A 116,878-nucleotide genomic window follows, 5' to 3' on the forward strand; every position below is an offset into this window, starting at 1 on the left:
TGGTCTGGGTAAGTCAGTGATGGGGCGGGCTCACACCAAGGGCTACAACAGTGTTGGTCTGGGTAAGTCAGTGATGGGGCGGGCTCACACCCGGGGCTACAACAGTGTTGGTCTGGGTAAGTTAGTGATGGGGCGGGCTCACACCAAGGGCTCCAACAGTGCTGGCATGGGTAAGTCAGTGATGGGGCGGGCTCACACCAAGGGCTACAACAGTGTTGGCATGGGTAGGTCAGTGATGGGGCGGGCTCACACCCGGGGCTACAACAGTGTTGGTCTGGGTAAGTCAGTGATGGGGCGGGCTCACACCAAGGGCTACAACAGTGTTGGCATGGGTAGGTCAGTGATGGGGCGGGCTCACACCCGGGGCTACAACAGTGTTGGTCTGGGTAAGTCAGTGATGGGGCGGGCTCACACCAAGGGCTACAACAGTGTTGGTCTGGGTAAGTCAGTGATGGGGCGGGCTCACACCCGGGGCTACAACAGTGTTGGCATGGGTTGGTCAGTGATTGGGCGGGCTCACACCCAGGGCTACGACAGTATTGACCTGGGTAGGTCAGTGCTTGGACAGGGGCTCACACCCAGGCCCACAGTGATGTCGATGAACAAACGTGAAGATTTTTGGGCAGATTTGACATCGACATAACTGTTACGCGCCAATTGCGAAATTGAAACAATGTGTTAACCCAGAAATCTGTACGTAAAAGAAATAAGTGTGAACAAACAAACAACCAACAAGTGGTATATAATCAACAAATATCTAACAAAATTCAAGTTTACAAATCAATACAAATCACTGCACAGCAATTACAGTGGCAGCAAACAATAGAGTGGTAGTACAAGATTCAATGGCAATAAATAATATGATGGCAGTAGTCAGTATCAATTATAGAATTTCAGTGGTGATAGCAAAAGTGATAGTAATCTATAGTCACCCAGCTAGGCAGGGAATGAGGGATGATGAGTGCTTCTCACATGAAAGCTGGTTCCGATCTGATGAAATGCATGAGAGATACGTAAACACGCTCTTGTCCCCTTGTGTTGTCTAACCAGCTTCTAGAAACTTCCACATAGTGCCCTCGCAATATAGGTCATTCTCCTTGTATCTATAACAAACCATCACCATCCGCGGTATACCAAACCGGAAGTCTTCACACCACGCTAGCATCTAAATATGGTGATTTCCTGACGACTGATCACTGTCCAAACACAATGCAGTGAGAGTCAACCGAATCTCAACAGAAACAATGTAACCCAGTTACCATAATTGCTAAACAATAAAATACCCTGCCATATAACGTAACCATTTGTAAAGTTATATGTCGGTCCATATTTTCTAGTGGCCCCTAACGTTATGTCATTACGGAGTTATCTCCCTTCGCATTCCACCCACTTCCGTTTTCTTTTGACGCTCGAAGTTTGTTGGTGTCCTTGCATTCGTTACGTTCTATGTTGTGTATGTATATAGATTGTATGAGATTGTGATGTAATTGTGTGACGTAGTGGGGCAGTTAGTTTTGACTAACTGATGTGAGAGATGGCGCGTTACGGAGGGGTGAGCCGATTGTCTCTGTGAGTATGTTATTGTCGGTTGGATCCGTTGATTGCACTGCATGCTTTTCTAAGTCTAATAAATGTAACGTGTTCCCTGTATACTTTCTACACATTATATGGTCTTTCTTCTGTGTAGGTTTCTGCATGATTGGTAACTTCATGACGCACGTCCCCAACAGTGCGGCCCTCAACACCGTCAAGGCTCTCATTGCTTGCGGCGTCAGCAAGGGCAAGATTCAGTCCAGCTACACCCTCAGAGGCCACCGCGACATGGGCAGCACCGACTGTCCCGGTACGGCACTCTACAACCTCATCAGAACGTGGCCACACTATTGAAATATTAATTTAGTCATGATGACATGATGAAATGTTGAATAAACATTATTGAAACTTGAGAACAATTTTTTAAAATTATCAATTGCTCAGCACTTAAACAAGACATTGTAGATTTCGGTTTGAGTTATAGTGATACAGAGTCTGTAGATGTCCATGAATCGTCAATCCAGATGGTTTTGACCGATAGTTTATGTGTAATTGAACGTGACGAGCGTAGCTTCAAACAACTTGGCTAATCCACCGCCCTGCTAAATAGTCAATAACGAGATGCGTCAAACAGTCAACCGGTCAGTCGGTTCAGTCATTATTGTACAAGGGTTGAATGAAAGCATGAAAACATGTGTAATGCATGGGAGCGAGATAATGATTCGTTGAATGACATTGTTAAATGAGAATTGGGTCGCGTGAACCATTTGGAATTTTCACTGTCTATGAATACATTTCTTGATAATTTATGAATTTTGTTTGTCCCAATCCAAAGATCTACTTTGCGAATTATCACGTAAAATAGATTTTAAATTTGATTAATCAGAAGCAATTCGACTGAATTGTATCCAAATTCTGCAATGCAATTCATTGTATCATGATATCATCGCTTTCCAGGGTGACGTCATAACAGACTCACATACTCAATAAAACCTGCAAGTCTGAAACACATAATGCTAACACCCATATCTGATCCAATATTGTTCAAGTAATTTTTAAATGAATAGTCCATGCTTGAAGAGCGAAATGATGTCAACCCTCCACCAACAGCTTTCCGCCTTACTGGGGAATGTCTGTCTTAGAACGAGCTGGATTTAAGGAAGCATTAAACAGTATTGCAATTACATCACTACATGTCAACTTAAAACTGGACGCAAACACAACGTGATCCTGGTCTAAAATGGTCTAAAATGGATTCGGACCATCGATCACAGGATCCTCGCACGTAAATCTGCACAACAAATTCCGGCGCCTTAGCTGATATTCAGCAGACGCCATGCCATTGACGAATGTTTAATTCGGATTGGTTAAAAAGAGTTTTCCTTTTTGCTACGAAACCTCCTTTTTAATAGATTAAGCCTTTTCACACAAAAAAACGTGCGCAATAATACATCGATAGCCTACATATCGATTCATAAAAAATGGCTGCCGATCCATCACCCATAGGAACTGTAAAAGTATCGATATTTCTTCTATCACACTGTGGGTCTCTTATACAAGCCAGGTCTCTAATACATGCCGGGTCAACGGCCCTCGAGAAATTAATAGACGGCCCAGCGTCTAATAAAAGAAATACGACAGTTTGATATCAGATCGTTTAGGCGACGATACGATGTTCTAGGCCATCTTACTACTAACCCTTACTACTTCGATAATAAAATTACAAAACTTTACAAAGTCATATATTTTGCATACAAATGAAATACTTTATATAAAACTGTGAGGGACATGGTTGATGGCGAACAGACTTCATTTACCGCCAATGAAAGTAAAATGCAACATTATAAAAGAGTGTGTGATCGATATCCATTGCCATCTCCCTCAACCACCAACAGAAGTATTTGGCAGGGGGGGTGGGGGGGGGGGGGGGGGGGGGGATATGAAAGTCCATCAGAAAACACTACATCCTTCGAAAGGCCACGAAAACCATATCCCGACATCACTGAAGTCACAGCACAGGACCTTATCAAACGTGATGAAATTCATTTCAGAACCCGCACAATTAAGACGATCATACATTCAACTAGATATACTATTACAATCAATGATGATTACATTGCAATCATATTTGAAACTCGTATATTGTGCATTTCAGAATATTTCACATGTCTCCAAACCACCCCCAATAACTCTAGTAACGGAAGTGTCTTAAGTGCCTTATGGGCCCTTTGACTACGCACAGCCCCATCTAGACTTAATCATTTCATTCACTCTCCCTCCCGGACCGCCTCCGTGGTCTAATGGTATAGCGTCCGCCCGGAGAGCGGAAGGTCCGGGGTTCGATGCCCAGCCGCGTCATACCAAAAGAAGTTAAAAGATGGTACTTGTTGTTACCCTGTCTGGCGCTCGGCATTTAGGGGCTATTAAGGGGCTAAAACAAGGACTGGTTGGCTCGGAGTATACTGTGTCTGAGTGGTGTATTCATGTTAAAACTGCGGCATGGTATCTCAGTGTGCTAGCACTATAAATCGGCATCAGTCCAGACTAGTACAAGCAGCCACACACACACACACGTACACGTGCATGCACGTCGTTATATAAGTGCAATAATCTTGGACGCGACGTTAAACCCAATTTCACCTCACCTCGTTTTCGAAAGGTGCTTCAACATACAGAACCTTAGCAACAGTGTTGTTGTGACTTACTTGTGTGAAAAAATAAAGGAAAATCTAATTTTATAATTTTTCATTTATTCAGCACATGATTCCAGTATTTATTTTCCAGGACCAAATGACAAAAAGAAAGGTGACAATCAAAGAGATTAAATGTCCTAACATCCTTGTGTAAAAGAATACACATCATTTTGCACTATGAAGTTCACCTTCTTCGTCTCACGGGGATTCATTGATATGATCGATTGCTATTTCAACAAAGAAATATTGATTGTACCGCAAACAATGGAGTGCCGGTGTCCCGGTATAAACTCTCCCCCGTACAAATTCTCCCCCCGGAGATTTTATACCGGTACAGATTCTCCCCCGGAGAATCTGTTCTGAAATAAAATCTCCCCCGGGCGGATATATTTCGCGCCCCCCTCAGTTTAAAGTCTCCCCCCTGATTATTCGGTTTGTTGCAATGTCTTTAAGTACTTTATTCTTTAAATAGTTATCTTTAATGTAAGGAGGGTTACTTTAAAAAATAGATCATGAAATATGGTCATAATGAATTGATATTTCAGCATATTTTATTTGGTAACTGTACCTTCCATCCTAAAATAATTATAAGACATAATCATACAAAACAAATTTGAATGAAATAACTTAATGTCACAAATACATGTACGGTTACTGTCGTAACTGAAATTCAGAAATCTTATTAATCCTCGCAAGAGTTTATTTCGTAGGTGGGGGGAGAGTTTATTTCGAGAGGGGCGAGACTGTACCGGTATAAATACGCCGGGGGGAGATTTTATTCTTGGGGCGAATATATTTCGTGACACCGGCATATGGTGTATGCTGTGTTGTCTGTGTATGCTGTATTCCGTGTTCAGGTGAGATGCAGTGCGTACGCAACAAGTGTCACGTGGTCACATAAGCTCCGCCCACTCATTGATTTTGGACACTTAAGACCACTGTAGGTTTGCATTATAGTTGTGAAGCGATTTTTTTTGTCTGCCAGTTGTCCTACATTCTCGCCTGTTTCGACAAAAACTGGAGATTTCAAAAGTGTGGCCACACCATCGAAACGTGAGTTGACGCCAAATTGTAAACAAATTGTGTCGAGGTCGGGTTCACATGTTGTACTCCGACCACAGGTTCTGTCGATGGTGCAGGGAAAAGGTTAATGTTTCGAAAACAAAAGTAATAATTTTTGGAGGGTCAAAACGTGATTACAACCATACTTTTAAAATTGGGCAAGATATTTCGGAAAGTGTTGAGACCTATCCAAGCGTCACCCTGCAGAAGAATTCTAAATTCACTGTTACAAAACAAAATCTGGTAGAGCAAGCAACGAAATTAATGTATTATGATTTGATCCAAGGACGTAAATTTTATCTATCAGTCTCTTGCCGATCGTATAGTCTTACCAGTTATTCTATATGGATGTGAAGTGTGGGGGTTCGAAACTTTATCTAATATAGAACGTGTCCAGTTACGTATTCTAAAACATTTAACATCCCTTCGGACTAGTACCCCAAATTATACGGTTCATGGCGAACTCGGAGATCTTCTGTAATAAATGTAGTTAAGATCAGAATGGTTTATTTTGGGGCAAAACTCTTATCCGGAAAATCATCAAAATATCTTTACTTATTTACAAGCTATTATATAATAATAACCTCTTTGAAAGACGCAAACATAAATGGATAACCTTTGTAAAACAAATCTTCGACGACTTCGGGCTCAGTTTCATTTGGCAATCACAAAGTTTTCAAAGTCAAAACCACCTTAAAAATATGGCTAAGAACAAATTAAATGATATCAAATTACAATTCTGGAAAGCCACACGAGATAAATCTTCCAAAGGAGCCATGTATATCATAGTTAAAAATGAATACCTGATTTTCGATTATTATATTAATATGAAAGTAAGTATTTGGCGAGACTTAAAATTTAGAACCTCCAATCACAATCTCCCAATTGAAACTGGAAGATGGAACAAAATACCTTAAACTGAAATGTCCATTTTGGAAATCATTTGATTTAGGTGGTGAGTTCCACTATCTATTTATCTGTCCACTATTTCAAAATGAGAGAAAACAACAAATTAGAAAATATTTTTACATTTTACTAAACATGTATAAAATGAATTTGCTTTTAAATAGTAACCGATTAGGAACACGTAGAAAATTATCCGAATTTTGTAAAATTATAATGCTGCTATTTAGTCCTATCAATATGTCTCGTAACTGAACCCTGTCCCGTATCTTTATTTACTGAAGCCACCGCTCGGTAAATCTGTTGATATATATTGTATATTTGTATATAGTGATGTACTAGTATGTGTTGATCAATGCTGTTCCTCTAGTGTAATAAAGTTCAGTTCAGTTCAGAAACAAATGATTCTAAAATGATGACATCAATATCTTCTTGCATTTGGGTTAACCTCTAATGGTTACGCGACGATTCATACATTTTGCACATCGGTTTTTCGATTCATACCTCAATGAACCGAAAAAAATACACAGTCAGTCCTTTAGTGATTTCATTTTTGATGTTTTAAACAGTTGAGAGAAGGATATAGGGACGGAGTTTTGTCCGTGCGTTCACTTCTCAATAGGGGACAAATATTCTCTGAAGGTATTTGAGCTGGAGAAATGACATTTTACACACTGATGTTACTGGTCACGATCCCAAATGATTTCGAAAGGTGGTGTCGTAAATTATTTTTTAACTTTACTTTACAACTGAGTGCTTACTGCGTGAAATGGGTTTTCTCAGAAACTACTGAGGTTGCACGAATGAAAGTTTGCATGTCTATCTAAGAGGGGGCGGTCGGGTAGCCTAGTTGTTAAAGCGTTCGCTCGTCACGCCGAAGACCCGGGTTCGATTCCCGACATGGGTACAATGTGTGAAGCCCATTTCTGGTGTACCCCGCCGTGATATTGTTGGAATATTGCTAAAAGCGGCGTAAAACCAAACTCACTCACTCACTCACTCACTCACTATCTAAGACATACTTGCGCCCAGTACGACATGCGCGTGTGGGCACGATACACACACCAGCTGACAGACATTTTTATACTCCTCAGTTGTGAGTATATGCTTTTAGCAATATTCAAGCAATATCACGGCAATATCACACATCAGCAACTGTTGTAACACAGACTATGCGAATGACACACGGTTCCTTGAGTGTCCTCAGGTTGACTTCATTTTGGAGTCCATGAATAGTTCCGTGGTCCCCAGAAAGAATATCGATTAACATGGATACTGAAGAAGTATGATTGACCAAAGATCTCAATTGTCCCAGGCGAAAGAAATATAACAATGGCAGTGGTTAAATTTTAAACACTGTAGATATGCATGAGTACAGACAGTGAAAATAGCTATGATCAATACCTACAAGTAGAGAGTATAATTTACTAACCGAACTCGATATTTATGTTTCCGACACATATTGGAGAACGTAGGTTTATGCTATACAAGAAGGATTTTTGTGGCAAATGAATAAAAAGCACCTGCGATTAATGAATTTCAAGTATATTGCTCCTGGTCAGTTCTTGGGTTGCAAAACACCTAACATTTCAAACGTTCTGTGGATCGACGTTATCATACAAGATAACTTATTGACGTCGTTTCTTTCTCGCCCTGTCCGACATTTTATTGTCAATATGAACATGGCACTAATTCTGCTGACAAATCAGTTCGTGGCTCCCAAGTAGTTGGATATTTGTTCAATTTAACCCTATGATATTTTCGTCCGTTTATAGTGTTCTAGAAGCGAGTAGTTTCTCCACTTCATTGGTGGGATCATCTGTAAGTTCAGTTTCACTGGCTGATCTGGTCTGATCAGCCAACTGAGACCGGGTTGTACGGTGCAGTCAGGAATCGGACACGGCTGTATGGTTACCGGTCAATCCTTAGTAGGTTAGTTGGACGCACTGATCGATAATTGTATAGGCGCAGCCGGTTGGCGTGGGCTGGTTATTTCTGAAGTTTGTTAGTTTCACAATGTCAATAAGCAAGTGTCATTTGGACCCCGATGAGTAATAGAGACCTTTGTATTTCCTGTGAAGTTTTGGACTTTGAAAACCCTGGCTACAGCTGATCGGGATTCCCCTGCCTGCAGGCAGCTTATCGCGTTGTTTCTTTGCACTGCTGTTAATCTTGGCATGTTGTTGAACTGCCATTGTTCGATTGACGAAGATGCCAGGCAATCAAAAACCCTGCAATTTAATACCGGTCATAGTGCGGCTGCACGTGCAGTACGTGCAGGTCCATTGCCCTTTAATTGTGTCAATGCACTGGCTGCGTTTTTCCGAATCGTACGGTGTCCCAACCAAAGGTTTGCATGTCCTTGTTGTGATCATTTTGATCCAGGAAATCTTTCACTGACACTATAACACATTCAACCTCTTCATTTTGCACCTCTTGGTCCACTTATTTTGCTTTAATGGATAAAAATATTCCTATTGCGTTTCATTTTTTGAAGAGTATATGAATTTAAAAAAATGTTTTTTTAACAATAATTTTATTCTTCTCGTAATTTTCTCTTTCACTTAATTTAGATATTACTTATAATGTACTGTAAAATAAATAATATTTCCTTCTTTCAACTGTGAAGGTTAGCCTATCGTGTCCTTGTATTAAATAAACCCAACTCCACACTTCTTGAGCTTTCAAATTCAAGGGTTAAAATTGTCCAGTATTCAAGATTTGTATTCATTTAAACCATTAACAACACATCATAACACTCGAAGTATAAATACTCAGTCTGCGTGTTTGCACAACGAATCGATGGTTGTATAACATGGCGACCGAGTTACGAGTGGTCGAACATAGGTTTGTTGAATAGATTTGCTGCCAACAAAAACGTTTCAACGATTTTGATTAAATCTACGTATACTTACTCTGGGTGATAGTACGTTGGTATAGTCTTCTAAATTATTAAGAAATAATAATCATGTCCGATATTGAGCGATGTAAATTTGAGGATTGTTTTAGCTGTTCAGCCACCTTTTATATTTTGTTCCTTGAAAAAGTCCGATGTCAAGTTGTTTTTATGACTAATGAAAGACTAATGACACTGAAATATGAATAAACTTAACCGGGAATTCTCCAAGATATATAATTCCAACTGTCATTCGGATGGTAACATAATCTTTGAAACAGTCTGCGCATGAACACATCACTACCACTTTCGACAATTTTGAACAATGGGATTTTTTTTTATCGGTAAATTAAACTCACGGACAATTCTCAATGAACATATACTTTGACATACATGTCATATGTCTATCTTTGTTAGGATATGTACTTTATAATGAAATGAATGATTGAAGATGCAGATTTCAAGCAAGGGCGCGTGCTGGACTTTACTTGCCACATTCGTTTGCTTCAATATTACAGTTAATGTAAAAAACATACTATTAGCAAACTTAGAACACTAGGCAGCGCATATGAATACACCGATCCAGTCCCGATCGATAAGCCCCGCCCACAAGATGCCGTCCTCGTTTTAGGCGTTGGGGGTGGGGGGGGTGGGGGGGGGGGGGGGGGGGGGGGGTGGGGGGGGGACAACCACTGTCTATTCGGGATGACTTCACAGATAGCGAAACTTGATTTTGGCTCAGAATATTTTGGTACCAGTCGTACAAGTCGTGTGTCAAAAATATCAAAGCGGAGGGTTATGTATAAACTGTTTGGGGTTATATTTTAGTTGTCAAATTATATATGGGGAGTGAAAATGATTCATACGTCCCATGCAATGGTATGGATCAAGGAGGAAGTCACCATGGCTGAAGTTATAAGCGTGCACTACTTCGAAGCACTCATATAAGGCAGAGTATATTATTTTGTCAATATATAGCATGTCAATAATATATTATTCATCCGGAGTAACTACATTTTGTTTTTACTCACCATCGTAATTGTATGGAAAGTATTGGAAACCGTAAACACACGCACAAGTTGCCAATCATGATTTCAACAGTTACATTGCCAACGTTTCATATCTGGTGCTCTAAGTAAAACCAATATGACCTGAAAGGCATAGAGTTTGAGGGTCTTTTTAATGAATAAAAATAATAATAACTGATGGTGAGGTCTACCGCACAACTTGATCTGCCTCAAACATTTTTCTCCCGACCCCGTTGGTTTGGGTAAGGGTAAGGGTAAGGGTAAGGGTATACATCTAATCCCAGCGATATGGAATGAGTAAAAATAGCACGGACCGTAGGCATGTCGCTTCTCGGGCATCGTTTGACCCCGGAAGCACGCCCGGCCTTCTGATTGGATCAAACTCACGCATGCGCTTGTCTAAAAAGATACTGTTGGAAAGACAATCAACTCTAGTTGAATGTTATACAATTCGGTTACATTGTGTAAAAATATGAACGATGTGATACGTTTGATACAATGTATACGAAACCGCGACGTCATCACAGTGCGGCACTGAGCGGTATACAAAGCAAGCTGATGGTCAGGCACCATGAGGGTTTACCCATCTGTTCATAAATGCACTTGTCTGACTTTGCCGAGGTCGGATTCTATTCATATATTGGTAAATGTCTTTAAAGCTTGTACTTTCGTACCTGAGACTGTACATGATGTTGAAATCTCATATGAGAAATAAACGACTCGTGCGTCCCTCATGGTTTATTCTCCCTGCACGTTTTTCTTGAACGATAAACAACGACCACGAGTCGTTTATTTCTTAAATATAACAGCATTATGTTGGTTGGTTGGTTGGTTTGTTGTTTAACGCCGCACTAAGCGACATTGCAGCTTTATGACGGCGGTCTGTAAATAATCGAGTCTGGACCAGACAATCCAGTGATTAATATCATGATCATCGATCCACGCAATTGGGATCGATGACATGCATCAACTAAGCCTGACCACCCGATCCCGTTAGTCGCCTTTTACGACAAGCATAGTCGCCTTTTACAGCAAGAATGGGTTGCTGAAGACGTAAGAGGCGACCAACGGGATCGGGTGGTCGGGCTCGCTGATGCTTGTCATCGTGTCTCAAATGCGTCAATCACTGGATTGTCTGGTTTAGACTCGATTATTTAAATACAGATGTCATATAGCTGGAATATGTCGTTTTGAGTTTACATCTCATTTCTGTAAATTTACGCAGACACGTAGAACCGATCAGCTTTATTGGAGCTATTTACGCTTTCATCATGACATTGTTAGGAGAGATTTTTGTCTGAAGGGTGTGTTTTTAAATTCTAGAATGCGTCGGTTGTACATACGCCACTGGAATCGTATATCACGCATCATCTGTTCTGTGCTGTTGCTTGGCTTTGGATGGTTTATTCTTCACTTCACGTTTAGAAAACATCCAATACAGGTAAGACATAGAATCCGTTCATCAAGGACCTTTTTATTTCTTTTAGAAACATTTAATTGTTCATAACTTTTAGAGCACTTGCATAGTGAACACTGAGTTTTAATACTTTTATCCCAAAATTAACCCTCATAGCTTATTTCTTTTGCTGTTTAGGGATATTTAATACCAGCATGTCTGTCTAGAACTCCATATCCATTGTATATTTCTTGTTGAAACTTGTTATACAGATCAGTCTGGTGGTGAACTGGTACCTTTTGATGATCTAGATTTTTTAACGTTGAATATGCTTATATGAAACTTGCTATACAGATTAGTCAAGTGTTGAACGGGTACCATTAGATGATTTGGGATGTTATTTTATTTATTGTTTTCATGACAACAAGTTGCATCAGATCGGGAGGATGTGTCATCTTCTCCAGGTGCCCCTAGTTTAGTTCGACTTCATTCTAAAATTCCAGTGTGGGTCTACATTCTGTTCGGAGGAGAATTTAACAGCTCCATTTTTCATTTATGGAACTGTACACATACATGTATTTCAATCAAGGTCACTAACCACAGTTTCAGAACTGATACACATCGTTTGAGTTTACAATCGAAATCGATTTTACGACCGATCCAAATGGGAAGCATTCTTAATCCGTTGCCTTATGATCATTGTCTCCTGTGATGGAGTGGAAAGAGCAGCGTGTCATTATTACAGAGGGATAGCAGACCACGCTTGTCACTATCAGCTGGATGATGATCATCTTCCCGAGGCAAGGGAGTTAACAGACTATAAAAGTCCACTTCTTTGAGAGGCATTTAGAAGTTGGAGTACTAAGTAAGGATAAGATATACGGATGAACAATTTCAGTATTATAATTAGGAGCGACGTTTCAGTGTAGGTTCTAACACCGTCATCAGTTGCTCTATAACCATGTTAGAACCTACACCGAAACGTCGCTAGTAATACTAGGAAAAAAGTTGTTCATCCATATATACCGAGTCAAATTAAAAACTTCACATTTTTAAAAGTAATCCCATATATGATATACAACGGACAAATGTATCAGAGAAGGTAATTTTTAATCATTAATGTCCAAAGAAGGATTTTAATTAACGGTGGTAACCATAATTTGTTCCCAGCACCTACGGTATTCGGTAATAACATCAAATGTTTAAATCATAAGTCCCAAGCAAGAGTATCTGATGGCACACAAGTTCAGTAGCGTGTATGGCCACCATGTGCGTTGACAACTGCCACACAACGCCTCCGCATGGACCTTGTGATGCTTGTGAACACATGATTGGGAAGACGACGCCATTGTTGCTGCAAAATGGTGCCAAGATCTTGCAAATTCTGTGGTTGGTTCTGGAGAGTGCGCAGACTTCTGCCAAGAGCATCCCAAAAGTGTTCGATGGGATTGAGGTCGGGAGACCTTGACGGCCAGTCCATGACGTTGACTCCCGCATTCTGAAGGAAATTCCATGTCAAAATTGCTGTGTGGGGTCTGGCATTGTCGTGTTGGAAGATCGGGTCCATGTGCTGCCATAAAAGGCAGAAGTTCTGGTGCCAGTGCCTGGTCGCGGTAAGCATCAGCGTTGAGGTTGCCACGGATGACAAGGAGCCTGGAACGTGCATTGCCACAGAAAGGACCCCACACCATGACACTTCCGCCTCGAAATCTGTCAACTTCCTGTACACAACACTGGGCGTAACGTCCATGACGGCGCCTCCACGCCCTCCCCCTACCATCAGCAAATCGAAGATTAAATCGGGATTCACCACTGAAGACGACTTGATTCCAATTCCACTGAGTCCATCGTAAGTGTCGCTGTGCCCACAATGGACATTGACGCCTGTGTAATTGAGCCAGAATCGGCCCGCAGTATGGCCGTCGTTCTTGAAGGTGAGCAGTTCTCAGGCGGTTTCGAACAGTTTTCGCACTCAGTCTACACCTAAACAGTTCATTTCTGGTTGATGTAGCCGTCAAAAATCGGTTACGGAAGTGACGTAAGACAATCTGACGATCCTCTGCATGTGACGTCACTCGTGGTCGACCTGGCCGACTTGGTCGATCATAAACAGTCCGTCGACTACAACCCATCGTCCTTGCGACTTCAGCTACGGACGTTCCCGTCTGCAACATGCTGATGGCACGTTCACGTTGCACATTTGAAAGGCGTGGCATGACAAATGACCATAAAGACTTTTGTTTTCTTCTGATTTTCTTTTTTTGTTAATGACTGCTGACAAGTATGGCTGAAAACATATGCGGTATTTTGGCCACGTGACCAGTTGCACGTGAAAAAACACTTTTGCCACTATAGTGCTGTGCAGATGATTTTGATCGATTCACCTGCACAAAAACGGGTGTTATCTGAAGACAATATATACGTAGCCATTACTGTTTAAATACACAATGATATCTGGTCAAAACGTTAAAATTTTAGGATTGTGAAGTTTTTAATTTTGTTCAGTATATCTTATCCTTCCACCCTTGCCGAACCAGGAATTTCCAGGCTCAAACAAGTGGCTATTACGAATTATGTCCCTTCAATGTCCCTACTTTTGACCAATCAGATTCCACCTCTCGTATCACTTGTATATGCTTCAAACATAATGACGGTGCCTAGTCAAGACGATCTAATCGGTAATCAAGATATCTTTTGTATTAAAACGGGTCTTACCTCACGAAGTGCATCAACTTACTTGATCACCTTGATTAAAAACCTGAAAAGATTAGCGAAATATCTGTCGACGCCCAGTTGGCGGTACACATGCTTTGCCAATCCTGCAGTCGACTGAGTTTTACAACTGGATGTCTAGTTCGTTGTGAAATTTTGATTTGACTATGCACAGACTCGTTAGTCCAGCCACAATGTAACTGCGGAATTCCAGTTCGACAAGGAGTGAGTGAGTGAGTTGGGTTTAACGCTGCTTTTAACATTATTCCAGTTACATGTATATCGCGGCATGTCAGCTTAATGTGGGAGGAAAGCCCGAAGACGTTTACCAGTTCGGTGAAACCCACGAGCACGGGTATGGTGCTGACAAATCTAGAAACATACTCGGGGCGACCCGGGATTCAAACCCACAATCATAGATTTCTGGCGTGCCCAAGGGACGCAACTCTGCACAGCGAATCGCGGCGCCTTAGACGACCGGACCACCCGTGTCCCCCTACTAAAGTAGAGAAAGAAAGGAGAAAGTCAATAATTCTATTGCTTTTGGATGTAACATGTAGACCAACCGAGACAATGTTTGAAACGTTTCTTTCTTACCCTGTAATTGACTTTCATCATTTCATTAAAACAGGAACTGCTCAACACATTCACCAGCAAGTGCCTACATCGAGGTATCCCCATATTTGTCATCGAACCGGCCGTACTGCAGCACCTGTTGTCTGCCAATGAGTCGGAGCCGCCCTGTATCCTGTGTTCGGCCGGAGATGCCATCTCACTCGGGGTGTTTGGAGCAGACTGGGACAAAAGGGTAGGTCAAACACAACATAACACATTCCACAATTAATCAAAGGTAAAGACACCCTTCTCCGTCAATTTCGCCAGCCGATGAAAGTATTCAGATTGGACTCCAGAGCCTTCTCAGCTCATCCATTATAACTCAATCAGTTTTTATCCCCCGGAGGAAGGGGGGGGGGGGGGGGGGGGGGGGGGGTTGGGGGGTAGGGGTGATAAAGGAACGGTGACTAAGGAACGGAGCTCGTCCGTCTGTCCCTCTTTCCGTCCGTCCGTCCGTCCGCTACTCAAAGGGGACAATTTTTCCAAAAACCTTTAAAGTCAGAGATATGAAATTTTACACACTGATATTACTGGTCATGATCTCAAGTACGTTCCAAAATTGTTATCGTACATTCGTTTTTACAGAGTTATGGCCCTTGCAACTTGCATAGTATGTGCATAGTGTGTGGGGACAAGTTTTCTCAGAAACTGCTGAAGTTGCAAGAAATAATGGTCAAAACTAAGTTCGAAAATTGGTCCAGTATGTTTGGGTTTTACAGACTCTTGAAATGAGCTAGGTGCTGGGAGATAATTGTTCTTTTTATAATGAGGGGCAAGAAATTTTAACTCTAATTTACCGTTATTTTATCCATACTGGTGCTGGTGCCTAGTCAGAACTCATAGAATACTTCTACATGTATTTATTTTTAAAAATATAATTTTAAATATAAAAAATGCAACAATTCGCATAATCCACAAATGCTGATAGATTTCAGTACATTTGCTGTTCACAAATTTACAACATATCAAACATGGCAGTGATCATGTGGGTTGGAAATTCATTTCTTATCCCTGTCTTATTTTAGCCAAAGCCACATTACTTTTTAGAAACTGTTACGAATTAGTGATGGTCAGATCGCCATAATCAAATTTAACAACAGTTCTTTCAGATTTCAATAACATAAAAAACAAACTCCGTGTACTTTCGCTTGCCCCACCCCACATTCTGTGTTGCGCAGCACGTTTGCGTGACACAGCAACTTTGTGGTTCGATGAACGTGTGGGACTAGCAGAGCGGCACATGCTTACGAGGGGCGTTCAGTAAGTTTTGCAACTTCAACATAAGACCAAGTCGCAGAATATCTTTTGCACTTTTATTTTTGAATATATTCTCCATTCTCCTCAATACACTTATTCCATTTGTCCTTCAAGCTTTTAATACCACTTTTATAGAAATCCGCAGATTGGCCCTCTAACCACGCCTCTGTGGCAGCCTTTATGTCCCCGTCATCCTGGAAGCGTCTTCCACGTAGGGCAGATTTCATTTGCCGGAACAGGAAATAGTCACTGGGGCCTAAGTCTGGGCTGCAGGGTGGGTGATTTAACTGTTCGAATCCACATTCACATATGGCGGCCTGTGCAATTCTCGACCGGAGCATGTAAGGAACTTTATGACAGCGCGTTGTTCATGTTTGCGAGAATCCATGATTGTGACCACCCTTAGGTGAATGAAGCCATCACATCTAACTTTTTGTTGTGTCTGGGACTTGTTATGACACGTGTCAAACTGATGTTATGACTAGTGTCACACCTGCCACAAGTTGACATTGTTTGTGTAAACACAAATGCCCAAGTTGCAAAACTTATTGAACGCCCCTCGTACCTTTCTCGCAAACACCCGGTGTCACCATGGATTTTCATCTAACTAACTGAATTGCTAGTTAAACACCACTTGGCAATGACGGACCACCTTTTTTCCTATAATTTATCTTGATGGTAGAACAATTTCATGAAAAGCGTTTGTCGCCAGCGGGATTCGAACCCACGAAGTCCGCACGGAAGGCTTACGAATGTAATCTTATTCCACGGCGACGTGGGAAAAATTGTCTGAAATAAATAACTTACATCATGACAACTGGCTCAGCTATTTTTGAACTGCGAAATATGTTTTATGCTCGAAGTGCTCGAGTTGGTCCAAAATGAATGGTATACTTGCCCCGGGATATGCATTTTATAACCAAAATCGGCAACGTGCGAGGTGCACGTGCGAAAGGCTCGGGGGACAGTTTCCACGTGCTTCAGTGTTCTCACAGTTAAGCATAGAGTTCCAGAATATCTTTCAAAATACCTTTAGCAAGACGAATTTTTAAAACGTTTTCGGTGCTATAAATGTTGGACATTGTTTAAGTATTATAGACCACTCGGACCCCAGTGTCTAATCGTTGAAATGGTTGATTAAACCGCGATTAGACACTGCGTCCTCGTGGGCTAACCTATACTTATAAAGCTAAACATTTGAATCTGAAGTTTTGTTTCAGGGATCTCTCCGTCAAGATCTCAATGACCATGGTATTGTGCTGAATGAGTTGACCTCTCCTGATCCCCGTCTGCTGTCCTTGGAGCGGCTCACTGTCCCCAGTATCCCTACACATTACCTCATCCGCCAGGCGGGAAGCCTTCTTCTGCATCTGGTGGTGTTCTACGAACGAGACGATAACTACAGGTGGCACAGTGGGCTTGAACCATCGAGTACCACGAACAGACAGATCTTCAAAGGATTCAACCCTTCATTTGGAAACAGCGCAGGAGCATATGACAGGTACAAGATGTGACCTTAACCTCTTTGACGCATTGGGGCGGTCGGGTAGCCTAGTGGTTAAAGCGTTCGCTCGTCACGCAGAAGACCCGGGTTCGATTCCCGACATGGGTACTATGTGTGAAGCCCATTTCTGGTGTCCCCCGCCATGATATTGCTGGAATATTGATATAAGCGGCGTAAAACCATACTCACTCACTCACTTTGACCCATGTGTTGTATTTATAGTATGACGCGTGATACAAACACATTTCAAAGTATTCCATTTTGAGTGAGTGAGTGAGTTTGGTTTAACGCCGCTTTGAACACTATTCCAGTCACGGCGTGTCAGATGGATGTGGGAGGAAAGCCTGAAGTGATGCAAGTCTTAGACGTTTACCAATTCGGTGAAACCGACGAGCAGGGTATGGTTCTGACAATATCGCTAACTTAAGACATTTTCAAATAAAAACCATCCAAATGATAAAATCAACTGAGAGGTATAATTTCCTGTGCTCCTCAGTTTATAAAGGACAATTATGCTCAAGCACCTATTATATAACAGCCTTAAGTTATCTGAGAGGTATAGGTTAATGTGCTGCTAGAATATTGCTGACATAAAGGGAAAGTCATTGCTTTCAAGACCATGCCGTGCATTGGGACTTTTTTGAAGACCGTTCAAACAAATTGAAGCTTTTGACAATTTGATTTTGCAAACCCGAGCTGATAGAATTAGAAACAACACATATACCAACATATATCTGCAGAATTATTGACATTTGCGTTTTATTTGTACCTGAGTTTTTCATAAAAATAATGCTCTGAATTATTTTACATTTATTGTCCTCTAATGAAGAAGCACATTCAACGTCTCTCTCTCTCTCTCTCTCTCTCTCTCTCTCTCTCTCTCTCTCTCTCTCTTTCTCTCTCTCTCTCTCTCTCTTGCTCTCTCTCTCCCTGTCTCCAAAAGACAGTTAAGTCGACTTTTCCTGATGAAAGGTGAAAAAATCATGTTTTTTCGATTTCAAATATATAAAGCGACAGAACCCTTTCCATGTCCACTAGAAATCTTTCGACTATATCATGAGCATGCATTTATGAATCACTATCAAATAGTAATGATACCAGGTGTTCGCGAAAAGGTGAGCGTATCCTGCCCCACCGGTGACACCCGGCACAAACACATGCAAAGTCAAGTCAATTGTTCACATGGAAAAGCACGGGAATTATGGTACAAGTCAAAATAGGGAATTACATCGGACACACTTTTATATTCTTTTCTGATATAGCCTCATTTTTGAACGTGTTTGTGATCATATACTTTCTACAGCCTAACTAAAACGAGGAAATATATTTTCAGGAACCGTCTTCACTACGAACATGTTTGTAAAATAGTGGCCTATGCGACTTGATTATTTGTTCTTTTACAACTATTAGTATTGTAATTTCTTGGACTTCTGTTTTGCTTTGGGAGTTCAATTGACAGCTATGAAATAATTGCTGAAGACAAAAGAGCAGTTTAAGATCAACATAATACTCTATCCCTGAGCACAGCTTATAACATCTTCCCGAGGCAAGAGAGTTTTTACTTTAAAAGTCCAGTTTCCACCCTTGCCGAACGAGGCTTGAATCGTAGCGCCACCAGTGGCTATTACGAGTTATGTCCCTTCTCAGCCTCTCCTATTGACTAATCAGATTCCACCTCTCGTATCACATGCATTTGCTTCAAACAAAATGGCGGCGCCCAGTCAGGACGATCTGATCGATAATAAAGATCTATATTGTGATAAAACGGGTCTTACATTGCGAAATGCATCAAATGCACCTTGATTAAAAACAGGAAAAGATTTGGAAAATATCTGTTGACAACGAGTTGGCGGTGAACATGTTTTGCAAATCCTGCAATCGACCGAAATCTGCATGACAGTTTACGAACCGGATTTCGATTTCTTTGCGCGAATTTCATTGGACCATGCATAGACTCGTTAGTCCAGCCAAAATGTAACTCCATAATACCACCCTAGTTCGGCAAGTGTGGAAACTTGACTTTTATAGTCAGTTAACTCTCTTGCCTCGGAAAGATGAGCTTATAATTAATGTAACAATACTTTATACTTTTTTTTAGGATTATGGGTTGGGATTTAGGTTTGATTCAAACTTTACATCTATTAAAATATATTTTTCAATTGTGATGGAGTGGGGTCCATTTTGTTTCACGATAATTTGTTTTCATGGACAGTTTTTAATGAAAATATCAGACCATTAATGCGTTGGCGTCAAAAGTACGTGTGGTAGTATAGTAGAAGGATGACCATGCCGTACTATCTAGATTCGATGTCCGACTCACGATGGTGGACGGCATTTGGCTCTACCTCCCGCACCCAGTAGAACAGTTCCTGGCCCAGGTGCTGAAGGCCAAGTTCACTGAGTGTGACTATCAAGGGGCTCAAGCATATCTCAGTCAAACCCTTCCGGAAGGAAGTTACCTGACACGAAATGGGGCACAAGTCCTGTACCAAGCGAAAAGGGTTCTGGATCACCTTGGCGTCCTGTTCTGGATCAGTGGCGGCACATGTCTCGGTGAGATCAGTTTTTCGGCATTATATGACGTACCCTCCACTGTTTCTTGGTGAGTGAGTGAGTGAGTGAGTGAGTGAGTTAGCGTGCGTGCGTGCGTGTGAATTTTGTTTCAGTCAACCTTTAGAACACGCATGTTTTTCACTGATAGGAGAAGAATTAGCTTTTGGCACGCGTAGAAGGCCGGTGGGGTAGCCGAGTGGTTAAAGCGTTCGCTCGTCACACCGAAGACCCGCGTTCCATTCCCGACATGGGCTCAATGTGTGAAGCCATTTTCTGGTATTTACTTGAATATTGCTAAAACGGCGTAAAATCATACTCTCCCACTCATTGTTTTTCAGAACATTCAACATGTTCAACTTCATTTGTATGTTCAATGATTTTGATACAACACGCCCAAAGACAATCAGCAAGAAGCCATGACACACATCGGGGGCCCTAACTGTCACTTTTCACCAAACTAAACAGATATACGTCTGGCAACAAAGCCTCTGAACGCTTCCATAGCAACATCGTGCTGGCATCATTATCTTGTGTGACCCGCGCTGGGGTCCAGACAGGCTTGGACACGAAGCTTCATCGATGACGTCATTGGAAATGCGATCCCACTGCCCCAATAACTCACGTTCCAGCTGCTGTTGCAAGTTTGGACGTTGTCTTATCCGTCGCCCAAGATTATCCCAGAGATGTTCTATCAGTGACAGGTTTTATGAGCGTTACAGCTAGCCCAACACGGGTACGTTATTGATGTCCTCGAACAGTATGGGGCTGACATTGTCATGTTGAAGCAGTATCCTTTCGGCTATCTTGTGAGACAGGGAAGGACGTCCACTCTCCTGTCCTAACTAGATTGGGTGGGATCCATCCGTTTATGGGATCGTCAGATTATTTGAAATAGAAATATATCTAATCAAGCTGTGACCAGGCTCTTCTGAGAACGATACAAATAATGCGTTTTGAACCTGATTTCTCAAACACATATTCATGTTTTCCTTTCCTTTGTATGTGTTTTAGGGGCGGTCGGGCAGCCTAGTGGTTAAAGTGTTAGCTCATCACGCCGAAGACCCGGGTTCGATTCCCGACATGGGTACAATGTGTGAAGCCCATTTCTGGTGTCCCCCGTCGTGATATTGCTGGAATATTGCTAAAAGCGGCGTAAACCCTCACTCACTCACTCAATTGTATGTGTTTAGGCCTTGATTCACCAATCATCGGTACAATCTCTAAAACTACTTCTAGTGTGTCACTCTCTAATGAGAGAGTTCAAAAAGAAATAAACACGTGCACACATCTAAATAGGAGTGAGTGAGTGAGTGAGTTGGGTTTAACGCCGCTTTTAACAGTATTCCAGTTATATCACGGCGTGTCAGCCCGTAGTGATGCAGGTCTCAGACGTTAACCACTTCGGTGAAACCAACGAGCACGGGTATGGTGCTGACAAACCTAGAAACATAATCGGGGCGAACCGGGATTCGAACCCACAATCATAGGTTTCTGGCGTGCCCAAGGGACGCAACTCTGCACAGCGAATCGCGGCGTCTAAATAGGAAACAAGACAAACCACAAAGTCCGATTCGGCTTCAAACATGTCACCCATGTGGGGAATTGTTAATTGTAAAATTTATGACAGCTTGTGAATAATTAAAAGAAAGAAATATTCCCTAAATATTTAACTGTTATATGCTAATGGTTATATGACAGTGAGCGAAATATATCATATCTGTCCTGTAAACTGTAACTAGTTTTGCAGTATATACCAGTATATTAATGACAACCTCGTTTTCACGTAATTCAAGGTTATGAAATTCGTTTTGGTAAGAAATCTCGCATTGGATCATGGCATGCAGTATTGATAAAGCTCCATCGATTACAGTGAAACGTAAAATAATTGATATCTAAGTAATTGTCAAGTTATTCAGATGAAAAAGCCATTTATATGTATAGAGAGAGAGAGAGAGAGAGAGAGAGAGAGAGAGAGAGTATATATGTGTATATGTGTATATGTGTATATATATATATATATATATAAACTAGTGTCCAAAAGAAACGATACCACCTGTTTGCAACGACATAAAAGAAAAACTAAACAATACAGAAGTTTAGGATTGGTGTTATGCTTTTGAGAAATCCTTTCACAACATCTGTACAAAAATTTCATTTCAATAACATCTGTACAACCAATATGACAAGCCTTTAAAGATGGGTTGGGTCGAAAAATGAACATTTCGTTAGAGCACTGATCACAGAAACAACGGGAAATGTCACACCACACGTCTCAAAGTCAAGTCAGTAGCGGGTATGTCCACCGTGAGCATCAATACATGCCAGAACACGCCTACGGACTGATGACGTCAAACGTCTGATGACGTTGGGAGTGATGCGTAGCCATTCCTCGAGGAGACATCGTTCCAAGTCCTGGACGTTGACTGGAGGCACACGGCGACGTCGGATTTGCCGATCGAGGTGGTCCAATAAGTGCTCGATGGGATTCATGTCCGGTGAACATGCGGGCCATGGCAAAACCTGTACGTTGGCGTTGGCAAGGAAGTTCTGTGTCAATCTTGCTGTGTGTGGCCATGCATTGTCATGTTGGAAAAGGAGTCCACGAGGCTGTTGCTGAATAAAGGGCACCACAACAGGCCGTAGGATGTCATCAAGATAACGCTGTGCATTCAGGTTTCCACGAATTACGACAAGCATCGTTTTGACGTCACCACATATGTCACCCCAAACCATTAACCCTCCACCCCCAAACGGCCGGACCTGTTGGATACAGTTAGGCGCCAAACGTTCACCAAATCGTCGGTATACAAGCTGCCGTCCATCGTTTCTGAAGATGTGGAATCTGCTCTCATCAGAGAACATAACACGTGCCCAGTCCCGCCGTTGCCAACGTCGAACTCGCCTGGCCCAGATCAGTCTGTTGTTCCGGTGTCGAGGCGTCAGGAGCGGGCCGCGGTAGGGATGACGTGGCCGGTTACCATACTGCCGTAGTCTCCTGTAGACGGTCTGTCGACTGATCCTGTGTCCCAATGCTGTAGCCGCCGTGGACGTCGCTGTTACGGTGCGGTTCCTCAGGTGTAATACCCGGATGTAACGATCTTCACGGGGCGTGGTTACTCGTGGTCTTCCACTCCTGGGCCTGTCTGACGTCTGACCTGTCTGACGTAACCGCTGCATCAACCTGGTGATAGTGATGCGTGCGCAGCCCAACCTTCTGGCGACGTCGACGTGTGACGCTCCTTGTTGGACCATTCCAACGGCTCTCTCTCTCTCGATGGCTGTCAAACGTGGCATATCTTGTGTTCTTTTTGTTGCTGTGATATCAACGTGTCTGATCAGCCGTTTTATACAGTTTTTCTGCACGTGCAGAACATGCTAGAGAGGGAAATGTCACTTTCACGAAATTTACGTTTTTTCCCGGAAGTGATCACGTGTTCCCGGTATTTTTTATCGACTATGCTGTGTTTGGGATGTGCAATACGATTTGGCATGTTTTCATACTTGACAATTCACTTAGTAAAAAACAATTTTGAAAATAAGTTGGTATCGTTTCTTTTGGACACTAGTTTATAAACCCCCATTAAAGTGACAGACAATAATTAAGGTGTCTTGACACTGATCCATGCATAATAAACCTTAAACCTCAGAGGTATCTACTTATGAGTAAGCATTGTGTGAAATATTGTTACACCCGGTTGAATAAAAAGCCATTTATTCACGAGTGGCATCCGGACGATGAAGGCTTATCGGAAGTCCAGGTCCGGGCCGCTACAATATCCAATACTATTATATCTATACGAGTTGATAACAGTTTACAACTCGGAGGCTTGCCGAGGAGGTTTTGAACTTTAATCGTGTTCATGAATTTAATATCAACACTCACGAGAGTGAGATTCTATTTATCATTCAACAAAATTCTTCAAACTGTTTCAGTTGGTAAACAATAATAAGCGGTGTCTTGAGTGTAAAAAGGGTAGAAAACCCCTTTCAGCAGCAGATTTGTGACGTCATTTGATTGTGACGTCATGGAGACGGTGCAATTCCGCACTTATTGACATTTTCTTACAGTTGCCCTGCGTACTGATGCAAATGCGCTTGATTTACCATAATCTGAAGAAATTCTTAAAATTCTGCACACATATGAGTCAGAGCAGGAACATGTTGTTAATACGTATGCATGGACATGTTATCAATGCCCATATATGGGCATATATCGAAATTCATGCACAACCAGATTTGCAACCGGTTTCAGTTTGGTCTGTTAACAAACGAAAGTTATGTATTTACACTTAAATGCAGATTTAACTTGGGTAATAAATATAATACCACACGCAATACCATTTTTTACGAAACTGAATGAAAAGAGATTGAGTGTAGTATACGCTGTGTCTCACCCTGGGGACCGATATCTCCTGTGGAGGCCAGTTTTGGATCCTACACCACTTGCTGGACCTGATTCTTGCATGTATGCATAAGTACGGTGGCCCATAAGGGACATGGAGTCTGTTTTTCCATATCTTCATATTTCACTTACTTTTGTCGTTACCTTTTGCAAATTAACAGGATTTGTCTTACAAATATGTGATAAATCATGTGTAAAGAAGATATTGAATCGCAGAAAAGTGAAACGAAAATGTCAAAAACTAAAATGAAAATGTCAAAAAACAAAAACGAAAATGTCAAAAACTAAAATGAAAATGTCAAAAACAAAAGGGAAAATGTCAAAAACTAAAATGAAAATACAGAAAACTATTTCCACCGCGATGATATATTTACACCGCGGTGAAAACTAATTACACCACGGTGGAAATAGTTTTCTGTGGTTTCATTTTAGTTTTTGACATTTTCCTTTTGGTTTTTGACATTTTCCTTTTGGTTTTTGACATTTCCATTTTAGTTTTTTTCCATATCTTCATATTTCACTTACTTTTGTCGTTACCTTTTGCAAATTAAACGGATTTGTCTTACAAATATGTGATAAATCATGTGTAAAGAAGATATTGAATCGCAGAAAAGTGAAACGAAAATGTCAAAAACTAAAATGAAAATGTCAAAAACAAAAGGGAAAATGTCAAAAACTAAAATGAAAATACAGAAAACTATTTCCACCGCGGTGAAAACTAATTACACCGCGGTGGAAATAGTTTTCTGTGGTTTCATTTTCGTTTTTGACATTTTCGTTTTGGTTTTTGACATTTTCGTTTTGGTTTTTTGACATTTCTATTTTAGTTTTTGACATTTTCGCTTCACATTTCAGCGACTCAATAGCTACTTGAAAGTACATTTTCCATGTTTTCGGTTGTTTTTATACATGATTTCTTACATATTTGTATGACAAATTGTGTTAATTTGCTAAAGGTTACGATAAAAATAAGTGAAACATCAAAATATGGAAAAACAGACTCCATGTCCCTTATAGGCCATCGTACATAAAAGATGTTGAACATGCAAAGGTTCAGATTGGACCGGTGGCTGACATTGTGTCACACTATTACTTCATTTTTGATTTCTCCAAACATAATGTTTTTCGTTTATCAGGTTGGTATCGACAGTGTGGTTTGATCCCCTATTCCAATGATATAGACGTAGAGATTCCCATTCAGCACTACAGTGCAAACATCGTGCCGGCGTTTTTGAAAGCAGGGTTTAAACTCGTCCACGTTAAAGGGAAGGTAAGAATATATGGTTTTACAGACAACTCTTTTCATGGAATCAAGGTTTTAACACTTCTTTACGATATTCGGGTTTTAACTCTTCTTTACAGTACAGGGGGCACGGGTCGCCCACGTGTCAAAGGCGCCGCGATTCGCTGTGCAGAGTTGCGTCCCTTGGACACGCCAGAAACCTATGATTGTGGGTTCGAATCCCGGTTCGCCCCAATTATGTTTCTAGGTTTGTCAGCACCATACCCGTGCTCGTTGGTTTTACCGAAGTGGTAAACGTCTGAGACCTGCATAACTTCGGGCTTTCCCTACACATTAAGCTGACACGCCGTGATATAACTGGAATACTGTTAAAAGCGGCGTTAAACCTCACTCACTCACTCACTCACTCTTTGCAGTACATAGGTATCATAACTTGCTCAGATCAGATTTGAAATCCAATAGAGCATTCATGAGATTGTTATTGGTGTATTTATGCTGATGAAGTTGATCGTCTTTGTCAATAGGCCTGGGTTTGCTTTGACATCGCGTTTGCCAGTAGTAATGCAAACATTAACAAAGAAAGTCTAAAGGGTAAGATAACCCTTCCTTTTTCCAGGGTATGGCTCGTAAAATAGTACTATCCACTTTTGATTTGACTGTAAAATCTGAACGCATATCAGTTCCTCATATGTTCCAAAGTTCCCTAACAATTATCGTCATACAAGATTTAGTGAAATGTTATTGTTAGAATTATGTTATACAAAGTATTATAAATATAATTATTACTTGACCGTGAAGAGATCACCCGTTTTATAAACATACAGCTGTATTACACATTGTGTAATACCAAAAAGCTTGCTGATGTACTCTCCGAACACGTTTCTAGAACAAATATTGAAAGCTCTCAACATCCCTTGGCTTATTCAACGACATTGCGTGTGGAGATGATAGATCACTGAGAGGAGCTTATGCACACTCGATGGCCCCAGCTACCTTGTTGCTAGGCTGACGTCATATGGAATTGTTTCGCCGAAGGATCTTGCAACAAAATTCCACAAATTACACATCGGGTATTGTGGCGCCATTGTAAACTTTGAGCTGCAAGGCTCCGTTCCACAAGGCGATCGTAATGTAGCACGACAGTCGTTAGTCTAAGTAAAGTATGTGAGTTGCGATAACCTTAACGCTGCTATAATTTTGTGGAACGGACGCCTGAATTCTAAAGGTGGGCCGTTGTATGGCATTAAATTCATACGTTTCAACTTTTGACGTGCTTGAAGTATTATTGTGTTAAACTCAATTGGATTATGCCGTGGATCGTGTAGGTGTCAGCCTATTCACACTCAAAAACGTAATAAATGGCAAGTAATATATAAAATACTAAACTCGCTCCCGTGTAAAACCAATTTTATGAAACTCGTGAAAAACGCTTTCGCTCGTCAGATAAAAGAACTATTCACTCGTTTCATAAAATTGGTATTACACAGGAGCTCGTTTAGTATTCTATATGAGCAATATGCTACTCTCACTCCATTGCAGAGGTCTGATAGTTACCAAATAGCCATGATTGCTAACAATATCAAGTTCGATGTGTATTTCATCTATGAAGAGAAGACACACAGATGGGTTGGAACCACCGACTCCACGAATGGCAAGAAGTACAAGTGAGTGTTTATAATTGCAATTTTTTTACCCCATCCAAACATATCCCATATATGCCTTTGCCAAACGCGTTTCCTTTTCAGTAGGACTAGCTTCTAGCCTATCTATTAAAGTGAGTGAGTGAGTGAGTTGGGTTTAACGCCGCTTTTAACAGGATTCCAGTTATATCACGGTGTGTCAGCTTGATGGGGGAAGAAAGCCTGAAGTGATGAAGGTCTCAGACGTTTACCACTTCGATGAAAACCACGAGCACGGGTATGGTGCTGACAAACCTAGAAATATAATCGGGGCGAACCGGGATTCGAACCCACGATCATAGGGTTCAATCGTGTCCAAGGGACGCAACTCTGCACAGCGAATCGCGGCGCTTTAGACGACTGGGCCACCCGTGCCCCTATCTATTAAAGGAATTAACTTCAAAATAAAAAACACAAAGCCAGATTTATGCGAGGTAGGAAAGTACATTTATACGAGGAACCGTACAAGATATTGACCCAAAATGTTGTGGAGAGAACACCTGACAATTGAAGTCATCTCTGTTATCGGTACACAGGAAAAGTCCATGGTGAAGGTCAGGTACCTAAACAACGCGTATGTCCTTGTTGTGATCATTTCGATCCGGGAAATTTGTCAAAGACACTATAACACATTAAACCTCTTCATTTTGCACCTGGGGGCACGGGTGGCCCAGTCGTCTAAAGCGCCGCGATTCGCTGTGCAGAGTTGCGTCCCTTGGGCACGCCAGAAACCCAAGATTGTGGGTTCGAATCCCGGTTCGCACCGATTATGTTTCTAGCGGTTTGTCAGCACCATACCCGTGTTCGTTGGTTTCACCGAAGTGGTAAACGTCTAAGACTTGCATCACTTCGGGCTTTCCTCCCACATTAAGCTGACATGCCGCAATATTACTGGAATACTGTTAAAAGCGGCGTTAAACCCAACTCACTCACTCACTCACTAATTTTTCACCTCTTGGTCCGCTTATTTTGCTTTTTATTTGCGTTTCTTTTTTTGAAGAGTATATTTTGCGTGTGTATTTGTACCTTGTTAATCAGCTTGTGTACATCGTGTTTTATGCTTATGCCTCAACGAACGCAAAATAACAACGAAAAGTGCAATAATGCAATAATAAACACAAGCCTCGCCCACTCTGTTGTCAGCCAGTCATGAAACATTTGTCCGCTTGTGGGCGTGGCCTATGTTTTAAGGTTTATGCATACATAAAACACAAAAACTGTTTGGTTCCTATCGAATGCCATTGAATCACTTGCAGTTGATTTATATCAAGTTGAATATGGTTACATGTACATGGCCCTTTGTTTTACTGGCCTTCACTGGTATATTTTCAAAGATGTACAATTTGCTGGCATCACTTATGCCTGAGACAATGCCGATGTTCTGTTTATCTTTTTAACTCACTAACTCACTCACGCTGCTTGCCATTGGCATCTGGGTGCGGAATGTCTGGATCCTGCTGGGTCCGCATGCATGAAGCAGAGTGCTATTGTGATCAGGTGGCCCTGCTTTGGTTGCTGTTGGTCTATAGTTCTTATAAACTAAGCGGCAAAAGAAAGTATAGGTTGGCAATTTGTGATTTTCTTTAAAACAGCGATAACTAGTGGAAAGTGGGTATTGGGAATATGGCTGCCCAGGAACAGGTACCAAAAACCACCTCACCCGAACGCGCCACCCTTGACGGCGCTCGTGCGGTGACAAAAAAATATTGAAACAGGTTTCCCGTCTATGGCATAAACTGCACGTGCATGTTAGCTGTATAAATGCGTTCGTCTGCAGGGTATAACCATACGTGATGAAAGCACACAAAGAAATGCCACGACTGTCACAGGAGCAGAGAGAGCCATCGGTATGGCCGAAATGGGGGCAACACAGGTCCAAATTGCCAGAAAGTTTGGTTGTACACCATTGACAGTAGCCAGGGTGATTCAACGGTACAGGCAGACAGGGAGGACACAGGACAGACCTAGAACCGGACGACCCCGAGTGACAACACCACTGAAAGACGCTCAGATACGGCTCATTCACCTGTGAAACAGATTCGTAACGGCGACAGCGAGGGCAGCAACAGCATAGGGACATCCCATTAGCCAACGTACAGTACTACGACGACTTCGTGCTGCTGGAATCCGAGCGTATCGTCTTTACCGAGGAATGGTACTGACTGCTCAACATCGACGCCTGAGACTGCGATGGGCGAGGCAGGTTCGACGCTGGCAAGTGAGAAATTGGCATCGAGTGCTGTTTACTGATGAAAGTCGGTTTTATCGACGCAGAGGGGAACGTTTGGCTCCGGCGTGTATTCGAGAGGTCCATCCACTCGGGGGGGGGGGGGGGGGGGGTAGTCATGGTGTGGGGCGGTATTTGTGAAGATCAGAAGGCTGATTTGGTGATTATACAGGGACGCTGTGCAGTACAGAGACCAAGTGTTGCAGCCAGTTGTGCTTCCGTTCTTACAAAACCCCCGCCGTGATATTGCTGGAATATTGCTAAAAGCGGCGTAAAATCAAACTCACTCAATAACTCTTACAAAACCAACAGCAGGGGACATTGTTTCAACACGACAATACTAGGCCCCATACTGCAAGACTGACTCGGAACTTTCTAAACCAGCAGAACGTTGACGTTTTGCCCTTGCCTGCCCTCTCACCCGATATGAATCCTATTTAACATCTGCGGGACCATCTTGCCAGACAGATTAGAGCACACCATCAGCCTCCCGTCAACAGACAAGAATTGCAGCAGGCCCTGAGAGACGAGTGGCAACGGATTCCAGTCCACGTCATCAGAAGACTGACGTCATCGATGAGGCGGCGTATCACAGCATGCATTGCGGCAGCTGGAGGTCATACACGCTATTGAAGGCAACTGTGTCGACAATGAACTTGTAGTGTGTTTGACAACTTTTGAAAATGAAACTTCTTACACCGCCATTGGGCTTACATTACCTGTGATTGCACAATTTCATTCAAACTGGTTGATCAATCATTTGTGACCCCTCCCTAGATTATATTATAATTCACAACAAAACCTCTTCTTGTTATTTTTTTATCGATCATAGAACTCGACCTATACTTTCTTTTGCCGTCCAGTTTTTAGTTATTCGGGTTATTTGTATGGGTGGTATTTGAACAGCTTTTACTCTTGGTAGTCATGAATAAGGATAACGAGATAAATATTCTTGGAATATTTTTCCAGGTACATTCTTCCGAAGTTTGACACTTGCTGGACTGACTTCAAGGGTTGCCGAGTGCGCGTCCCCTGCCCTACTCTGCCCTACATCACTGCCTACTACGGCGAGAACTGGAACACTTCAGTCAAGAGGTGGAACTGGAGGAGGAGCAACAGCAACGCACAGAAGAACGGGGTGTGGCCAAAGGACGAATGGAAAATTGTGATTCAGAAAACAAAGGTCGACATATTTAAACATAAAATGTCAACGCAAAGGAATAACCAGTCTCGAAGGGGCGGTTGGGTAGCCTAGTGGGTAAAGCGTTCGCTCGTCACGCCGAAGACCCGGGTTCGATTCCCGACATGGGTACAATGTGTGAAGCCCATTTCTGGTGTCCCCCGCCGTGATATTGCTGGAATATTGCTAAAAGCGGCGTAAAACCAAACTCACTCACTCACCAGTCTCGATTATCACCCGGAACGTATTCCACTGGTCATTAAAGGCAAAATAACGGTGAAGATTATGTGAATGGATCACCGAATACCAGACTGAGTGATGGTACGAGGCGTTTGCGGAAAGGGTAAGCATGTCTAGCCCCACCGGTAACTCTCGACACACAATAAGTATTCGTTGTCTGACGCCGTACAATAGTACTCCTGCAATACGTGGGCAGCCACAAAGAATATCACAAGCACTTTACTGCTTTAAATAAAATTTTCTTTCAAATTTCTCCATTTGTGCGATATACATATGAAATATAACTTTCTTAGTTCACGCTTTAAGTAAAAGTAAAGTGAGACTTTCTTTAAAATATTGAACAAATTGAAAACAGACTTTCCCCAAGTTTATAAAAAAATACATGTATCTTGGTCCATCTGTTTCAAAGAAAAAGAGTAACAGGTTTTAGACTGCTTTCGCACAGTATACACTGTGGAAGGAAATTATTACGGTAGCGATGGCTCGATGACACGACGGCACGATACGATGGCACGATGACACGACGGCAAAATTCGATGACACGACGGCACGATACGATGGCAGGATGATATGACGGCACGATACGATGACACGACGGCAAAATGCGATGACACGACGGCAAATTGCGATGACACGACGGTACGATACGATGGCACGATGACACGACAGCACGATGCGATGGCACGACGGCAAAATGCGATGACACGACGGTACGATACGATGGCACGATGACACAACGGCAAAATGCGATGACACGACGGCACGATACGATGACACGAAGACACGACGGCAAGATACGATGGCACGATGACACGACAGCACGATACGATGGCACGATGACATGACGGCACGATACGATGACACGACGGCAAAATGCGATGACACGACGGCAAAATGCGATAACACGACGGTACGATACGATGGCACGATGACACGACGGCACGATACGATGACACGATGACATGACGGCAAGTTACGATGACACGAAGACACGAAGGCAAGATACGATGGCATGATGACACGACGGCACGATACGATGGCAGAATGACATGACGGCACGATACGATGACACGACGGCAAAATGCGATGACACGACGGCAAAATGCGATAACACGACGGTACGATACGATGGCACGATGACACGACAGCACGATGCGATGGCACGACGGCAAAATGCGATGACACGACGGTACGATACGATGGCACGATGACACAACGGCAAAATGCGATGACACGACGGCACGATACGATGACACGAAGACACGACGGCAAGATACGATGGCACGATGACACGACGGTACGATACGATGGCACGATGACATGACGGCACGATACGATGACACGACGGCAAAATGCGATGACACGACGGCAAAATGCGATGACACGACGGTACGATACGATGGCACGATGACACGACAGCACGATGCGATTGCACGACGGTAAAATGCGATGACACGACGGTACGATACGATGGCACGATGACACGACGGCACGATACGATGGCACGATGACATGACGGCAAGATACGATGACACGAAGACACGAAGGCAAGATACGATGGCACCATGACACGACGGCACGATACGATGGCAGAATGACATGACGGCACGATACGATGACACGACGGCAAAATGCGATGACACGACGGCAAAATGCGATAACACGACGGTACGGTACGATGGCACGATGACACGACAGCACGATGCGATGGCACGACGGCAAAATGCGATGACACGACGGTACGATACGATGGCACGATGACACAACGGCAAAATGCGATGACACGACGGCACGATACGATGACACGATGACACGACGGCAAGATACGATGGCACGATGACACGACGGCACGATACGATGGCACGATGACATGACGGCACGATACGATGACACGACGGCAAAATGCGATGACACGACGGCAAAATGCGATGACACGACGGTACGATACGATGGCACGATGACACGACGGCACGATGCGATTGCACGACGGTAAAATGCGATGACACGACGGTACGATACGATGGCACGATGACACGACGGCACGATACGATGGCACGATGACATGACGGCAAGATACGATGACACGAAGACACGAAGGCAAGATACGATGGCACGATGACACGACAGCACGATGCGATTGCACGACGGCAAAATGCGATGACACGACGGTACGATACGATGGCACGATGACACGACGGCACGATACGATGGCACGATGACATGACGGCAAGATACGATGACACGAAGACACGAAGGCAAGATACGATGGCACCATGACACGACGGCACGATACGATGTCAGAATGACATGACGGCACGATACGATGACACGACGGCAAAATGCGATGACACGACGGCAAAATGCGATGACACGACGGTACGATACGATGGCACGATGACACGACGGCACGATACGATGACACGACGGCACGATACGATGGCACGATGACACGACGTCACGATACGATGGCACGATGAAACGACGGCCTATACGTTAAGCCATTACGGACTTGTCTCCCTTTGCATTTCACACACTATCACTTTCGTTTTGACGCTCAAGTATGGTTGGTATCCTTACATTTCGTTACGTTCTATGTTGTGCATGAATATAGATTCTATGAGATTGTTAGGTAATTGTGTGACGAGATGGGACAGTTTGTTTGGGGTAACACATGAGAGAGAGAAGGCTGGTTACAGAGGGCTGAGCCGATTGTCTCTGTGAGTATGTTTTTGTCGGTTGATTGCACAGCATGCTTTTCTAAGTCGAATAAAGGTAACGTGGTCCCTGTATACTTTTTACACATTATATTGTCTTTCCTCTGTCGATGTTTCTGCATGATTGGTAACTTCATGACGCACGTCCCCAACAGTGCGGCCCTCAACACCGTCAAGGCTCTAATTTCTTGCGGCGTCAGCATGGTCCAGCTACACCCACAGAGGCCACCGCGACATGGGCAGCATCGACTGTCCCGGGACGGCACTCTACAACCTCATCAGAACGTGGCCACACTATTAAAACAATAATTTCGTCATGACATAATGTAATGATGAATAAGGATAATTACAGAGAGAAATTAACACGACATATCAATATTTTTTAATTATTAATTGATCAGCACTCAACAAGACAAGGCAGATTTTGACTTGAGTTAAATTGCTACAAAGTCTGTAGATGTCCATGAATCGTCAATCCAGATGGTTTTGCCCCATATAGTTAATATGTAGGTGGGTGAGTGAGTATTGTTTTACGCCACTTTTAACACTATTCGAGCAATATCACGGCAGGGCACACCAGAAATGTGCTCCACACATTCTACGCATTCTACATATACTGGGGACTGTATGCCTTAGAATGAGTAAGTGAGTTGGGTTTAAGGTGAGGTGAAATGGGGTTTAACGTCGCGTCCAAGATTATTGCACTTATATAACGACGTGCATGTACGTGTGTGTGTTTGTGTGTTTGTGTGGCTGTTTGTACTAGCCCGGACTGATGCCGATTAATAGTGCTAGCTCACTGAGATACCATGCCGCAGTTGAACATGAATGCCCCACTCAGACACAGTATACTGACTCCGAGCCGACCAGTCCTTGTTTTAGCCCCTTAATGCCGAGCGCCAGACAGGGTAACAACTAGTACCATCTTTTAACGTCTTTTGGTATGACGCGGTCGGGGATCGAACCCCGGACCTTCCGCTCTCCGGGCGGACGCTCTACCACTAGACCACGGGGGCGGTCGAGTTGGGTTTAAGAAGCTTTGGACAGTATTGAAATTATATCACTACATGTCAGCTTGAAACGGGACGCAAACACAACGTGATCCAGGTCTGAGACATTTAAAACCTTGCACGGGCATTTTGCTGACAAACCGAGAATCATATGGCGAAAATGGATTCGAACCTCCCACCACAGGTTAAGGTTAAGGGACGTAACTCTGCACAGGAAATTCCGGCGCCTTAGATGATGTTCAGCAGACGCGTACGCTAAAATATATTAACCAATGCCAAAGTACTTTCTGGGCAAAATGTATTTGATATATTTAAGGAGTGACTGTGTATTTTTTCGGTTCATTGAGGTATGAATCGAAAACCGATGTGCAAACTGTATGAATCCGCGATCGGGACAAAAACAGGCAAGCGAGTCTGCATATATGCTGTTTCATTCCTTCTCGGCCTTCGGTCTCAAGGGTTGTATGGACAAGGAATGTGCATGGATTTCGCTAAATGCCCAGTGCATGGCGATACACGTGAGCAGAAAGGGAATTCCCTCGCATGTAATGTTAGGATTCCCCGACATTCCGTAGTAATAAAAGTAGTCCGCTTCGGTGGGCGTGGCTTACGTTTTTACATTCATTGGGAAATGAAGGCAATAACACGTGACCCATTCAGCTAATCAGAATGCAGGAATTTCAATGAACACAAGGAAAATTTATTTACAGTAAACTACGGTTACTTCGAACTCAACGGGACTACTAATTTTAGTTCGTTATAACCGTAGTTCATTACAAGCATCTATACAGCATAACTACAGCAAATACTCGGGACCATAAAGTAAGTTCGTTATATCCGTCAGTTCGTTATAAGCATGTTCGTTATAACCGTAATATAATGTATATATGTATGAGGGAATGACTCTCACTGAGTCATGTATGTCCATGGATATCGAAAGAGGTGTCATCCTACCCCAGACCTATGAACATCCGGGGTGGTAAAGGTCTTAAGCAACCAATGCTTGCCCTAAAAGGCTACTATGCTTGTCGTAAGAGGCGACTAACGGGATCGGGTGGTCAGGCTCGCTGACTTGGTTGATGCATGTAGTGACCTCAACACGTCTTCGTGTACCCACTGTATAACGACCTCGACCTTCAAGCACAGTAGATGGAGGTCAGAACATCACTTGTGTCGCGACACCTCTCTATTAGGTGATTCGTTGGTATTGTTTTCTGTGAAAAATATACTATAGGTACGTGCCGGTACATAATTGGGTAGATAATGGAATAAAAATACAAAGGTTGACACATACCCAACTACCTGACACCTGAATGCACCTAATACAACGATTGTGCAAATGCTTGTGTTTGTTCAAGCATTATCAATAGCCGGCAAAGGTCGCCACTTTCGTGCCTTAAGCAAACTATGAACATCGAAAAGGGCACCTGCCAGGCCGTGAATGGTAATGCGACAGATTCTATTTCCATACATCAACAGAGTATTGCAGCAATGAATGCAAAAGTATGTTTTTGTCAAGGAACGTTGCAACGCCTGTTTGTTCATACTGAATAAAAGGCAAGTGCTCGAAGCCAGAATTCGACAACAGGCACACAAGGAGACGGATAAGGACACTTGGTAAGGTGTAATCATTTCACTCTGTAGTGTTATATGTGATTGGATATTAATTAATGTTTTAAACATCTATGCATTAGGGGCTCTGGTGGCCCTGTGGTCTAAGACCACGCACCTCTCCGTATCAGGATCTGGTGGTCGAGGGTTCAACCCCGCGTTACGCCTGGTACATGACTCGTCTATCAGATGATAGGTATTCTCGCAGATTTCACGATAAGCTCTTCTCCTATATTAGTCTACCGTCGTCAAATTAATAAGAGGCTGTGGGGGAGCCTATGGGTTATGACCCGGGTTCGATTCCCCACATGGGTACAGCTTATTTTTAGTGTCCCCCGCCATGATAGTGCTGGAATATTACTAAAAGCGGCGTAAAATCATACTCACTCACTCATATTTATGAAATGTCGTATTAAGTATCATTAACCCCAACTAATTCACTCCACTGTGAACCAAGTCGTTATTGTAATCATTAAACTTAATAACTGCACATCGACACGCACGCCTAACTGCATTGGCTATATCTTACTTAAGATCAATAAGTGCCACAGCCTAAGACTCACAGACCCGTGAAGATTCCGGGGTAGAATAGGTCTTCAGCAACCCATGCTTGCCGCAAAAGGTGACTATGCTTGTCGTAAGAGGCGACTAATTACGGAATCGGGTGGTCAGGCTCGCTGACTTGGTTGATGCATGTCATCGATCCCAATTGCGTGGATCGATGCTCATGATATTAATCACTGGATTGTCTGGTCCAGACTCGATTATTAACAGACTGCCGTCATATAGCTGGAATATGGCTGAGTGCGGCGTTTTAACAACAAACCAACCAGCCAACTAAGACTCCCAATTGTTGTGCAGAGTTGCGTTCCTTAGCAACTTCAGAATCCTATGACCGCGGGTTCGAATCTCAGCTTAGCCCTCATTATCTAATTCTTGGTTTGTCTGTACCATGCTCGTTCGCATGGGATTCGAGTATCACATTGGGCTTTCCTCTCGCATAAAGGCAACACGCCGTGATATACAAGGGAATGCTGTTCAATGCCACGGTGAACCCAAATCACTCACACAACAGAGTGAGTGAGTGAATGAGTGAGCGAGTGGGTGAGTGAGTGCAGAAATAACACCATTATCATAGCGAGGGACAACAGATATCGACTTCATACTTATGCTGGGAATCGAACAAGCCTTCCCGCTATTTAAATCGCCAAAGAAAAAGTGAAGTGGATATCAAGAATACGTTTGCAGCTTTTGGAAACTTGTGCAATGATATGTTTCGGTTTGTTTGGTTTGTTTAACGACGCACTCAGCAATATTCCAGCTATATGACGGCGGTCTGTAAATACTAGATTATATTCATATATTGTTAAATGTTTTAAAAGCTTGTACTTTCGTACTTGAGACTGTACATGATGTTGAAATCTCATATCAGAAATAAACGACTCGTGCGCCCCTCTTGGTTTATTCTCCCTGCACGTTTTTCTTGAACGATAAACAACGACCACGAGTCGTTTATTTCTTAAATATAACAGCAATATGTTGGTTGGTTGGTTGGTTGGTTTGTTGTTTTACGCCGCACTCAGCAATATTCCAGCTATATGACGGCGGTCTGTAAATAATCGAGTCTGGACCAGACAATCCAGTGATTGATATCATGATCATATCATATCTTGTTCTATTGAAACCCATAAACATAAAACTCTTCACACACGCACCCACGCTCGCTCGCACGCACGCACGCACACACACACGTGTCATTGCTGTGGGTATTACCTTTCATTAAGGAGATCAAACCTTTGGGGAAAGCATTATCATTGAACATGTGCTCCTCACAAAACTTTTTTACAATGTCTGCGCCATGATCTGTTTGTTTAGAACCTTTCTTCCAACCTTTCACCTTTTCATTTTTTAGTTTCATAATTCTCTTTTGGTAAATACTTGCCTCATTTGATTTACAAATCATGGTGCTTTCAACTTCTTGACCAGTTTTTCAAGATTATTTAATTTTGCCTTGATGATTTGGTTTTCAGTGTACATTACCTTTTGGTTGGTTTGTTTGTTGTTTAACGCCGCACTCAGCAATATTCCAGCTACATTGTATGTATATGACGGCGGTCTGTAAATAATCGAGTATGGTCCAGACAATCTAGTGATTAATATCATGACCATTGATCAACGTAATTGGGATCGATGACATGCATCAACCAAGTCAGCGAGCCTGACCACCCGATCCCGTTAGTCGGCTCTTACGGCAAGCATAGTCCCAATTGCGTGGATCGATGCTCATGGTGTCAATCACTGGATTGTCTGGTCGAGGCTCGAATATTTACAGACAGCCGTCATATAGCTTGAATACTGTTGAGTGCGGCGTTAAACAACAAACAAACAAACAAAACACATTTTTGAGGTTGGTATCGGTGTCTGTGATTTTGCAATGGGCGTGATGTGGTGCATATTGAACAAGGGAGTAGCTACAGTTGTGATGTAGGAATTTCAGTTGTCAGGGGAGGTATATTAGGGGTATTTCAATAACTGAAAAGTTGTGAAAAGGAACTGTGTCAAGTTATAAACAAGTGTTGGAGTTTCTGTTTTGCCTACCTTTTTCTTGTTGATATCCTTTTAACATAGCGCCGGGGTATTGATCACATTTTGGCACCTACTTCCCACCTGATAAAATAGTAAGTCAAGTGTTAAATGTGCCCCAATTTGGCTTCAAACGGTATAACGCTATTACTAGCTCATTGGTTATTGTTGCTGGACTGCTGTGCATCAAGGTTGACTGATGATGGTGAAGCTCGGATGGTGATCGGCTCGGAGTCAGTATACTGTGTACTGTGTATTCATGTTAAACTGCGGCATGGTATCTCAGTACTATAAATCGGCATCAGTCCGGACAAGTACAAGCAGCCACACATACACATACACGTGCATGCACGTCGCTATATAAGTGCAATAATCTTGGACGCGACGTTAAACCCCATTTCACCTCACCTCACCTCCAGCCCAGTGATTGACATTATAAGCAATTGGAATACGATGACATGCATCAACTAAGTCAGCGAGCCTCGCCACCCTGATCTCTTTCGTCGCCTCTTACGACAAGCATCGTCACCTTCTACTGCAAGCATGGGTTGGTGAAGACCCACCCAGATCCTCACGGGTGCATCAAAACATGTACCTAGCTGTGCCTCTCTAAAACATGAAACACGGGTGGCAATGTCGTAATTCTCATGAATAATAGAATAGACATACACGTTGTTCAAATAAAACTCGTCTGTCGAGTCGCCTTGGGCGTTGCAATTCTGCTGTTCAGAGTTGCGTTCCTTGGGTGGGTAAAGAAATCCGAATTGCAGGCAGTTTTGTGGGACATGGGTTTGGACCAGTGAGTCTAGACAAGTTGTATATATGTGTCTGTATGAGTAAATAAATCGATGTACATGATCACAGTGCGGTCAATATAAATCAGATAACAGCAGCTAGGCTATGTGTAACATGGCTAGTGTCACGGATATGTGCTCCTGATATCAGGATGTCATTAAACAAGAATAAAGTAATACTAATAAAAGTTCAGTTTTATTGTTACGAGCTTGTGCGCCTCGTTTATGTTTCTAGTTTTGTCAGCACCATACCCGTGCTCGTGGGTTTCACCGAAGTGGTAAACGTCTGAGACCTGCATCACTTCGGGCTTTCCTCCCACATTAAGCTTAAGTGATGTAACTGGAATAATTTTAAAAGCGGCGTTAAACCCAAATCACTCATTCACTATTGTTACGAGCTAATTGTAACTCTCGCTACTGCCTGAAAATCAACGTTACTAAAACATTTATCATACATGAATAAGGTAGCATAAATATATGAGATAACATTTTTAAAACCAATTATTGATAAAAGTATGGGAAAATTTACGGACAACCAATTCTCTGACGAAACGCCAGTGAACATAAGAAACTGAGTTGCGCTGGAAGGCGCCGGACTAGGCCGATCGTCGGAGAGCAACGAGAGGGTGATGTTCTACGGTCATTGCACCATGACAAGCCTGGTGACAGCCTGGTGACAGCCTGCCACACAGAACAACTCCCTGTAACCTGATAAAGGTGATTGCTTCAAACAGGCGTTTGAAATTGATTATTTACATGTCCTGTAGATGGATTATTTCTGTTAGCTATGGAATACTGTTTTGGATATTCTCGCGATCTCGCATTCTCACGATCTTGACTTTTGGAAACGAGCTACATATGCCCAAAACACGGGAATGCGAGATCCCGAGATTTTGGCTAAAATCTCGCGTTGCCACGATCTCGCATTCTCGTGTTTTTAGTATATAGCACATTTTGTTAAAAGTCGACAACGCGAGAATGCGACATTTGGACATGTTGTAAAATCTCGCAGTCTCGCAATCTCGTCTTGTCAAATTAGGCCACAAAAACGCGAAATCGCGAAATGCGGCTACTCTGTCAGTTACAGAAATAATCACAAGCCAGTGAAATTCTCATTGAGGCAATATTATACACGGCTAGAATATTCATTTAAACAGAAATCTCACAGATCAATTTGTAGCATTCGGGTAAAATGGTCGAGATTGTCCGATGTGTTTATACGACACCATATTCGCCACTTTAGGCCATACAAAATTAATTAATAGATTTTCATCTGCTCCCGCCTGACAACAAAATATCCTGCCTTACATTATTCTAAAATAAATGCTCAAAGTTTCTAGAAATAGAAATATCGCTAATATGAGTGTTCGTACGTACTTTCTTTACCTGATGAAATATTCCCTACATGTAGCCCTACTGAACACGCCTGATGCATGTAAATCGAACCCTTCGACAGCAATTGTAAACAGATGCCTTTAATACTTCGATAAGAACAAAATAAAATGTTAAAAATAAAATGCCTCCCGTCTCCCATGTTTAAAAAAAATAAAAATCAATCATAATCTAACTAGTAATTTATTGCGGCCTTGACATCCACATGATAGGCATGCTTATACTGGAAAAGTTCCCCAATATGCAGCCTGAGGGACCGGCATGGCTTTGAATAAGAGAGTGAGCTTGGCTTAACACCGCTTTAAACAGTACTATTTATATTTTAGTTATATCCCGACTTGTCAGTTAAAATGGGACGAAACCCCACATCATAGGTTTGTGGCACGTCCAAGGGACGCAACTCTACACAGCGTACTGCGACGCCTCAGGCGACTGAGCCACAAGATGACTGTGTAGGTAATTGGCAGAAAAACGCAAGATCGCGACAAAAGTCAAGTGTCGCCATCTGGTGTTCTCGCGTTTTTGAAAATATTTCCATGTAACTATACAGGCAATTGACATAAAAGCACGTGAACGCGAGGACGCGAGATGACGACATTGGTCAAGTACACACTGACCATGACAAGCAAGTAGAAAACATAATACATAAATAATTATAATAAGTTGATGTCTTTAGTAGCTCTCCATCAATATACCACTTCTCATAATGTCGTAAATAACCACCATTTCTAAAAACTAATATTTCTGTCTTATCCGTATTTATCTGTAATCCCACTGATTTACAATATTTACATAAAATGTCAACCTTTCTTTGCAAACCAATAACACTGTCATCAAAAATACATAAATCATCATCATACAATAATAACAGTAGTTCCAAATATTCTGCACCTATGAATATACATACCTATTACGTCTGCATCTTCCACCATGGATTGTAATTCTGAAATAAACATTGTAAATAAAAACGGGCTGATAACACAACCTTGTCTGACTCCACTTAAACTATCAAAATAACCAGTAATAGTAGTGTTGGATACTCTTACAGGCGCTTTTACATTTATTGCCTATTTCAGAGAATAATTTACCATGAACACCTTTATTCACTATTGAATACCACCGTGACAGTAATTTCTTGTTAATATAAATCAAATGCTTTCTTTAAGTCTACATAAATACAGTAAAAATGTCCGCCACTTTTAGATAAATACTTTTGTACACGACATTGCAAAGTGAAAATATTATCCGTTGTGCAATAGCCTTTCCTAAATCCTGCCTGGGCCTCGGGGATACTGTTAAGGTGATTAGAAAAACGTTTAAGACGCGCATTTAGAAAAGAGGAGAATAACATCCCAAAATTATCCATCAAAGATATGCCTCTATAATTAATAACACAACCAAAGCTTTTCTTTTTTTATGAAGTGGTACAATAACACTCTTAGCAGCAGCTAAAACGAGAGAACGCGAGATCGCAAGAACGCGAGATCTCGAGAAAATAAAATGTGGCATTCTCGCGTTTTCGCGAGTCCGTGTTTTGTGGCCTAATTTGACAAGTCGAGATTGCGAGATTGCGAGATTTAAATCATGTCCAAATGTCGCATTCTCGCGTTGTCGTCTTTTGACAAAAAGTGCTATGAATGCGAGGAATGCGAGATTTTGGCCAAATCTCGCAATTTCGCAATCTCGCATTCTCGTGTTTTTGGCATACTTTGTTCTCACTCATTCAATGTTCGCCATTGTATGACGAATTTAATTTGCATCTCCGGCTTGATTTTCCTTTTTATGTTTTTAGGAATTATAAGTGAATTCATTTGAGTACCCGTGAAATATGTAGCTACCTACCTGATTATTTACAGGTCGCCACCATACTTTGGCGTGAAATAAATTTAAGAGACAAAGCCCTTTCCATAATCATGACAAATCACAGCCCACTGTACGATTTCGACTGTATTTATGAATCATTATCAAATGATGATACCATTTGCAAGTATTCGCGATTATGTGAGCTAACCGTTCCCCAACTGGTCGCACCTGTCACAAACACATGCAGTTGAAAGTTGAAAATGTCGTCAACATGTCTACCATAAAAAAAACTTTTGAAACATAAACTGAGGCATTGAACGTTGAAACCTTGATGAAACATCCTTTGAGCAAGAGTCGTACGATTGTCTTTAACATTTAAGTAGAAGACAATGATTGTACCTCAAATGTTGTGAAATGCAGACACTAATTACTTGACTTAAAGAGGAAATTGACAATTGGGGACGTCGAAGTGATCCTAAAGTCTTGTGGATAATAATTGAATCGTGTCATACAGTCTTTTGGATAATATCTGAATCGTGTCATGCAGTCATTTGGATAATAACTGAATCGTGTCATGCAGTCTTTTGGATAATATCTGAATCGTGTCATGCAGTCTTTTGGATAATAACTGAATCGTGTCATACAGTCTTGTGGATAATATCTGAATCGTGTCATGCAGTCTTTTGGATAATAATTGAATCGTGTCATGCAGTCTTGTGGATAATATCTTAACCGTGTCATGCAGTCTTGTGGATAATAACTGAATCGTGTCATGCAGTCTTTTGGATAATAACTGAATCGTGTCATGCAGTCTTTTGGATAATAACTGAATCGTGTCATGCAGTCTTGTGGATAATATCTGAATCGTGTCATGCAGTCTTTTGGATAATAACTGAATCGTGTCATGCGGTCTTGTGGATAATAACTGAATCGTGTCATACAGTCTTGTGGATAATATCTGAATCGTGTCATGCTGTCTTGTGGATAATATCTGAATCGTGTCATGCAGTCTTGTGGATAATATCTGAACCGTGTCATACAGTCTTGTGGATAATATCTGAATCGTGTCATGCAGTCTTGTGGATAATATCCGAATCGTGTCATGCAGTCTTGTGGATAATATCTGAACCGTGTCATACAGTCTTGTGGATAATATCTGAATCGTGTCATGCAGTCTTGTGGATAATATCTGAATCGTGTCATGCAGTCTTGTGGATAATATCTGAACCGTGTCATACAGTCTTGTGGATAATATCTGAATCGTGTCATACAGTCTTGTGGATAATATCTGAATCGTGTCATGCAGTCTTGTGGATAATAACTGAATCGTGTCATGCAGTCTTGTGGATAATAACTGAATCGTGTCATGCAGTCTTGTGGATAATAACTGAATCGTGTCATGCAGTCTTGTGGATAATATCTGAATCGTGTCATGCGGTCTTGTGGATAATAGCTGAACCGTGTCATGCAGTCTTGTGGATAATAACTGAATCGTGTCATGCAGTCTTGTGGATAATATCTGAATCGTGTCATGCAGTCTTGTGGATAATATCTGAATCGTGTCATGCGGTCTTGTGGATAATAACTGAATCGTGTCATGCGGTCTTGTGGATAATAACTGAACCGTGTCATGCGGTCTTGTGGATAATAACTGAATGGTGTCATACAGTCTTGTGGATAATATCTGAATCGTGTCATGCAGTCATGTGGATAATATCTGAATCGTGTCATGCAGTCTTTTGGATAATATCTGAATCGTGTCATGCAGTCTTTTGGATAATAACTGAATCGTGTCATGCGGTCTTGTGGATAATAACTGAATCGTGTCATGCAGTCTTGTGGATAATAACTGAATCGTGTCATGCGGTCTTGTGGATAATAACTGAACCGTGTCATGCAGTCTTGTGGATAATAACTGAATCGTGTCATGCAGTCTTGTGGATAATATCTGAATCGTGTCATGCAATCTTGTGGATAATAACTGAATCGTGTCATGCGGTCTTGTGGATAATAACTGAACCGTGTCATGCAGTCTTGTGGATAATAACTGAATCGTGTCATGCAGTCTTGTGGATAATAACTGAACCGTGTCATGCAGTCTTGTGGATAATAACTGAATCGTGTCATGCAGTCTTGTGGATAATAACTGAATCGTGTCATGCAGTCTTTTGGATAATAACTGAACCGTGTCATGCAGTCTTGTGGATAATAACTGAATCGTGTCATGCAGTCTTGTGGATAATATCTAAATCGTGTCATGCAGTCTTGTGGATAATAACTGAATCGTGTCATGCAGTCTTGTGGATAATATCTGAATCGTGTCATACAATCTTGTGGATAATAACTGAATCGTGTCATGCGGTCTTGTGGATAATAACTGAACCGTGTCATGCAGTCTTGTGGATAATAACTGAATCGTGTCATGCAGTCTTTTGGATAATAACTGAATCGTGTCTTACAGTCTTGTGGATAATAACTGAATCGTGTCATGCAGTCTTGTGGATAATATCTGAATCGTGTCATGCAGTCTTGTGGATAATAACTGAATCGTGTCATACAGTCTTGTGGATAATAACTGAATCGTGTCATGCAGTCTTGTGGATAATATCTGAATCGTGTCATGCAGTCTTGTGGATAATAACTGAATCGTGTCATGCAGTCTTGTGGATAATAACTGAATCGTGTCATGCAGTCTTGTGGATAATATCTGAATCGTGTCATGCAGTCTTTTGGATAATAACTGAATCGTGTCATGCGGTCTTGTGGATAATAACTGAATCGTGTCATACAGTCTTGTGGATAATATCTGAATCGTGTCATGCTGTCTTGTGGATAATATCTGAATCGTGTCATGCAGTCTTGTGGATAATATCTGAACCGTGTCATACAGTCTTGTGGATAATATCTGAATCGTGTCATGCAGTCTTGTGGATAATATCCGAATCGTGTCATGCAGTCTTGTGGATAATATCTGAACCGTGTCATACAGTCTTGTGGATAATATCTGAATCGTGTCATGCAGTCTTGTGGATAATATCTGAATCGTGTCATGCAGTCTTGTGGATAATATCTGAACCGTGTCATACAGTCTTGTGGATAATATCTGAATCGTGTCATGCAGTCTTGTGGATAATAACTGAATCGTGTCATGCAGTCTTGTGGATAATAACTGAATCGTGTCATGCAGTCTTGTGGATAATAACTGAATCGTGTCATGCAGTCTTGTGGATAATATCTGAATCGTGTCATACAGTCTTGTGGATAATATCTGAATCGTGTCATGCAGTCTTGTGGATAATAACTGAATCGTGTCATGCAGTCTTGTGGATAATAACTGAATCGTGTCATGCAGTCTTGTGGATAATAACTGAATCGTGTCATGCAGTCTTGTGGATAATATCTGAATCGTGTCATGCAGTCTTGTGGATAATAACTGAACCGTGTCATGCAGTCTTGTGGATAATAACTGAATCGTGTCATGCAGTCTTGTGGATAATATCTGAATCGTGTCATGCAGTCTTGTGGATAATAACTGAATCGTGTCATGCGGTCTTGTGGATAATAACTGAATCGTGTCATGCGGTCTTGTGGATAATAACTGAACCGTGTCATGCGGTCTTGTGGATAATAACTGAACCGTGTCATACAGTCTTGTGGATAATATCTGAATCGTGTCATGCAGTCATGTGGATAATATCTGAATCGTGTCATGCAGTCTTTTGGATAATATCTGAATCGTGTCATGCAGTCTTTTGGATAATAACTGAATCGTGTCATGCGGTCTTGTGGATAATAACTGAATCGTGTCATGCAGTCTTGTGGATAATAACTGAATCGTGTCATGCGGTCTTGTGGATAATAACTGAACCGTGTCATGCAGTCTTGTGGATAATAACTGAATCGTGTCATGCAGTCTTGTGGATAATATCTGAATCGTGTCATGCAATCTTGTGGATAATAACTGAATCGTGTCATGCGGTCTTGTGGATAATAACTGAACCGTGTCATGCAGTCTTGTGGATAATAACTGAATCGTGTCATGCAGTCTTGTGGATAATAACTGAACCGTGTCATGCAGTCTTGTGGATAATAACTGAATCGTGTCATGCAGTCTTGTGGATAATAACTGAATCGTGTCATGCAGTCTTGTGGATAATAACTGAACCGTGTCATGCAGTCTTGTGGATAATAACTGAATCGTGTCATGCAGTCTTGTGGATAATATCTGAATCGTGTCATGCAGTCTTGTGGATAATAACTGAATCGTGTCATGCAGTCTTGTGGATAATAACTGAATCGTGTCATGCAGTCTTGTGGATAATATCTGAATCGTGTCATGCAGTCTTTTGGATAATAACTGAATCGTGTCATGCGGTCTTGTGGATAATAACTGAATCGTGTCATACAGTCTTGTGGATAATATCTGAATCGTGTCATGCTGTCTTGTGGATAATATCTGAATCGTGTCATGCAGTCTTGTGGATAATATCTGAACCGTGTCATACAGTCTTGTGGATAATATCTGAATCGTGTCATGCAGTCTTGTGGATAATATCCGAATCGTGTCATGCAGTCTTGTGGATAATATCTGAACCGTGTCATACAGTCTTGTGGATAATATCTGAATCGTGTCATGCAGTCTTGTGGATAATATCTGAATCGTGTCATGCAGTCTTGTGGATAATATCTGAACCGTGTCATACAGTCTTGTGGATAATATCTGAATCGTGTCATGCAGTCTTGTGGATAATAACTGAATCGTGTCATGCAGTCTTGTGGATAATAACTGAATCGTGTCATGCAGTCTTGTGGATAATAACTGAATCGTGTCATGCAGTCTTGTGGATAATATCTGAATCGTGTCATACAGTCTTGTGGATAATATCTGAATCGTGTCATGCAGTCTTGTGGATAATAACTGAATCGTGTCATGCAGTCTTGTGGATAATAACTGAATCGTGTCATGCAGTCTTGTGGATAATAACTGAATCGTGTCATGCAGTCTTGTGGATAATATCTGAATCGTGTCATGCAGTCTTGTGGATAATAACTGAACCGTGTCATGCAGTCTTGTGGATAATAACTGAATCGTGTCATGCAGTCTTGTGGATAATATCTGAATCGTGTCATGCAGTCTTGTGGATAATAACTGAATCGTGTCATGCGGTCTTGTGGATAATAACTGAATCGTGTCATGCGGTCTTGTGGATAATAACTGAACCGTGTCATGCGGTCTTGTGGATAATAACTGAACCGTGTCATACAGTCTTGTGGATAATATCTGAATCGTGTCATGCAGTCATGTGGATAATATCTGAATCGTGTCATGCAGTCTTTTGGATAATATCTGAATCGTGTCATGCAGTCTTTTGGATAATAACTGAATCGTGTCATGCGGTCTTGTGGATAATAACTGAATCGTGTCATGCAGTCTTGTGGATAATAACTGAATCGTGTCATGCGGTCTTGTGGATAATAACTGAACCGTGTCATGCAGTCTTGTGGATAATAACTGAATCGTGTCATGCAGTCTTGTGGATAATATCTGAATCGTGTCATGCAATCTTGTGGATAATAACTGAATCGTGTCATGCGGTCTTGTGGATAATAACTGAACCGTGTCATGCAGTCTTGTGGATAATAACTGAATCGTGTCATGCAGTCTTGTGGATAATAACTGAACCGTGTCATGCAGTCTTGTGGATAATAACTGAATCGTGTCATGCAGTCTTGTGGATAATAACTGAATCGTGTCATGCAGTCTTGTGGATAATAACTGAACCGTGTCATGCAGTCTTGTGAATAATAACTGAATCGTGTCATGCAGTCTTGTGGATAATATCTAAATCGTGTCATGCAGTCTTGTGGATAATAACTGAATCGTGTCATGCAGTCTTGTGGATAATATCTGAATCGTGTCATACAATCTTGTGGATAATAACTGAATCGTGTCATGCGGTCTTGTGGATAATAACTGAACCGTGTCATGCAGTCTTGTGGATAATAACTGAATCGTGTCATGCAGTCTTTTGGATAATAACTGAATCGTGTCATACAGTCTTGTGGATAATAACTGAATCGTGTCATGCAATCTTGTGGATAATATCTGAATCGTGTCATGCAGTCTTGTGGATAATAACTGAATCGTGTCATACAGTCTTGTGGATAATAACTGAATCGTGTCATGCAGTCTTGTGGATAATATCTGAATCGTGTCATGCAGTCTTGTGGATAATAACTGAATCGTGTCATGCAGTCTTGTGGATAATAACTGAATCGTGTCATGCAGTCTTGTGGATAATATCTGAATCGTGTCATGCAGTCTTTTGGATAATAACTGAATCGTGTCATGCGGTCTTGTGGATAATAACTGAATCGTGTCATACAGTCTTGTGGATAATATCTGAATCGTGTCATGCTGTCTTGTGGATAATATCTGAACCGTGTCATACAGTCTTGTGGATAATATCTGAATCGTGTCATGCAGTCTTGTGGATAATATCGAAATCGTGTCATGCAGTCTTGTGGATAATAACTGAATCGTGTCATGCAGTCTTGTGGATAATATCTGAATCGTGTCATACAATCTTGTGGATAATAACTGAATCGTGTCATGCGGTCTTGTGGATAATAACTGAACCGTGTCATGCAGTCTTGTGGATAATAACTGAATCGTGTCATGCAGTCTTTTAGATAATAACTGAATCGTGTCATACAGTCTTGTGGATAATAATTGAATCGTGTCATGCAGTCTTGTGGATAATATCTGAATCGTGTCATGCAGTCTTGTGGATAATAACTGAATCGTGTCATACAGTCTTGTGGATAATAACTGAATCGTGTCATGCAGTCTTGTGGATAATATCTGAATCGTGTCATACAATCTTGTGGATAATAACTGAATCGTGTCATGCGGTCTTGTGGATAATAACTGAACCGTGTCATGCAGTCTTGTGGATAATAACTGAATCGTGTCATGCAGTCTTTTGGATAATAACTGAATCGTGTCATACAGTCTTGTGGATAATAACTGAATCGTGTCATGCAGTCTTGTGGATAATATCTGAATCGTGTCATGCAGTCTTGTGGATAATAACTGAATCGTGTCATACAGTCTTGTGGATAATAACTGAATCGTGTCATGCAGTCTTGTGGATAATATCTGAATCGTGTCATGCAGTCTTGTGGATAATAACTGAATCGTGTCATGCAGTCTTGTGGATAATAACTGAATCGTGTCATGCAGTCTTGTGGATAATATCTGAATCGTGTCATGCAGTCTTTTGGATAATAACTGAATCGTGTCATGCGGTCTTGTGGATAATAACTGAATCGTGTCATACAGTCTTGTGGATAATATCTGAATCGTGTCATGCTGTCTTGTGGATAATATCTGAACCGTGTCATACAGTCTTGTGGATAATATCTGAATCGTGTCATGCAGTCTTGTGGATAATATCGAAATCGTGTCATGCAGTCTTGTGGATAATAACTGAATCGTGTCATGCAGTCTTGTGGATAATATCTGAATCGTGTCATACAATCTTGTGGATAATAACTGAATCGTGTCATGCGGTCTTGTGGATAATAACTGAACCGTGTCATGCAGTCTTGTGGATAATAACTGAATCGTGTCATGCAGTCTTTTGGATAATAACTGAATCGTGTCATACAGTCTTGTGGATAATAACTGAATCGTGTCATGCAGTCTTGTGGATAATATCTGAATCGTGTCATGCAGTCTTGTGGATAATAACTGAATCGTGTCATACAGTCTTGTGGATAATAACTGAATCGTGTCATGCAGTCTTGTGGATAATATCTGAATCGTGTCATGCAGTCTTGTGGATAATAACTGAATCGTGTCATGCAGTCTTGTGGATAATAACTGAATCGTGTCATGCAGTCTTGTGGATAATATCTGAATCGTGTCATGCAGTCTTTTGGATAATAACTGAATCGTGTCATGCGGTCTTGTGGATAATAACTGAATCGTGTCATACAGTCTTGTGGATAATATCTGAATCGTGTCATGCTGTCTTGTGGATAATATCTGAACCGTGTCATACAGTCTTGTGGATAATATCTGAATCGTGTCATGCAGTCTTGTGGATAATATCTGAATCGTGTCATGCGGTCTTGTGGATAATATCTGAACCGTGTCATACAGTCTTGTGGATAATATCTGAATCGTGTCATGCAGTCTTGTGGATAATAACTGAATCGTGTCATGCAGTCTTGTGGATAATATCTGAATCGTGTCATACAATCTTGTGGATAATAACTGAATCGTGTCATGCGGTCTTGTGGATAATAACTGAACCGTGTCATGCAGTCTTGTGGATAATAACTGAATCGTGTCATGCAGTCTTTTGGATAATAACTGAATCGTGTCATACAGTCTTGTGGATAATAACTGAATCGTGTCATGCAGTCTTGTGGATAATATCTGAATCGTGTCATGCAGTCTTGTGGATAATAACTGAATCGTGTCATACAGTCTTGTGGATAATAACTGAATCGTGTCATGCAGTCTTGTGGATAATATCTGAATCGTGTCATGCAGTCTTGTGGATAATAACTGAATCGTGTCATGCAGTCTTGTGGATAATAACTGAATCGTGTCATGCAGTCTTGTGGATAATATCTGAATCGTGTCATGCAGTCTTTTGGATAATAACTGAATCGTGTCATGCGGTCTTGTGGATAATAACTGAATCGTGTCATACAGTCTTGTGGATAATATCTGAATCGTGTCATGCTGTCTTGTGGATAATATCTGAATCGTGTCATACAGTCTTGTGGATAATATCTGAATCGTGTTATGCAGTCTTGTGGATAATATCTGAATCGTGTCATGCGGTCTTGTGGATAATATCTGAACCGTGTCATACAGTCTTGTGGATAATATCTGAATCGTGTCATGCAGTCTTGTGGATAATATCTGAATCGTGTCATGCAGTCTTGTGGATAATATCTGAACCGTGTCATACAGTCTTGTGGATAATATCTGAATCGTGTCATGCAGTCTTGTGGATAATATCTGAATCGTGTCATGCAGTCTTGTGGATAATAACTGAATCGTGTCATGCAGTCTTGTGGATAATAACTGAATCGTGTCATGCAGTCTTGTGGATAATATCTCAATCGTGTCATGCGGTCTTGTGGATAATAACTGAACCGTGTCATGCAGTCTTGTGGATAATAACTGAATCGTGTCATGCAGTCTTGTGGATAATATCTGAATCGTGTCATGCAGTCTTGTGGATAATAACTGAATCGTGACATGCGGTCTTGTGGATAATAACTGAATCGTGTCATGCGGTCTTGTGGATAATAACTGAACCGTTTCATGCAGTCTTGTGGATAATAACTGAATCGTGTCATACAGTCTTGTGGATAATATCTGAATCGTGTCATGCAGTCATGTGGATAATATCTGAATCGTGTCATGCAGTCTTTTGGATAATAACTGAATCGTGTCATGCGGTCTTGTGGATAATAACTGAATCGTGTCATGCAGTCTTGTGGATAATAACTGAATTGTGTCATGCGGTCTTGTGGATAATAACTGAACCGTGTCATGCAGTCTTGTGGATAATAACTGAATCGTGTCATGCAGTCTTGTGGATAATATCTGAATCGTGTCATACAATCTTGTGGATAATAACTGAATCGTGTCATGCGGTCTTGTGGATAATAACTGAACCGTGTCATGCAGTCTTGTGGATAATAACTGAATCGTGTCATGCGGTCTTGTGGATAATAACTGAACCGTGTCATGCAGTCTTGTGGATAATAACTGAATCGTGTCATGCGGTCTTGTGGATAATAACTGAATCGTGTCATGCAGTCTTGTGGATAATAACTGAATCGTGTCATGCAGTCTTTTGGATAATAACTGAATCGTGTCATACAGTCTTGTGGATAATATCTAAATCGTGTCATGCAGTCTTGTGGATAATAACTGAATCGTGTCATGCAGTCTTGTGGATAATATCTAAATCGTGTCATGCAGTCTTGTGGATAATAACTGAATCGTGTCAAGCAGTCTTGTGGATAATATCTGAATCGTGTCATACAATCTTGTGGATAATAACTGAATCGTGTCATGCGGTCTTGTGGATAATAACTGAACCGTGTCATGCAGTCTTGTGGATAATATCTGAATCGTGTCATACAGTCTTGTGGATAATAACTGAATGGTGTCATACAGTCTTGTGGATAATATCTGAATCGTGTCATACAGTCTTGTGGATAATATCTGAATCGTGTCATGCAGTCTTGTGGATAATAACTGAATCGTGTCGTGCAGTCTTGTGGATAATAACTGAATCGTGTCATGCAGTCTTGTGGATAATATCTGAATCGTGTCATACAATCTTGTGGATAATAACTGAATCGTGTCATGCGGTCTTGTGGATAATAACTGAACCGTGTCATGCAGTCTTGTGGATAATAACTGAATCGTGTCATGCAGTCTTGTGGATAATATCTGAATCGTGTCATACAGTCTTGTGGATAATAACTGAATCGTGTCATACAGTCTTGTGGATAATATCTGAATCGTGTCATGCAGTCTTGTGGATAATAACTGAATCGTGTCATGCAGTCTTGTGGATAATAACTGAATCGTGTCATGCAGTCTTGTGGATAATATCTGAATCGTGTCATGCGGTCTTGTGGATAATAACTGAACCGTGTCATGCAGTCTTGTGGATAATAACTGAATCGTGTCATGCAGTCTTGTGGACAATAACTGAATCGTGTCATGCAGTCTTGTGGATAATAACTGAATCGTATCATACAGTCTTGTGGACAATAACTGAATCGTGTCATACAGTCTTGTGGATAATAACTGAATCGTGTCATCCAGTCTTGTGGATAATAACTGAATCGTGCCATACAGTCTTGTGGATAATAACTGAATCGTGTCATCCAGTCTTGTGGACAATAACTGAATCGTGTCATACAGTCTTGTGGATAATAACTGAATCGTGCCATACAGTCTTGTCGAATGTGTTTTGGAACTCGGATTCTTTATGTATAGATCTAAATACTAGAACAATTGAGGCAGTATCACTTGTACAGTCTTTCCGGCACTGGGTAAATCAGTTGAAGGAAATTGGTTATTTTATTAGTGAACGATATCAGATCAGCTATATACCTGATGCTTTAGGGCAGGTTCAAACAGTGCAGATTATGGCTCCCGTTTGAGATCAGACAGCGCTACGACACGAAAAGTGAAAAAGTCGGATTACTATCCTCAATGATCTGGAATGTCCTATCATTGTCTGAACGCAGTCGTATACGTTCTACGTATCGGGAAAGGTCCAGAGAGGTCGGCCCAGCATTCACGACAGGATGGTGCATCCCGTAACATTCGGGAAACTCAACCGATTTTGTCTAGTCGGATTACAATCGTGACTATGTCGTGACAGATTCTGCTGTATCGGATCAAAATCGTTACAATGTCCTGTGTTGTCTGGACGGTGTCCTGTGGATCGGGACGCTGTCGTGATGAACGGGCATGAATTGTTCATTGCCGTTTCTTGTCGATTGAGTCAAGACTGCGTCCAGATCTTGCCCAATGCGAACCGTCTTTGTCTGTTCACTGTTCGGTCACTGTCGGATCTCTGTCGGATCGCATTCATGAGAATCGGGACGCTGTCGGGACAGATTGGGTCGTTGTTTACCATGCGGAAGATACAAATCGGATCAGAGTCAGATTGAGAACGGGAGAATCGGGTCGAATTCGGGCGGAAACGGCTGAATCGTGACGCTTGCTGACAATATCTGATTGTCTGTAAATTTCCCGCCACGAATCACAGGATCGTGATCAAACTTTTGACAAATTTTAATTGGGAATGGTCCTATCAAGGACGGCAGTAAATATCCTGAATGTGTGACTGAGCCCTTACTTAAACTTCCCGGCCAAATTACCTTGTATTGAATGTGCCAATCAGGCTCGTATGCTTAAAGACACATATCATCAAAGACGGGAGCACAATTGGTGTCCATGGGCCTGTGCATGCCTACTTCTTTTCTAAATGTCGTATTCCAAAATTTCACATTAACCAAACAGACAATCTATATAATTGTATCCAGAAATAATTCCTCACAGGTTTACAATTTGAATTTGCAAGGTCTAGATATCTGAGACTCTAATCTAAAATTTACTGTCAGGAAGAAAAGACAGTAGGACTAAGTTGTTGTTGGTTTGTTGTTTAACGCCGCACTCAGCAATATTCCAGCTATACGACGGCGGTCTGTAAATAATCAAGTCTGGACCAGACAATCCAGTGATTGATATCATGATCATCGATCCACGCAATTGGGATCGATGACATGCATCAACCAGGTCAGCGAGCCTGACCAGACGATCCCGTTAGTCGCCTTTTACGACAAGCATAGTCACCTTTTACGGCAAGCATGAGTTGCTGAAGACCTATTCTACCCCGGAATCTTCACGGGTCTAGTAGGACTAAGATTGAGTGGTTCAACCAAACTCATATATTGCGATTCTTCAGTTGTCATTATTGATTGCATCAATGCAACCTTGTCATAAATAGACTTGTTGGAACTGTTTTGTCACTCTGAATCTTAATGCATAGATCTCAATATGAAACAGACAAGGCGGTATCATTGGTTTGCTTTATTTCTAGTTCACGTGGGTAAATCACTGGAAGGGAATGGACTATTTGATTGTTTTTTAACGCTACCAGATCATCGATATACCTGAACCTTAAGTTAAACTTCTTGTTTTGACCTTGCCAATATGAACAAACATTCTGATTAATATGCATAAGGAAACAGATCCACAAGAAGGGGAGCAGAATTGGTGCCCATGGGGATGCCTACTTCTTGCCTAAATGTCTTATCCCCAAATTTGTTGGACAGAACCAGACGGGACAGGCTCGTCACAGAGTGGATGACTGGAACGACCGAGAATTGACTCGGTCCGACAACCATCAAACCCCAACTACTCTACTAATGTTGACGGCTTCATTGTTATATGTTTGAGCCTGACCTTCTTTTGTCATATGTCCTGATACATCGTTTTTATTTGTTAAGCATCATATCATCATGAACTAATATTTCTGTCGTGAATGGAAAAATACCGTGAACCACCTACCAGTAAATCAAATCTCTATTAATTTTCTGTCCTAACAGTGTTTGGGTTTCTCATTATTTATATTTTCTGTCCCTGCTCATTGATTAGATGTCAACGACAGGATCGAGGCACTCCCGAATTCAACGGGGTAATATAATCCCTCTATTGATTCCCTTAACTCCTAGACTTTCTGTTTCTCTGATTTTTTTTCAAAATAACCAAGCACTGAACCTGTCGCTACCGTAGCCACCATTTTAAATGTTGAATTTGTTATAATTTTCAAAGGTTTTTGGGATGCGTTTTCTTGTATACCAGCCCTTTTCAAATGCGTATAAGCTTTCTTCCAAAAGCTATTGCTCCTCATCAAAGCATATGAGCCGTCTTCATATAGTATTAGCCCACTTGAAACAGGTATTGGCGCTCTCTTCGACTCTCAGTTGACCCTTTTCAAATTCGTATTGGCCCTCTTGAAATCCGTATTGACCCTGCATCACAACAGCATAGTTCAAGCCGATTTGGGCATGTTAGGGACACTTCATTAATAATGTATCTTAATCCTATATCTACCTGTATGATAATCCTATATCTACCTGTATGATAATCCTATATCTACCTGTATGATAACAACTTGCAGTCGCTGTACTATAGGCTGGGGGGGGGGGGGGGGGGGGGGGGGTTCAGATTCCCGTTGGCCCGGAACACACACGACACATGAAACATGTAACGTCCTGAACTGCTGAGAAAAACATCAGTCTCCTTGACCTATATTTCTATCACCTGGCCCATCATTTTACCAGGTAATAGGCCACGTGACCCATCAGTATTCATAACAATCTGTGAATATGTGAACATCCGACTTGTTATATGTGTGCGAATTGTCCTCCCTCACAGTATAGACTGGGACCACTGCTTCCTCCACTGTATCGCATGAGCAGGTAGGTTGCCATTGCGCATATTATTAATATAATCACTCAATGCATTATGAAGCGCCTGACTTCAAACGCAGATAGCTGCTTAGTCGCGCTACACAATACTTTTATAATGGTCAAATTGACCATTTTCATTCTTCTGTTTTTATCGATTCCCGACATGGGTACAATGTGTGAAGCCCATTTCTGGTGTCCCCCGCCGCGATATTGCTGGAATATTGCTAAAAGCGGCGTAAAACCATACTCACTCACTCACTTATTGTTTTTAAGGAGCAATAGTAAGTTGACACAATCATAGTGGTATACTTGACACTGTTGACATATCTACAGTGGTAAAAGTATTAATATGTTTTCACAATTAATCTTTCCAACGTAATGTCTACATTGTTATGATATTTTATGATGAAGTAGATCTGCAGACATTGTTAAAATTGAAACCCACAACGCGTCTGTTGCTATTCTTCTTTTTCATCATGAACCATACTTCTCTATGAGTTACCTCCCTAATTGTAATATGTTTCCTCCTGTAGTCTGACACGTCAATTATTCACACTGTCTAAAAGTGCTAATATCTCGTCACACGGAAACTGGTTAACGTTTCACGCATAGCGATATGCTATAGGCCTGTCTTCGTCCCTGTCGACAGACAGACCCGATTCCGATTGGTCAACGTTTAACCGCAGCCAAATGCTGTATAGGGAAATAGGTTTGACAGTGCTAGACTGGTACCCTGTCCATCGCCTCCTAGAGGCTACGAGCGAGGAGCGCAAGCGCTCTAGGGCAGGTAAACCAGTCTGGGACAGGCCGTAGCTCCTTCTTATGATTGTTGCCGAAAAACACAAACAACTTTCGTGTGCTAATTTCGAGCTAGGAATGTCTCAAAAACATTTTCATAATTTATGAATTTCGTATTTGCGTATATCATTATACACATGTGAGACAAAAGGTTAAATTCCGTTACATTTTTCCAACGATTATTCATCGGCATGCCCCCATGTCAATTTCTCAAACCCAGGACAAATTATACCAGCACGTGTGTCATGCTGATTTTACTAAAAAAGTGATCATGACAGAGCTTCGCAAAATCAGTATGACACAAATGCGAGTGCAATAACTTCTCTAATACCCGTCATTTCTTAATTCTTTTGAGCTCCCCTTTAGAAAAATGGACTAAAGACGGTCGGCGTCTTAGAAAACAACAATTGTGGAATGACGTCCACAGTCTTCAACCATGACGTCCTTTCTAGTGTGACAAAATGCCGTCCGAATGACGTAGGCAATATTCTGGTGCGCGTGAAATGCACATAAGACTTTTCTGAACTCTGCCATGTCTAACCCTATGGGTAATACATCTTATTTTAGTCTAGGTGCATATTAGTTTCAGTAATGAGGACACAACTAATTATAAGTCAGTTATCCTTTGATATCCAGCAGAATGGACGATTACTATTTTACTCTCGTTTTGGTCTTGGACATAAGAGATATACACAAACAACATGCATACACTGACATGCGTTAGTGAGTATGGTTTTACGACGCTTTTAGCAATTTCCAGCAATATCACGGCGGTGGACATCAGAAATCGGCTTCTGAAATTTTACCCATGTGCAAACACTTTTTGATGTTTTATGTTATCCAGGACTAGTTTAGGTAAAGCAAAATACATATTTCGCTTAGAAAAGATCTTAATAACGAAAAATTAGAATTCAAGAGGGTGCCTGACGAACCTCAGCTTTTGACGTCGCATGAGGGAACTCCCACTTGTATGTTTATTGCTCATGTATATTTCATGTTTAATTCCATCAGGTGTAAGCTAAACTTACCTTTTAGGCGTTAACTAAATAACCACTTGGACCTTTGTTGTATATATTTCATCTTTTGCAAACGCTGTGCTTTATCATGAGTTTTATTACTCATATTAGTTTAAATGGTAGTCCGTGGTATCGGATTTACTTTTGTTAAAATCACACTCTGATGCCTTGGCCTTGGTCGTGTTCTGGACCCCTCGACAGTTACGTAGTAGAAGTAGTAGTAGTAGTAGTAGTAGTAGAAGTAGTAGTAGTAGTAGTAGTAGTAGTAGTAGTAGTAGTAGTAGTAGTAGTAGCAGTAGTAGTAGTAGTAGTAGTAAAATGTTTATTTAAGTGTCCAGTCAGACATTGGCTTATGAGACACTATATACAATATAAACAAAATATATACATAATATATATAATGTGAGAGGTGGGAAATTTAGCTACGAAATCAGAAGACTCACAGGAAACAATGACAAACTCCTCGATTCAACAACGAAAGAAAAAGAAAGGATAGAGATCTAGAGAGAGGTAATTTAATAATCATGGCGACGACTGTCGTCTCTTAAATATTATAAAAAGCGTTGCGGCAAGCAATTTTTGTAAAACGTTTGAATTCATTAAGTAAATAATTTTTTCTTCTTCGCATATCACATTAAAATTTCGGTTGTTTACTTCAGCTGCATAATATAAATCATACCGTAAAAACTGCATTGTAGTATAAAAGGACATTCATCTTCCACCAAATCACAATAGCAATATTTACATAACTTCTCCGATAGTGGTATAGGAGGCTTGGAATATCTGCCTGTCTCAACAAACAAAGGTAAAATTCCACATCTAAACTTCGCTAAAATACGGTCGTGGTCTCTATACAAAATATTTTTAACATAGAAATCAACAGATTTTCTGTAGGTACGTAACTTATTTCCATTCACATTACCCGTATCACTCAAAAGCGAAGCGTGACAATTAACTGCGTCATCTTGAAATAAAACGTTTTTAATATAATACCTAACGAGTCGGCTCCTCCGTGAGTCGTTACTCTAGCGTAGGCCACATAATCGTTACTTAAGCACCGTGGTAATGACCGTGGAAGTAGTTTATCTGTTTAGATCGTAATGTCAACAGCCAAATGTGTTGTTTCCAAGAATTCTAAGACGTTGATGTAATTTCTTTCACTCATATTTGAAGTAAATTTTATGACAATCGCAACTCATTAGTTTAACATAGACGTATCGTAACGCCATCCCTCCGGACGCTGAAAGCCATCGTAAATACGGATAAAATGACTTAAGTGTAGATGAAGGACATTTGAGACGAAGTGGTGACATCACTCAAAAGTTGATTTTGATTTAGCGTAAAAGTGTCACTACTTGTCATTATGATACCTCTTTACAAGTAGACTAATATCACTAACCACTATACAGTATAAGTGGTTCACTTTTTATCAAAACACACACACACACACACACACACACACACACACACACACACACACACACACACACACACACACACACACACACACACACACACACCTCACCTCAAAGGACAATGAAGGTCTGATTCAGAGTACAGTAAACTATGGTTATAACGAACTCAAAGGGACTACTATTTTTAGTTGGTTATAACCGTAGTTCCTTATAAGCATATATTCAGCGTAACTACAGCAAATAGTCGGGACTAAAAACTTAGTTCGTCATATCCGTCTGTTCGTTATCAGCGTGTTCGTTATAACCGTAGTTTACTGTATATCCATTAAAGACAAACTTATGACATATAACTTCCAACGATCTACCAGAACAAATTACGAACACATGGCGCAAGCTCAAAAGTATTGACAAGGACAAATTCAGTGACAATATATCTTCCTCTGATCTACGTCTTGATCCTACAACAGACGTTCAAGATCTAACAAAACAGTAAAACCAAACTCTTCAGAAAATCTTAGACAGGCATGCTCCAACTAAGACCCGACCTTTTACTCAAAGGAATGGGTGCCCATGGTACTGTGGGGATAGTCATCATGCTAAGTGCGTCACGCTGAACGGAAGTGGCGCAGGTCAAAGGTAGACATCGATCAGAAGATCTATAAATCTGACAGGATCAAGGTCCGCAGATGATCAAAGATTCCAAGCGACATTTTGTAAACAACGAATCACAGAAATGGCAAATAAACCAAGACAGCTTCATAACTTCATGAATGGTCTTTTCGGGAATGAAGAATAATGTGTTTTTCCTCCGACGAACGAACAAGCTGACGTGAATAGCCTTTTTGAGTTGAAAATTCATGACAAAAGAGCATTTCTTCAAAACAGTAATACACAGACCGCAGGACATGTAATTGAGTCAAAGTCTGAGTTTAGCAGATCATCATCCAATATCACGACTTGCTTGAGCGATCCTGTCCCCAGTAAGATGACTGCAGATCACATGATTGATTGTTTGTTGCTGAAGACCTATTCTACCCGGGTCTAATCTTCACGGGTCGCAGATCGGATGAACCCTTTACTTCCAGTTATAACAGATATGATCAACAAGAACTCATGTCAGCAGGAGTATTTCCAGATGAGCTTAAAAACGCCACTGTCAAACCACATATTTAAACAAAATGAAACATGATTCAACCATCTTAAAGAACTACCGAGCTGTTTTAAACTTGCCATATCTTTCCAAGCTAATTGAATAAGCTGCTTCAACGAGACTCATGGATCACCTATATGCGAATAACATCCTGAATAAGTTTCAATCTCCTTACTGGCCACATCACTCACATGAAACTTTGCTGCTTTGAGTACTAAACGATCTACGATAGATAGTCGATAATGGTGACGCCGCAAACTTGATTGTATTGGACATGATGGCATCCGACGATACTGTAGACCATGAAATACTGCTTCGCATGCTTAAACATCAATTGAAGGTGAAGCCTTGTCATGGCTCCAGTCCTTTTTAAAAGACAGCAGTCAACCAGTATTAACTGCAGACAAACTTTGATAAAGTTCCTTACTCTCATGTGCTGTCCCAAGGTTGTGTCTTGGGCCAGTGTGTTTTCTCATCTACACCAATCAGCTTTCACGTCTACCACTACTCCCATGCAGATGACTCTCACCTGATTAAAACTTTCTTTCCTCCTACACAGCCCTCAAGCAAAAAGAAACATGCACTATTAAAATAAAAACATGGATGAACAAACACATGTTCAAACTTACAGACGACAAAACCGAGGATCTTCTTGTTGGCATAAATCATCACCAAACTGATACGAGAAGTAATATTACCATCGGTTCAGCATAAGTCACTTCGCCAGGCTTGTGGAAGACCATGGTGTTTTGATTGACTCGGACCTCTCCATGTTGGCACAAGTAGACAGAACATGCAATTCATGATAGCACCATCTCCGTTCCATTAGATACGTCAGAAAATATATCCCAGCTGAAAGTGCTCATGTTCTAGCCAGGTGTCTAGTGTTATCGAGACTAGATTATTGCAGCGGGCTGCCAGCTGGCCTGAACAACCGCTATGATCAGCTTATACAACACATTGCAGCCCCAGCTATACACTTAGTTCGGTCCAAAATATTCAAGTTTTGAAATGAAAACCAGTACATTCTAATTAATGTGTACATATCTAAAAACTGTCATAATTCTTTGTGAAAAATCTGCTCATGACTTAAATTATGCAGATTCTTTGGGTCGAAAAAGGGTCCACATCATACATTAATCTTTCCATGTATTTTTTTATTTTCTATATCAAATCAGGTTTATAGGTTTATATTGGATGACATACATTTGTTATTAAAATATCATTTTGACTTCATAATTGTCTGCAGTTGCGGCTGACAGCTTCCTTGGATATTACTTTTGCTGCTAAGCTCACAAAAATAGCTGAAACATTCATTCTGTGCGTCTCAACTAGCTCTTACGACCAGAGGGGCGGTCAGGTAGCCTAGTGGTTAAAGCGTACGTTCGCTCGTCACGCCGAAGACCCGGGTTCGATTCCCGACATGGGTACAATGTGTGAAGCCCATTTCTGGTGTCCCCCGCCGTGATATTGCTTGAATATTGCTAAAAGCGGCGTAAAACCAAACTCTCTCACTCACACTCTTACGACCAGAGCAGATTGTTCGAATGCCGCTTGTCAGAGCCCTTATTATTGTTTGTTTGTTGTTTATAAACTGAGTATTAAATGCAGTTAGATAAGACTATTCGTAATGTTGTTGTCTTGGCACGATGAGTGGAATAGTAGTACTAGTAAGTGTTAGAACACATCTCCTGACCGTACACATGTGTGCAGTTAAATGGCTTTCGGCACCACGCGCTTTGTTTAACAGGGCGTCTGTTTAATTTGATAAAAGTATTTTCATTGCTCTACCAAACTTGGGAAGCTCAGGCATCAGCCATCACACAGGCAACTGGTCATGATGTATCAAGAAGTAGAAACACCGTGTTCATTTGCTTTCTTCATTGCAGAGAGGTTTCCAGAATAAACATGGCGGTTATTCTCATCGTCCTTGCCTTCTTGGCAGCAACTGTTAGTGATGTTAGAGCTGCACAGTGCGCATGCGCTACTGGAAATGTTAATGTCCGCTCTGGGGTGGGAACAAGGCATTCGATCCTGGGCGTCCTAATAAAAGGACGCTGTACCGCCTTTGAAGGCGATCGGAGATCCGGCTGGGTACATGTCAACTTCAACGGCAGGGTGGGTATTTGAATATGATTCTTTAATTTGAAGTTTACACGATATACGGCTTTTCCTTTGGACGAGAGATCGGTCACATGGCCGCGACAAAAAACGTTCATAAGTGTATGAACGACATAATTTGACGATCATACGTTCTTCACGCGACCATGTTCTTGAAATGACGTAAACACTGATGGACTACTTCCACATTCCTGGGGGAACCCCTGGGAATTCCTTTGCACGAATACATACAGAAGCGTTTCTTTCTGATCATTTAGACCCATTTATCTTAAGGGCGGTCGGGTAGCCTAGTGGTAAAGCGTCCGCTCGTCACGCCGAAGACCCGGGTTCGATTCCCGACTTGGGTACAATGTGTGTAGCCCATTACTGGTCACTCACTCAATTTTATCTTATACTCAGCGTTTCAGTATACATTTAGCAACGCAGGAGAGTTTGACTGCATGATCGTTTACGAATATCCTCTCTACGACCGAACCTAAGTGAACAAAAGAAGAAATGCACGTCCACACTGTCGAAGTATCGACTCAATCCCAATCTCATTAAAATCAGATCTTAGTTCTCGCTAGCGCTAAACAAAGATCTGAGGACATCCTATTACGGGTCACGTCAGAACGACCTTTCACCCGACCAATCAAAGCGTCGCTTACCAGATCATGAAAGTGACAGCCGGAATGTGTTTTCTAATCATGCAACCTCGAAATTGTTAAAACGGGGTATTCCGAACGACAGTTACGGCCCGTAGGACTGATTCCGTCAAATATATCGTCTATCTTATACTTCCGTGGGATAAACGTTGTTTGAACGGAGGAGGCGTTGCACAGTATGTGGGAAGCACTGCCAAACAATATCAACCATATATAAGACATTCCGGAATGTTCGTTTGTTCAGTTTTCAAAATCTTAATCGAGAACTGTGTTAACATATTTTTCAAGCGTAGTCTGAAATGGAAGTCGCCTGGGTTTGAAGCGGACCGTCTATATACACGATATCGTGCAAATAGTGGACCAATGCCGTGCTATATACACGACTGGAAAACTCCCTTCTCCGCCGTGAGACGCGAACGCTGATTGGTCTATTAATTTCCTACACACAAACCTGGTTCCCGGTCTCAGTTGCGCTACGCTACATTGTACATTACTCCCCAAAATGTTAACTCTACACTATAGTGCGGACATCGTTTCTAAAGAAATATATCAAAGATAATAAAAATTATTTACTTGTTGTTAAAATTGTAATTTCTTCTCTAAACATCTGTGAAGATATAAAGGTTTGCTGAGGTAGATAAACCAGGTATCACAGTTAGTTAAAAGTTTTGCAGTCGTACAGACATGTTGTGAATATAGAGATCATAAATATTTGGAGTAAACATACTTTACCAAATGAGATACTAGTTTAACGAATCAGAATATTTATAGTTTAGTTCTGTTGAACCAATTAAAATCAAAACATAATTTCCCCTCTTAAAATACTACGAACCTTCTGGTAAAACAAAATTTACGAACTTTCTGTAAAAGAGCAAGCAATCTGAAGCAAGCATCTATTTTCATATGATTGGTTTGCATTTGAACAACCATGTAAAACTTTAGTATGCGTGGATGTTTGACGGCCAAATATTGTTTCATTCAAAGCAGAGATATATCTTGGATAATGTGTTGGTTCCTGGAAACACAGATCGCGAAACATGAGTGCGCTTTGATCATACTCAAATACTGCATGCTGTAACCAGATTTTGTTAGAATCGTTTTATTAACGAAACTAATGAAACTGATATTGTTTTCAAAGACGTCATCACACGCGCAGAGGTGAAAATTATGCATTTTAACACAGCGTTAAACGAGTTATAAAAATGTATTGAAAAGCGCCTTGCCATCGAAAATCTGGGAGATATAAAGACAAATCAAAGATAAAACTATAAGAAGATGTTGATACGATAAGAAAGAATCACCACTCTTGATCCTTATACCTTATGGCTGGAAAACTACCCTTGCGACGTCAAAGTTTGTGCATTTCACTCTACAATATGATATATGTGTATATTTGGTGTGTTCATGTGTGTAGTTATGCAGATCACACATGTATTACAGAAATGCATTATGCGTGATTGGGTGCATGTATGTATTCATGTATATATATATTATCAAATATTATTGTGGTGTGGTTGTGTATACATTCAACCTCATGTATGCTCTGTAATCACCCTGCGTGATTTTCTTTCGAGCAATAAACTTCTGTTCTGTTCTGTTTTTATATATATTTTAAATGTACCATTATGTAATTAGTGTCTCGTAGGCCAACTGGCCGGGTGCTGTTTTTTTAATGAAATGTTTATATGTCCATATATTTAGTACTGCAGCATGTGACACTTTAATAAAACAATTTTCTTCTTCTTCTTCTTCTTGTATGCCCCCAAGAGCGAGGAGAGTTAATTACCCGAACCCGCGTGGTACCGGTCTCAGAGGAAATGAAATGAAATATTGTTCAAAGTATTAAACCAGCTGCTTTCTAATTGGCTAATGTAGACTTGTTATTAGTCATGTCAGTGGTCGGTCAAAGTTCGCGAAAGGTCGCTCTGACGTGACCCGTAATGGGATATCCTCAGTTCTTTGTTTAGCGGCAGCGAGTACTTAGATATGATTTTAATGAGATTGATTCAATCCGTGTCTAGGCTGACAGTGACAGTCTACAGCAATCTATGAATTTACCTTATTGTCTAATCAACACATCTTTAATCACCTTTTAATGATCGACCAGATGATTAATGATGACTAAAACATGTAACCGCCACATGTAAATGTATTACGACGCGCTGTCACTGTGACTGACTTACTGAGGTAGTTCTTATCAGACATTTCTCATCTTCTGAGGATATTATTTGAACACATTTGTTGTAAAGAACTACAAAAATTGTTCCTGTGGAGCATGTGGAGCATACATACGTTCATGTCACTTCTCGTTTTTAGGAACTATTTTATTCCGCGATACAGCTGGTTGTTGTATGGCTGTCAGTGTAAACATGAAGTCACACGTACTAAATGTTGCGTATAGATTTAAATCCTTTGAGGTAAAAAATAGTGATGTAAAAAATTATAAGAATTGACATACCTGTTACAGAACGGATGGATCTCCGGACGCTACGTCAACATACGGAGTTGTTCGGGTAGTTCCGGCTCTTCAGGTAAAACCCTACTTCACTTCACCTTTTGTTTCTCTTAAGGACTATTAATGCATCAATTTATGTAGGTCAGTAATGTCACATCACAAATGCATTATAAACTCATCTCATGAGGGTTCGTTACACAGCGATATAAGAAATTAATCAGCGTTTAAAGTGGTGAGTTCAGTTGTGATGCTCATGAAGTTTTATGAATTATTTTATCTTGATGTTTAGCAGAGCAAATCGTTTAGCAGAGTCCAAACACAAGGCACAGACACGTATGAAATTTATGTAAATAAAATAGGCCAATTTTTTTTCTATAATTATAGTGAGTGAGTATGGTTTTACGCCGCTTTTAGCAATATTCCAGCAATATCACGGCGGGGACACCAGAAATGGGCTTCACACATCGTACCCATGTCGGGAATCGAACCCGGGTCTTCAGTGTGACGAGCGAACGCTTTAACCACTAGGCTACCCGACCGTCCCTATATTAATAAGAAATATCAGACATCAGAATGTTGCAATCTTGATCAAACAAGAGTGTACATGTGTGTTTCTTTTCCACGAAAGATGTGAGATGCAGACACCAAGACAGGAGCTGCTTGAATATGGACATGAAGGGAAAGTTGAATATTGGAAAGTTACAGTTTTCCGTCTTGTCATACAAAAGTTAACTGTAATCATTTCTTCCCAGGGAGTACCAGCTCTGAATGTCCCCGCATTATCACCAGGGCCGAGTGGGGTGCTAGATCTCCACGTTCTACCAGCAATCTTGCCGGGGCTGTGAGATACGCCTTCATCCATCATGGACTAAGTAGTCCCTGCTCCAGTCAAAGCTCCTGCTCTGAGAGAGTCAGGAGCTATCAGAACTACCACATGAACACCCGCGGTGAGTGAGTGGGTTGTCGGGTTCGTTGTACATGAGTGAGTGAGTGAGTTGGGTTTAACGCCGCTTTTAACAGGATTCCAGTAATATTGCGGCGTGTCAGCTTAATGTCGGAGGAAAGCCCGAAGAAATGCAGGTCTTAGACGTTTACCACTTCGGTGAAACCAACGAGCACGGGTATGGTGCTGACAAACCTAGAAACATAATCGGGGCGAACTGGGATTCGAACCCACAATCATAGGTTTCTGGCGTGCCCAAGGGACGCTACTCTGCACAGCGAATCGCGGCGCCTTAGACGTCTGGGCCACCCGTGTCCCCTTGTACATGAAGAACTGTAAAAGTATATATGTCATATATTTTCATACAAGCTTATGGTGCAAATGAAACATAGGCCTGAAGCTAGAAACATGCTTTAAACTGAGTTCCTTCTCATAAAGACTGGTTAAAGCTTATAAAGAAACCATCATGAATATTAAGTAACCATAATTTGACTGGTGATCTCATTTGTCTGTTATAAACCAAATCATCATGATCATAGGTTTCTGCAAATGTGTCAGTGTTTCTATCACACCTTCAGATGTATATATACATGTAGTCAGGGATGAAGGGACTTCTTGTGATTGATTACCCCCAGGCTGGAGTGACATCGGCTACAGTTTCCTCATCGGCGAGGACGGCAACGTCTACGAGGGTCGCGGCTGGGACAGGATAGGAGCTCACACCAAGGGCTACAACAGTGTTGGTCTGGGTAAGTCTGTGACGGGACAGGGGCTCATGTCCGGGGCTACAACGGGCTCACTAACGGGGCTACAACAGTGTTGGTCTGGGTAAGTCAGTGACGGGACAGGGGCTCATGTCCGGGGCTACAATGGTTTGGGCGTGGGTGACAGGGGCTTACACACAGGACAACAACAGTGTTGGTCTGGTAGTCAGTGACGGGAGAGGGGCTTACACACAGGGCTACAACAGTGTTGGTCTGGTAGGTCAATGACGGGAGAGGGGCTTACACACAGGGCTACAACAGTGTTGGTCTGGTAAGTCAGTGACAGGAGAGAGCCTTACACACAGGGCTACAACAGTGTTGGTCTGGTAGTCAGTGACGGGAGAGGGGCTTACACACAGGGCTACAACAGTGTTGGTCTGGTAGTCAGTGACGGGAGAGAGCCTTACACACAGGGCTACAACAGTGTTGGTCTGGTAGTCAGTGTCGGGAGAGAGCCTTACACTCAGGGCTACAACAGTGTTGGTCTGGTAGTCAGTGACGGGAGAGAGCCTTACACACAGGGCTACAACAGTGTTGGTCTGGTAGTCAGTGACGGGAGAGAGCCTTACACACAGGGCTACAACAGTGTTGGTCTGGTAGTCAGTGACGGGAGAGAGCCTTACACTCAGGGCTACAACAGTGTTGGTCTGGTAGTCAGTGACGGGAGAGAGCCTTACACACAGGGCTACAACAGTGTTGGTCTGGTAGTCAGTGACGGGAGAGAGCCTTACACTCAGGGCTATAACAGTGTTGGTCTGGTAGTCAGTGACGGGAGAGAGCCTTACACTCAGGGCTACAACAGTGTTGGTCTGGTAGTCAGTGACGGGAGAGAGCCTTACACTCAGGGCTACAACAGTGTTGGTCTGGTAGTCAGTGACGGGAGAGAGCCTTACACACAGGGCTACAACAGTGTTGGTCTGGTAAGTCAGTGACAGGGCATTGGTTCACACCCGGGGCTATGGACATAATTCGGCGCAGCCTACACCATATTTCTGCTCATCAAATACGTGTGTGATTATCGTATCTGAGATAGGATATTATTTTTAATTTTATCTAGGTTTCTGCATGATTGGTGACTTCCGGAACCGCGTCCCCAACAGTGCGGCCATCAACACCGTCAAGGCTCTCATTGCTTGCGGCGTCAGGTTGGGCAGGATTCAGTCCAGCTACACCCTCAGAGGCCACCGCGACATGGTCCACACCGACTGTCCCGGAACAGCCCTGTACAATCTCATCAGAACGTGGCCACACTATTGAAATGTCTATTCCGTAAGGAATACCATGGCATAATGCTGAACTGAATAAAGAGATTTAACGACAGAATTTCACTTGAAATTTATTTTTAAAATATTATTTTTTTAATATATCGTGATCATTATTAGATGGGGACTTATTTAGTCAAATAAGACAAACTGATTCCACAGTGTTATTATCGATCATTATTGTCCGTATCCAAGATTACAATGCGAAGGTCCCTGTTTTATTTGTTTCAATGTCATCTTCCGAATATAAATAGTGTAACATCAAACCCGTGTGCGACATACGCTGCAGCCGGAAAGCGCACGTAAAATCCCCAAAGTAAGTAAGTAAGTTAGGTAATATCAAAGGTCAAGTAGGGACTACATTCAGTGTTAACAAACAGACATAGAGTCGCGCGTGTCATTCGGCGATCGAGTCAGAATTAACCATCGGGAGTGACCCGAAATGGGATGTCTTCAGATCTTTGTTTTGCGGCAGCTCCGATTATGTTTCTAGGTCTGTCAGCACCATACCCGTGCTCGTCGGTTTCACACAAGTGGTAAACGTCTTAGACCTGCATCACTTCGGGCTTTCCTCCCACATTAGTGGCAGTTGCTGACACTGGAGACATCGAGGTTCTTTGTTCCCGGCTGTAGTGATCCCCCTGTTCAAGTTGCTAACAGACCTATCCCACGAACATCGTCCGCTCTTCTGACACAATCTCACTTGACATTTTTTACATTTTGTTTACTTAGTTCCTCAATCGTGGGCCTATTAATATAAATCTAGGTAAAGATTCTGATTGTAATTAATGCAATGTGTAGTATGTAGTCATTGTATTTGTGAAAATATTGTAACCATTAACTGCAGGATGGGTACACATGATACCAAAATTGACACTCGTCAAACCAGTTTTGGTCACCACCCGTCATTGAGTGAGCGAGTATGGTTTTACGCCACTTTTGCAATATTCCAGCAATATCACGGCGGGGGACACCAGAAATAGGCTTCACACATTGTACCCATGTCGGGAATCGAACCCGGGTCTTCGGCGTGACGAGCGAACACTTTAACCACTAGGGTACCCGACCGTCCCCAACCCGTTATTGACCTTTTCAAACTGATATTGGCACTCTCTGAAACTATATTGGCATTATTTAAACACTCATTGACCCTCTTGCCATTCATACTGGCTCTTTTGAAAGCCATATTGGCTTGGTACCCCACTGTATGGTATCAATAAATGTCACAAACCCCTTTCCATGTTCATAAGAAAACTCACCGGTGCTACCCGACACCATACTCGTCCTCTTCAAATCTATATTGGCCCTCTTGAAACACGCTCTGGCTCTCTCCAAATCTGCTTCTTCAAATTCGCTCTCTGGAATCCCATATTGGCCCTGTATCACCACTGTATCGTGGACAATTCATTAACATCACATCTATATCCACATCTACTTGTAATACTATGATAACATGCCTTGCAGTCGCTGTACTATGGGCTGAGGGGCCTTTAATACCAATACCTAAATGTTACTTTATACCTCTCAGTGGCATGTGTCTATGATGTCCATGAAATATGTATCCACACGTTCTGCTCAACGAGAGCTAATTATTATTACCTAACATCCACATCTGGGAGTCACGCGTGTGCTTCAGATTGCCAATGGGCCCTGAGAAAATAACAATAAGCTCCTTGACCTCTTTTGCTGTCACTTTGCCAAACATTTTTCTAGATAATAGGCCATGTGACCCACCAGTATTCACGTCAATCTGATGCTCTGGTATGTGAAAATCCGACGGGTTATATATGTGCGAGTTGTCCTCTCTCACAGTATAGACTGGGACCACTGCTTACTCCATCGTATCGCATGACGAAGACAGGTGGGTAGCCATGGCGCATATTATTAATATAATAACATAATGTTTATAAAACGACCGACTTCCGACTTGGGTAGATGCTACACCATATTTTTACACTGGTCAATTGACCATTTTCGTTCTGAGCCTCCTATGTGACGCACTAGAAGGGTAACAGTCATCTTATCGGGTACCCATTATTCATTGATGGGTGAACAGAGTCATATTCTAATAAAAGCCTCAGGAGACACCACATGTTACATGTGCCTCTCTGTGGGACAGGACCGAAGCCTAGACTCTCAGGAGACACCACATGTTACATGTGCCTCTCTGTGGGACAGGACCGAAGCCTAGACTCTCAGGAGACACCACATGTTACATGTGCCTCTCTGTGGGACAGGACCGAAGCCTAGACTCTCAGGAGACACCACATGTTACATGTGCCTCCCTGTGGGACAGGACCGAAGCCTAGACTCTCAGGAGACACCACATGTTACATGTGCCTCTCTGTGGGACAGGACCGAAGCCTAGACTCTAAGGAGACACCACATGTTACATGTGCCTCCCTGTGGGACAGGACCGAAGCCTAGACTCTCAGGAGACACCACATGTTACATGTGCCTCTCTGTGGGACAGGACCGAAGGCCTAGACTCTCAGGAGACACCACATGTTACATGTGCCTCTCTGTGGGACAGGACCGAAGGCCTAGACTCTCAGGAGTCACCACATGTTACATGTGCCTCTCTGTGGGACAGGACCGAAGGCCTAGACTCTCAGGAGTCAAGCTTGATATGGACACATGCTGTTCTAATCAAGGTGTACATATCGAAGATTCGGGGTAGAATAGGTCTTCAGCAACCCATGCTTGTCGTAAGAGGCGACTAACGAGATGGGGTGGTGAGGCTCGCTGACTTGGTTGATGCATGTCATCGATCCCAACTGCGTGGATCGATGTCAATCACTGGATTGTCTGGTCCAGACTCGATTATTTACAGATCGTTTTCATATAGCTGGAATATTGCTGAGTGCGGTGTAAAACAACAAAGAAACAAACATATCAGTTCCAGTAATGATGTACAGCAGAATGAAAGATTGCCTGTTCACTCTCGTTGTGCTCCTTGTCCTATTGGATATACACTGACAACATATATACACTGACATGAGTAAGTGAGTATGGTTTTACGCGGTTTATAGCACTTTTCAGCATAATCACGGCGGTGCACACCAGAAGTGGGCTTCACACAATGTACCCGTACTCACATCAATGTAGGAGAGAAGATGAGAACTAAATCCATATTCACGCCGATCATGGTGTGGATTTCTTTGATTAGCATGTTATCCAGGACTAGTTTAGCTAAAGCTAAACATTGTTTTGTTTATTTGTGATCTTATGGACTGGGATTACAAGCATTTGTTTGGATGAACAAATGTGGAACAAGGGGCACATATGTTGAATTGTCTAGTAGAGTCACAAGGATATTTTTTTCAATTGAAATTTATTATTAGCTGAGTATTCCTCAAGGGTTTGAAAGGACTTGTTTCGTAACGTTGTTGTTCTGTCATAATGGGTATGCTAGTATAAATATCACCTGACAGTACATATATGTACAGTGTATATGGCGTCACCAACCTTGAGAGGTAGTCATCTAATCATTACGTATCACAAGTAGAAACACAGTGGTCATTTGCTGACTTTATTGCAGAGAGGTTCCCAGAATAAATATGGTGCTCCTTCTGATCTTCCTTGCCTTCTTGGCAACATCTGTTCGTGAGGCAACAACTGATTTTGAAGCACCGTGTGTATGCTCTAGTAGCAGATACAGTTCTCCACCAATCCGGACCGGTCCGGGAAGGAGGCATCCGATTCTTGGCAACCTTTGGGGAGGACTCTGTATCCCCTTTGAAGGCGATCGGACATCGACCTGGTTGCATGTCAATTTCAACGGCAGGGTGGGTACGTGTCTATAATGAATACATTTGTGTATAATGCATCAATCAGACACAAACAGTTGGATAAAGCGTTTTTTTTTACTAAACGGTGGAATGTGTAATTGAAGGTCCGCAGGTCCAGGTTCAAACTAAATACCAGCTCTGATTGATGTTTTGTATGTCTGGGTCCAGCCTGTGCTGGTGCATTTCACTAAATTGGTAGACGTCTAAGACATAGGGCTAGTCTCACACCAAACGCTGGCATTCCGTGATATGAATGGAGTTCTTTTCAAAACGGCCTTGAACCCCATTTCACTAACTACCTCAAGATTGCCTGAATCCTCCAAAATGTGTTTAAATTTCAATCATTGCAATGTAAAAGTTTCGGTAGTGATCTCCCTTTGTCTCAACAACAGTCTGAGATTTTATCATGTCCAGATAATTCTTCGTGGAGTAAGTTAACTTTATGTCTTTAAGATAATTTAATGTCATACCTGTTGCAGAGAGATTCCTGGGTCTCGGAGTTCGATGTGGATATCACCCCATGCTGGTATCAGTCCGATGCTTCCGGCACCACAGGTAAAACCTCACGTCACAAACCTTCATGTCTATCCATTAAGTTACCAGTTATACATCCTCAATCTACGTAGGTCATTGGTGGTACATCGCAAATGAAGTAGAAACTCATCTCAAAAGTATTCGTTACATGCCGAAATAGACCAGTGTTTGAAAGCAGGTGAAATGTGACTTTTCAGCAAGAAAATGTATGCTCAGAAAATTTTGAAATGTAGACACCAAAGGCTGAAGCTGCTGAAATACATCTTCCCAAGGCAAGAGAGTTAACTGACTATAACAGTCCAGTTTCCATCCTTGTCGAACTAGGCTGGAATTATTGAGTTAAATTTTGGCTGGACTAACGAGTCTATGTATAGTCCAATCAAAATCGCGCAACGAAATCGAAATCCGGTTTGTTAACTGTCGTGCAGATTTCGGTCGATTGCAGTATTTGCAAAGCATGTGCACCACCAACTCGTTGTCTGCATACATTTTCCAAATCTTTTCATGTTTTTAATAAAGCTGCTCAAGTGATTTGATGCACTTCGGGATCTAAGACCCGTTTTATCACAATATAGATCTTGATTATTGATCAGATCGTCCTGACTGGGCGCCGCCATTTTATTTGAAACAAATGCAAGTGATACGAGAGGCGGAATCTGATTGGTCCATAAGATAGGCTTAGAAGGGACATAACTGGCGATAGCCACTGGTGGCGCTACGATCGAGCCCAGTAATTCCAGCCTTGTTCGGCAAGGATGGAAACTGGACTTTTAAAGTCAGTTAACTCCCTTACCTCGGGAAGCTGCTGAAATATTGCTCGACATATATGGAACATTTGAAGGCATCCCTCTTGGCAAGTTTAAGTCAACCCTCCTGGCATACAAACTAGAGGTCAACTCTTTACAGGTAGTACCAGCTTTGACTGTCCCCGCATTATTAGCAGAGAAGAGTGGGGTGCTAGATCTCCAAGTTCTATCACCAATCTTACCGCGGCTGCGAGATACGCATTTATTCATCATGGAGAGAGTAGGACCTGCTCCGGTCAAAGCTCCTGCTCCGCCATTGTCAGGAGCTATCAGAACTACCATATGGACACCAACGGTGAGTGAGTGAGCGAGTGAGTGAGTGAGTGAGTGAGTGAGTGAGTGGGTTGGTGATGGTTATAGGGTATGTTGGTGATTGAGTTACACAGGTCGATATGTACATGAACAACTCTACCAGTACATATCAACCCATTCACTGTTTTTCGACCCGTGAAGATCCTGGGTAGAATTGGTCTTCAGCAACCCATGCTTGTCGTAAGAGGCGACTAACGGGATCGGGTGGTCAGGCTCGCTGACTTGATTGATTCATGTCACCGTTTGCGTGGATCGATGCTCATGGTATTAATCACTGGATTGTCTGGTCCAGACTCGATTATTTACACTCAGCAATATAGCTGGAATATTGCTGAGTGATGCGTTAAACAACAAACACACACTATTTTTTATGTTGTCACGAGTTTTATTGTGCAATCAAACGTTCAGAAGTATATTAATGTATAGTCAGAGATTAACTGTTTGTGTCGGTTATGACCAAACTGTACTACCTGTGATTATCCCTCAGGCTGGACCGACATCGGCTTCAACTTCCTCATCGGCGAGGACGGCAACGTCTACGAGGGTCGAGGCTGGGACAGGGAACCAGCTTACACCCGGGGATACGACAGTGACAGTTTGGGTAAGTCATGGATAAGGCAGGGACTCACATCCAGTGGCTATATCAGTGCGGGTCTGGTCAACAGTGATGGGACGGGCTCCCACCCAGGGATACAACAGTGTTGGTCTGGTTAACTCAGTGATGGGACGCGCTCACACCCGGGGCTACAACAGTGTTGGTCTGGTTAACTCAATGATGGGACGGGCTCACGCCCAGGGCTACAACAGTGTTGGTCTGGTTAACTCAGTGGTGGGACGGGCTCACACCCAGGGCTATGACAGTGTTGGTCTAGTTAAATCAGTGATGGGACAGGCCACAGTGAGGGCTACAACATTGTTGGTCTGGTTAAATCAGTAATTGGACGGGCTCACACCCAGGGCTACAACAGTGTTGGTCTGGTTAACTCAGTGATGGGACGGGCTCACACCCAGGGCTACAACACTGATGGTCTGGTTAACTCAGTGATGGGACGGGCTCACACCCAAGGCTACAACACTGATGGTCTGGTTAACTCAGTGATGGGACGGGCTCACACCCAAGGCTACAACACTGATGGTCTGGTTAACTCAGTGATGGGACGGGCTCACACCCAGGGCTACAACACTGATGGTCTGGTTAACTCAGTGATGGGACGGGCTCACACCCAAGGCTACAACACTGATGGTCTGGTTAACTCAGTGATGGGACGGGCTCACACCCAGGGCTACAACACTGATGGTCTGGTTAACTCAGTGATGGGACGGGCTCACACCCAGGGCTACAACACTGGTGGTCTGGTTAACACAGTGATGGGACGGCCTCACAGCAAGGCCTACATGAGTGATGGCCTGGTTAAATCAATAATAGGACAGGGGTTAACATCAATGGCTATACTAGTGTTTGTCCGTGTGTCACTGAAGGGACAGAGGCTCAAACTCGGGGCAGCAACAGTGTTGGCCTGGTTAAATCAATGATAGGACAGGGGTTCTTAACAATGGCTACACTAGTGTTTGTCTGTGTGTCACTGAAGGGACAGAGGCTCAAACTCGGGGCAGCAACAGTGTTGGCCTGGTTAAATCAATGATAGGACAGGGGTTCTTAACAATGGCTACACTAGTGTTTGTCTGTGTGTCACTGAAGGGACAGAGGCTCAAACTCGGGGCAGCAACAGCATTGGCCTGGTTAAATCAATGATAGGACAGGGGTTCTTACCAATGGCTACACTAGTGTTTGTCTGTGTGTCACTGAAGGGACAGAGGCTCAAACTCGGGGCAGCAACAGTGTTGGCCTGGTTAAATCAATGATAGGACAGGGGTTCTTAACAATGGCTACACTAGTGTTTGTCTGTGTGTCACTGAAGGGACAGAGGCTCAAACTCGGGGCTACAACAGTGTTGGTCTGGTTAAATCAATGATAGAACAGGGGCTCACACCAATGGCTACACTAGTGTTTGTCTGCGTGTGTCACTGAAGGGACAGAGGCTCAAACGCGGGGCTACAACAGTGTTGGTCTGGTTAAATCAATGATAGGACAGGGCTTCTTACCAATGGCTATACTAGTGTTTGTCTGCGTGTCACTGAAGGGACAGAGGCTCAAACTCGGGGCGGAAACAGTGTTGGTCTGGTTAAATCAATGATAGGACAGGGGCTCACACCAATGGCTACACTAGTGTTTGTCTGCGTGTCACTGAAGGGACAGAGGCTCAAACGCGGGGCTACAACAGTGTTGGTCTGGTTAAATCAATGATAGGACAGGGGCTCACACCAATGGCTACACTAGTGTTTGTCTGCGTGTCACTGAAGGGACAGAGGCTCAAACGTGGGGCTACAACAGTGTTGGTCTGGTTAAATCAATGATAGGACAGGGCTTCTTACCAATGGCTATACTAGTGTTTGTCTGCGTGTCACTGAAGGGACAGAGGCTCAAACTCGGGGCAGAAACAGTGATGGTCTGGTTAAATCAATGATAGGACAGGGGCTCACACCAATGGCTACACTAGTGTTTGTCTGCGTGTCACTGAAGGGACAGAGGCTCAAACGCGGGGCTACAACAGTGTTGGTCTGGTTAAATCAATGATAGGACAGGGCTTCTTACCAATGGCTACACTAGTGTTTGTCTGCGTGTCACTGAAGGGACAGAGGCTCAAACGCGGGGCTACAACAGTGTTGGTCTGGTTAAATCAATGATAGGACAGGGTTTCTTACCAATGGCTACACTAGTGTTTGTCTGTGTGTCACTGAAGGGACAGAGGCTCAAACTCGGGGCAGCAACAGTGTTGGCCTGGTTAAATCAATGATAGGACAGGGGTTCTTAACAATGGCTATACTAGTGTTTGTCTGTGTGTCACTGAAGGGACAGAGGCTCAAACGTGGGGCTACAACAGTGTTGGTCTGGTTAAATCAATGATAGGACAGGGGCTCACACCAATGGCTACACTAGTGTTTGTCTGCGTGTGTCACTGAAGGGACAGAGGCTCAAACTCGGGGCTACAACAGTGTTGGTCTGGTTAAATCAATGATAGGACAGGGGTTCTTAACAATGGCTATACTAGTGTTTGTCTGTGTGTCACTGAAGGGACAGAGGCTCAAACGTGGGGCTACAACAGTGTTGGTCTGGTTAAATCAATGATAGGACAGGGGCTCACACCAATGGCTACACTAGTGTTTGTCTGCGTGTGTCACTGAAGGGACAGAGGCTCAAACTCGGGGCTACAACAGTGTTGGTCTGGTTAAATCAATGATAGGACAGGGGTTCTTAACAATGGCTATACTAGTGTTTGTCTGCGTGTCACTGAAGGGACAGAGGCTCAAACTCGGGGCAGGAACAGTGATGGTCTGGTTAAATCAATGAGAGGACAGGGGCTCACACCAATGGCTACACTAGTGTTTGTCTGCGTGTCACTGAAGGGACAGAGGCTCAAACTCGGGGCAGGAACAGTGATGGTCTGGTTAAATCAATGATAGGACAGGGGCTCACACCAATGGCTACACTAGTGTTTGTCTGCGTGTCTCACTGAAGGGACAGAGGCTCAAACTCGGGGCAGGAACAGTGTTGGTCAGGGACAGGGAGTGACTGAACTGGATAGGGGTAAATCATTTCCCATAACATTCACAAAGCTTTTACCGCTGCAATGACGTCGACATAAGCATTGTTTTGAGAACCAAGTTGGAGCCATCTTGCATGTGTCCAGGTGGATTAGATGTAGCTTATTATGAACATATATGGCCGCAGCCTTCAACATCTGCTGATGAAATATTGATATGATTCCCGAGTCTGAAACAGGATATTCCTTATATTTTTCTCCAGGTTTCTGCATGATTGGTAACTTTACGACGCACGTCCCCAACAGTGCGGCCCTCAACACCCTCAAGGACCTCATTGCTTGCGGCGTCAACATGGGCAAGATTCGGTGCAGCTACATCCTCAGAGGCCACCGCGACATGGGCAACACCGACTGTCCCTGGACAGCCCTGTACAACCTCATCAGAACATGGCCACACTATTGAAATGTTCATTTCGTAAGGAATAAAATGACAATCATAATATTATTTTGAATAAGGACAATCATACACAACTATTTCTGTTTCCACAACCCTCCTCATCAGTGATCCTGTTGGTTGATTAATTCACTATACATAATAGCAAAGAATGCATAAGAATCGATTGGGAAGCTGTTACGGAACATAAGAATTAATTACGAATGGATTACAATACAGCCACGAAATTGCAATTCGGGGACCCTTCCACAAACAAAACCTTTCTCGCCGAACTCCCCCGAACTGTACGAATGTTTGGGAATGAAGAAAAAGATTCATTTAAGAACTTCAAGAAATGATTGAGATTTATCTAAGAACATGACAAATTTCCGATTCGGTGTGATTCGTGATATTCGTGGTGTAGTGAAATGGGGGCATAATTAAGTGAGTGATCTTTTCTTGCTGGCCTACGCGACCGGAAACTAGCTTTTATTCCCTTTGTGACTTGCACGATCCGGAACCTAGACTCAATGATATTTTCCTGTTGACCTGCATGATCAGAAACTAGTAGTCATATTGCCCCTGGACTACCGGAAACTAGTGATCATTTCCTTTTGAATTGCACGACCACAAGAATGTATTATGATTTCCTGTTGCCCTGATCACATGAACAGCCGGAAACTGGTGTTCATTTTGCCCCCCACGACTGGAAACTAATGACCATTAACTCTGGTCCTGCACGGCCGGTAACTAGGGATCATGTCCTGTTGTCCTGCACTACCGGAAAGTGGTAGTTACATCCTGTTGTCGTGCACGACGAAAATGCCCAGGAAACATTCTTCAAGGTCAAGGTCATGTTCACGCTCTGCGATCATTTTCTTTTGTCACACAAGTTAGGAAAGAAGCAATGAATGTATTATAATAATAATCATTATATTGTCATGCACTATGAAATTTCGTGATCATTTCCGGTTGACCAACACCACCGGAAACTAAGGTATAGTTTCTGTTGCTGAGCACAACCGAAAATTAATAACCGTTAATTAGTTTCCTTTTTCCCTTTACGACAAGAAACTAGTAATCACTTCCTGTTGCTCTGTACTACCGGAAGTTGCCATGAAACATCCTTTTAGGTCAAGGTCGTATTCATGCTCTCTTACTGATGGTGTGAAATATCTTCTTCACCCCCCATGCCTTGTCATGATGCCACCCCCAAACTAAAAACAACGATAAAATACATGTATGTAAATGCAAATAATGCAGAACACCAGAATATCCTTATTTTTTAATTTATTTCCGAACTGGAAGAAAACACTTGGGTGGGTGGCAGTTGTTCCAGTACTCGTTCATCTGGTTGACATATTCCTGTGTCTCACAGCGGCTGGCGGCACAACAGACGCCGGTGACTGGTCTGTAACAGGCTAACCCTGCAAACACAGAACAGAGGCGTGAACACAATATCCCAGCATCATATATATATATAGTTTCAATCTGTTATAGGGGGCACGGGTGGCGATTCGCGGTGCAGAGTTGCGTCCCTTGGACACGACAGAAACCTATGATTGTGGGTTCGAATCCCGGTTCGCCCCGATTATGTTTCTAGGTTTGTCAGCACCATACCCGTGCTTGTGGGTTTCACCGAAGTGGGTAACGTCTGAGACCTGCATCACGGGCTTTCCTCCCACATTAAGCTGACACGCCGTGATGTGACTGGAACACTGTTAAAAGCGGCGTTTAACCCAACTCACTCACTCACTAACTCAATTTGTTATAACGTCTCAGGAAACAACCGCTTTGATGGCCAATGTTTCATCACGGGTATTCCAAAGGACCAAGTGTGAAGCCCATTTCTGGTGTCCCCAGCCGTGATATTGCTGGAATATTGCTAAAAGCGGCGTAAAACCAAACTCACTCACTCACTCACTCCAAAGGACCAAACATTTGTTTTGAGCAAAATCACAAAAACCTTCGAAACTCATTGAACATTGATAATCTTTCCTATGACATGTCACTCCGGAATTTTTTTTCGAAGTGGTACAGCTGGTAGTATTGCCAAATACAAGTCTGCATGATACTTCTGGAATATTGCTCATTGCAGGCCGCCCCGGTACAGCTGTGGTAATGCTGACTACAGGTCGCCGTGGTACAGCTGTGATATCGCTGAGTACAGGTCGCCCCGGTACAGCTGTGATATTGTTGAGTACAGGTCGCCGTGGTACAGCTGTGATATTGTTGAGTACAGGTCGCCGTGGTACAGCTGTGATAATGCTGACTACAGGTCGCCGTGGTTCAGCTGTGACATTGCTGACTACAGGTCGCCGTGGTACAGCTGTGATATTGTTGAGTACAGGTCGCCGTGGTACAGCTGTGATATTGCTGACTACAGGTCGCCGTGACACAGCTGTGATATTGCTGACTACAGGTCGCCGTGACACAGCTGTGATAATGCTGACTGCAGGTCGCCGTGACACAGGTGTGACATTGCTGACTACAGGTCGCCGTGGTACAGCTGTGATATTGCTGAGTACAGGTCGCCCTGGTACAGCTGTGATATTGCTGACTACAGGTCGCCGTGACACAGCTGTGACATTGCTGACTACAGGTCGCCGTGGTACAGCTGTGATATTGCTGAGTACAGGTCGCCGTGGTACAGCTGTGATATTGCTGAGTACAGGTCGCCGTGACACAGCTGTGATATTGCTGACTACAGGTCGCCGTGGTACAGCTGTGATATTGCTGAGTACAGGTCGCCCCGGTACAGCTGTGATATTGCTGAGTACAGGTCGCCGTGGTACAGTTGTGATATTGCTGAGTACAGGTCGCCGTGATACAGCTGTGATATTGCTGACTACAGGTCGCCGTGACAAAGCTGTGATATTGCTGACTACAGGTCGCCGTGACAGAGCTGTGATATTGCTGACTACAGGTCGCCGTGGTACAGCTGTGATATTGCTGAGTACAGGTCGCCGTGACACAGCTGTGATATTGCTGACTACAGGTCGCCGTGGTACAGCTGTGATATTGCTGAGTACAGGTCGCCGTGGTACAGCTGTGATATTGCTGACTGCAGGTCGCCGTGGTACAGCTGTGATATTGCTGACTACAGGTCGCCGTGACACAGATGTGATATTGCTGACTACAGGTCGCCGTGGTACAGCTGTGATGTTGCTGAGTACAGGTCGCCGTGACAGAGCTGTGATATTGCTGACTACAGGTCGCCGTGGTACAGCTGTGATATTGCTGAGTACAGGTCGCCATGGTACAGCTATGATATTGCTGAGTACAGGTCGCCGGACACAGCTGTGATATTGCTGACTACAGGTCGCCGTGGTACAGCTGTGATATTGCTGACTACAGGTCGCCGTGACACAGCTGTGATATTGCTGACTACAGGTCGACGTGGTACAGCTGTGATATTGCTGAGTACAGGTCGCCGTGATACAGCTGTGATATTGCTGACTACATGTCGCCGTGGTACAGCTGTGATATTGCTGAGTACAGGTCGCCGTGATATAGCTGTGATATTGCTGACTACAGGTCGCCGTGGTACAGCTGTGATATCGCTGACTACAGGTCGCCGTGGTACAGCTGTGATATCGCTGACTCATGTCGCCGTGATACAGCTGTGATATCGCTGACTACAGGTCGCCGTGGTACAGCTGTGATATCGCTGACTACAGGTCGCCGTGGTACAGCTGTGATATTGCTGAGTACAGGTCGCTGTGACACAGCTGTGATATTGCTGAGTACAGGTCGCCGCGGTGGTACAGCTGTGATATTGCTGACTACATGTCGCCGTGACAGAGCTGTGATATTGCTGACTCCAGGTCGACGTGGTACAGCTGTGACATTGCTGAGTACAGGTCGCCGTGACACAGCTGTAATATTGCCGAGTACAGGTCGCCATGGTACAGCTGTGATATTGCTGACTCCAGGTCGACGTGGTACAGCTGTGATATTGCTGACTCCAGGTCGACGTGGTACAGCTGTGATATTGCTGAGTACGGGTCTCCGTGACACAGCTGTGATATTGCTGAGTCCAGGTCGCCATGGTACAGCTGTGATATTGCTGACTCCAGGTCGACGTGGTACAGCTGTGATATTGCTGACTCCAGGTCGATGTGGTACAGCTGTGATATTGCTGAGTACAGGTCGCCGTGACAGAGCTGTGATATTGCTGACTACAGGTCGCCGCCGTGACACAGCTGTGATATTGCTGAGTACAGGTCGCCGTGGTACAGCTGTGATATTGCTGACTACAGGTCGCCGTGGTACAGCTGTGATATTGCTGACTACAGGTCGCCGTGACACAGCTGTGATATTGCTGAGTACAGGTCGCCGTGACACAGCTGTGATATTGCTGAGTACAGGTCGCCGCCGTGACACAGCTGTGATATTGCTGAGTAGAGGTCGCCGTGGTACAGCTGTGATATTACTGAGTACAGGTCGCCGTGGTACAGCTGTGATATTGCTGACTACATGTCGCCGTGGTACAGCTGTGATATTGCTGACTACCGGTCGCCGTGACAGAGCTGTGATATTGCTGAGTACAGGTCGCCATGGTACAGCTGTGATATTGCTGAGTACAGGTCGCCGTGACAGAGCTGTGATATTGCTGACTACAGGTCGCCGCCGTGACACAGCTGTGATATTGCTGAGTACAGGTCGCCGCCGTGACACAGCTGTGATATTGCTGACTACCGGTCGCCGTGACAGAGCTGTGATATTGCTGACTACATGTCGCCGTGGTACAGCTGTGATATTGCTGAGTACAGGTCGACGTGGTACAGTTGTGATATTGCTGACTACATGTCGCCGTGGTACAGCTGTGATATTGCTGACTACCGGTCGCCGTGACAGAGCTGTGATATTGCTGAGTACAGGTCGCCGCCGTGACACAGCTGTGATATTGCTGACTACCGGTCGCCGTGACAGAGCTGTGATATTGCTGACTACATGTCGCCGTGGTACAGCTGTGATATTGCTGAGTACAGGTCGACGTGGTACAGCTGTGATATTGCTGACTCCAGGTCGACGTGGTACAGCTGTGATATTGCTGACTCCAGGTCGACGTGGTACAGCTGTGATATTGCTGAGTACAGGTCGCCGTGACAGAGCTGTGATATTGCTGACTACAGGTCGCCGCCGTGACACAGCTGTGATATTGCTGAGTACAGGTCGCCGCCGTGACACAGCTGTGATATTGCTGACTACCGGTCGCCGTGACAGAGCTGTGATATTGCTGACTACATGTCGCCGTGGTACAGCTGTGATATTGCTGAGTACAGGTCGACGTGGTACAGCTGTGATATTGCTGACTACATGTCGCCGTGGTACAGCTGTGATATTGCTGACTACCGGTCGCCGTGACAGAGCTGTGATATTGCTGAGTACAGGTCGCCATGGTACAGCTGTGATATTGCTGACTCCAGGTCGACGTGGTACAGCTGTGATATTGCTGACTCCAGGTCGACGTGGTACAGCTGTGATATTGCTGAGTACAGGTCGCCGTGACAGAGCTGTGATATTGCTGACTACAGGTCGCCGCCGTGACACAGCTGTGATATTGCTGAGTACAGGTCGCCGCCGTGACACAGCTGTGATATTGCTGACTACCGGTCGCCGTGACAGAGCTGTGATATTGCTGACTACATGTCGCCGTGGTACAGCTGTGATATTGCTGAGTACAGGTCGACGTGGTACAGCTGTGATATTGCTGACTACATGTCGCCGTGGTACAGCTGTGATATTGCTGACTACCGGTCGCCGTGACAGAGCTGTGATATTGCTGAGTACAGGTCGCCATGGTACAGCTGTGATATTGCTGACTCCAGGTCGACGTGGTACAGCTGTGATATTGCTGACTCCAGGTCGACGTGGTACAGCTGTGATATTGCTGAGTACAGGTCGCCGTGACAGAGCTGTGATATTGCTGACTACAGGTCGCCGCCGTGACACAGCTGTGATATTGCTGAGTACAGGTCGCCGCCGTGACAGAGCTGTGATATTGCTGACTACATGTCGCCGTGGTACAGCTGTGATATTGCTGAGTACAGGTCGCCGTGACACAGCTGTGATATTGCTGAGTACAGGTCGCCATGGTACAGCTGTGACTGGTCGCCATTATTCACTCACATCGACTCACACTGACTCACACTGACTCACCTATTGCACACGGGCAGCCTCCGCTGCACACTTCCTTCAGCTTGGCTGGGCCTGGCTTACACCTACCATTGCCATTGCCTGGTTGACCAAGGAAGAGATCATCTGCAAGAACAGTTAAGCTTTCATCACATACACAAAGTTCCATCACATACGAAAATTAATTAATCACACACACAATCACGCCACTCGAGGTTGGTCTTAAGTTTGTACTGTAGAGAAGTCAGTGAGGAGGGCAGACAAATACATCTCACTTCGCATCTCCTCGTTACACGTCTTTTGAAACATGAGACTTCAGCGCCGTTCCAGACAAAACAGAAGATGCAAAGTCAAGGATAAAAAAACGCTCCTGAGGATTTGGTTGACAATCCAAACATGAGGGAGAGGGACAACCACGAGGGTCATGATGCCGTGGGTTTGTCTTGACTTCATTGTTAACCCATCCCGATGTCCCCCTGAGAGGGTATGTAAGACCACGTCTTTCAAAGTATAAATATTTCTGCCACGTTTTTATTCGTAGTATATATGTTAGTTTAACTTTGGCTAAATGTTTCAATAATCGCCAAAAGCTGAGGGTATGATGTAAAACCGGCTTGGGTCCATGAAGTAGCAAAAGTACTGTAGGTCCCCATGGACCCTAGCATGGTGAGCTACCTTCAGTTGGTGGCGATCTATAGCCCGTTTTTATAATGTGTTGTTGAATAATTAGTTAGTTATCTATTTTTACATGTTCTCAAACTATTTTTACGCAAATATGTGATATTCTAGTTATTATTCTGATCTTCATCGGCAGAATGTTATACAGTGTAATATATATTGTTAATGTCAAATTATGTTTCGTCACGATATGGTTGAAATATTGCCGATGTGACGTTAAACTTTAACTCACTCACTCACCTATCCCGGGGGATAGTGCTTTACCTGTCTCATAAACCGGGATCTGAAACCCACGTTCTATAAACTTTAGAAAACGGACGTAAAATATCTCTCGCTGGTAAACATGAACTTCAAAAAGAGATTCTTAAAATAGTTCTCGTTTATCAGCGCCCGTGGTGACTCACTCACCTGGCTACAAAAAGCTAAGGTTTGATCTCATTTAAATACAAGTTACAATTGTCGTTTGATTTTACATTTTCTACATTTTCTTTGCAATGTGTGTTATGTAGATTGTGTTCAAGAGTAAAATACATTCCTTGCGAGAGACATTCTTTTCAATAAAAGGGAATTTATAGTGGGGCAGTAAGCTGAGCCTTGCGTCCCTTGGGCAAGCCAGAAACCTATGATTGCGGGTTCGAATCCCGGTTCGCCCCGATTACATTTCTAGGCTTGTCAGCACCATACCCGTGCTCGTGGGTTTCACCGAAATGATAAACGTCAGAGACCTGCATCACTTCGGGCTTTCCTCCCACATTAAGCTGACACGTCGTGATATAACTGGAATACTGTTACAAGCGGCGTTTTAAACCCCACTCCCTCCCTCCCTCACTCAATCACGAGAGTAGAATTTAGGGGGAGTCGTTTGAGCCTACAACACAGGGACAGAGGGACTTTCTATAGAATATCCCCGGGACAGGGCAACGTTATACAGTACATCCCAGGGACATGTACAGAGGGATATTTTGTAGAGCGTCACTGCGTATAACATATTCAACGAAATGAATACCACGCAGACACAATAGGATTTACTTTAGAAGAAAAATTATACTCGTGTTTATTTTAAGAGAAGTATCACCTCAAGGAATACCAGCAACACGTACTTTGAAAGCTCCATGCACGGTCCAGGAGTATGTTGTTGGCACCTCTGCAGCACGTGCCGGAACTACAGTCACGTGACGTACTGCATGTAGTTTGGCGTGAGTATAGTCTTACACTCTCGGCAGCCACCTGGTGATTAAAATTGATATTTAATATATAAAATCAGCAACAATATCATCAATATTCTAGGAATATCAGGATTGGACGTAACGAGCATTGGCTGGAAATATTGTATTCATGCAGCGATTCGAACCCGGGTTTTCGGCGTGGCGAGCGAACACAGTTACCACCAGGCTACCCAACCGCCCCTCTGATGTGCTTGTGTTTACTGCAACGGTACCGGTTCGCCCCGATTATGTTTCTAGGTTTGTCAGCACCATACCCGTGCTCGTGGGTTTCAGCGCAGTGGTAAACGTCAGAGACCTGCATCACTTCGGGCTTTCCTCCCACATTAAGCTGACACGCCGCGATATAACTGGAATACTGTTAAAAGCGGCATTAAACCCAACTCACTCACTCACTCTTATGGTACACTATTAACAGAATATTTTGGAAATCGGTATTTGTTTCTGGTAAGTAACTATTAAACGCAAGACGTTGGTTAAATTTATCCTACACACGTAACGGCTCTTAGCATTGTGTTCCAACTCTGTTACATGTCTAATGACTGATTCCTGGAGCATGTAGATACGTTAATTTATTGCTAGCAGACGACTCGTGGAAATTTTGCAGGTTAATTTTTTTCGTCTCTCGATTGTAGAAACAATATGTTAATCCAAGAACGTTAAAGAATTTAGTGTGAAACTAACAAACAACCAACCAACGGTATACAATTAACAAATGCATTACAAAATTTACCAAGTCTACAAATCAATACAATTATTGCACATGAACTACAATGGCAGTACACAATAGAGTGGTTGTACAATATTCAATGGCAGTATATAATATGATGGTAGTGGTCAGTATCAATACAAAAATACAGAGGTGATAGCAAAAGTCAGTGATAATAATATATAGCCATCCAGTGGCGACAGTGGTCAAGCTTCACTGATGGGCTAGGCAAGGAATCGGGGATTAAATGGCACTACATTCCTGACGACTAATCACCGCCAAAATACAATGTGAGCGTCTACCGATTCTCATCCCAAACAACGTAAAACAAAAAAATATTCTATTAAAATGAGCAATGAGCGCTGGCATGCATTTTATTTAATTTAAACTGAATGTTACCAATTAAAGAGATTGAAATATCAAAACTCGATACCATATATCAAATATTATGTGTATTGACAAATAGATATGGCTTTATTCGGGCTTATTGCAGCTGAAATAAACAAATACTGTTTTCCTTTTGAACAGCTGAGCATCAAGATCACGACTACAATTCTTAAACCATACATGTATAGTTAATAGGAGGATATGCACATAACTTGCTCCTTTTGTTGATGCATGTCATCGATCCCATTTGCGTGGATCGATGCTCATGATATTTATCAATGGATGGCCTGGTCCATTCTCCATTATTTATAGACAGCCGTCATATATCAGGAATATTGCTGAGAGCGGCGTTAAACAACCAACCAACCAACCTTTTTTCACATCTAATTGAATCATTTTTCGGAAATTTGGAAAGTGATTTGGAAAGTCAGGTTATATTACAAACAGAATACTTTTAATATCCGTTTTATTTTGCGAAGAGGATTAATTTTACAACTGCAATAAGCGAGTCTCACTGCTTCGCATACGCAATACCATTGAACGCAAACAGAAAGCGAGTTATCGTTGGTCATTGAAATACATGTCGTTCTGTTCATACGCCGATATGGAATCTTTCAGGAGAGGCGTCAGTCGCCATTCGGCTTCATTCGTCACCACTCGCCCCTTTGACCTGCCTCGGAATGACACGAGTTGGTCACGAATGCAATCGGCCCTCCGTAATACTTACGTATGACATATCCCCCCCCCCCCCATTTCCCCCCCCCCCCCCCCCCCTCAGGTTTTACAATTCCCACCATGACCTCATTGTCGGCCTTGAACCCGTACTTTGCTCACGCGAGTAAATATATGTCCTTCTCTCCCGTCAATGCTGTACAGTAGCCCAGGGCACAAACAACGATAGGTGACAGCTGACGCGGGTCACGTAACTCGCACAGCTCCTCGGCTACATTACCAGTTTAGTGTGTAAACCAGTGAGTAATCTATGTAATTTAACTACCTGATTCACATAGAGTTGACGCATGTACATCGGTCGACAGGAACATCAGCCTATGGCTGTGCCCTACCTATTCCAGACTTACATCTTACGTGTTTTGTTTATATTGAGACCCCTATTTATGTCTAATATGACCTATGGCACGATGGATAATCATAATTTAATGTCCTGTTACTACTACCACTACTACTACTATTTATACTACTACCACTACTACTACTATTTATACTACTACTACTACTACTACTACTACTACTACTACTACTACTACTACAACTACTACTACAACTATTTATACTACCACAACTACTACAACAACTAGTACGTACTACAACTACCATTAATACTACCACTACTACTACTACTACTACTACTACTACTACTACTACTACTACTACTACTATTTATACCACCACTAATACTACTACTACTATTTATAATACCACTACTACTACTACTAGTTATACTACCACTACTACTACTACTATTACTATTTATACTACCACAACTACTACAACAACTAGTACGTACTACAACTACCATTAATACTACCACTACTACTACTACAACAACAACTACTACTACTACTACTACCACTAATACTACAACAACAACTACTACTACTAGTACTACAACTACTATTTATACTACCACTACTACTTCTACGACTACTACTACTATTGCCACCATAAAGACAATCACCACCCGTGCTGCTTGATAGAATTACAACCACCGCCTATACTGCTTGATAGAATAACAACCCCCTTCCATACTGCTTGATAGAATAACAACCACCGCCCATACTGTTTGATAGAATTACAGCCTCCACCATACTGCTTGATAGAATAACAACCACCGCCCATACTGTTTGATAGAATTACAACCTCCACCATACTGCTTGATAGAATAACAACCACCGCCCATACTGTTTGATAGAATTACAGCCTCCACCATACTGCTTGATAGAATTACAACCACCGCCCATACTGCTTGATAGAATTACAACCACCGCCCATACTGTTTGATAGAATTACAATCCCCACCATACTGCTTGATAGAATAACAACCACCGCCCATACTGTTTGATAGAATTACAGCCTCCACCATACTGCTTGATAGAATTACAACCACCGCCCATACTGCTTGATAGAATTACAACCACCGCCCATACTGATTGATAGAATTACAACCTCCACCATACTGCTTGATAGAATAACAACCACCGCCCATACTGTTTGATAGAATTACAACCTCCACCATACTGCTTGATAGAATGACAACCTCCACCATACTGCTTGATAGAATTACAATCCCCACCATACTGCTTGATAGAATAACAACCACCGCCCATACTGTTTGATAGCATTACAGCCTCCACCATACTGCTTGATAGAATTACAACCACCGCCCATACTGCTTGATAGAATTACAACCACCGCCCATACTGATTGATAGAATTACAACCACCGCCCATACTGATTGATAGAATTACAACCCCAACCAAACTGCTTGATATAATTACAACATCCACCATACTGCTTGATAGAATTACAACATCCACCATATTTCTTTATATAACGGATAACATAGCCACTTCTATTAAAAATAATAAAATCACTACACCATGTCTTCAACTTATTACAATACATACACACACACTGGCGTTTTGTAAATCAACTGAAACACTTACGATTGCTGCTAGTAGACAGATCAGACCTTTCATTGTTGACACGAGCGCTATGACTGTCGCTAGCAACAGCTTGCCACTTAGGCGCATCCAGCTGCTTTATACACTCACTCCCGGATCTGACACAGAAAACGTCGCATCGGCAAATCAAGTGATGTTCCTAGGCAAACATTACCTAGAACGTTGGACGTAAACAAACAGCCTGGCCTGTCGTGATCCATGGTCTCACCTGTAACCATCATCCTGACTGCCGCGCCCGTACCAAGCATTTCACCTCTCAATCTTGAGTTCCTTATCTGTAGCCTTACACCAACATCCCTGTATCTTAAACCCTGCACTTGTTACCCAGCACCCGTAGCCTGCATCTGGAACCTGGCACCTGATAAGCCCAGCACCTGTAGCCTGTACCTGTAACCAGACACATGCAGCCCCGTACCTGAAGCCTGCATCTGTAACCTGGCACATGCAGTCCCGCACCTTTAACCTGTATATGTAACATTGGACGTGTAGTCCCGCACCTGTGGCCTGTACCTGTGACCTTTGACGTGTAGCCCCGCACATGTAGGCTGCAACTGTAACTTGGCACCTGATTTGCTCCGCACCTGTAGCCTTTACCTGTAGCCCTGCACTTGTAGCCCCGCACCTGTAGCGTGCATTTGTAACCACGCACATGTAACCCCGCACCTGTAGCCTGTACCGATACCTTGGCACATGTTTCCCCGCACCTGTAAACTGCATCTGTAACTAAGCACATGTAACCTCGCACCTGTAGATTGCATCTGTAACTAGGCACATGTAACCCCGCACCTGTAGACTGCATTTGTAACTAGGCACATGTAACCCCGCACATGTAGACTGCATTTGTAACTAGGCACATATAATCCCGCACCTGTAGACTGCATTTGTAACTAGGCACATATAATCCCGCCCCTGTAGACTGCATTTGTAACTAGGCACATGTAACCCCGCACCTGTAGACTGCATTTGTAACTAGGCACATGTAACCCCGCACCTGTAGACTGCATTTGTAACTAGGCACATGTAACCCCGCACCTGTAGACTGCATTTGTTACTAGGCACATGTAACCCCGCACCTGTAGACTGCATTTGTAACTAGGCACATGTAACCCCGCACCTGTAACTTGGCACATGTAGCTCCGAAACTCTAGTCTGCATCTGTTACAAGGCACATGTAGCCCTGCACCTGCTGCCTGCACATGTAATCCCGCATCTGAAGCCTGCATCTGTAACTAGGCATATGTAGCCCCGCACCTGTAACCTCGTGTTTGTAACCAAACACGTCGGTCACCAATTACATGTAGACATGCACCTTGAACATTATGACTTTTGACATAAACCCAAATAGCAACTTGTTCTAATGTGTGCGACAATAGTTAGTCCCTTCATAATCAATACTTATTATTTTTAATAAAGTTTAATTACCCTCAAAATATGTTGAAACATGACTTATTGAGGCTATATAGAATACCATCTGGTTGAGAGGAGATACAGTGTGGCCAATGCTGGCAGTAAATGAAGACTTAATGGGTATTTGGTCAGACTCTGTGACTTTGGTGGTCCGTCTTCCCTTAACGGATGGGCGTGGCCCAGGTCTGTCTGGTCCAGACGCTATTATTTACATGTGCCTAGTTACAGATGCAGGCTTCAGATGCGGGATTACATGTGCCTAGCTACAGATGCAGGCTTCAGGTGTGGGCCAACATATGCCAAGTTACAGATGCAGGCTACAGGTGCGGGGTTAAAGGTGTCAGGTTACAGATGCAGGCTACAGGTGCGGGGCTACATGTGCCAGGTTACAGATGCAGGCTACAGGTGCGGGGCTACATGTGCCAGGTTGCAGATGCAGGCTACAGGTGCGGGGCTACATGTGCCAGGTTACAGATGCAGGCTACAGGTGCGGGGTTACATGTGCCAGGTTACAGATGCAGGCTTCAGGTGCGGGGTCACATCTGCCCGGTTATAGATGCAGGCTACAGGTGCGGGGCTACATCTGCCCGGTTACAGATGCAGGCTACAGGTGCGGGGCTACATGTGCCAGGTTGCAGATGCAGGCTACAGGTGCGGGGCTACATCTGCCCGGTTACAGATGCAGGCTACGGGTGCGGGCTTCATGTGCCAGATTACAGATGCAGGCTACAGGTGCGGGGCTACATGTGCCAGGTTACAGATGCAGGCTTCAGGTGCGGGGTTACATGTGCCAGGTTACAGATGCAGGCTTCTGGTTTCATGATTTCGTTGTCGAATTAAAATGTAAGCATTGACTGTGGCAATCCTTAATTAAACAAATACACCTAGGCCAAACGTAATAGTCCATTTTAGTGCTATATAATCATACATTTGGATCAGACGATAAATGAAGAAATCAAATATTTGGAAGATTTCGCAATTGTTAAATAAACAAAATAGCTTTTTCCTAAAGCAAAATTATACCCTTGACCTGGAACGCGCAGTGACCCGGATCTTCCATCAAATACATATTGTTTGTCGACATCCCTTTCCTCATTTGCCTCAGGGCTCTCCTATAACGCAAGCGGATATAAAAACTCATACTTGATTGGCCGATGACGTCATAACCAGTCTCACAGACATACGTACATGTACTTACAGTTTCCTAGAACTTTCAAACCGCGGTTGGTACAAGAGGAAATGGAATCTAATGAGGTACGTTTTATATAAATCTGAGTATACATCCACAGTCCCTATTGGACTTGACGTTATTAAAATGTTATGTCATTCTTAGCAACTTGCTTATAAACCTCCGGGGCGGTCGGGTAGCCTAGCCTAGATAATCTTCTTTATCTCCAAATAAGTTGTTTTCATAAGGTACATCTGTAACTATTTAATCTTCCCAAAGTACCCTTCCTTGCCTTTCTAAAACAACATCGTAAAGAAGCTAATGAGTCTTCTTAATTACAGGAAGACTATACCATTATAACAATAGGTAAACTCAATCAGCCATGACAACTCTCTGTAGCTGTTTTGGCATGTAGACGTTTTGGCATGTAGAAGTTTTGGGAGTGAACCGGTTAAAGCATTCGCTCGTCACGCCGAAGACCCGGGTTCGATTCCCGACATGGGTACAATGAGTGAACCCCATTTCTGGTGTCCCCCGCCGTGATATTGCTGGAAATTGCTAAAAGCGGCGTAAAACCATACTCACTCACTATAAAACTCCAGTGACGTCATGATTTTGTCATTTGATGTTTGTCTTCGATAAAACTCTCGTGACGTGAGCTAATATCCTTCTGTTCCAGGACTATTCCACAGCATTTTGGGTTCAATGTCGCGTACAAGATTATTCCACTTATATAGTGACGTGCATGCACGTGCGTGTGTGATTGCTTGTAATAGTCTAATAGACTGAGTTCAAAATCAGATTTTCTCATGACTTGAAGCCACCTCTGTGCCTGTCTCTCCTTTAGGATATGTAGGACTCTGATGTAGAAGGGCGGTCGGGTGGCCTAGTGGTTAAAGCGTTTGCTTGTCATGTCGGAAACCCGCGTTCGATTCCCCACACAGGTACAATATGTGATGACCATTTCTGGTGTCCCCCGCCGTGATATTGCTGGAATATTGCTAAAAGCGGCGTAAACCCATACTCATTCAATTTGTCAACTTTTAAAACTTGTCCCCATTAATAACCAGGTGGACGGACGGGAGGACGGGCGAACACCGTTCCTATATCCCCCGCTCCACTTCGAGGCGGGGCATAAAAACCTCCTCAGAAAGGTTTCCTTGTTTGTTGTTTGTTGTTTAACGCCGCTCTTAGCAACATTCTAGTTATAGACTGTTAAGGCGGCGTTAAACCCAACTCACTCACTCACTCTAGCTATAGAACGGAAGTCTGTAAATTATCGTTATTGGAACCAGTCAATTCACTGGACTGACACATATCATGACCATAGACCGACGCAATGGGGATACGATGATAGACATCAACCAAGTCCAAGCTGATCTTTACTCTCACGAACGATCCTAACATTTACATTTTATGATCCCTTACTTGTTTTGAGGAGCATATATCACTGACACAACTATGTCTGTTGCGATGAGGGGGCACGGGTGGTCCAGTCGTCTAAGGCGCCACAATTCGCTGTGCAGAATTGCGTCCCTTGGGCACGCCAGAAACCTATGATTGTGGGTTCGAATCCCGATTCGCCCCGATTATGTTTCTAGGTTTGCCAGCACCATACCCGTGCTCGTGGGTTTCACCGAAGTGGTAAACGTCTGAGACTTGCATCACTTCGGGCTTTCCTCCCACATCAAGCTGTCACGCCGCGATATAACTGGAATATTGTTTAAAGCGGCGTTAAACCATACTCACTCCCTCACTCACTGTTGCGATGCTCCCAGTGCAAGATGGAATCAGAATGTCGGCAAACAAAACTTGCCGTGTGTTGACTGTAAGTTGTTTTATTGTTTAACGGTAGACGACATACTGCAAGGCCGACGCGGGACTTCCTGATCAACACTATGAACATGCCTGTATTGCCATGGCCTTCGTGTTCTCGTGGTATGAACCCCATGGAACATTTGTGGAGGTCATCTTGACAGGGATATTAGAGGGCGACCGATACCACCCGTCAACAAATTAAACAGATAACTTGATGAATCAATTAATTTATTTTAAATGTGGACGATGTTCAGTGAACGAAATGAGTCTTGTATGCAATTACATTACTTTAGCTATGCGAAAGAAAATTACCCGTGTGAAGGTGTACAGAATGTGACTATATGACTCAATGAACACGCCTCTTCAATGAAGATAATGGGCAAAGTGAAAACACCTGCAAAATAATAATCGTTTGTTTCCTAAGAACAAGCAGTTCAGCTTGTACAGCCATGTATCTTGCCTACCACCATGCATCTGGTTTTAACTGCGATGATGGAGTAGAATACATATAGTATCAATGAAATAAAGTGTTGAACAGGATTCTTGTGTTGCTTATAATTATCACAATAAAGCTTCCGTGATGATTGGAATTCTTTAGCACGATGAAGATGAGATGATACAAAAACATGTAAATATGTATGACCCCCCCCTCCCCCGACACACACACACACACACACACAGACACACACACTTTCACACACACACTTTCACTCACACACACACACACACACACACACACACACACACACACACACACACACACACACACACACACACACACACACACACACACACACACACACACACACGCACGCACACACACACAACACACACAACATGCACTCACACGCACACACACTCACACACACAACACACACACAAAACGTACACAACACGCACACACACACCTTTGGGGAACTAGACTAGTCTTCTGTGCCTGCTAATAGCTATCGGGTGATTACAATGTGTCACTTTGCTGACTTTGTGTCATCCTTCATCCATTAAATTCCTACTTCTTCAAAAGAACAAAGAAATAGCAGGTGTTTCTCAGTGGGGAATAAGTTTATTTCAAAAACAGCAGACTTTCAGTTTGACAGGCATATAACAGGAAACAGGTATAAATCCTCCAATCATTACCAGGACATATTGCTTGAGTATTTTTATGAAAAGAATTTAAAGCACAACCTATCACTCATTCCAGATCATTAGAGAGCAGAAATATTCTTTGGCACATTGTGAGAATTTCTATTTATGAGGAAGTTTACAAGGCAAAAGAGCCAAGAAGATCCGGGTGTGTATTAGTCATCAGTAGCACATGCTATGCTTGTCTAATCCCAATTGCGTGAAACGATGCTCATGATATCGATCACTGGATTGTGTGGTCCAGACTTGATTATATGCAGACTATCGTCATGTATTGCTGGGTGCGGCGTCACACAACAAGCGAACATTATATTTAGGATATCTTACATATTTTCTCATTGCTATACATTATGATTATTGCTTCACTGAATGGTTTAGTGTGATCTCTGGTGAAAAACAAGGATGAGTATTATAACCAACACTTTATGCTCTGTTTTATCAATGAATGAGATTAATTCTTTTATGTGGTATCCGAGTGGAAAACAAAATGTACATTGCACCTGGCGACCACTCACCGCAGAAAATGTTTACAAATTGATTTACAAAATTGAAACTAGCTAAACATTCTAGAAAGACGAAAATTGTCCTTGTAATTGATAAACATGACTTTTCTGATTTTGTTTTTAAATGGTCTTGCACCAATATACTTTATTCTCCAATGGACAAACACCTAGGTTTGTCGGTTAATGAGTTTTAGAATAGAATGTTGCTGCAAAATAGATTGGAAAATCAGCTAGTTGAGCTTTATCTGTTATCATGTAAAGGTCAGAACGGAGTATCTGTACACAAAAAAGCGAAGGGGTTTGCATAGCTTCCACTCCCATTCAAGTTCAAGGCTAGCCTGACATTAAGCCCAAGAAATAAAGTTATCTTATTTAAAAAACTACGTCTATAAAATATATAAATATGAAATGGATCCTCGAACAACACTTAATTCCTAGTTCTTGTTTGTTTGTGGGTTGTTTAACGCTGCATTCACAATATTCCAGATTATATGACGGCGGTCTGTTAACAATCGTGTCTGGACCAGACAATCTAGTGATTGACATCATGAGCATCGATCCACGCAATTTGGATGCGATGACATGCATCAACCAAGTCAGCGAGCCTGACCAACCGATCCCGTTAGTCGGCTCTTACAACAAGCATAATCGCCTTTTACGGCAAGCATGGGTTGCTGAAGACCTATTATATCACGTGTCGTCATGGGTCTCTAATTCCTAGAACTGAGGCGATCTTGCCCTATCATTCCGAGTTCGAGTTGGATTCATTTCTTAAACGACTGGGCTACCTGTGTCCACCTCTAATTCAGAGGTCAACGGTTTGTCAACATGATATGGAAACAGACACACTTCAATGACGAAAAATTTAGAAATGACCACACTTGCACTGTGGTATCAAGAGCGTTTACCAATAGCCAAATCGATATGAGTCAGTGAGTGAATGAGTATGTTTTTTCGCCGCTTTTAGCAATATTCCAGCAATGTCACGGGGTCATCGGAAATGGGCTTTAAACATTGTAGCCATGTGGGGAATCGAACCCGGTCTTTGGCGTGACGAGCAAACGCTTAACCAATAGGCTACCCGCCGCCCCTAATCAATATGAAAAGCGAGATTAGTTTGACGCCACTTTGAACTGTATATTCAAAAGTATTTCACGGCGTTTCAACGAAAAGGGGGGGAAATATATAACATACTAAAATTTAAAACTCAATTTAAAACTCGACACAAAGTGTTACGTCGCTGTAAATACAAAGTAACAAACCAACTCGAAAAGTACTAGTCTGGATTTGCTAGTTTGATCTCAGTGAACAATACAAAATGTACTTTACAGGAGGTAATTTGTCGGCACTTTCAACATTCAAAAATAAAACTAAGTCTAAATTGACATAGCAGAAACAGGCTTTAGGCATTATGCACCTGTTCTCACCTGTCGTCAAGGTGTCATAGGTCATGGACATTCAATTTGATCTACTTACACCTGGTTATGCCCTGTTTCACAATACTCTGTTTTATTCACATTTTTACACACCTTTACTTGTAAAAAGGCATAAAAACCTTTAATACGCTGTATTTGTGCCAAGGCCCAATTAGTACTTATTGAGTTGTTCGAATATTTACATATTTTGTATATTAACTGCATTTATTTAAGATCTGAGGTCGAAAAAACAGGTTTTTTTCATTTTCCGTGAGTACTTTAGTATATGTTCACGACATTCAAAAAGCCTACGACATGGACTTAACCTGTCGGGTCATCAACGGGGAATCTGGGATTCGAACCCATGGTCTGTGGAACCTTCTGCTGCACTTGACTACCCGTACCTTCATTTGTCAATACTTCATTTCCTCGTCTTGCATGGCGTAGACGAAAGTGAAGGCTAACCCCAGTAGTGCAGAGACCAGGTGCTTCTCAACATGATCCAGCACTACACAATAGGGTTACTCCTTACAATACATGGGACATCTGCAGCTCGCACCTGTTATTTGTCATAGGCTATTTCACATAGGTTGTTTCCAAACAGTGATGAAAAGAGAGAACTTGTAGAATCAATAATGTTTTGTGATGAAAGAAATATACTTGACGTAATGACTATATACTTGAAAAACGTTCTGTGATGCTACACGAGCGAAATTGGTCATCCGCACCACCGCCTGCATCTGCAGCAACACGTATTTCTTCTCATGCATCAGAACTTGTTTACTTGCGGAGGTGCATTTTAATTTTTTGCAAGTCAGAAATTGCACAGTTTTCCAAACAATGAATATGATGAAAAGAGTTGTGTCAACGAATCAAGTTTTATTGATAAAACGAACTTGGCGTAATGTCTATACATCAAATAGTTTACAGGTTTTGTGATACTACAAAAATACAAAGAATATCTGCCTCTACCCCTTCATTTGCAGAATCGTATTCTTGTTGACAGAACGTCTGCCCTGATAGCGTGGCTCGGGTGTTCAATCCTCGGATCATGACCCTCATACCAAACGACGTTAAAAGATAGCTCTTGTTGTAATTACCCTGCCTTGCACTTACATAAACAGGCCGCCTCCGTGGTCTAGTGGTAGAGTGTCCGCCCGGAGAGTGGAAGGTCCGGGGTTCGATCCCCGGCCGCGTCATACCAAAAGGTCGTTAAAAGATGGTACTTGTTTTTACCCTGTCTGACGCTCGGCATTAAGGGGCTAAAACAAGGACTGGTCGGCTCGGAGTCAGTATACTGTGTCTGAGTGGAGTATTCATGTTAAACTGTGTCATGGTTCATCGTTTGTCTTGCACTATAAATTAGTCCGGACTAGTACAAGCAGTAACTCACGTGCATGCAAGCCTCTACATAAATATAAGTGCAATAATCTTGAACGCGATTTAAAACTCCATACCACCTGATCTCACCTTCACTTACAAATACATGCAACTGTACAAGGAAAAGATATAAATGTGTGTCCGTGATTATTAATGATAAATACTAAATTACATACACACAATACATTATATTCAAGTTATCAAAACGACAAAACAAACTTGAAGAAAACATTAAAGGTTTTGTTTGCTCGACGTGCGTCGAACCATCGAAAATACAAGAAACCTTTTTCTGTTCAGAAAAAGGCTATTAATCTATAGTTAAATCAATAAGAGCTGCTGCTAAATCTATCAATTACACATTTCTCTACTAACACGGCTCTCCAAGTCGTTCAGTCACCCGATGTGCACATGTACTGACAGGAATAGTACGTCAGTTTAACTCGTGATAAACAGGTTTATGAAAAATGATGACATAAACGGAAATATTTGTTTTAGAAAACTATTCAATAAATACATTTGCTAGATACAGTGTCAAGATACAGAATGGTGGGGGTGGGGTGGGGTGGGGGGTGGTGGTTACGAGGCTTAAGTTTAAATGACGTACCTTAGATGAGTCGGGTGGAATCAGGCTCACGATGCACAGAATATTGTGTGTGTGTGTGTGTGTGTGTGTGTGTGTGTGTGTGTGTGTGTGTGTGTGTGTGTTGCACAGGGATTTCGTGATGCAGCATTGGTTAAACAGATCATAAGATCATAATCATAAACTATAACAAGAGAGTACACAGTTTCTCAGTCCTAACTGTTTTAAATGGTTTCTTAGCTCACGGCTTGACCGAGAGTGAGCCATTACTTTTTTGCAATGAGGAGAATACCCACCATTCTCAGGAGTCGGGTCTATCGACGGTGAAAATAGCTGAAGTTATCAGGATATTTGACTTCAAAGAGCGGGGACTAACGTACACAGTGTTAGGGCCTAACGTCATGAAGGTGACTATACAGGTTTGCACTGACAACCGTACAAAAAGCTAGTTGTGTGCTGGAAGAAAATAGATCCCCAAGACGAGAGAGACATGTGTGTATGCTCAAATTACTCTTGAGTAACAGCTCTTGTAGTTTTGTTAAAACAAACCGATTTAAATACTATCTTTAGATGGGGAATGTCTGTTGAGAACTACTCCAGTAGGTCAGTCACAGTGAGAGGGCGTCGTAATACATTTACTTCTTGTACGTGACGTCAAAATGGCCGACACTAACATCGTGACAGGGGAGATTTACAAAGTTGTGATTGTTCCTGTGGGGAACCTGTGCTGGTCATCATTGCTCAATCCCGATCACTCCAACGGTGTGTAGAACAGATACCGATTTCTATTCATAGATTGCTGTAGAATGTAGTTGACTGTCACTGTCAGCCTAGATACTGTTCGGGTTTGGGTGTGAATTTGTTTGGTTTTGTTCACAAGGATGGGTCATAGCGAGGACATTCGATCACGGAAACGCAAAGACTGAATGCAAAAACACTGAGTTCAAGATTAATATGTCTTAAATGGTCAGAACAAACGCTTCTGTATTCATACTTCTCCAGGGGGTCGTCCGTCAGAGTTTTCGTCATTTTTAAGAATACGGGAGGAAAGAAAAGAAAAGTATTTATGTCATATACATGTTCCCGAGGCAAGGGAGCTAGCTGGCTGTAAAAGTCCAGTTTCCACCCTTGCCGAACTAGGATGGAATTTCTTGGCTCGATCGTAGCGCCACCAGTTGCTGTTACGAGTTATGTCCCTTATATGTCCATCCTATTGATCAATCAGATTCCACCTCTCACATCATCTTATTTGCTTCAAAACAAACGTTGGCGCCGTGTCAAGACAATCTGATCGATAATCAAGATCTATATATCAAAAACGGGTCTTACATCGCGAAGGGCATCAAATCACGTGAGCACCTTGATTAAGAACATGAAAAGATTTGGAAAATATCTGTTGACGCCAAGTTGGTAGTTCACAAGCTTTTGAAATCCTGCTGTCGACCGAAATCTGCATGACATTTTACGAACCGGATGTCGATTACGTTACGCCATTTTGATTGGACTATGCATAGACTTGTTAGTCCAGCCAAAGTATAACTCAATAATACCAGCCTAGTTCAGCAAGGGTTGACACTGGACTTTTTAAGTCAGTAATATAAACTACCTTTCCTCGGCAAGACGGCCATATACGTCGAAAAGTCATATGGATTTCTGGGTTTCCAATCGCCCTTAAATTTATATGGTCAGTGCATCAAAACAACCAGTTTAGATTATCCGCACGAAACGTTTACAATTTGGCGAAAGGAATAAAATAGCCGGGATGGTTATATCAATGGACCGCTGAAAATCAGTGATGACACCAGGTGTTCGCGAAAAGGGTAAGCATGTCCTGCACTACCGGTACCAGCCGCAATTCACACATTGCGCACCCCCCTCCCTTTTTATTTCGAAAAAAATCTTTATTTCTGTATAAATTACCACCAAAAACAACAAATAGATCTCAATTGTGCACCCCCCCCCCCTTTTAAAAAAAGCTGTATCCGCCCATGCAATGCTATTAGGAAGGCAATAGGGCAGAACATGTTTAGTTTCAAAAACGCGGGTCCTATAGAACTTAAACCACATCCTGAAGTTCAAGGATTCAGACCTGCTGACACACCTTGTAAAAGTAAATTTTGGTATAATACAATCTATAATGTTTTCCAAGTTGCTTATGAAGATGTTTTTAAATGGAAAATTTTAAAGGACATGAGAATTGGAAACAAGTATAAGCAACTGCAATTCAAAATTCTACACTCAATCATTCCTTGTAATCAGTATTTAAATAGAATTAACATTAAAGAAAGTAATGAATGTGAACATTGTTGTAGTATAGATACTGTTAGACATTACATGTTTTACTGTTCAAATGTATTACCCTTTTGGATAGAATTATTTAAGTGGGCGAAGGTTAATGTACATAATCAGATTTATGATATTTACAGAGATACTGTATTGTATGGTGTAGAAGGAGGCACAGAGGAGTGTACTTTGATGAATTATTTACTACTGCTAGCAAAGTATATTGTGTACAGATGTAAAGTAACTGAAACCGACTGCCTTTTTAGAATATTTATAAGAGAACTAGAAATACAATACAAAGTACTACAGTATAACAATGTTAATCTTGCAGAACAAAATAAATGTGTACTGAATAATTAGATGAGTATTATTGCTTTTAGCAACTCAAACCAAAATATAAAAATATAAACCCTGGTATGCCAGTCCACTTGGCAATGTACAGGGCCATGTAAAATCGTGGACAATTAACATGAATAAATGATGTAAAGAAAAAAGAAAAAAGACAAAAAAAAGACTGTGGCCTATACTCTAGTTTGTTCACAATTACCATCCAGACAAGTATTGTATTGCATGTCGGGAAAGTTTGTTTATCGCGCACTGGGATCGGTCATTCCTACAACTTTGACAGCGTCTATCTCTGTAGGCCCATTGGCGAAATACGGATCCACCCATATTCGGATGACGTCAGACGTGAAGCTTGCAGGCTGAAAGAGCAGGTATTGACTATGTAAAAAAATATAACACAGCTACGTGATAAATCGCAGGGACAAATGAAGATAGAAATTCAATACAATCGGCAATGTCAAACAAGTATTTCCTAGATATTCTCACAATTGCCACGACGATTACCTGTACCTTTTCTCCCAATACCGATTGTTATATAATCTCCATTTTTGGATGCGATCGTGTGGCAATTGCTTTTTTCTACGTTTCCCTCAGGCGTATCTATTTAATAAATTGTGTTTTTATGTTTCATTAAGGGGTTGTATTTATCGGTATGACTTAAAAGGGCAGTAGGGTCGGCTTATAGTTAAAGCGTTTGCTTCGATTCCTCACATCGTTACTATAAGAGGCTTAAAACCATACTCGTTCACTCGCTCAATCACTTTATGACTTGTAGTTACAAACGTTATATCATTACATATATATTTATATAAAATTTAACTTCTATAAATATTTTCACTTCAGCATATTACAATATCGAGAGAAAATGATGATAATAAAGACTCGGAGAAAGAGTGAGAATGAGTTCTTACATTTGTTAGAATGACTTTGAAGATTCGAACTGAAGAGAGACGGGATAAATAGGTCGCCCTATACATAACATAATACGCTCCAGAAGGCGCCAGCAGCTCCACCTTAAACGTTGCGCCTGCGCGGTACGTCTCGTACACGTGCACTTCCGAGATGAAGAGTTTCATGGCGTACTGCAACTGGAAACAAGTGCGACCTGAATGATGACTCTCTACAACTTCATCAATATGGGGGGTGACCCAGTCGTCTAAGGCGCCGCGATTCGGTGTGCAGAATTGCGTCCCTTGGGCACGCCAGAAACATATGATTGTGGGTTCGAATCCCGGTTCGCCCCACTTATGGTTCTAGGTTTGTCAGCACCATACCCGTGCTCGTGGGTTTCACCGAAGTGGTAAACGTTTAAGACCTGCATCACTTCGGGCTTTCCTCTTACATTAAGCTGACACGCCGCGATAAAACTAGAATACTGTTAAAAGCGGCGTTAAACTCACTCACTCACTCATCAATATGGCATAGCTTTCCATTAACACTCTTCAAAGCACAATTCTTAGATATCGTAGACATTTCACATATCTAGACAAAGAAAATCGTTTGTTTTGGTCCTGTTGTTTCACAGGTCCCTGCTAATGGGAGATCTTGTTGTCAAGCTTCACTGCATTTACTCAAAGATCTGGTCCTGCCACTTGAAGGTGACACACCAAGATTTAAGTGAAATACTCACTCACTCTCCCACCCACCCACCAATCCACTCACTCACTCACCCATCCACTCACTCATTCACACATCCACTCACTCACTCACTCACCCACACACCCACCAATCCACTCACTCACTCACCACTCCACTCACTCATTCACCCACCCATCCACTCATCTTTGTTGTTGGGCCACTCACCTTCACATACTGGTTGAGTCCATAATAGTTTATAGAAGACTGTCCCCATGCTTTGACGTCGTGGCCGTAGACGGGGTAGACATCGGGTTGTCCAATCACTTGGCTAGCGGCGTTGCTGACAAACATAACCGTTATCTAAATTCCACATGTATATTGAACAGGACGAGATGGTAAGAGATTTGTGGGTAGACGGTACTGGAGCTCACCTGTGTCGTGAAGCTCTTCTATCGCAATTAATCCAATTTCTGAATTTCGTCTTGCTGTGAACGATTTTCTTTTGGTCACATATGTACAATATAAGTTGTCAATAGATCTAGGGGCACGTGGTGTGATGTACCCCGTTCATGATCCCGTGTACCAGGGGGCGTCAGGCTACCTCAAACCATACAGTGAGTGAGTGAGTTGTGTTTAACGCCGCTTTTAACAGTATTCCAGTTATATCACGGCGTGTCAGCTTGATGTGGGAGGAAAGCCCGAAGTGATGCAGGTCTCGGACGTTTACCACTTCGGTGAAACCCACGAGCACGGGTACGGTGCTGACAAACCTAGAAACATAATCGTGGCGAACCGGGATTCGAGCGCACAATCATAGGTTTCTGGCGTGTCCAAGGGACGCAACTCTGCACCGCGAATCGCGGCGCCTTAGACGACTGGGCCACCCGCGCCCCCCTCAAACCTTACAGTTCGGCAAGGGTGGAAACTGGACTTTTAAAGTCAGTTAACTCTCTTGCCTAGGGAAGATGCGTTTAACAAACAAACAAACAAATAAATAAATAAACACGCAAAGAAACAAACATTGTGTTCTTCCATCACCAATAAACGCATTCAACCAATAGACACGTGCCACGCATGGAACAATAGTACCTATTCCTCCCTTGAGGGGTCAAAGTGCACGTGTCGTGTCACTGCATCAGTGTATTGCTGTGGCTGGACCCGCAACAATATTATTCAATATAAGTCGAACTCGGTCTTTATGTAATTAATTTGCGTGAATTTGATTGGACCGATAATTTTAATTAGGGAACTTATTAGTTAATATTGTTAAAATTCATGATCACAATGCTTACTTGTGGTATGTTTACTATATCTATATATATCTATCTTTATCATATAATGGGCAGGTTTCTCGGCAGGATAAAGCCAACGGATAAAAACGATATCCGTTGGGGTCATATGCGGATAGAGATGCAAATATCAAAGGTCAAGTAGGACTACTTTCACTGTTTATAAACAAACATGGCGTCGTCCTCGTCATTCGGCGATCGAGTCAAAATTAACCATCGGGAATCTGGATAAACAACAGGGATAACTGCTATCATTATCAAAAGAACAGTCTAATATACTGAAAATCAGTGTCTAACTGTGACGTAGCTAAGGCATTTTATAAGTTTTGGCCACTTTGGAGGTATAAATTTCGAAACAATTTTGCGAGGGCGCGAGGCCTAGCCAAGCGGGATCAGTAGCAATATCTGTGCTTGTAGACCTCTGCGACTTGAAACCTTCTCTACAAATTAAAATAGTTGGATTTGGCCGAAATATTTTTTTAGAATTGTTACCTTGTTTGGTTTTGTCGCTGTGTGTACATCTCACTACACTTCTTAACGTTATGACAGGACAGAACGACTGTCAACAACGTCAAGGCTCGCTAAATACAATGTTTATTCCTAATGCAGGATATTTACCATCCCCAAACACACTCGCGTGATAACCTCTATCTATCTATCTATCTATCTATCTATCTATATCTATATCTATCTATATCTCTCTACATATCTATATGTATGTATGTATGTATGTATGTATGTATGTATGTATGTATGTATGTATGTATGTATGTATGTATGTATGTATGTATGTATGTATCTATCTATCTATCTATCTATCTATCTATCTATAAATCTATATATCCGTGTTATGGGTTTTCGGACACTTAAGAAACATTTGCTGATCACAAGAACCGTACAACATCTCACTCACTTATAGAAGACAGCCCTGACATTGGTACAATGTGTGAAGTCCATTTCTGGATGATAATGCAGGAGTAGTGCTAAAAGCTAAAAGCGGGGTAAAGCCATACTCACTCACTCACTCACTATGAAAGGCAACTCTATCTTAAAATCAAGCCATCATCTGAGTATTTACAATGTCTGTGTGACGCCACAACCCTCTTAATAGCGGGAGTATTCGCCATAAACATGGCTTTCCGAAAACGTATGATGTCCGAAAATCTTACGAGAAATCGAAGGGTTACTTTAATATTTTATGATTTTTGTAGCTGGATTTGTTGGTATTTTTTTGTGTGGTAATAATCAGCAATAGAGCAAAACCAAATAATATCTTGATGTTTCCATGTGTATTGTAATGTATTGTTTGTTATTGAAATCGACTCATGTATTGAAGATAAAAAGTACCGTATTCGACGTAATAAGCACACCACTCTAATAAGCGCAGACGGCGATATTTTCTAATTTAATGGCTAATGAACAATCCCAATTAGCACCCCTTCCGATTGATCAATGTTCACAAGACTTATTTATTCGTTTATAATACACACTCGTGTGTTACGTGTACCCTTAATTATGGGCAATTAAATTCTGGAAAATATATCTGTCGTGTATGATACGCACATACTTTCTTTTGTGCCCTTTCAGGCTGTAAGAATTAACTACGAAATTAACAATTCTTCAACTCTGTTTTTTTCTCATCAAAATTATATTCTAATAAGAGCCCCCTATTTCTAATTTTGAGAGCGCCCTGGGCGCTTATTACGTCGAATACGGTATTTACTTGTCTCCGGAGTTGTCTTGTGTCGAGTAGTCCAGCACAGCTGTCGCCCACAGTTCCACCTCTACAATAAGGACGAGGGCAGATGAATCATATGCGGGCAACTACAACTACATCAACTACAACTACATCCACTACAACATGTTATCGTTAGTACCAAATATGAATATTTGTAATTGTAAACAGGGGTGGTAATGTGTTCGCTCGTGACGCCGAAGGCCCGGGTGCCTTTTCCCCCATGTAAGATGTAAAGCCCCTTTGAGGTGTTTCCTATATCTCCTATGATATTGCTGGAATATTGTTTAATTAACCAATGGTTAAAACTCCCTCCCTCGCTATCTCCCTCCCTCCCTCCCCTTTTGCACCATCTTTCCGAGGCAAGAGAGTTAACTGACTATAAAAGTCCAGTTTCCACCCTTGCCGAACTAGGCTGGCATTATTGAGTTACATTTTGGCTTGACTAACGAGTCTATGCATAGTCCAATCAAAATCGCGCACCGAAATCGAAATCCGGTTCATAAACTTTCGTGCAGATTTCAATCGATTGCAGGATTTGCAAAGCATGTGCACCGCTAACTCGTTGTCAGCAGATATTTTCCAAATCATTTCATGTTTTAAATCAAGGTGCTCACGTGATTTGATGCATTTCGCGATGTAACACCCGTTTTATCACAATATATATCTTGATTATCGATCAGATCGTCTTGACTTGGCGCCGCCATTTTGTTTGAAACAAATGCAAGCTATGGAATCGGATTGGTCCATAGGAGAGGCTCAGAAGGGACATAACTCATAATAACCACTGGTGGCGCTACGATCGAGCCCAGGAATTCCAGCCTAGTTCGGCAAGGGTTGAAACTGTTTTTTTAAAGTCAGTTAATTCTCACGCCTTGGGAAGATTCTTTTGCACTGGACAGTGCAATGTACAACGGTTTGAGAGAAAAAGATAATTTTGATGTGTGACTTTCTATATTAAAAAAGCTACCTGGTCTGTCTCGACGAGTGACGGGCCTCGTGATTAAAGCGTTCGCTCGTCACGCCGAAGGCCCGGGTTCGATTCCCCACATGGGTAAAATGTGTGAAGCCAATTTTTGGTGTCCCCTGCCGTGATAGTGCTGGAATATTACTCAAAGAGGCGTAAAACGATACTCACTCACTCACTCGGCGAGTGACTGATTATGATCACAGATACACGACTGATCAATCCCGAGATATATTTCATATCGTCACCACCCTGTTTCGTTTCCAGTTATCAATATCTTATGCGATCTCAGTTGCTTCAGATTTTGAGGATTCATCAGGACAGACAGGTTTGATACCTTGTGATGTAGCCTCCGTAGTCGTCGTTATTGATGTTGTCGTGGTAGTGGATGTACTTGTAGTTGTAGATGGAGTGGTAGTAGTAGTAGTAGTAGTAGTAGTAGTAGTAGTAGTAGTAGTAGTAGTAGTAGTTGTAGTAGTAGTAGTAGTAGAAGAAACAGTAGAAGCAGTAGTAGCAGTCGTTAACGAAGTGGTCGTTGTTGGTGTTGTCGTGGTAGTGGATGTAGTTGTAGATGGAGTGGTGGTAGTAGTAGTGGTAGTAGTAGATGTAGTAGAAGTAGTAGATGTACTAGATAGAGATGGAGATAGAGAAGTGGTAGTGGCAGAAGTAGGAGATTGGGTAGCAGTAGTAGTAGTCGTCGTAGGTGAAGCAGTTGCAGTTGCAGTAGTAGTGGAAGAAACACTCATATGAGCAGTGGCGGCGGTGCCGGTTGTGATGGCGGTCGTCATGGTTTCCGTTGTTGTACTGGCGGTTGCCGGGGTTGTTGTAGTCGTTACAGTTGATGCAGTTGTCATTGGTGTTGGAGGTGTCACAGATGATGCAGTTGTCATCGTTGTTGGCGTTGTCGCAGTTGATGCAGTCGGTGGAGTTGCAGCATTGACGGTTGATGTAGTCGAAACATCTATGCGTTTCACAAGCAGTTCATTGTTATCATTGTTATTATTTGTGACGGAATTTATTTTAGTGTTTTAGGTTAAAATGTGGAAGGCGATATTTTCGATTGTTAATATTTCATAAATTTAAATTGTTCCTTCCAGAGAAGACTTGACAAAATAATCTTGCCTCAGATTTTACAAAACAGAGAATTGTTTCCTTGGCATGCTGAATGTGGTTCAAAGAAACGATGACCGACCAATTGGAATTGACATTTGGAACACAGGACACAAAACTAATCTTTGGATCTATGTTAGTATGAAATACCGATTGTTATTCTTTAAAATTGAGCTATATAAATTGGTCCAATCATTTTTTTCGGTCTGGTCACCATTTGGAGATCAATAATTTACCCATTTCAATTTTCGTTCTCGTCTCTAATGTCACTAATAATTAAATGTTTCCTACTATTTTCGTTCAGAAAACATTACATATACGACCCAATTCGGGAGAAACTCACTAATAATGAAAGCGCCTCTTTGCCAATAACACTTCTACCAAAAGTTCCAGGTTCTAGGGCGTAGAAGTCAATATGTCAGAATTTACAAGAACTGTTTGATATTTGTAACTTGTAAACGTAAAAACATCGCTTCAGAATTTAATTGTACATCAGTCACAAAGGTTGTTATTACCTTCAGTCGTTGTCAGGAGCGTTAAAGTTGCAGTAGGTGTCGTTGTCTGTGCCATTGTTGTTGTCGAGAAGGGCACTGCGCCTGTTTTGATAAAAAAAATATCCTACTTGTAGTCTTCAATTACATCCCGATTTGTTCATACAACAGAAGCAACACTACATATCCAAATAATCTGAAACAATTTGAAGATTATACTTACGATATATTACACTGCGGTAGTAGATGTCAATGTGAAATATATCTTACGTAGGCCGTAGTAGATGTCAGGGTTAAATATATCTTACCTTGGTGGTAGTAGATGTCAGTGTGGGGTATATCTTACCTTGGTGGTAGTAGATGTCAGTGTGGGGTATATCTTACCTTGGTGGTAGTAGATGTCAGTGTGGGGTATATCTTACCTTGGCGGTTGTAGATGTCAGTGTGAGATATATCTTACCTTGGTGGTAGTAGATGTCCGTGTGGGGTATATCTTACCTTGGTGGTAGTAGATGTCAGTGTGGAGTATATCTTACCTTGGTGGTAGTAGATGTTAGTGTGAGATATATCTATCTTACCTTGGTGGTAGTAGACGTCAGTGTGAGGTATATCTAACCTTGGGGGTAGTAGATGTCAGTGTGAGATATATCTTACCTTGGCGGTAGTAGATGTCAGTATCAGGTATATGTTACCTTGGCGGTAGTAGATGTCAGTGTGAGTTATATCTTACCTTGGCGGTAGTAGATGTCAGTGTCAGGTATCTCTTACCTTGGCGGTAGTAGATGTCAGTGTGAGGTATATCTTACATTGGCGGTAGTAGATGTCAGTATCAGGTATATGTTACCTTGGCGGTAGTAGATGACAGTGTGAGGTATATCTTACCTTGGTGGTAGTAGATGACAGTGTGGGGTATATCTTACCTTCGCGGTAGTAGATGTCAGTGTGGGGTATATCTTACCTTGGCGGTAGTAGATGTCTGTGTGAGGTATATCTTACCTTGGTGGTAGTAGATGTCAGTATCAGGTATATGTTACCTTGGCGGAAGTAGATGACAGTGTGAGGTATATGTTACCTTGGTGGTAGTAGATGTCAGTGTCAATATATCTTACCTTGGTGGTAGTAGATGTCAGTGTGGGGTATATCTTACCTTGGCGGTAGTAGATGTCAGTATCAGGTATATGTTACCTTGGCGGAAGTAGATGACAGTGTGAGGTATATCTTACCTTGGTGGTAGTAGATGTCAGTGTAAGGTATATATTACCTTGGCGGTAGTAGATGACAGTGTGAGGTATATCTTACCTTTGTGGTAGTAGATGTCAGTGTGGGGTATATCTTACCTTCGCGGTAGTAGATGTCAGTGTGGGGTATATCTTACCTTGGCGGTAGTAGATATCAGTGTAAGGTATATCTTACATTGGCGGTAGTAGATGACAGTGTGAGGTATATCTTACCTTTGTGGTAGAAGATGTCAGTGTGAGATATATCTTACCTTGGCGGTAATAGATGACAGTGTGAGATATATCTCACCTTGGTGTTAGTAGATGTCAGTGTCAGATATATCTTACCTTGACGGTAGTAGATGTCAGTATCAGGTATATTTTACCTTGGTGGTAGTAGATGTAAGTGTCAGGTATATCTTACCTTGGTGGTAGTAGATGTCAGAGTGGGGTATGTCTTACCTTGGCGGTAGTAGATGTCAGTGTGAGGTATATCTTACCTTGGCGGTAGTAAATGTCAGTATCAGGTATATCTTACCTTGGTGGTAGTAGATGTCAGAGTGGGGTATGTCTTACCTTGGCGGTAGTAGATGTCAGTGTCCTGGTTACTGACCACTGTCAGAGTCTGTGGCAACTCGCCGTGGAGGACACACTCTCCTGAGCCTGAATACGCCATAGACACACACCCTTCCTCTTGCTGACACAGGACAGAACACTCCGCCCGACTTGGCACCGTCTTGCCACTTACAACGTAATCTGTGGCGGACTTGTCTCTGAATATCAGGTCAAAAACCTCATCCACACACATACTGCTTCCATGAATACTTATAAATACACCGTTCAACATGACCAGAACAACGAACATCGCTTTCAAAATGTCAGACATTATTGGAAATCCTCTTAATCTTCAACGAAAATAAACATCGCAGTCATTTTTCAATAAATCTTGTGTGCTTACATCTCCTACCAGAGTAATATCCTCATGCGCATGACTGTTATTGCCTTTTGTGAAACACTCATTCGTGGTCGAGTCCATGTGACTTCACCCCTGGCACTGACAATCTTGTTTTAACATGTACAAAGTCTTTCTCATTGAAACAGATGGCTGACTTTACTTTCAGGGGGGTTTCGATCAAAGTTCAATGTGAACATGATCACAAGATTAAAGTGTCCCAGTGCACTTATATTACTTCTAAGTTTGGTTGATATGAGTTTATGAACTCTCTCGACACCAAATTAAACAAACTTCAGCTGTATGCAATTACATTACGTATCAATGCAAAACGAACTGTGAAAGGAACAGAAATTATAAAGAATGTGACCACATGATTGAATGAACACGTGTCTTCAAACAAACAAGCTGTTCAGTTTGTACAGTCGTGTCTCCTGTCGGGCATGATAGACTAGCATATATAAAGTATCAATAAACAAAACGGTTGAAAGTATAAGGCTTCCGTGACGATTGTAATTTTTTGACACGATTGTTAGACTTCATTATTGGAATGGTTTCAGAGGAGAAGTTGTAAAGACAAGTAGACATTAGTGAGGACCCTCTTGGGTATTCCAGTGAGAACAGTCACTTCGTGGTTGTGTCATGCGCCGACTAATCTTGGTGATTACAATGTGCCACTTGGCCGATTTTGCGTCAACGTCCTCCATTGACTCTCTACTTCTTGACATAAATCAATATGAGAATATCTTCAACCAAGCATTTTTCATCTTCCCTCGACAATGGCCAGAGTTGACGATTTTAGAAAACGATCAATCTGCACCTGAGACATCCAGGTGATAATTATGATACATGTGTGTTTGTAATCATTACATTGTTGCTTTAAAGTGATATCAACAATGCGTCCTACAGGTGGCAATAAGTACGATCAAGATTAAATAGATTTGACGACCTCCTGTGGGCGATTATTTGATAAAATAAACAACCTACATCTGAAAAGCTTCTTTGATATTTTGTATAGATGTTTGGTATCAAAGCATTGTCATTTTAAATGCATTCAACAATGTATTGATGGCTCAAGTTAATACTTTAAGCTCACTCAGAAGGTGCATTTTTAATTAACTTCATTACTTTAAACAGACTGATAATGTAGCTGTGACAACATTACCTCGGCGCTATGTATCACTCTTTATAGTTAGGTTCAGGGGGTAGAACAACCACCCGTAGACAGCCGGGGGCCGTATTCATGAAGATTCTAAAAGCAATCTCAGAATTATGATACATTGACTAAGATAATTCACAATTGTATTTATGGAATTGACTCAAGAAAAATAACTTCTGGTATTTTCTAGAATTTGTATAAAGCACTCTAAGATTTGATATGAATACGCCCCAAGTAATGTCAGTTTACGACGCCCTCGAAGATGATCTAGCTTAGGTAGTCATCCTCATGTCAGTCTATAGAATTGTACAAGTATGCGTTATTTGAATCTGTGACATATTTGAATTTTTACTGTCCTTCGTCTAAAATAGAACTGAAAAATATTAACAGTTAAACTTATATTACTGGGATATCAAAACAATAGTCTGACATGCTGAAGATCACTGTCTAACTGGAACTTAGCTGAGGCATTTAACAAGTGTGTTGCCCTTGGAGACATAAATTGCAAAACAACTTAGCTGAGACACAAGCCTAGCAGGATCAGTTCCACATCTGTGCTTGTAGACCTCTGCGGCTCGGGTCTTTCCCCAAACATTAAAACAATTAGATTTGATAGAAATGTGGCAATTTGTTTCAATTAATCCTGACTCTGCATTTGTAATGTTGGGATATGTCTCGCAGACTTTAAACTAACGTGACGTAACACTGATTAGAGTAGCTTCCTTTTGATTATAAAGAGCACTTACCGATGGAGGCAGCGGAAGGCAGATAGAAACAATATGTGCAGGCAATTGTTAATTTGCCTGTACATTGTTACGCCCACCACAGGTTTTGTTTGAAACAATGTTTACATTGTTACAGTCCGACTGATCTATCTTTTGATCACAGACAATCCTGACTTTGACACATCACTTCACAGGGTTAACTTTACCTCCTCATCTGTTTCATATTTAGATCTATGCATAAAGATTTAGAGTGACAAATCACTCTCCACAAAACTGTAGGACAAGAGGGATGACTTTAACTGTCCTATAGTCAACCTCCCCTTCATGTCGAGCAATATTCCAGGAGCTCCAGCCGTTGGTGTTTATATTTGGCAACTTTTGAGATACGATCGTGCATGCTCTTTACAAGAGCGTCATACGATTCTTCATCAGAAGTTGGTTGATCACGATTACAACAAAGAAAGCCACAGTAAAGCTTTCAACAAGTTTTATGGGAGACAAGTGGAGTACATTTCCAACTTCGAGGCATCAGTGACAAAAATTATGTCCGAAGAAATTCATTATTTTGACTTGCACCATATATTCCCGTGTTTTTCAGGTGAACAATTGACTTGCTTTTGCATGTGTTTGTGACAGGTGCCACCGGTGGGGAAGGATACGCTCACCTTTTCGCGAACACCTGTTATCATTACGATCTGATAGTGATTCATAAACACATGCTCATGATCGACTATTTTTTATGATCTCCAACGCCGCGTCTTGCACTGTATAATTTGCCATGAAAGCAGCAGGAACGCTGTCCTCTTTTAATCATGCCCGGAATACTGTAGGCCATACCTCTGATAGATTTCCCGAGAGGAAATATATCATCATGCTGTGCGTTACTGCTAGATTCAGTGTAATGAAAACCCAAACAAGATTGTTTAACTATTTATTTAAGTAAAGTTAGTTTTCTCTAACACGTGTCTACAAACTAGTTCTACTTGAGTACAGGTTTAGCTGATTAAATAACTCACACAATCATGTCATCTGAACTCTGAATTCAGTAAATACACTTTAGAAGGATTCACGAAAACGCAACATAAATTCAGTAAATACACTTTAGAAGCATTCACGAAAACGCAACATCAATTCAGTAAATACACTTCAGAAGCATCCACGAAAACGCAACATCAATTCAGTAAATACACTTCAGAAGCATCCAAGAAAATGCAACATCAATTCAGTAAATACACTTCAGAAGCATCCACGAAAACGCAACATCAATTCAGTAAATACACTTCAGAAGCATTCACGAAAACGCAACATCAATTCAGTAAATACACTTCAGAAGCATTCATGAAAACGCAACATCAATTCAGTAAATACACTTCAGAAGTATTCACGAAAACGCAACATCAATTCAGTAAATACACTTTAGAAGCATCCAAGAAAACGCAACATCAATTCAGTAAATACACTTCAGAAGCATCCAAGAAAATGCAACATCAATTCAGTAAATACACTTCAGAAGGATCCACGAAAACGCAACATCAATTCAGTAAATACACTTCAGAAGCATTCAAGAAAATGCAACATCAATTCAGTAAATACACTTCAGAAGCATCCAAGAAAATGCAACATCAATTCAGTAAATACACTTCAGAAGGATCCACGAAAACGCAACATCAATTCAGTAAATACACTTCAGAAGCATCCAAGAAAATGCAACATCAATTCAGTAAATACACTTCAGAAGCATCCACGAAAACGCAACATCAATTCGGTAAATACACTTCAGAAGCATTCACGAAAACGCAACATCAATTCAGTAAATACACTTCAGAAGCATTCATGAAAACGCAACATCAATTCAGTAAATACACTTCAGAAGCATTCACGAAAACGCAACATCAATTCAGTAAATACACTTCAGAAGCATTCACGAAAACGCAACATCAATTCAGTAAATACACTTCAGAAGCATCCAAGAAAATGCAACATCAATTCAGTAAATACACTTCAGAAGGATCCACGAAAACGCAACATCAATTCAGTAAATACACTTCAGAAGGATCCACGAAAACGCAACATCAATTCAGTAAATACACTTCAGAAGCATTCAAGAAAATGCAACATCAATTCAGTAAATACACTTCAGAAGCATCCAAGAAAATGCAACATCAATTCAGTAAATACACTTCAGAAGGATCCACGAAAACGCAACATCAATTCAGTAAATACACTTCAGAAGCATCCAAGAAAATGCAACATCAATTCAGTAAATACACTTCAGAAGCATCCACGAAAACGCAACATCAATTCAGTAAATACACTTCAGAAGCATTCACGAAAACGCAACATCAATTCAGTAAATACACTTCAGAAGCATTCATGAAAACGCAACATCAATTCAGTAAATACACTTCAGAAGCATTCACGAAAACGCAACATCAATTCAGTAAATACACTTCAGAAGCATCCAAGAAAACGCAACATCAATTCAGTAAATACACTTCAGAAGCATCCAAGAAAATGCAACATCAATTCAGTAAATACACTTCAGAAGGATCCACGAAAACGCAACATCAATTCAGTAAATACACTTCAGAAGGATCCACGAAAACGCAACTTCAATTCAGTAAATACACATTAGAAGCATTCAAGAAAACGCAACA

The 116,878-nt window shown here is 42.2% G+C and overlaps 5 protein-coding genes across 8 annotated transcripts in view; 4 read left to right on the top strand and 1 right to left on the bottom strand.

Annotated features, from left to right (window-relative positions):
• Positions 1-1,946, top strand: part of LOC124148015 (peptidoglycan-recognition protein SC2-like) — a 4,380-nt gene extending 2,434 nt beyond the window's left edge. The window contains exons 1-2 of one of the 2 annotated variants that reach the window (XM_048391814.1): positions 1-440; positions 1,688-1,946. The exon at positions 1-440 is cut by the window's left edge and continues 104 nt beyond it. In XM_048391814.1, coding sequence (XP_048247771.1) covers positions 1-440; positions 1,688-1,887 — 640 coding nt within the window. In that variant the 3' untranslated portion in view covers positions 1,888-1,946. The remainder of the gene's footprint in view (positions 441-1,687) is intronic. The other variant, XM_046518941.2, reaches the window with a different exon arrangement.
• A 17,974-nt stretch (positions 1,947-19,920) lies between these two features.
• Positions 19,921-31,553, top strand: LOC124148078 (ribitol-5-phosphate transferase FKTN-like). Its single transcript, XM_048391572.1, has 5 exons — positions 19,921-20,152; positions 25,691-25,824; positions 27,337-27,461; positions 30,673-30,868; positions 31,533-31,553. The coding sequence occupies exons 1-5, from the start codon at positions 19,921-19,923 to the stop codon at positions 31,551-31,553; spliced, it is 708 nt and encodes a 235-aa protein (XP_048247529.1).
• Positions 31,554-36,403: 4,850 nt separating this feature from the next.
• On the top strand, positions 36,404-69,696 carry LOC124148039 (peptidoglycan-recognition protein SC2-like). 2 transcript variants are annotated; one of them, XM_048386677.1, is made up of 6 exons: positions 36,404-36,464; positions 63,339-63,567; positions 66,682-66,745; positions 67,422-67,616; positions 68,248-68,361; positions 69,434-69,696. In XM_048386677.1, exons 2-6 carry the CDS (start codon positions 63,358-63,360, stop codon positions 69,631-69,633), a joined length of 783 nt encoding a protein of 260 aa, XP_048242634.1. In that variant the 5' UTR covers positions 36,404-36,464; positions 63,339-63,357; the 3' UTR covers positions 69,634-69,696. The 2 variants fall into 2 exon arrangements, with proteins under 2 accessions (XP_048242634.1, XP_048242631.1); XM_048386674.1 differs by lacking the exon at positions 36,404-36,464 and adding an exon at positions 56,942-57,079.
• Positions 69,697-71,365: 1,669 nt separating this feature from the next.
• Positions 71,366-80,350, top strand: LOC124148040 (peptidoglycan-recognition protein SC2-like). Of its 2 annotated transcripts, XM_046518971.2 has the most exons (6): positions 71,366-71,499; positions 73,180-73,426; positions 73,909-73,984; positions 74,870-75,064; positions 75,569-75,682; positions 78,947-80,350. In XM_046518971.2, the coding sequence occupies exons 2-6, from the start codon at positions 73,199-73,201 to the stop codon at positions 79,144-79,146; spliced, it is 813 nt and encodes a 270-aa protein (XP_046374927.2). In that variant the 5' UTR covers positions 71,366-71,499; positions 73,180-73,198; the 3' UTR covers positions 79,147-80,350. The 2 variants fall into 2 exon arrangements, with proteins under 2 accessions (XP_046374927.2, XP_046374928.2); XM_046518972.2 differs by lacking the exon at positions 73,909-73,984 and having other exon boundaries at positions 73,180-73,430.
• Positions 80,351-80,389: 39 nt separating this feature from the next.
• Positions 80,390-91,073, bottom strand: LOC124148041. Its single transcript, XM_046518973.2, has 4 exons — positions 90,939-91,073; positions 87,036-87,162; positions 85,282-85,383; positions 80,390-80,543 (listed from the first exon to the last, which is right to left on the bottom strand). The coding sequence occupies exons 1-4, from the start codon at positions 91,023-91,025 to the stop codon at positions 80,407-80,409; spliced, it is 453 nt and encodes a 150-aa protein (XP_046374929.2). The 5' UTR covers positions 91,026-91,073; the 3' UTR covers positions 80,390-80,406.
• Positions 91,074-116,878: the final 25,805 nt, after the last annotated feature.

This window comes from Haliotis rufescens, unplaced genomic scaffold (genome assembly GCF_023055435.1).
Source record: "Haliotis rufescens isolate VD_foot unplaced genomic scaffold, xgHalRufe1.0.p SCAF_10, whole genome shotgun sequence".
Classification (NCBI taxonomy): Eukaryota; Metazoa; Mollusca; class Gastropoda; order Lepetellida; family Haliotidae; genus Haliotis; species Haliotis rufescens.

Bases quoted from the DNA above. Each gene is read 5' to 3' on its own strand.
- LOC124148078 (XM_048391572.1), top strand. From the start codon at position 19,921: ATGGTGGACGGCATTTGGCTCTACCTCCCGCACCCAGTAGAACAGTTC. The intron at 25,825-27,336 runs GTAAGAATATAT...ACTCCATTGCAG, and splicing joins TCGTCCACGTTAAAGGGAAG to AGGTCTGATAGTTACCAAAT. The intron at 27,462-30,672 runs GTGAGTGTTTAT...ATATTTTTCCAG, and splicing joins ACGAATGGCAAGAAGTACAA to GTACATTCTTCCGAAGTTTG.
- LOC124148039 (XM_048386674.1), top strand. From the start codon at position 57,009: ATGTGTGCGAATTGTCCTCCCTCACAGTATAGACTGGGACCACTGCTT. The intron at 66,746-67,421 runs GTAAAACCCTAC...ATTTCTTCCCAG, and splicing joins GGGTAGTTCCGGCTCTTCAG to GGAGTACCAGCTCTGAATGT. The intron at 68,362-69,433 runs GTAAGTCTGTGA...AATTTTATCTAG, and splicing joins CTACAACAGTGTTGGTCTGG to GTTTCTGCATGATTGGTGAC.
- LOC124148040 (XM_046518971.2), top strand. From the start codon at position 73,199: ATGGTGCTCCTTCTGATCTTCCTTGCCTTCTTGGCAACATCTGTTCGT. The intron at 73,427-73,908 runs GTGGGTACGTGT...TACCTGTTGCAG, and splicing joins ATGTCAATTTCAACGGCAGG to AGAGATTCCTGGGTCTCGGA. The intron at 75,065-75,568 runs GTGAGTGAGTGA...ATTATCCCTCAG, and splicing joins CTACCATATGGACACCAACG to GCTGGACCGACATCGGCTTC.
- LOC124148041 (XM_046518973.2), bottom strand. From the start codon at position 91,025: ATGCGCCTAAGTGGCAAGCTGTTGCTAGCGACAGTCATAGCGCTCGTG. The intron at 87,163-90,938 runs GTAAGTGTTTCA...TTTAATCACCAG, and splicing joins TCTGTCTACTAGCAGCAATC to GTGGCTGCCGAGAGTGTAAG. The intron at 85,384-87,035 runs GTACGTGTTGCT...CTGTTCTTGCAG, and splicing joins CCGTGCATGGAGCTTTCAAA to ATGATCTCTTCCTTGGTCAA.